The sequence below is a fragment of the Prionailurus viverrinus genome, chromosome C1 (genome assembly GCF_022837055.1).
Source record: "Prionailurus viverrinus isolate Anna chromosome C1, UM_Priviv_1.0, whole genome shotgun sequence".
In the NCBI taxonomy this organism is placed as follows: domain Eukaryota; kingdom Metazoa; phylum Chordata; class Mammalia; order Carnivora; family Felidae; genus Prionailurus; species Prionailurus viverrinus.
This window is the reverse complement of record NC_062568.1, coordinates 37,362,063-37,506,241: the sequence shown is the minus strand read 5'-3', so window position 1 is coordinate 37,506,241 and position 144,179 is coordinate 37,362,063.

Here is a 144,179-nt window from a genome sequence, read left to right as displayed (position 1 = left end):
TTAATATTATTTCCATTCCTAAGCTTTTCGGCGATGGATTGCCAATGGAACATAATGAAATTGAGTGATTGATAGTCGATTCAAATAATATAGTCTATGTTAAAAAGGACTTATCAAAATGAAATTGATCATTGCTGATCAACGCAGCTGAAGCAAAAGTAAAATATCAGCCCTACTGATTCCTTTTTTTGGGTTAGGATGAATAAAAACAAAAACACAAGTATGATTCTTATATAAACATACTTTCATATATGTACTTGAAAGTAATTTATTTGGTACTATAATATTTTTCATCCTTAGATATATTCCAAATACGATGACAAACAAGTGAACTGAAGTGTACTTTATTATTCATACAAAATAATGATTAAAAACACAAGATGATAAAAAGAGCCATATGGGGTTATACTTTTGCTCCAAAGCAATAGATTATTCTGACAGTAAAGTGCAGAAAAGTTATCTGGGGTGATAGAGGTGTTTTTTTTTACACATCTTTTTAAAAGTTTGACTCCAGTATAATTAACATATAGTGTTATATTAGTTTTAGGTGTACAATATAGTGATTCAACAATCTTATATATTACTCATATGACAAGTGTAGTCTTCCTACCCTTCTCCTGTTTCTCTTTTCCTCCTGCCCATCTACCCCCTAGCAATAATCTGTTTTTTCTCTATATTTAAAAGTCTCTTTTCTTGTTTGTCTCTCCTTTCTTTGTTTGTTTTAGTTTTGAAATTCCATGTATTCATGAAATTATATGGTATTTGTCTTTCTCTGACTGACTTATTTCATTTAGAGTGTGAACCTCTAGATCCTTCCTTGTTATGGCAAGATTTCATTCTTTTTTGTGGCTAAATAATATTCTTCTTTATCCACTCGTCTACTGATGGACACTTAGGTTGTTCCCACCATTTGACTGTTGAAAATAACGCTGCAATAAACATAGGGGTGCACGTACCTTTTGGAATTACTGTTTTAGCATTCTTTGGGTCAATACCCAGTAGTGCAATTACTGGACCATATGGTAATTCTATTCTTACATTTTTGAGGAAACTCCATGTTATTTTCCATACTGGCTGCACCAGTTTATATTCCCACCAACTATGCAGGAGTGTTCCTTTATTTTTCAAATCTTCGCCAACACTTGTCATTTCTTGTGTTTTTGATTTTAGCCATTCTCAGTGGTGTGAGGTGCTTTTGATTTTCATTTCCCTGATGATGAGTGAAGTTGAGCATCTTTTCATGTGTCTGTTGGCCATCCATATGTCGTTGAAAAAAAAAATATCTGTAAATGTCTTCTGTCCATTTTTTAATTGGATTATTTGTAAGGTCTTTTAGTGTTGACTCGTAGACGTTCTGTATATATTTAAAAAAATTTTTTTTAATGTTTATTTATTTTTGAGACAGAGAGAGACAGAGCATGAATGGGGGAGGGGCAGAGAGAGAGGGAGACACAGAATCGGAAGCAGGCTCCAGGCTCTGAGCTGTCAGCACAGAGCCCGACGCGGGGCTCAAACTCACGGACTGCGAGATCATGACCTGAGCTGAAGTCGGACACTTAGCCGACTGAGCCACCCAGGTGCCCCTGTATATATTTTTTATATTAATCCTTCATTGGATATGCCATTTGCAAATATCTTCTCCCATTCTGTAGGTCATCTTGTTGTTTTCTTGATGTTTTTCACTGCTGTGCAAAAGCTTTCAATTTTGATTCTGTCCCAATAATTTATTTTTTCTTTTGTTTCCCTTGCCGCAGAGACGTATCCAGAAAAACGTTGCTATGGCTAATGTCAGATAAATGACTGCCTGTGCTATCTTCTAGGATTTTTATGGTTTCAGGTCTCACATTTAGATCTTTTTTTTTACCATTTATTTTTTTATTAATATGAAATTTATTGTCAAATTGGTTTCCATACAACACCCAGTGCTCATCCCAAAAGGTGCCCTCCTCAATGCCCATCACCCATCCTCCCCTCCCTCCCCCCCCATCAACCCTCAGTTTATTCTTAGTTTTTAAGGGTCTCTTATGGTTTGCCTCCCTCCCTCTCCAACTTTTTTTTTCCTTCCCCTCCACCATGGTCTTCTGTTAAGTTTCTCAGGATCCACATAAAAGTGAAAACATATGGTATCTGTCTTTCTCTGTATGACTTATTTCACTTAGCATAACACTCTCCAGTTCCATCCATGTTGCTACAAAACGCCATATTTCATTCTTTCTCATTGCCAAGTAGTATTCCGTTGTGTATATAAACCACAATTTCTTTAGCCATTCATCAGTTGATGGACATTTAGGCTCTTTCCATAATTTGGCTATTGTTGAAAGTGCTGCTATAAACATTGGGGTACAAGTGCCCCTAGGCATCAGCACTCCTGTATCCTTTGGGTAAATTCTTAGCAGTGCTATTGCTGGGTCATAGGGTAGATCTATTTTTTAATTTTTTGAGGAACCTCCGCACTGTTTTCCAGAGTGGCCGCACCAGTTTGCATTCCCATCAACAGTGCAAGAGGATTCCTGTTTCTCCACATCCTCGCCAGCATCTATAGTCTCCTGATTTGTTCATTTTAGCCACTCTGGCGTGAGGTGATATCTCAGTGTGGTTTTGATTTGTATTTCCCTGATGAGGAGTGACGTTGAGCATCTTTTCATGTGGCTGTTGGCCATCTGGATGTCTTCTTTAGAGAAGTATCTATTCATGTTTACTGCCCATTTCTTCACTAGATTATTTGTTTTTCGGGTGTGGAGTTTGGTGAGTTCTTTATAGATTTTGGATACTAGCCCTTTGTATCATACTCTGGTTTCTCTTCAGATCATATAAATCTTTTGCTTTTCACATTTAGGTCTTTAATCCATTTTGAGTTCATTTTTGTATATAGTGTAAAAAAGTGGTCCAGTTTCATTCATTTGTATGTAGCTGTCCAGTTTTTTCCAATACCATATGTTGAAGAGATATCTATCATAACAATTTGAAGATTTAAGGTAGCTCTTAACTAAATATTTAAGTTCTCAGAAGAAAACAATGACTTTGTTATCTAGTATTGGTATATGTCAGGTAACTGAAAGCTGTAGTGAAATACTAGCAGCCAATGAATAGTCTAGTCTGGGAAGCAAAACCTATAAAATAAATATTTCAAAAGTTGTGCTTACACAATAAAAGTACCACATTCATGAAATCACAAAACTGTACATAATGCAAAATGAATATTATTATATTAAAAATAAAATTCATCAAATGTATGATAAACTATTTCATTTTGAGATTTAATCATTTAAGAAATAGTCTAAATAAGTTGGTTTCCTATTATCAGATTTTGTCAGTACTGTGCCAAGTTCTCAGTCAGTCCCCTCAAAATATTAATGCCCTTTTAATTGAAGTAGTTTAGATATATACAATTTCTAAATTAAATTCAGATTTGCTCTGCTTGGATTATTCTTTCATGTAGATACTATCATTTTGCTACCAAAATATAATAGAATACTTTTCATAAGTATGGAAGAACACTTTCCATAGTTTTGCTCAGATTATCTATTCAGGAATTACAACACTGAGTGAAATCTAATGTCAGCAAATGCCTGAAAGAAAACCAACATCAAATATATTATTCTATTCATAATTTTCTGGCAATATCCAATCACTCCTGTCTTCTCAATCCCTGATGCTCTAGCCCCAGAATTTTTTTTAAAAAAATTTAATGTTTATTTATTTTTGAGAGAGAGAGTGTGAGTGGGGGAGGAGCAGAGAGAGAGGGAGACACAGAATCCAAAGCAGGCTCTGAGCTGTCAGCACAGAGCCTGACGCGGGGCTCGAACTCACAGACTGTGAGATCATGACCTGAGCTGAAGTTGGATGCTCGACCGACTGAGCCACCCAGTTGTCCCTCACCCTTTTCTCTCTTATTTCATTCTTCCCCTCATTGGCCTTTTCCCCACATTTGCAAATCTCCATTCCAAACTCCTTCATGCTATTATAACTCACACTGAATTACAAAAATAATTCAAAAATTACAAAAATTACAAAAATTGAACGATTCCTTCACCTCCTTGTCTTCATTCCCAAAAACACGTCTAAAACAAGTAACACATTTTTCCTTAAAGCTCAAATACCCCTAGGTGATAATTCGCCAGAATTGGCTTCCACTTGGCTCTACTTTATTACTTATCTTTTTAGTTTCTTCTCTGTTGAAACTGTTAAATATAGTTGTGATATTCTATTTCCACTCTTGTTTTCTATTAACCCATATTTACTACTTGCTTTAGCACCTGCTTTCCACCTTCTGTAAATACTTTGAATAGCATGTCCTCTTTAACAATCATAGTGAGCACTATTTAGCCTTACATTAATTAGCTAAAAGATCTTTCAACCTTCTCTGCTCTAGAATAAGGGTATAAAAACTACAGTCCACGGGCCAAATATGGCATCCTTCTTGTTTTTGTAAATAAGGTTTTAATGGAATGTAACCATATCCACTTGGTCGCATGTTGTTCTATGGCTTTACCTGAAGGCAAAGTGAGAGGTTTGCAAGAGAGACCACAAAGTCAAACATACTTACTAGTCCCCTTTACAGAAGTTTGTAGATCCCTTTTCTAGAATTCCTCAGAATCCGATGAGCACATTGGCTTTACAGCCATCTTTTGGATGAAACCTACTGAGGCCCTAATCTAGCCATATCTTATCTGGGCGATTTCAATAGCCTCCTGGGTGGCATTCTTTTATCTCTCACTAAAATCCATTTTTCTATATAGTATCAGTGTGACCCTTATACATTTTTTCTAAGGTCAGTTGTGGTTAAAATTCCCCCTTTAAAAAGGACTTTTACATTTTTCCATTAAATACAAATTAAACCTTAACCGTGATGTACAACACCATTTTCAACATATATCACCCTATATTTCCAGACACAGGTTTCAATTAGTCTTTCCTCTATCAATTGTCTGCAATACTCTGGCCCTCCTGACTATTTACTATTCTCTCAATAAGCCATGGACCTCACACCCCTCTGCCTTTGTTAATGCCACTTTCTGTCTGAAATATACTTCCTATGATATCCACCTGTTCAGTTAAAATGTGACTTTTATTCTTTTTATAACTTTGTTGTGTTTGCTCTGGAATCTAGCGTGCCGAAAGTGATGGAAGGCTTCTGAGAGTAGCAGCAAAAAATTATTTTTTAACTTAAAATCCTCCAATCAGTGAGTGGAAGTTTATAATCCCTCAATTAATATCTAACAGACACATGAAAAGATGCTCAACATCACTCATCATCAGGGAAATACAGATGAAAACCACAATGAGATACCACCTCACACCTGTTGGAATGGCTAAAATCAATAACTCAGGCAACAACAGATGTTAGCAAGAATGTGGAGAAAGGGGAACTCTTTTTGCATTGTTGGTGGGAATACAAACTGGTGCAGCCACTCTGGAAAACAGTATGGAGGATCCTCAAAAAATCAAAAATAGAACTACCCTACGACCCAGCAATTGCACTACTAGGTTTTTATCCAAAGGGCACAAAAATGCTGATTCAAAGTGGCACATGCACCCTGATGTTTATAGCATCATTATCGACAGTAGCCAAAATATGGAAAGAGCCCAAATGTCCTTCGATCAATGAATGGTTAAATATGTGGAATTTATATACAATGGAATATTATTCAGCGATCCAAAAGAACAAAATCTTGCCATTAGCAACAACGTGGGGGAACTAGAGTATGTTATGTTAAGCGAAGTAAGTCAGAGAGAGACAAATATATGATTTCACTCATGCGGAATTTAAGAAACAAAACAGATGATCATAGGGGAAGGGAAGCAAAACCAAGATAAAAACAGAGAAGGAGGCAAACCATAAGAGACAAATACGAGAACAAACTGAGGGTTGCGGGTGAGGTGTTCGGTGGGGGGATGGGCTAAATGGGAGAAGGGCATGAAGGAGGACACTTGTTGGGATGAGCACTGGGTGTTACATGTAAGTGATGAATCACTAAATTCTAGTCCTGAAGTCATTATTGCCCTATATGTTAACTAACTCGGATTTAAGGAAAAAAAAAATCCCTCAGTTAATGTTCGCTGAAGTGAATATATTAGAAATAATTTGAATTAAATATATAAGGTAACATTATAAGTGCAAATTTTAAGGCTGTTATGTACCCATTTATAGAGCGTGTATAAAACTCACTGATAATAAAAGTTTTGATTGCATTTTTCCCTCAGTGGCTCCATGGCAGAATAGTAGGAACTGTGATTTCTGAACCCTTTTTCTCTTACCAACTGGCCATTGAAAAGACTAATTTTTTCTTGCTGTTTCTAAATCCATGCCCTCAATTGAATTGAATTACAAAAAATCCCAATTTTATTTCTGAGAATCTCAATTTTTTTGTATTTAGTAAAATGCTCCCATCAATCTTTGCCAGAGCGAGAATTTCACATGTAAAGAAAAAGGAGACAACTGTGTAACATTGGAAAGTGATAGCAGAAAACAGATGTGACATTCTAGTTGTCTCATGGAAAGGTTTTAGAAAAATTTTATGACTAAGAGATAATAATGCCCTTGGTAATATTGCCTTCAAATGTAGAGCTGTCATCAGATCAAAGTTGACTACAAATGCATTCAGAGAGCTAAGGGATTTAATTATATTCAAGAATGATGTACTTTCAGGATTTGTAATTGTAAATATATTATAAATTATGTACAGGCCAAAAGAAAAAACACAGTTATATAAATATGAAGTTATTAATACAAAATCCTTTTATATTTCTCCCTTTCTATTTGTCCTGTAACGTTGACAGATTTCCTTAAAGTCTATCATTTCTTGTCTTTTCTCTGTAATTGCCGAAGACATATATGAGGCAATTGACTAGACTTAAAAAGAGGACCTAAAATTATGAAAAAGGGGAAAACTAATCAGCAATAATGGGCACTGAGATGTTAACCTAATATCTTATTTTTGTCATACCTTGAGTGTTCATCATCTGTAATAGGTATTTTCCCATGTGATTCAGAACATTATTATGTGATAAGAATTTCTCTAAACTCCAAGCTAAAAGCACCTAGCCATTTGATGTCAGAGTTAGAACTAGTACTTTACTATTCTTCTATTATCTTTCCCTATTCAGTAGAATTGAATAACAACAACAAATGTCATAATAAATATTGTGCCAAGTAAAATACCATATATTTTGTCTGAAAAATTTTCAAGGATTTCTATAATAATTAAGACAACATATATAATGTAGCAAATATGCAAATTAACCCATGGAAACACATCTTTCTCAAATATCAGTAAATTATTTTTCTATTTTACACTTCTATTGTTTTATCTTAATTACATTTGATGTCTTTGACCTGCATCTAAAATAAGGAAAGAAAACTTCTTGTCTGTTTGCAAATGCCAGTTGACAAAACACTAAGTATCAATCTTCTAAATATGGTACTAAATGGATCACGATTACTCAAACTGAATTTTGCTTGTTATGTCTAAATGTCAGGGAAAAAGATTTTTGCCTTCTCATTGGTCCAATGTCCCTTGGCTGTGATTATTTAACCTCTGAATGCTCTAGATTGCAATACCAAGGAAAACTTAATAACACTTAGAATGAGAGATATATTTGCTATTGTAAGCCCCCAAATTAAAAACCCAGTTGTAGATTAAATGTTCAGCTGTAGATATCATGATTGAAAATGTGAATACATTAATCTTTTAGAAACAATGTTATAAATAATTGTTCACCAAGCTTTCCAAAAATTCATATTTAATCCCTATGCAAAATGGGGAAATATGCTATAATATTTGTATTCATTTAAGAGAAATTGAATTATAAATGTTAATTGGCTCTGATTCTCTTTCTGAGGGAGAGCAGACTTCAGGATAAGAGATTGGAGAGTTGGCTGGATACTTTCCGGAGCTTCTGAATATGTATATTTTTAAGATCTTGAGGAGTTTATATCACCCGTTTTTAGTGTGTGTAGTTTAATTTCCAAACATAACATTTTTCTACTCCCTACAGATATTTCACTTTTTATTTGTAAAACAATTAGACATGACTTGATAAAATGAATTAAGAAAAGGAAAATAAATCAACGGGATATAGGAAAGATAACATCAATTCAAAGAACAGAGCGATAGAAAAAGGAGTTACAGAGAAGCAAGTAGTTACATTGATTATAGCAAATAGGAGAATTAGAAGACAGGAAAAGGAGAAAGCCATTAACATAATATCTTAAGGCACATTTGTGAAAGTAATTGCCATTGGTGGAGCTAACCAAAGTGAATGAGTGAAACTCTGGACTCTTTGATGATACGCTACTACTGTATATCTTCCTCACGGATAATGTCTCTAACTCTATGCTGAGAAGTGGAAATTATGGGCTAGTTATATCTGTGATCATCGCTAGAGGATCCTATAAAGGGGATACGCAATACGTGCTTGTGGTTTGTATAATAGTCGAAACGGTTCCTACTCTTTCTTTCAAAAGGGAAATATGTTGACTGTTTATTGTATTGTACTTCTTAAAAAAGAGGCCTGCAACATGCAGGACATTAATCATGGTAATTGAATAAAATAAAAATCTTAAAAATGTTTATTGTCCCTAAGAATTAATAGGGATACTTAGATAAAATAGAAATATGATCCATTGCTCTTGCCAGATAGCAAAAATGCCACCCTACCTTAATATACATGGCAGTGTTACTTTGCAGCCCTTCCCATCAAGGGGTGGAGTCTCCTTTCCCATCTGGGGCAGTCAGGCTGGCCTTCTGAATGGCCTGTTGACTCTGCTCAATTGTCATGTGGACAATCCCAGATTAGCTTGCTATAGATTGAGAGATTGTGGACAATATAGGTCCCAGAGATGTGAGTGAACTCAGCCAAGATCAGCAAACCTCTTTCTTGATACAAATGACAGCGTATCGTTCATGAACAAGCAAAATTGAGACCGGCTATGCCTGGACCAGAAAAGAGCTGTCAGTTGACCAACTTGGCCTTTTAGGCCACCGCATTTTTGAAGTGATTTTTAAATGTTAATTGATAAAATGGTAGAGTGGGTGGTTAGGGTTTTCCGTCTTCCTTTCCTCTGAAAAGGTTTTGCTTAACTGGCCATACTACAAAACTAAGGCTTTTGCAGTCAGAAATTAGAGAGAGGGTTCTCTTTTCTTCACTTTCTCACCAACACTTGGCATTGGCCTTTTGGTAATAGCCATTCTAACAGGTGTGAGGTACTGATATCTTTGAGGTTTTGATTTGCATTTCCCTGCTCATTAGTGTGGTTAAGTATTTCTTCATGGCAATCTGTGCGTCTTCTTTGGAAAAGTGTCTATTGAGATTCTCTGTCCATTTTTCAAGTTGGATTGCTTGATGTTTTCCTGTTGAGCTATAGGAGTCCTTTATACATTTTGGCTATTAACCTATTATCAGATATATGATTTACAAATATTTTCTCCCATTCAGTAGGTTGCCTTTTTCTTTTGTGGATGATTTCTTTTGCTCTGCAGAAGCTTTCCATTTAAGATTTCTGTTTTATTGACTTATAATTTCTACCCTGGAAACTTCTGAGCCAATATTAGGAAAAGGACTTTGTATGCCCGTATCTTTTATTATTTAAAATTTTAAGAACTAAAATTTAACTATTACTTCACATAATAGTGGTTAGTATATATGTCCTGATTATCTTTATAACCTTACAAAAATATGCCTGAAAATCAATGATGAACTTTTTTTTAACTGAGAAGCAGTTTAGGGCCCAGCTTGGAACACCAATTAACTCAAGACTCAGAGAATTGTTTCTCCAAAGCCAAAAAGCTGGGGAGGTCAGAATAGAAACTACTTTTCCTGACTTCTGATTCTGGACTCTTTAACAGACGGTCCTACACGGGAATTTCCACACAATAAATTCAGGAAATGACTTTTAAATTTTGATTCACTCAAGACAATTCATAATTAGTTTTCATGAAATATTTTGGAATGCGGTTTTACCTTACGGTGACACACCCACGTCTAGTGCTCACATTTATCTTAAAACCATGTTCATTTGGGGACGCATTAGCCTCGTTTATTTGTTAGTTTTAACTTTTTTGCATTTAACAACTGAAAGTAGATGACCCCAAAAGCCACAGATGCATTATATACCATTAAAACAAGGAAGAAGAAGAACTAGGTATTAATCAGAAAATAAGCTGAGACTAACTACTGGTTTGAATATAAATCAAAGGTTTGCACCTCCTAGCTGCTGAGGCATATAAGGGAATACAATGTGCTCTGTCATCTCATTATTAATTTATGGAAGTGGATTAGGAAAATACAATGCGATGTTTTCTAATACAAACTGCATGCGGTTTTACTTGATGAATCCTTATATATGGGATATTAGACAGTTTATTGGAAAGAAACTTCAATACAAAATTTAGAAATGATAAGAACCATTTATATTGCTACTTAAATTACCCCATCAAAGGCCTCTTTTCCCCTTCCCCATCTTCTTAGGATAATTAGATCCCAATTTGAGTTAGAACAATATGCATTTATTGTACTGATGCTATCACAGTTGATCTGTGTGATATATTATAATTACTTTTTATTTCTTGCAATCTTTTTGTTTCATTTAAAATTAATAATCATGCTTTTTTGTTTCCTTAATTCTCCATGTATTTTTTTTAACAAACCAACCCCAAATACTCTGCCAATTACTTATATCTCCTCTTTAAATATTCAGATATATCATTATTCAATAATTTCATTATCTAAAATAAGTCCCCCTCCAAAGTATCGTCATAATAAAAGGCAAAGACATAACATTGTATATTTTGCTTTGTGAAAACAGTTCTAAGTGTAATAAATACATGTAATCCATGTAACTTTCAGATGACTTTTTTTTCTAGTTTTTAAAAAAAAAAATTTAACATTTATTCATTTTTGAGAGGCAGAGAGACAGAGCACAAGCAGGGGAAGGGCAGAGAGAGTGAGACACAGAATCTGAAGTAGGCACCAGGCTCTGAGCTGTCAGCACAGAGCCAGGTGTGGGGCTCGAACCTACAAACCATGAGATCATGACCTGAGCCAAAGTCAGATGCTTAACCGACTGAGCCACCCAGGTCTCCCCTGCTTTTTTTTCCAGTTTAACTTTAAGAGGTTCAGGGTTGGTGTTGGAAGCATAGGAAGCTAACCATTAGCATGTTTGTCTTCAATTTTCAATTGTGTCGTTATTTCTTTGGGTAGGAACAGGAAGACCAATAATTCCAAATGAAGCTATTATGGTTTGGTCCTGAAATACAAGTAGAATTCTGTATTATTTATGGAAATATCTAAATATTAAGAAGGTTGTTGGCAGCTTGACACTTTGTTTTAGAATTCAAAAAATCTAACATAAATATGTGGCCCATGTACTTCTCTACTGGGGTAAGCTAGAAGAATTTTTAGATGCAGGACCAACTCTTTCGCAAGTAACATCACTTAATCTGCTCAAATGCTTACACAGGCACTTTGTTCAGACTCTTCACCATCAAACTTAAAAAAATATAAGCTTTAGTTTGGGGAATTTTAAACATCAGAATAGTGTAATTATAGATCTTAAGGGAAAAATTCAATGTTCTCTAGATACCTATTCACTCGATAACCTGTTTTACTAGTGTTCATCCAGGGGTGAGGGTCAAAAGAATGTAGGACTTGCCTGTACCCTACACATCACAAATCCCCGTAGAGTTACTGATTTTTCAGTTAAAACCAAAACACTCTTATCCTACTTAAGGGCATATAAATGTTTTCTCTGTTGAGATTCCATCTGTAGCATCCAGCTATTATGTGATCTTGTGATAAGAATCTGTAGGTATCATCAGAAGCACTATTCTACATGTAGTTTTTGCCAATGGACTCAAAGGCTGATGACCGATCAATAAATACTATGAAATGTCAGAAGTTGTTCCTAGCTCCTCAATAAGTGGTAAAGTAGCGATTATTATTAGAAATTAACATAACAAACCTGCAGTCCTGCCAGGTTTTAGACAAGGAGGTCCAGAATGGCAGTTACAGAAAAGGGAAACTAATAAAAATAACAACCATAATACCCACTTGCGGGAAATCCTGTAAGAATAAAGCCCCAGGTAAAAGGAAAATATTTTAATAATTGGGTAAAAAAGTTCTTTACACCAGCCTTCCGACACCTTGAGTCATGAGTTAAATGCATGAAGCCAGTTGGATAGTGGCTTCCCAATGACAATCTTCTGGTTAATAAACCATAGGAGCAAAAATTGGAGTGAAATTGCTTAGCCAACCATTGATAGAGAATTGCACCTCTATAATTCTGCTTTTTAAATTTATGGCATAAACAGCTTTGCCTCCGAATATCATTTGTTTTTGTACTGAATGACAAATATAACTCCTCCCACTAAGACACTTTTGAAAATGACATGGTGTTTATAATTGACATATAATAATGTTCACTTTTCCAATAGCTTCTCAGGTGTCTTATTTATCTTTGCTGTTGTTCGTGTTATTTAATTCCATTTTCATTTTTGATTTTGTGTTTTCTCCCCCTCCCCAGCCACCCAAATACTCACGTCGTAATGGCCCAGTGATGTCAATTAGAGAAGAATTAGGAAATTTCAAGCTCTCTGATCTGTGAGAGGACACTCATTACTCATATAGCTTTGAGGCCCTCACTAACGATACCTCAATTTCCGAGCTTCCCTGGATGATGACAAACAAGAATAAAAATAAAAACAAACAAAAAGCAATAGACTCTTCAAGGGAAACGGGAACTGCCATGACAGACAAAACCTGGAACACATCCTGAACATTTTATGCTGCTTAACCGTCTTTTCCTGCAGAATCTCAAAGCAGCATCAGGCTATAACACCCTATAGCCTGCTAAAGGATAAGAGTGTCTGAAGTGAGTTGAAGATACCGAGCACCTGTATATCCTGTATTGTGCTGACTTATTCCTTCCCTCGCGTTCATTCCCTTGTTCCCTCTACTTGCATCTGAACACACACAACGTTGCAGCCACTGTGCTGGTAGATAATGCTAGAATAAACATGAATAAAACATATCCTGTTGGCAAGATTTTTGTGTCCTCTGGTAAGGGTAGCACAAACATTTACAACTATTTTTTAGCTCCTGTTAAATACAGTACTACAATTTCATTAGTTGGTGCCATTTAGGACCCACTATGAGTGTCAATTTTATTTCCATTAAGAAGCATAATTGAGGTGTCATTACGACACAACTGTAGGAGGATTCCGCATTTCTGTCAGGATGCGAGAGCGATGGCTGTGGCTCGATAGAGAAGATCTCTGTTCTGATGGAGCAGCAAATTTAGTGAATACCATCTAACACATATGCTTACCCTTGCACAAATGCGATTTGAATATTGACTTGGCCTAGGGCAAACCTCCAAGTAATAGTAATAAAAACCTTCCGGAGGGGGTCCAACCATGTTTGAGTCTTATGGATTATAAAGAACATGGTACATTTCCTTATAGGAAATTATATTTTCTTGTTTTTCAAACAGAATGAAGTTTTCTAGAATATTAATGCCAGGAAGCAAAAAGACAACATCATCACCTTGTCCTCAGTCACCCGCTTTAAGTACAATTTTCCCTGTTTTGTGACACTGGGTAATAAGTGTGTTGCTTATTAATATTTCCCAGAAATTGTGATGTTTTTGTCTATTGGTGACTGTCTTGCAGAAAAAAATTCAGAATCCTTCGTATATCAGCAGAAATTCACAAGATAAGCACTTACAAGAGAGATACATAACGTCTCAAAGCTATTTTTTGCTCTTTTCTACCTTTTCTACACACACACACACACACACACACACACACACACAGACTAATTAATTAAGTTTACTTTGTAACTCCCAAAGGACCTAACATTGCTACTTTAATTGAACAAAACCTTTTTCTTATAGCCAAGAGTTGGCTAGCTTTCAGACAGTATGCTATACAAAACTTGTCAGAATAAATTCTTGGCACACTCATAGTAAATGATACAATCATCCCCAGACCACTTTTAGTATGTACTTTAGAAGTCAAGACTGTGCACCATCAGGTTTGTTTTTTATTGATTGAGACAGTAATTTCTTACCAACATTTGAACACTTAGGAATTTAATGTAAACCTGTATTTTACATAAAAATCTAGATTTCAAAGTTTCCTTGGCAAATTGGAAGACATGCCTACAATGGGCACATATTTTTGTAATATAACAATTGCCTCTGTTTAGTTAGAAGGTTATTTTCCGGATTGTTTCCACATAACCCTGTTGTGTTGATTCCCAGTCTATTACCACGTGCATTATTTGAGATATGGTTGAATTCACTCTTAATTCCTTTTTTTTTTGATGTTTCAGGCATTTGGGGTACAGCTGTCACTTAGGAAAGTCATAGGATGTCACCAAGAATTTAGATAACGAATGTCTTCATATCTGAATGTTCACATTTTCCAGTGTTCTTTACTTTTCAGACAAAATGTTGATCCGCTGTTTTGAAGTTTGAGGTTTATTGACATACTTTCTCTTTTATACAGACAAGATTCAAACAGAATTTTATAGAACATTCTTCCCAATGTCCTGAGATTCACATGTAGCTTTTAACGATCTCCAAAACTTAATGTTACTAAGAATCTCCTTTCACTGCCAAGAGTTCCATATTTCAAATATATTATTCTGATTTCATTCTTATTTTCTTTACATATGATGACTAAAACCTTCTTTGGGAAGAACTCAGATTTAGTTACTGTCTTGCCAAAGGGTTTTGGTGATGAAAAAAATCATTTAGGTTGCCTATTCATGTAAAAGTCAGTGCAAGAACAACATCCCCTACATAAAGGTTTCGCTCTGTTTTGCCTAGAGGGTTTTGTTGCACAGCATATAAATATGTTGATACATCATCTGATAAAATCAGTTTGTAATCATACAAATTAATAGAATAGATTTATTATTTTTATCAAGTTGTAGAAGCAAGTACCCTCCTGGGAAATAGGACTTATCTCTGAATTAAAGCAATTAAAATTATTCCACTGAACCACACAACTTTAGCCTTGTGGGGTCATTTAGAATTGCTTCTGGTCATATGAAATACATTTTTAATGAGATGCATAGAGAGATGGGAGTACTTAAGGATATAAAGACTCCATGGTAAACATCATTTTGAATTCCTGTTAAAGCCTCTATCACATCAAAAGTAATCCTATTTTTTACTTCTGAGAGAGTTTTACTTCCACTATTGTCTGTCTAGGGCTTTCCAGAGTAGGAGTTTATGGTATTCCAAGAAAAGAAGTCATGTTTCCTGATTTACTGTTGATATGAATTTCCATTCTTATATAATTGTGTATGGATGGATTTTAATTATGAGTTATACATATAAGGTGCCTTGCATACTTAGAATTGTGTATTTATATACTTTTAGGAGTGTGACTATTGATAAACTTTGAGAAAAAAAATTTGTAACTTGTCCAGCAACTAAAGATGAGTGATATTCCAATTATCCTCTCAGTATTCTAGACTGTAAAAATATTTAGATTAAGAAATATATGTTGTTGAAAACATTCTGAAAATGGGTACACTGCGTTGTATTTTTCTTAAAGATACTAGAATTATATATGTACTTAATTCTAGAGATAAGAGTGGTACTTTATAGGGGGGGTTACACAAACATTTTATATCCATGCTAATGTAAAATATTTTTATATCATAGGGAAAAATGCCAAGTGTACCTTATATTTGTATTGTCATGATATTAATTAAATTGAAGAAATATATTGTATTACACAATATCAGAAACGGTTTTCTGGAAATTAGATCACAGAGATCTGAAAAACATGTTAACAAATGAATAATTGCATAGTACATCTATCTTACTTCTTGGTTTCTTGCCAAGATATCTTTGGGAAAATGAGTTGTGATGGTTAATTTTATGTGTCAGTTTTCTGGATCAAAGGGTGTCCAAGTGTTTGGCTAAATATTATTTCTGGATGAGCATGTGAGGGTGTTTTCAGATGAAATTAGCGTTTTAACTGGTAGATTCCATAGAGCCATTTGCCCTCCCCAATGTGTGTGGGCATGATCCAATCTGTAGAGCTCCCAAATAGAACAAAGAGGCTGAGAAAAAGAAAAATTGACCCTTCCTGCCAGATTGCCTGAACTGGGGCATGGATCTTTGCTTGCCCTCTTATGTTCCCGTTCTCGGGACATCAGATCCAGACTGAAATATACACCATCGTCTCCTCTGGTTTTCAGACTTTCAAATTTGAACTAAATTTTATCAGTTGGCTCTCCTGGGTCTCAGTTTGTGGATGGAGATGAGTGAGTCATCTCAGTTTCCATAATCGCAGGAGCCAAATCCCTAAAATAAGCCTCTTCTTCGATGTGTTGGCTCTGTTTATCTGGAGAACCTTGACTAATACATGAGGTAAATACTGTCAAGATGTAAACATATTCTTTCTCTGTTTCCTGAGTTGATAGTAAATGGTGAGAACAACAATATGAGAACAATTTTTCATAAAAGCATATGAAAAATATTTGAAATAATTATGCCTATAGTTATATGATTATCTATTGTATACTTTTTGTGTATATATTTACATACTTTAAGGAAAAACTACTGCATATTTATTATCACAAGTCAATGAAATGATTTTCACTAAATGGAAGTGTCACAGCCTAATCTAATAATTATTTTAATATTTATTTTACTTTAGAATTTTTCCCTTATGTGTTTATTTAAATAAGTTTTAAAATATATGATAAAGGCTGGGTGCCTGGGTTGCTCAGTCAGCTAAGCACCTGATTTCGGCTCAGGCCCTGCCTTCTCATTGTAAAGCCTGCTTAGGATTCTGTCTCTCTGCCCCTCCCTCTCCCCTTGTACGCTCCCTTGTGCACATGTGCTCTCTCTCTCTCTCTCTCTCTCTTTCAAAATAAATTAAACTCTAAAAAAATATGATAAAGGCATCCCATATAGTCACTTTTCTAAGAAGAATGACATTTCCTTTTATTTTAAAGCCATATGACTTTCTGGGGACTCCCTAATCTAGACGCCTGATTTCCTCCAGACTTTCTGCTCCTGTGCTATACCCCTTACTCCCACTCTCTCACATGTTGTGTCAGTTTATAATTTAAATATTTGGCAGGAACTTCCAAGGCGGACAGCCATTCTTTATTTCTTCTCTTTGGATTTTGATATAATTGTGATCAGTTCCAAATAACTAGACATATAAGAATAGTATAATAATTGTGAAAGTCAGAGTCACATTTAAATGATAAAGAGCATCACTGCATTTTAGTCTTTTTGTGATGAAAATAGAAAGCAGTGCTTCGAATTGGCAATCCTATTGGGATAGTACAAATTAAATATTTAAAACATTTTTGGGGCCTCAGTTTCAGATGATCTTTGCATGCAGAGCACTTTTGGTGTAAGCAAAGAATTCCTTAATTGGTAGCAATTGGAGTGTACCAATTAAGGAATTTCGTTAGCTTCGTGGAAATTTGGCAAATATTTTATGTTCAAAGAGAAGTCTCAGAAAGAATTCCACTGAAACATTAATGAAGAGTATCCCTTAAATGGAAAGGGATGAATAAAAGGAGGCAGAAAAGAGAAAGCTAGGAGCAAAGAGAGTTTAATAGATTATGGTTTCTTATGACGTAGCCCTTTGCGATATGACTTTGTCACTCTTCTACCAAGAAGTGGGGCCTAACTCTTCTCTGGAATCTGGGCTTGATCATGTGACTTACTTTGCCTAGTGAGACATTCGTGAATGTGACACATGAAGAAACTTGGGAAATGCTTGCTTATTGGCGCATGGCTTTTCTTGTTGCTTCTGGAACACAGCCATTGGCGCACACCATTTTTTTGTTGTTGTTGCTTTTGGAACACAACTGTGATGTGGACAAATCTACAGTAGGCAGTTAGATGCTGGATATATGTGGCCCAGTTGCCCCAATGCCCAAGTCAACTGCCAGCTTATCTACCAGCAGACAAGAGCAGCAAACAAATGCCCAGCTGAGCCCAGATCAAATTTCCCTCCCACAGGACCACGATCTAATAAATGTTTAATGTTTAGAACTACCATTTCTGGGGTTGTATGCTCTGCAGCAAAAACTAACTGATATTGATGGTAGCCTTTTTCCCCCTCTTTATTTTATCTGTATTGAAGTGAATTTAGTAAGAATTAGAGGACCAACGAACTTAGTGGAAAGTCACCCAGTATTTTTACTTTTCTTCAGGAATTCCTTCCCTCTTAACCATGCCTGAACAATTTGAATCCTATTTCTCAGCAATAGTACTTAAAAGAATCCTAGGAAAAAAATCACAATATATTTTGAGAAAAAATTTCCAATTGATTTAAAAAAGTAGTATGCATAGGATTTTAAAAATTGCGTTCCACTTTAAGAGCAGAGAAACTAGGAAGAACAATCAGAGCAAAAAATCTGTAATACTACTAAAGTAAAAAGTAAGCAGCAAGCCTATTCATCAGGAGAGAGAAATAAAATAATGGTGAAGTCAGAAAAGTCCAGAAAGAAAGTTCTTCATACGTCCTCTATCTATCTGCTTCTGATTTTATTGGAGTTTTATTCTAAGACCTAGGAAAACTACTTAACATTCTCAGCCTCATTTTCCTTGTCTGTACAATGACAGTTATTGGAGTTATTTTATCTCAGACAGATGTTTTTGGGTAGTTCTTTGATGCCGTAACTTGAACTCCAGTGAGAATTGTTCTAACCAAAGTTAATAAAATATCCTTATTTGCAATGTGTCCTGCAATATTTTTTTATTATTTATTTTCCACAATAACAGCAGAGGGAACTTTCAGGCTCAAATACCACTGTGATAAATATTAAACCGTATCGGTCTACTGGGGAAAATGTAAAAATAGCAAAACTTAGTGGGGGGAGGAGGAGAAATTCCACTATAATTTAAAGTAGAGATGATAAATTAGATTTCATCTGAAAAGTACAGGAATATAATTGACAATTACAATATTTTGAAAATGTGAATTGTGTACTTAAAGACCAAAAAGGATGGATTGAGAAAAAAATCTGGGAACAATAAGAACCTTACTCATATTTCTCAATTTGCCATTACTGGCCACTTGCTGTTACAATGATTTATGATTGGTTTATGTTGTGACTTGACATTGGGAAATGTCACTTATAGCAGTGACAAGTGCTTCCGCAGGGTCTATGCTGCCCAATCAAGGAGATGACATCATTCTTATACAATCAACTTGCTCACGGTTGCTTGCCAGTTTCCTTGCCATCTTTTCATTGCCATGATCATCATCATGAGTTATAAGCCTCTTACCAATAATTTGAATGACCTCAATTTCTCATCACATTCTTCTTTATTGCATGATATGTTCATTTTACTTTTTAACATCTTTCACATATTAGCAAAGTAGTCATTTAAAATGCATGCAGAGCTAGAAAGCAAATTACTAGGGTAAAGGGCATTTCAAGATGATTGAAAATATGCCTCACGAGCTGTTGCCTTTTCTGTTTCACAGAGTTACTGAAAAGGTGTTAGAAATGAGATTGCACAGGTGAATATATATATGTACCAAATATATATTTTTGTTTTAATATACCTCTCTTGAATCTTTTTACATCATTTTTATTATAGGATAGGCTAAAGTGAATACTACCATCTATGACCTAGCGTTGCAAGATTTAATGCCTTGACAAATTTAAAATACTAAACCGCTTAGTTGAAGTTTTATAGGTAAGATTCCACTGAAAATCTGAGATCTTTTTCATGGCTTGCTGATATTCTTTAATCTGTTATTTACAGATTGTATCTAATTTCACATGCATCTTTCCGTATGTTACCTGAACACACACACACACACACACACACACATATATATATATATATATATATATATATATATATACATATCTTCCAGAGTTACTTGGAACAACCAGTACATTTATTAGGATTATTTTAAAAAGTAGGAATTAGATTTTTGGAAAGCAAAGTTTACCCAGCCATGGCCAATGAGCACAATAGTTGTCCACTGTTACAATGGTGTGAAATTTATTAATGGCTATATATTTTTAATACATTCATATTAAATTACCTCTCTTTTACTTCTTTGAAACTCTGTTCTGTAAACTTAATGCAATATGTTAAATATGTTTCACTGTTTGTGCTTTTTGTAAGTTGAGATTTTTCTAAAATATGGTTTTCTCCTTTCCGCAAATGATGCAGTTTTAAGCATTGTCAATGGGTAGACCAAGAAGTATTTTGAACCTGAGAAAAAGTTCCTCAAATCAATATGTTTTATTAAGCTATTTTTATAAACACTTTATCCAGTATTTACTTAGACCCAACTTGAACCTGAGAAAAAGTTCCTCAAATTAATATGTTTTATTAAGATATTTTTATAAACACTTTATTCAGTATTTACTTAGACCCAACTCTGAAATAAGCCTTTGGAAAAGTGGTCCAAACAGGGGTAGAGTTTGAAAGACACAGAAGGGAGCTTATAGCAACACCTCAGTACTACAATGATTTCTTCCTGAAGCTTCATCCTTTTGGTCTTGGGCTTCTGTTCAAAAGTAAAGAATCCTGTAGGAGTTCTAGTCTTTATATTTTATTAACTGACAATTTCTTCCAACAAAAACATAATTCTAGCCATGGGTATACTGGAGTCACTCTTTCCCTTACATGGTCTCATCTTATCTTCATAATAACCAGGCATTACTTTACTCAGTTTGTAACAGAGCAGACTGATTCTCAAAGAGTTGATGTAACATTTACATGTTCATCCAGGTAGAAATTGATGGCATTGGTGTCCGAAGAAGGTTGAGAAACACAGAGTAAGAGGGTTTCGAAGACAAACTTTTAGCTCTGGTCCAATGTGATAGGTGTCACTGATGTAATCTCTGTGAATTTGCCAAGTTATATTTTTACCTAAGGGCATAGAACACAGGCTATTATACTGCTAGAATCCTGGGTTGAGAGGAAAAAATCAACATTGGACATTAAATATCTGATGGGGCTGCATTAAAAATTACCATAACTGATTTTAAAGCTACACTTTTTAGGGGCGTCTGGGTGGCTCATTCTGGTAAGCGTCCGACTTCGGCTCAGGTCATGATCTCACGGTCTGTGAGTTCAAGCCCCGCATGGGGCTCTGTGCTGACAGCTCAGAGCCTGAAGCTTGCTTAGGATTCTGTGTCTCACTCTCTCTCTGCCCCTCCCCTGCTCACACTCTGTCTGTCTGTCTCTCTCTCTCTCTCTCTGCCTCTCCTCCATTCGTGATCTGTCTCTGTCTCTCAAGAATGAATAAACGTTAAAAACATTTTTTTAAAGCTATACTTTTTATTATGATACACTTACTAAAATTTCTGATGACTATCGAAGACCAAGTAAATGTATTACTTTCTATTAGCACAACATTCTCAGATTGCCACACTATAATACAAAGAAAAAAGAAACTTATGGTTCTCTATAAAAATTTCTACATTTCTGGGCAGGAGGCCTTATATTAGCAATAGCATTACCCTCAAATGATATGCCAGATAATTTTATATAAGAGGATTAAAATAAAAAGAATGTATATATCCATCTGAAAGGAATCTGTTCATTAAAAATCTGTCATATGGCAGTTTTGTCCTGATTCCCACTAAATGAAGGCAAATTATAGCAAATGTTAGCAACCGCAGTTTTATGAGTCTAAATATTTTCTCTCTCACAAAAGGTCTTAGAAGTTTGATTTATTAATTGCTCTATTATATATCAACTGAAACGTTACAAAGTACAGACTACAATGAATTTAGCTTTATATACTCACAACATTTGGTCTTCAAAGAATTGGGCTCATTCATCTTCCCTAATGAAGTTACAAACACACCTTTCTTTACCTCATTTTAATAGAGCAAGTATTTTTATCCTACAGCCCATAGATGAACTGTGAGTGCCTTGAAATTTTATATAAATTTTAGATGCCTAAGCTGAGGTGAATTTCTCTGGAGAGAAAATCAAAAGTAGCCCATAATTTTTCAAAGAACTGGAACTAGTCTTTTTATGCAAACTGTGTGGAAATAAAAATATTATTTTATTTGGCTTCCCCATTGCTTTACGTAATCAGCACTTTTCCCTTCCATTGATTTTTCCTTTCTGTTGATACATATTAATTATTGTCACTTTATATAACAAAGAGTAGATAGGATCCCAGATTTTAAGAGCTGTTCACAAGCTGTTCTGAAAATACATTTAAAAATCTATATTTGTGATATCTCCTTTACAAATTAAATAAATGAATGGGATGAGGTTTTACTCACATGAAGTAGATATACTTCCAATAATGAAATAACCCTTTGCCAGTCTAAGATTCATTGTTGCTTCAGAAGATGGTTTTCAGTTTCTTAAAAATGTTCTGAAAGTCTTTGGAGTAGATTATCCTTTAACGCTAGGGCGAGGGATATCAAAGAGCCCAGTGAAATTTGACCAAGAATAATCTTTGATCTTTTTTTTTTTGCCTTTTTCTTGCATATACTGTCATTTTTAAAGGAATTTTTTAAACTACTAACACCACTGTCAGCCTTTTTATCTCTGATTTTTGTCCTGATTGGTGGCCGTTGGCCTTATATTTTAGAATAAATCTGAATTACAAATAGGAACAGAATTAATCTTCTTGTGGAGAAGTAATGTTTTACCTACACAATTACTTTGTGAGAAGTAATATTTAAGATGATTCTTCTAGGAATGCTCATCTTAGTTGTCATGTACCCCAAATGTAATTTTCTTAGTCTTTTTCTGTTCCTAACTTAGGTGACACTCTTACAAATCATTCCACTTCCCAAAGATTGACGAGTTGGGAATTCAAAGAGCGGATTAGAATAAAAAATATTTCCCTCTTTATATTTTAAGGAATATTCTAGTCTAAGACGTTATCAGTTGAGAGAGTGAGGATTATAATTAAAGTTAAATAACATGATTTGCTACAACTTCCGACTTTCTAATTGACATTTCACATAGCTAAATGAACATCAAAATGTCATATCCTAAAAGCTACCACATGCAGAATACTTAAAATGTCAACAACAGAGATAAGGAAATTTTCTCCTCACTCTCATCCATCTCTTCTCTTTGGTAGCCCAAGAAGGCTTTGAATATAGTTTTAAAGTTACAGCGCATGGGCTTTGAAATAAGACAAACCATCTCGTTAAATACAAACACCAGCTATGTTTTATTCTAGCACAGAAAGTAGCTGAACAAACTGTCCATAGAATTGACAATGTCTTTCTTTCCCAGAGCCAGAGTACAAACAAGATTTGACCAAATTATTTCTTTGAACTTTCAAGGACCTGTTAGAATCTTCTGTACTTGGTAGGGCAGACAAAACAGACTGTTCGTACAACATTTTCAATATTAATCTGAGAGGAAAGAATAAACAAGAGGAAAAGAGATATGTTTCTATATATCTATAATAATGACCCATGAATTGAGTGCTTTTAATAATTTTGATTTCAAAGAAAGAAAATTGATGCCTACCTATGTGGACCAAACAGCTAGTAAAACCCGGGAGGTGGGATTTTTTGAGTGCAGGAAATTTAGTGTTAGACACCAAGTTCTTAATCATTAGGCTGTACCACCTCTCAATATGTAATTGGTCAAATATGACAAGTATGAGCCGTGTAAGGTTTTTATTTATCATTATTTTTACTAGAAGTATATTTATGAATTCATATTTACAAATTATTTAGATTACTGCTGAGCTGTTTTGTAGCCATACACACACACAAATCTTTTTTATCTATTGTTAACACTCATTTTAGGTAGAAATTACTTTAGACATATTGTATCAATAAAATACATTGTTTAATTAAATTTAACTTATCATTTTTACCTTTTTGAATAAGGTCTTAACATTTTTTTTTTTTTTTCAACGTTAATTTATTTTTGGGACAGAGAGAGACAGAGCATGAACGGGGGAGGGGCAGAGAGAGAGGGAGACACAGAATCAGAAAGAGGCTCCAGGCTCTGAGCCATCAGCCCAGAGCCTGACGCGGGGCTCGAACTCACGGACCGCGAGATCATGACCTGGCTGAAGTCGGATGCTTAACCGACTGCGCCACCCAGGCGCCCCGGTCTTAACATTTTTTAATTATATTTCATTTGTGTGAAATTTGTACTGAAATGCTATTATAGGTAACTTTGCATCACATGATTTCTGCAGCTCTTTTAAATGTGATTATCACTTCCCATCATTTCTCAAATGAGTAATGCAAATAATAATAATGCCACAACTAATCATTTCAGTGTGTTTCATCTCCAGTGAGTTGAATTATGGAATATTAGACATTAATGTGTTAATGAAATGTAAGGGGCCATTTGTTCTGTTACAAGGATCAACCCAAAATTCATAAATCTTTTAGCCAGATTTCTCTGAAGGTAATTATTTGAATAAAGTTCTAAGAAAACTGATGGAGTAAGTAAGAGAGAAACGTCCACTATGTTAGGAAAATGGAAATTCAAGCAGAAATTTAAAAATTATAAATTTACAAACTGATGGTAACCAGAGGCGATAGGGGTTGGGGATTAAAGAGGGTGCTTGTTATGAGCACTGGGTGTTGTGTGCAGCATTGAATCACTCTATTGTACACCTAAAACTAATATTACACTGTATGTTGACCAACTGAATTTAAGTAAAAACTGAAAAAAAATATAAATTCAATTTGAGAGCGAGAGTGAGAGAGAGGAAGAAGAAGAAGAAGAAGAAGAAGAAGAAGAAGAAGGAGGAGAAGAAGGAGAAGGAGAAGAAGAAGAAGAAAGAAAAAGAGAAATAGGAGAAGAGGAAAATGATGGAGAGGGAGGAGGCAGTGGAGAAGAAAAATAGGAGAAGGAAGGAGGAAGAGGGAAAAGTGGAAGAAGAGGAAGAAGAAGGAATAAAAGACAACATAGATAGTGAGAAAAAGTGAGAAAAGAAGGAAAAATAATAATAATATAATTAGGCTAGTTACAGCAGAAATAGATATGAGATTGTATTCTTGAATCTCTCTAAAACACTCATGGCATAATATTTAAGATGTAACTTACATATCTAGTTTTGTCATTGAAAAAGAAATGCAAATTTATCATAAGTAATCTGCATAGCATGAAAGAAGAGGTTTCATTGAAAATTATTTTTACATGTAAGTTTTTGTGCCGTGTCATGTGATACATACACACACACACACACACACTTTAAAGGCTGTAGCTGAAGTGAGAAGGCATTTAAATACTAAAATTTAAATCACATTAGAATCCCATATGTGTAAATGCATTCTAGATACTTAGCATACAGTTACACTAATTTATTGCCCTTCTTGCTGTTTTCAATATATCAGTGTCCACTGTTATGGCTCTTATTAAGAACACTAAGTAAATCTATCCTATTCCACATTACTAATTAATCATTAAACTATGCGGACAAAGGCAATGATTTTAATGTTACACACTTCAAAAGAAATGGAAATACATTTCAAAGGTCATTTTTACATGTGGAAAAAAATAAGGTAGATATTATCTCACATTGTTAAAATATTTTACATCGTTGAACTGGTATCTCTATATTTACTCCATTCACAAGGCTGTTTTACATAGGAAAAAAAAAATTGTCTCCGTGTTTTACTTTACCAAGCATATTTGCCTGCCTTCGCTCCACCTACTCCCCCAAAAGGAGGCATCAGCAATCTAATTTTCTTTATACATGTATTAATCTTGAGTCACCTAGTTGCAAGCAACCGAAATCTGTCTTCCACTTGTTCGGGCAGGATTTATATTTTAATACAATTGTGGCCACCAACAACTATGGGCTTATATTACTTGCCGACTTCCCCGGCCCCTGATCTATGTTCCAATTTTGAAAAATCAGAAGGGGCAGCTATCTGGCCTGGCTTGTCTTGTATATGAGCCTTCAAACATGATAGAGTCAAGAAGGTGAGGAATTAAGATTGGCAAACGGGGATCACTTGCCCATACTTTGATTATCACTATAAAAGAATGTGATTGACTACAATTAGAATAAACACTTAAAAAGGCAAAAGAAAAGAAGGGGGGAGAGAGAGAGAGAATGTGGCTGGAGAAGTGGATCTCTAACTCAGAATTTGTCTAGGATTATGTTACCAGAAAAAGATGTAGCTGGAGAAGAAACAAAATAAAACAGGACAAAACAGATCTCCCAATATGTTTAACTGTTGCTTTACAAAACTTCCTCCATTTCTGTCCAGCTCTAGCCAGGTGAAAGAATACTAATTTTATAACTTGCCTAGCATATTTTTTTCCGAAATAAAATAAACACTCCAAATTCTGGGAGAGCAGAAAAAGTAGACTCTTTGGGTTCCTGGATCCAATTCCAACATGTGTATATTGTAGGGGGCTTCCCAAACAACACCAACTAATCTTTGAAAACAAGTAGGGTGTAATTGGGAATTAACTCCATTCTGACACTATTGACCCAGAGACAGTATCAGATTCCACAGGTTGAGGGCTCAGTCGTACAAGATGGCGGTCCCAGCAGTTCAGACACCAGCTTCTAGTCCTTCTGAGCAAGTAGCTGTAAAACAGAGATTTCCACAACCCTCTCCTTCCTTGGGAAGAAATTTCCTGGAGTGGCTCTTAGAACTGAGAAACAATTCACTTACTAGTGCACCTGTTTATTATAAAAGAGTATAACTCAGGAATAGCCGGATGGAACCGAGGCATAGAGAAAGATAGGAGGAAATGGCAGGGAGCTTCCATCGTGTCTCCCAGAGGGCCCGCTCTCCCAGTACCTCCACGTGTTCATGTCCGGGAAACTCCCCACACCCAGTCTTTTTCAGTGTTATAGAAGCTTCATTACAAAAGCACAACTGATTTAATCACTGGCCATTGGTGATGATTCTTAATCTCCAGACCATCTCCCTTCCCTGGAGGTGAGGGGGTGCGGAACTGGGAGTTCCAACTCTCTAAACACACGGGTAAGCTTGGCAATCAGCCAGACCCTTAGGTGTTTTCCTGAAAGTCACCTCAGTAAGATAACAAAAACATCTTTACTGCTTTTATCACTTAGGAAATACCACGTGTTTTAGAAGCTCTGTGCCAGAAAGGAGGATGAAGACAAAATATATATTTCGAATCACAAATGACAGAATCACACAGACCAAATGTATCAAAAAAGAAAATAGTGAAAAATGTTAAAGATAACACAACATATGAGGGTAAAAAAAATGATAAATCCGTGTGACTCTCACATTAAAGGAAAATGTCCCCTTGTTGGGCTCACGGTGGGGAGTTGTTACCTTTCCCTCTATCTTTAACCAAGGGCCTTGTTTCCGTTGTTCATAGCATCTCCAGCAAGAAAATATAGTTTACCTGTACTATTTTACCTTTAAAAGTCCTGTTTTCTAGGGAGAAAAGAGGTTTTGTTGATAAGAACATCTATCATCGTTTAAACAGAATTCCAGAAATGACAGGTACCTTATTTAGATAAGGTGACACATTACAGCTTCCTTACCCCCTCCTTTTTCTTATACAGTGAGATCTATATGGAGACAAAATTACTTTATCAGACCAAGTAAGTATCAAAGTCAGGCCTCATCTTCTGAGTTTTACATTTCATATCCCCTTGAATTCATCTTCTAGCTATTTGAAGGACATTTCAAGTGGATTTCTGGTTTCTGTTGGTTACATTGAGTGATAATGCTGACTGAAATTATTTTTTGGTGAAAGGTTATTGGCAGAAATTGTAGTGCTTCTGAAATGCTGCTACAGGCTGTTAAGAATCTGGATTAAAAAAGAATGAGGTAGCTCAGAATGTCAATGTTCACTATGTAAAATAATTTTAAATCTTTCTAAAGTTCTAATTCACAATGAATTTTTTATATGGCATAGGGATATCCCATTCCTGGTCTTGTGTTTCCTGCAGAGTTCCTTTATTCACAGAAATACAAACAAAACAAACCCCTCAGCATTTAATCAATTAATAAAATAGGATAGTAGAGAGTATTTCTTCTCTTACTCTGAATTACATTTTCCACCTTGATGTGTTCATAAAAATTGAAAGTAATTTTATTCAAATAAATATTTAAATATTCTGTGGTATAAAATTAAATCAAAACTGATTCCTGGGAATATCATACAAGGAGGAAATATATAAATATACATAACAAGAGATTACTTCCCTTCCTATTAAAAGGCAGTGTTGCAGAAAGCACATGAGAGATAAAACTCACCTTTATGTTTACATAGCGATCTATGAAGTCTCTTGTAAGACTTCAAAAGGACATGGCAGCTCCCAAATTACAGCCTCACTGGACTGTCTTATTTGCACTGAATGAAGTGATATTCTAATTCCTCTTAAAATGTATGGATTCTGCATGGGACACCAACAATGGATTTTAATATAATCACCTGAGATTTGCAAAACACAGAGGTTTTAAAAAAGGGAGAACATAGTATTGTTTAGTTTTTCCTTTTACATTTATTATTACTATTATTATTATTATTATTATTATTCATATAGATACATAAATTCAAGAAAAAAGGAAAATAACCATTTATTGCCACTAGATGGACTTAGCCATTATCAATATATTTTTACTAGCCTTTGCCTTTTGTCTTTATTTTTTAAACAATCTCTCTTTTTTTAAATATACATTCCAATAATGAAGTTTTCAAAAAAGTCAGCAGAGTATATTTAAAAACATAATACAAAGACTGCTTTTCACACATGAGCACCATTAATATTGAATAAGCATGTTTGCAGAAATCTTTGTCTATGTATGATGCATTCTTGTAGGATGCATGATGGAGAAGAAGAGGAAAATGTAAGTAGAAAATATAGAGATGACATTAAAATAGAGTAAATACTTTAAAGGAGAATTAAGTGACTCTATGCTATGAAATCTGAGGACTTTTAAAGTCATTTCCTTTTCTCCTGTAACATTAGCCTTAATTCTTTGCTTGTTGGTTCTGTAGGTTGTTATATATTGTCTGAGGTTCTTACATTTGTATTTTGTCTTCCATAATTCTCATAGATGTTTAACATCCATGCTGTTTTCAAAATGAATTAGTAATCACCATTGACCAGTTACCTGCTTTTCCATTTCTCATTTCTTTATTTTTCATCATCAGATAACACATACGTTTAAAGATATCACATCATTTTTTTTTTTTTTTTGCAAGATGGCGGCTTAGGAGGACGCTGGGCTCACCGCACGTCCTGCTGATCACTTAGATTCCATCTACACCTGCCTAAATAACCCAGAAAACCGCCAGAGGATTAGCAGAACAGAGTCGCCGGAGCCAAACGCAGACGAGAGGCCCACGGAAGAGGGTAGGAAGGGCGGCGAGGCGGTGCGCGCTCCACGGACTGGCGGGAGGGAGCCGGGCGGAGGGGCGGCGCGCCGGCCAAGCAGAGCCCCCGAGTCTGGCTTGCAAAAGCGGAGGGGCCTGACGGACTGTGTTCCCACAACAAGTGCGACTTAGCGTCTGGGAGGTCATAAGGTAACAGCTCTGCTCGGAAAGCGGGAAGGCTGGAGGACAAAGGGAGGGAGAGCTGCTGAGCCCCCAGATGACAGAGCTCAGTTTGGTGGGGAACAAAGGCGCTCGCCAGCGCCATCTCCCCCGCCCACCCCCCAGCCAGAATCCCAAGAGAACCAGTTCCTGCCAGGGAACTTGCTCGCTCCGCGTAAACACCCAACTCTGCGCTTCTGCGGAGCCAAACCTCAGGCAGCGGATCTGACTCCCTCCCGCTGCCACAGGGCCCCTCCTGAAGTGGATCACCTAAGGAGAAGCGAGCTAAGCCTGCCCCTCCTGCCCCCGTGCACCTTGCCTACCCACCCCAGCTAATACGCCAGATCCCCAGCATCACAAGCCTGGCAGGGTGCAAGTAGCCCAGACGAGCCACACCACCCCACAGTGAATCCCGCCCCTAGGAGAGGGGAAGAGAAGGCACACACCAGTCTGACTGTGGCCCCAGCGGTGGGCTGGGGGCAGACATCAGGTCTGACTGCGGCCCCGCCCACCAACTCCAGTTATACACCACAGCACAGGGGAAGCGCCCTGCAGGTCCTCACCACGCCAGGGACTATCCAAAATGACCAAACGGAAGAATTCCCCTCAGAAGAATCTCCAGGAAATAACAACAGCTAATGAGCTGATCAAAAAGGATTTAAATAATATAACAGAAAGTGAATTCAGAATAATAGTCATAAAATTAATTGCTGGGCTTGAAAACAGTATACAGGACAGCAGAGAATCTCTTGCTACAGAGATCAAGGGACTAAGGAACAGTCACGAGGAGCTGAAAAATGCTTTAAACGAAATGCATAACAAAACGGAAACCACCACAGCTCGGCTTGAAGAGGCAGAGGAGAGAATAGGTGAACTAGAAGATAAAGTTATGGAAAAAGAGGAAGCTGAGAAAAAGAGAGATAAAAAAATCCAGGAGTATGAGGGGAAAATTAGAGAATTAAGTGATACACTAAAAAGAAATAATATACACATAATTGGTATCCCAGAGGAGGAAGAGAGAGGGAAAGGTGCTGAAGGGGTACTTGAAGAAGTAATAGCTGAGAACTTCCCTGAACTGGGGAAGGAAAAAGGCATTGAAATCCAAGAGGCACAGAGAACTCCCTTCAGACGTAACTTGAATCGATCTTCTGCATGACATATCATAGTGAAACTGGCAAAATACAAGGATAAAGAGAAAATTCTGAAAGCAGCAAGGGGTAAACGTGCCCTCACATATAAAGGGAGACCTATAAGACTCGTGACTGATCTCTCTTTTGAAACTTGGCAGGCCAGAAAGAATTGGCACGAGATTTTCAGGGTGCTAGACAGAAAAAATATGCAGCCAAGAATCCTTTATCCAGCAAGTCTGTCATTTAGAATAGGAGAGATAAAGGTCTTCCCAAACAAACAAAAACTGAAGGAATTTGTCACCACTAAACCAGCCCTACAAGAGATCCTAAGGGGGACCCTGTGAGACAAAGTCCCAGAGATATCACTACAAGCATAAAACATACAGACATCACAATGACTCTAAACCCGTATCTTTCTATAATAACACTGAATGTAAATGGATTAAATGCGCCCACCAAAAGACATAGGGTATCAGAATGGATAAAAAAATAAGACCCATCTATTTGCTGTCTACAAGAGACTCATTTTAGACCTGAGGACACCTTTAGATTGAGAGTGAGGGGATGGAGAACTATTTATCATGCGACTGGAAGCCAAAAGAAAGCTGGAGTAGCCATACTTATATCAGACAAACTAGACTTTAAATTAAAGGCTGTAACAAGAGATGAAGAAGGACATTATATAATAGTTACAGGGTCTATCCATCAGGAAGAGCTAACAATTATAAATGTCTATGCGCCGAATACCGGAGCCCCCAAATATATAAAACAATTACTCATAAACATGAGCAACCTTATTGAGAAGAATGTGGTAATTGCAGGGGACTTTAACACCCCACTTACAGAAATGGATAGATCATCTAGACACACGGTCAATAAAGAAACAAGGGCCCTGAATGAGACATTGGATCAGATGGACTTGACAGATATATTTAGAACTCTGCATCCCAAAGCAACAGAATATACTTTCTTCTCGAGTGCACATGGAACATTCTCCAAGATAGATCATATACTGGGTCACAAAACAGCCCTTCATAAGTTTACAAGAATTGAAATTATACCATGCTAACTTTCAGACCACAATGCTATGAAGCTTGAAATCAACCACAGAAAAAAGTCTGGAAAACCTCCAAAAGCATGGAGGTTAAAGAACACCCTACTAACGAATGAATGGGTCAACCAGGCAATTAGAGAAGATTAAAAAATATATGGAAACAAACGAAAATGAAAATACAACAATCCAAACGCTTTGGGACGCAGCAAAGGCAGTCCTGAGAGGAAAATACATTGCAATCCAGGCCTATCTCAAGAAACAAGAAAAATCCCAAATACAAAATCTAACAGCACACCTAAAGGAAATAGAAGCAGAACAGCAAAGGCAGCCTAAACCCAGCAGAAGAAGAGAAATAATAAAGATCAGAGCAGAAATAAACAATATAGAATCTAAAAAAACTGTAGAGCAGATCAACGAAACCAAGAGTTGGTTTTTTGAAAAAATAAACAAAATTGACAAACCTCTAGCCAGGCTTCTCAAAAAGAAAAGGGAGATGACCCAAATAGATAAAATCATGAATGAAAATGGAATTATTACAACCAATCCCTCAGGGATACAAACAATTATCAGGGAATACTATGAAAAATTATATGCCAACAAATTGGACAACCTGGAAGAAATGGACAAATTCCTGAACACCCACACTCTTCCAAAACTCAATCAGGAGGAAATAGAAAGCTTGAACAGACCCATAACCAGCGAAGAAATTGAATCGGTTATCAAAAATCTCCCAACAAATAAGAGTCCAGGACCAGATGGCTTCCCAGGGGAGTTCTACCAGACGTTTAAAGCAGAGATAATACCTATCCTTCTCAAGCTATTCCAAGAAATAGAAAGGGAAGGAAAACTTCCAGACTCATTCTATGAAGCCAGTATTACTTTGATTCCTAAACCAGACAGAGACCCAGTAAAAAAAGAGAACTACAGGCCAATATCCCTGATGAATATGGATGCAAAAATTCTCAATAAGATACTAGCAAATCGAATTCAATGGCATATAAAAAGAATTATTCACCATGATCAAGTGGGATTCATTCCTGGGATGCAGGGCTGGTTCAACATTCGCAAATCAATCAACGTGATACATCACATTAACAAAAAAAAAGAGAAGAACCATATGATCCTGTCAATCGATGCAGAAAAGGCCTTCGACAAAATCCAGCACCCTTTCTTAATAAAAACCCTTGAGAAAGTCGGGATAGAAGGAACATACTTAAAGATCATAAAAGCCATTTATGAAAAGCCCACAGCTAACATCATCCTCAACGGGGAAAAACTGAGAGCTTTTTCCCTGAGATCAGGAACACGACAGGGATGCCCACTCTCACCGCTGTTGTTTAACATAGTGCTGGAAGTTCTAGCATCAGCAATCAGACGACAAAAGGAAATCAAAGGCATCAAAATTGGCAAAGATGAAGTCAAGCTTTCGCTTTTTGCAGATGACATGATATTATACATGGAAAATCCGATAGACTCCACCAAAAGTCTGCTAGAAGTGATACATGAATTCAGCAAAGTTGCAGGATACAAAATCAATGTACAGAAATCAGTTGCATTCTTATACACTAACAATGAAGCAACAGAAAGACAAATAAAGAAACTGATCCCATTCACAATTGCACCAAGAAGCATAAAATACCTAGGAATAAATCTAACCAAAGATGTAAAGGATCTGTATGCTGAAAACTATAGAAAGCTTATGAAGGAAATTGAAGAAGATTTAAAGAAATGGAAAGACATTCCCTGCTCATGGATTGGAAAAATAAATATTGTCAAAATGTCAATACTACCCAAAGCTATCTACACATTCAAAGCAATCCCAATCAAAATTGCACCAGCATTCTTCTCAAAACTAGAACAAGCAATCCTAAAATTCATATGGAACCACAAAAGGCCCCGAATAGCCAAAGGAATTTTGAAGAAGAAGACCAAAGCAGGAGGCATCACAATCCCAGACTTTAGCCTCTACTACAAAGCTGTCATCATCAAGACAGCATGGTATTGGCACAGAAACAGACACATAGACCAATGGAATAGAATAGAAACCCCAGAACTAGACCCACAAACGTATGGCCAACTCATCTTTGACAAAGCAGGAAAGAACATCCAATGGAAAAAAGACAGCCTCTTTAACAAATGGTGCTGGGAGAACTGGACAGCAACATGCAGAAGGTTGAAACTAGACCACTTTCTCACACCATTCACAAAAATAAACTCAAAATGGATAAAGGACCTAAATGTGAGACAGGAAACCATCAAAACCTTAGAGGAGAAAGCAGGAAAAGACCTCTCTGACCTCAGCCGTAGCAATCTCTTACTGGACACATCCCCAAAGGCAAGGGAATTAAAAGCAAAAGTGAATTACTGGGACCTTATGAAGATAAAAAGCTTCTGCACAGCAAAGGAAACAACCAACAAAACTAAAAGGCAACCAACGGAATGGGAAAAGATATTTGCAAATGACATATCGGACAAAGGGCTAGTATCCAAAATCTATAAAGAGCTCACCAAACTCCACACCCGAAAAACAAAAAATCCAGTGAAGAAATGGGCAGAAAACATGAATAGCACTTCTCTAAAGAAGACATCCGGATGGCCAACAGGCACATGAAAAGATGTTCAGCGTCGCTCCTTATCAGGGAAATACAAATCAAAACCACACTCAGATATCACCTCACGCCAGTCAGAGTGGCCAAAATGAACAAATCAGGAGACTATAGATGCTGGAGAGGATGTGGAGAAACGGGAACCCTCTTGCACTGTTGGTGGGAATGCAAACTGGTGCAGCCGCTCTGGAAAGCAGTGTGGAGGTTCCTCAGAAAATTAAAAATAGACCTACCCTATGACCCAGCAATAGCACTGCTAGGAATTTATCCAAGGGATATAGGAGTACTGATGCATAGTGGCACTTGTACCCCAATGTTTATAGCAGCACTCTCAACAATAGCCAAATTATGGAAAGAGCGTAAATGTCCATCAACTGATGAATGGATAAAGAAATTGTGGTTTATATATACAATGGAATACTACATGGCAATGAGAAAAAATGAAATATGGCCATTTGTAGCAACGTGGATGGAACTGGAGAGTGTGATGCTAAGTGAAATAAGCCATACAGAGAAAGACAGATACCATATGGTTTCACTCTTATGTGGATCCTGAGAAACTTAACAGGAACCCATGGGGGAGGGGAAGGAAAAAAAAAAAAAGAGGTTAGAATGGGAGAGAGCCAAAGCATAAGAGACTGTTAAAAACTGAGAACAAACTGAGGGTTGATGGGGGGTGGGAGGGAGGAGAGGGTGGGTGATGGGTATTGAGGAGGGCACCTTTTGGGATGAGCACTGGGTGTTGTATGGAAACCAATTTGTCAATAAATTTCATAAAAAAAAAATAAAGATATTCTAGACCTAAAAAAAAAAGATATCACATCATGTCGAGAGTTTTTATTATACTAATTCTTTCATGTTTGGAAATTTCTATTTTCTTGTTGCCTTTATATCTGCCAACAAATCTGGCTTGTTGTATTGTATTTGGGACAGGATTTTTCTCTGAACTTTGAAGATTCCTCCACTGTCTTCTGGCATGAATAATGCTGTTGGTCATTTTGAGGTCCTGTTTACTTTTTCCTTATTAAGTCACTGACTTTTTTGGTCATGATGATTGAAGAATTAATTTCTTTAATTTTAAAGCCCAATAGATGAATGAAATTATGTGACTCATTTAAGAATTTTCTAAATCAAAATTTTCTGAAATATTTTTTTCCAGCTAAAATCTTCTAGAGTTAGATTTACATATTCTCAATTTTCTGAGTTTTATTAACTTTTATTATTCTCAAGTTTAGAGCCATCAAACTTTCTATATGCTACATGGCTTTTTATCTCACATTTTAAGGACCCTTATAATTGCTCTAATCTTTATCTTTTTTTCCTTTAGTTTCAAGTTTTTATCTGAATTCCAGTTAGTTAACATACAGAGTAATATTGGTTTCAGGAGTAGTATTTAGTGATTCATCATGTACAAAGGACACCTGGTGCTTATCCCAACAAATGCCCTCCTTAATGACCTTCACCCATTTCACCCATCACACCCACCGCTATCTCTAGCCAGCATCTTAATTATGATTATCTAAGTTATTTTTCTTTAAAAATAGCTTGATTTTTGGTAGTGCCTACTCTATTCATTCCTGGTTTTAATTTATTTGTTGATGATACTTATCGGTCTATTCAATTGGATCTTCAAGCTCTCCTTTCATTTTTTATACCTCTTGTATATTGAACTTAATATGTATTAATTATTCTACATCAATAAATTATTAAAAACCTATTTCATAACATACTTTTTCTGGATTCTTAACTTTACCTTTTGCACATTGATTGCAAATATGTGTTTAGTACCTGTTCATAGTTATTTACTGGCTATTTTTATTTTGTTCATGCTCCAATGGCTTTGTTATTGACATTATATGTACTCTGATTTGATCCGGAGGATTTGATTTTGTTTTACTGAATATGAAGTTAGCTTTTCTCTTCTCTTCAACCCAGAGATTAAAAATTGAAAACCACACATTGTCTCAAATTTTTTTTTAATAATCTGAACTACTGGTAGATATGGAAGTAGAAGAACTTGGGGAAGAAACGGAATGGAATTTAGTGATAGATGTGCACAATCTTCGTTACAAAATTTAATGTATATGTTCTTAGGACATGCTGTATATGTCACACCTGGGCTGAGTTCACCTACAAACTAAATTTTGTGTATAAATATATGTATAAATACTATTCTCATAATGGGATGCCTTAGGTTTTGAAACATCTCTGCAGTTTAATATGCAGAAACAGAGCTGCCTTCTTCTTTTTTCCTATCAGGGTGCAACTATACTGTTGACAGTTGATTTCTTTTTAGGTATTTCTTTCCCATGGCAACTTTTACCACTACTGCATATGAAAAGGAAAATATAAATAAATATAAAGATACCTTACCTCATTTGTCGGTGATGCCAGAATTTTCTCCAAAGAGAGCGCATAAATTTCCACACCTACTAACAATACTTGCAAATTATTTACACTGTCCTGTAGTCTAACAATACTTGACATTTTCAGAATTTTTATTTTGCAAATATAATGAGCACACATGATACTGCATTGTGGCATTAATTTTTACCTTGCTGGTTACTAATAAATTTGAACATATTTAATATGTTTATGGTCCATTTGTGTATGTTTCTGTTTCAGAAATCCATTTTAAATTTTGTGTATTAATATTTTAGTGGCTTAACTTTTTCCTATTGATGTGTTGTATTTTTCAACATATTATGGGTAAAGAGGTTATTTTTTCACTTTTTTATGTTGTCCTTTAAGGCATGTGATTATTAATTTAAATAATTTTCAATGTTTTATTTATTATTTATTATTTTTGTACTTTTTTGAATATTATTTAAGAAATCATATCTGAAGTTTTAAAGTAATTTTCACCTAAGTAATTCATCTACCTGGAGCATAGTGCAAGATAAGCGATTATTTTCTTTTCTACACAGATAGTGTAGTGAGTTGAATTGTGTGCCTTCGCGCCTCCCCAATATAGATGCAAGCCCTAACCCCTAGAATCTATGAATGTTACCTTATTTAGAAAAAAGGGTCTGTGCACATGTAATTAAGTTAAGGATCTAGAGAGGAGATTATTCTGAATAAGTCTGATCCTTAAATTTAATGATGTGTCTTTATAGGAGAAGAGAAAAGAGAAGACACACAAAGGGGAAAACCATGTGAATACAAAGACAGAGACTGGAGTTGTGTTGCCATAACCAAAGAACACCTGGAACCAGCAGAAACTGGAGGAGAAAAGGATTGTCTCTTAGAGCCTTTAGAGTGAGTGTGGCCCTGCCAACCTCTTCCGTAAGAGAATACATTTCTTCTGTATTAAGCTATAAGTCTTTGGTCATTCATTATGGCAGCTGTAGAAAACTCATAGATACCTAATACTCCAGAACCGTTATCAAAAAGTCCACTTTTCCTTATGTTTATCTACATCTGTTGGATTATCAGATGTGCTTATATACATGCATCTGTACCTGTTCTGTCCAACACCCTCTAGTCTTCCTTTATCTATATAACATGATGTCTACGCACAAAATCACAAAGGATTGGCAAAAACCTCTAAGAACTAATAAAGAAATATAGCAAGGTCACAGGAAGCAAGATTTTATAGAATAATGGTTGTTTAGTGCTGTCAACATCCTAGTCCCTGCTACCAATTGCTTCACTTTGTTTGATAAAAAAATAAAAATAAATTCAAAAAATCATTGAAGATGTGGTTAAATTAAGGATTTTAAGATGAGAAAATGACCCTGGATTATCTGGCTGGGCCCAGTGCAATCACAAAGGATCATATAAGAAGGAGGCAGGAGGGTCAGTCTGAGCAATGAGGTATGATGAAATTTGAAAATGTGACACTTCTTGCATTATAGTGGAAGGGTCCCCAAACTAGCAATGAACAACTGGATTTTGAAATCTATCTATCTATCTATCTATCTATCTATCTATCTATCTATCTATCATCTATCTATCTATCTATCTATCTATCATCTATCTACAGACCACATATGGCAGCACTCACACAAAAACTGAAATCTAAAAAGTAAGTTGTGCATGTAGGAAACTTGAAAATTCTGCTGGAAGAAAACCAACAAACATTTGAATAAATGGAGAGAGGTTCCATATTCATGGAATAGAAGATTCAGTATTGTTAAAATACCATTTTTTTCAAATTTTATATATAGATGTTACACAGTTCCAACCAAAATCCTAGCAAGAAATTATGTAGATATCAATAAACTGTTTCTAAAGTTTATGGGTGAAAAAACCTAGAATAACCAATGCAATACTGAAGAAGGAGAATGAAGTTGGAGGACTCCGTTACACAATTAGGCAGCTGCCTAATGAAGAGAGTATGGTACTGGCAAAATTATAGACACGCAGATCAAAAGAACATACTAGAAAGCACAGAAACAGACCTACAAAAAGATAATCAATTAATTTTTGACAAATGAGCAAATGAAATGGTGGAAGTATAGCTTTTTCAATAAATAGCACTGAAACAATTAGATGTCCACATGAAAAAAAAAAAGCCTAGAAACAGATATTATATCTTTCGTCAATACTACCCCAAAATGGATGATAGACTTAAATGTAAAATGCAGGACTAAAAGCATGATTGATGAAAGAAATAGTTGATATGTTGGACTTTATTAAAATTAAATCTTCTATTCCTTGAAAGATTCTGATAAAAGAAGGAAGACAAGCCATAGACAAGTAGAAAATATTTCAGAACACATATCTGATAAAGGGCTTCTATCCAAAATATAAAAAGAACTCTTAAAACTCAAGAATAAAACACCAACGGCTCAAAATAAAAACTTGTGCAAAAGACCAGAAAAGGCACTTCAGCTAGGAATATATACAAATGGCAGATAAGCATATGAAAGCATGCTAAACACCATGCCTCATTAGGAAATACAAGTTAAGACGATGAGATACTACTACACAGCTAATACAATGGCTCTAATTCCAAATGTGATATTACAAAATGTTGGTAAGAATGTAGCACAAAAGGAACCTCCAACCATTGCTGGTGGCCATGCAAAATTGTAGTCATTTTGGAACATAGTTTGGCAGTTTCATGCAATGTTGAAGGTAATCTTACCATATGATCCAGCAATCCCACTTTTAGATGTTTATCCGATGTATTTGAAAGTTTATGCCTGGACAAATATCTGCACAGAAATATGTATAGCAGCTTTATTCATCATGACCCAAAACTTAAAGTAACCAAGATGTCTTTCAATAGGCAAATGGATAAACACATTGTGATTCATCCACACAATAGGGTATTATTCAGTGATAAAAAGAAATGCTTAAGCTGCAGAAAGACATGGATGAGCCTCAATGCATAGCGTTCAGTGAAATATTAGTCTGATAAATGATCAGTGATTCAATAATATGACATTCTTAAAAAGGCAAAACTAATACCAACTATAAAAATGTCAACCATTGTCAGATGATCAGTGGAATGGGAGGGAAGCTTGAGTAGGTGAAACACAGGGGATATTTAGAATGTGAAACAATCCTCTAATGTATGTGACATATTTGTCAGAAATCATTGAGCTTTATAGCACAAAGAGTAAACTTAAGTGATGCATACATTTAAAATGATCATTTAGGGGTTCCTGGGTGGCTCAATGGGTTAGCGTCCAACTTGGTTTTGGCCTAGGTCATGATCTCATGGTTTGTGGGTTCAAGCCCCACATCTGACTCTGCGCTGACAGTGTGGAGCCTGCTTGGGATTCTCTCTCCCTCTTTCTCTCTGTCTCTCTGCCTTCTTCCCCCACTGGTGCATTCTCTCTTTCAAAAATAAATAAACCTTAAAAATTTTTTAAAAAATACAATAATCATTTAGGGAGTTGGGGGAGTCCAAGAATGAAATGCAGAATATACCGCAAATACATGAAATAATCTCATTGAACAAGATGAGGGGGGAATTTGCTGATCAAAGTAACTTTGAAATTGACTGGAATTTGTAAAACTAAAGACCAAAGAAACTATACATAAGCACCATAAAAAATCTAATTGACAAAGTTGTACCTGACAGAGATGTAGGTGAAATATTCTGATACTCTTTTTTTTTTTTAATTTTTTTTCAACGTTTATTTATTTTTGGGACAGAGAGAGACAGAGCATGAACGGGGGAGGGGCAGAGAGAGAGGGAGACACAGAATCGGAAACAGGCTCCAGGCTCTGAGCCATCAGCCCAGAGCCTGACGCGGGGCTCGAACTCACGGACCGCGAGATCGTGACCTGGCTGAAGTCGGACGCTTAATCGACTGCGCCACCCAGGCGCCCCTCTGATACTCTTTTATGTGTATACTGAAAATGAACAATTAAGTAAATGGATGGAAGACTGTAGGAGTCGGGTTTCATCCTTTGAGTAGGAGTTTATAGACAATTAAATGAAGGCAGCTAGAACGATCCATATTTTATTTAAAAACAAAATGACATGTTTTTCCCCTGATTTTAATATTAATTACTATTGCAGAGTAATAATTACTTCTAAACTTAGTGCTTTAAAACAATAGTATCTATTATTCCACAGTTTTTGTGGGTCAGGAGTCTGAGTGCAGCATTGTTGAGATTTACAGCTCAGCGTCTCTCACAAGTTATTAGCCAGACTGAGGTGAACTCAAGGCTCACTGGGGGGAAAATCTGCTTCCAAGCTTGTGTGGGGCTCCTCGGAGGATTCAGATTCTTTAAGCCTTTGGACTGAGCGTCTCAGTTCCCTACTAACTTTTGGCTGGAGTCTACACTCCCTTACTTGCCACATCAATATCTCCATAGGTCATCTCACAACATGGCAGCTTAATTATATTAGATGTAACCCTGGACTGCTGCATCTATATGTACATGAGCAGCAATTCATCTGTGCTAAAAAACTAAAACAAGTTATTATATTTGTTGTTTTTAAACATGGAAAAGCTAATCCTATACACTGTCTATATAAATTTGCATATGATTAAATGAGCCTACGTAAAATTGTTGAAAGGTACACATCAAAAGTGTAAATATTGATGAGATTGGTCTAATTTTCAACATCTTCCTAGTTGAATGATGGATATTGCATATAGAAATTCTAGAGATTCTTATAATGTTATTTTCTTCCAGAAAGATTTAGTTTTCTTATTGTAGTCAGATAATTTATTCACTCATAATCCTGATCTAGTAAATGCTGGTCTACTTAGGGTTCACTCTTACTTCTAGGGGATAATTTTCTGGTGTCATCCTTGATTTGTTCCAAGGCTCACTCCATTCAAATCTATTTTTTTCTACAACACCCTGAGAGTGTTACACTCTGCTTATGTTTTTATATTAGTTTTCCATTGTTGCGTGAAAGTTACCACAGGCTTAGCAGTCTAAATAATACAAATGTATTCAACAGTAAGAAACCAAATTACCCAATTGAATTATAGGAAAACGATCTCCAGAGACACCACACCAAAGAAAATACACATTTGGCAAATAAAGATAATGGTTACCCAAAGATGTCCATTTCTTACTTCCTGACATCTGTGAATATGTTTCCTTATTTGGCAAAAAAGACTTGCAAATATGAACAAATTAGGGATCCTGAGATGGAAAGATGATTTTAGACTATCTGGTTGGGCTCAATGGAATCACACGTGTTCTCAAGAGAAGGAGGGCAGTGGTGTCAGTGAGAGAAAGGGATGTGAAGATAGAATCAGAGGTCAAGTGATGTGATTGCTGAAAGATATCACTACTCAAGGAATGTGAATGGCCTCTGAAAGCTGGAAAAGGCAAGGAAATTGATTTTCCCCCAGAGCTTCCAGAAGGAATGCAGCTTGGCCAACACCTTGATTTTAACTGCATGAGACCCATTTTAGACTTCTTGCCAGAACAGGAAGATAGCACATCTATGCTATTTTAAGTGACTAGATTTGTGCTAGTTTGTTACAACGGCAGTAGGAAACACATACGTACTGTCTCCAGGATCTTGGTGCCTCAAGTCCTGCTTTTCTTCCTGTCTCTCAATCTCATTCTCTTTCTCTCTCTCCCTCTCCCTGTACTTTATGTACCTCTTTACATGTTCTCATCAGAAGGTTTGTCAAATGCTAGCTACTTCTTCCTATTGGGAGGGGACGTCTCAAATAGACTGAAAATGCACAAATAATTCATCCCATAATCTTTGTAATATAAGTCTCCCCCTTCAGCTACCAAATCAAGATAAAAATAAATACTTTGCTAGGTGACACTGTGGATTATATGGATTCAGGTATTAAACTGTAACAACCATGCAGCACGGAGAGATACATGTTGAGAGGTCACTTTTGAAGTTAGGCTCTCTAGCGAAGTAACACACCTGTTTTGAAGTTTGGAAAAGTAAAATACACACCTCAGTAAGATTAAAAAAAAATATCTAGGGGCGCCTGGGTGGATCAGTTGGTGGAACTTGAGCTCCGGTCATGATATCATGATTCATGAGTTCGAACCCGGAATCAGGCTCTCTGCTGTCAGCATGGAGTGTGCTTCGGGTCCTCTGTCTCCCTCTCTCTCTGCCCCTCCTCTGCTCTCTCTTTTTCTCTCTCAAAAGAAAAAAAAATCTGGCTACTCATTGTCTTCAAAAGACGTTTGTGAATAGGTGGAAATAAAACTAAGAAACAACAAAACACAAAGAATACCATAAAATATTATGGAGTCTTCCACATGAAAGACTGATAACAGGATTTGATTTTGCAACCATGTAAAGGTCGCCATTGTGACAAATCTTTTCGGAAAATGGGTCTTTTTCTACACTGAGTGCATATACTTTTTGTATTTGTAATTCTTGCTCTATTTTGAATTTTACGAGATAAAATCAATGTACTATGGGCTTCCTGGGGAAAAAGGCAGGAACTCTAAACACGCTAAATTATTGCCATATACAACTGAGGTTTTTAACAAGTGATTATTCAATTAGGTAAACTGGAAAATTCTATACACTATAAAAAGTGTAATTTATCTTAGCACCATTTTAATAGTAATTTTTATAGTCCTGCACTTTGAAAATTAGTAATCCATGTATGATGTAGATTTAGAACCAGAAAATATAAATCATGAGAACATGACAGTTCCCTGCTAAGCCAGATAGCAGAGAATTGATTATAATTGAGAAAAATAAGTTTATAGCGGACATGGGGTGAAGATAGTTGCATTTGAAATTGCGTGCATAGGAAGAGATGAAAGGCAGGATATGAATGAACTGGCATCTGGATAATAAAATATTCGGAAAGTGCTTAAACATATCAAAAAATTAAAAAATGTAAATACACAGTAGTTATGATAAATATTTTATTTTATTTTTTTATTTAGAGTCCTATTCAACATGTTATATTTGTATTGGGCCCACACTCAAAACATCCCGATTTTCTCCTCCCAAATGACCTATTTCCTTCTGCGGTTCTTTATCTAACAAGGAGATGTTACATTTTCCTATAACTAGAAATATACAAAATAAAGTATTCCCAGTTTTCCTATGAACAAACGTCCATGTAAGCAAAACATGCACATACACCTACACAGAGAGACAGACAGACGGACAGAGACAAAGAATAGGAAAGGTTTATTATTTTAATTTTTGCTAGAGATCATTTAAGAAATGATTGTATTCACTGCTGCCATTGCCCCAACTATGAAGAAGTACAGATTGCTTTTTCTATATTTTATATTGTATTTCCTTTATCTGTACTCCAAATTTCACCTGTCTGTACTCCGCCCAAATGCAAAATACTGTCAGGCCATGCATCCTTTAGCATAGACTACTCTTATTAAATTGTAACTGTAAGTCTGATCATTCTTCGCTAGGGCCGCTACATCAATTTGTCTCCTATTAATTTCCTATTCATATGATGTATTATTTATATAATTTAAACAATTCTTCCGGAAGTCTCCCATTTTGTCCCCTGGTGCAGACGCATACATCTGATTAATACGATGGCTATCATTTTGATTACAGACCTCTCTAGTAGGGTAACTGTCTTTTTTTTTAATAAAAATCTATGCATTGATTCTTTCCTTTGAGATTATAAGTAAAGTTATTTTACTTGTAATTCCACCTGTACAAGTGGTAAAAATCTCGAGTCTCATTGTATTACCAACGAGGTTTAGTTTATGAACAAGAAATCTCTTTATATGAGCTGTTGTTGCCTGGCAACATCTGGAGAAAGCTATCTGTGGAGCTAGTAAAAACACCAAGTGCAGCATTGTCTGGTAAGGCCCATTATATCCTACATTTTCTGAATGAGTTTGTAATACAGATGGCTTTCATTGCATAATTTCAAAATCTGGGTAATAAGACTTTGATTATTAAATTGCAATAGAGTTTACTTCTCCATGAGAAGATACACAGAGAGTAAGCATGCTCTTCAATTTTATTTAATTCCTTTAAATTCAGTCAAACGGTGTGAACACTGGTTACAGACATCTAGTCTATGGAAATTCCATTTGCATTGACATTTGGAAGGCTTAAAAACCTGACACAAGTTGTGTACGTTGCCACAATAGAAAATAACTGACACTTGGAAATATCTTTTCAAAAGCATTTAAATCATTAGAATTAAAAGGTCATGAGGGACTTTAAGAGATTGATTAACTCATCCTTTTGCCATCTGGTGCATATTCTGTTCCATACAGGTGAATACATATTCTGTTCCATTAAAAAAAAAGAAACATAAGGAGCATGCATGGTCTTGTTTTACAATCTCCTTTAACAACAATTTAATGCAAAAATTTCACCAGTAACATCTTGTAATAACTAATTTCAAACTTAGAAATGTAAATTTATTGCTATGCTCCTACCTATATATTGTGTATCATACCTGCCATCTGCTTGGGAGGTGTAGGAAGAACTTCACAGAAGAGGGAATATTTGAAATGTACCCAGAATTTAGTGTGGCAAAGAGTATTTACTAAGACTTGTTGTTCCTCTTGGTAGGTACGTGGCCAGGTTATACTGTCAGTCTCCATTGAAACCAAGTGTAACCATGTAACTGAGTTGTTGACAATGAAATGAGAGGAAAAAAAAAATGATAAGGTACAACTCCAGGTCTGGTCCATAAAACCCTCACATTCCTTTCCTCTCCACTGACTTGATACAGATGAGGATGGTAACCTTGGAAGTCATGAGTTGAAAATGGCAGAACCATATGACTAAAAGAAGACTGGGTCCCTGAATTTCCTTGTATAGGAGAGCTGCCTTCCAACCTGGGGCACCTATTGGGAGGCTTACCATGAAGATGAATAAACTATTGTGTTAAACTACTGACATTTTGTGTCTTTTTTCTTGTACAGCAATTGCCTTAATGTGACCTTATTTAACATCTGTAAGAAAGATTTGGACAGAGGACACCTAAGTGGGGAGAGGAGTTAAGACAAAAGATGCGTCCAGCACAACATAACAATGGTGCAGAAGCAGGGGAGTGCAAGGCATATATGTAGAATCACACGTAGTCTGAATGTGCTCTTAGACAGTTGTAGGGAGTAATGGAAGATAATAATAGAGGAAAGTATGTATATTGGGGCCATATTTTGGAAGACTTCAGGTGTCAAGCCGAGGCCCTTGACATAATTTGGGAAGTAATGGGGCTTATAATAAAGGCTCAACAGCCAAAGAAAAAGCACAATTTGAATTGTAGCATATGCCTATTAATCTAGCAGCTATAAATAACCTGGTCCAGAAGTAGGGCATGATAAAAATCTGCAATAATAATCACAAAGTAAAACCGTGCAATGTGAATAGATCAAGGGAAGGAACATGGTGTTGCTGAGATTTCATAAGTGTGGCAATTGTTTCATTATGAAGGTACAAGGAGAAATAGCAATACTAATAACTGTATAAGCTGGTGCTTCTGTTCTTACTACTGGCCATTTTATATGGGTTGTTTTCCTTAATCATCACAATAATCCTACAAAATAAACATTGCTCCTATCTTGCAGAGAGAATACAATTTAAAGAGGTTTAACAGACAGTCAAAAATCACATTAGTTGTAAATGGAACAACCAGGATTTAAAAGAATATAATGTTAGACCCTTGGCTCTTAACAAATGTAACTTCAAACCCAGACTGTGAGAAGTATGGAAAATTACTAATATGTGAGAGATATTTGCTTGTTTTGGTAAATTTTTATATTGATATCATTTTGAATTCATAGACAAATTGCAAGAATAGTACAGGGCACTTCAATATAGCCATCATCCAAATTCATCAGCTATTTATACTACACACACTATATACAGAATGACTTTTGTCTCTCTTTCTCTCTCTCTTTTTTCATATGTTAAGAGTGAAATGACTAGGATATTTACATACTGACACCAGAAAAGAGTTGGAATTTCATTTGTGATTGACCTTTTCAAAAGAGTTCAGTCCTAGAGATAATGGTACGTAATAAATTAGTATAGATAGAGATTGGTAAAATTGGCAAAATAAATCAGATTCCTGAGTAAGAGGGTAGAGGATAAAAAGAGAGAGAGAGAGAGATAATTTACTAGCAATAGGATAATACTGTGTAACAAATGTCCAGAGAGGAAAAATTACAGAGGTATAACCATAACGTTAAATTTAGAGAAGATCAAGAGATCTAGGAAAAGTTAGAATTTAATGTTGAGAAGGTTTTTCAGTGACCTTCAATACAACATTTTGGGTAGCATACTGAAAAGAGAAACTAAATTACAAAGGTTAAGGGGAACAATCAGTGAGGAAAATGAAAATAAATATAAGAAAAATGCTGATTATGTGTCAATAGTCAAAACCTTTAATTTCATCTTCTGTGATTTGGCTATGAATATTCTTTTATTCATCTAGTAGGCTTCTGTGTCAAAAATTTGCAAAAACACTGTGGAGTGGCCAGGCAGGGGGTTTGGGGTGGGGTGTACACGGTGGTGGTCTTCCCAGGGATCATCTCTTCCATCTGTAAGGGACCGGGTTGAGGCAAAGGGAGAATTCATCTTTCTAGGAGCACACGCAAGTCTTTGGATGACCCATGAGCCCTGGTGAGAGTGGTGTGGGGGATGAAGTTGGACAATTTTTCAGGAGCAGATTCCCTCCTGTGTAAATGAGCAGGATGGGGTTTGGCCCACGTATTTTACTCCCTGGATACTAAATAAAGAACCTTGAATGTGGATTATGTTGGAAATATTTGTAACAGAAATGTAAGCATATGGATGGATATATTTTATGAATATATTTATGAATATGGCTATATTTTATGAATATGGCTATATTTTATGAATATATTTACGAATATATACCCATTATGGATATATGGGTAGGTGTATATTTGCATTGTGACTCGAGATAAAAGAACACTTTTATTTTCCATGTCTGAAGTGAGTGAATTCATTTTATGACTTAGATAAATAAGCTCAATTTCATTTAAGAACAATTTTATAATTTCAGTTAAATAAGTTCAAATTTCCTTGTAGGTACATTTTGCCTGAATTGCATTTATTACAGTATTATTTCTATTAACTGTAAAAAAAAAAACTTTGTAGATAAGAGTTGCAAAACTTGGAGAGTCCACTGCTCCTTATAAAAATTTCACGGAAAAAAGCTGTAAATAATAATAATAATAATAATAATAATAATAATGTTAATAATAATAAATATGATGAAACGAGATCTTTTCCTTCATCTGGTTGTTTTTCAAAGGTATGATACTTTATCCATGTTGCCTCCATAGTCATTAGAATAAGGATACTTTCTAATTTTTTTTTTTTTTTGCTTCCATTTCCTTATGTTGAAATGGAGACAATGCTTGTAACTAATTCCTAGGGTTACTGAAAGGTTAAACAACATCCCATTTTGGAACAGTGTCTTGTGCCATCTCCAATTTATGATAACCTTCTTCCTTGTTAAAGTACCTAATTTGAAAAAAATATTTTTTTTATTTCTTAATTAAAAAAACGTTCATTTATTTTGAGAGAGAGCGTGAGGAGGGGAGGGATAGAGAGAGAGGGAAAGAGAGAATCTCAAACAGGTTAGCACTGTCGATGCAGAACCCGACATGGGGCTCAATACCACAAACTGTGAGATCATGACCTGAACCAAAATCGAGTTAGACGCTTAACCCACTGGGCCACCCAGGTGCTCCTTGAAAGATATTTTAATTGTGCAGTAGCGAAAGCTCAAGAATAAGTTATCTACTACCCTTACTGGTAACCCCAGTAATGCCTGTCTTAAAATCACACCCCTGGAAGGCTAATCCACTTTGCAAAAAGCAACCAGTGAAAACTTTAACTAACATTTATTTATTTAAATTAGCATAAGTATCATTGCATCCTTTGCCGTGTATGTTAATTTCTACCCCCCCTCACCACCATAAAATGGAAACCACACAAGTTATACAAATTACTTCATAATGTTATTTTGTAATTTTGGACAAGTTATAATATCAAAGTGATATTTGGACAAGTGATATCAAAGGGATCTCATTTAAATTACCACCTAGTCTGGCTTAAAAAAGCTATGGCATCTGACTCATACTCCTGTGGACTCCGGGGAGGGAGGAAAGAGACACATGTCTAGTAACTGCTTCTCCTCCATGAAAGTTCCAATTAGGAGCTCTCCTATTGGAAAGAAAGAATAACAGTAACATCAAACACAGTGTCTTGATCATGGCAGATCATCATTAGTTTTAAGAGATCAGTGTTTGTGATTGTGTCTGTGTATTTATTTAAATCTGGGGCCAGGGAAAGGCAACACACCTCCCAAAATTGACCAGGTTTTCTCTCAGATTTTGTCTTTCTTCTCTCCCTTTATTTTCTCCCTTCCTCCTATTTCTCCCTACTTCCTCCCCTGCCCCTTTTGTTTGAGGGGAGAACCAGAGAGGACTAAAGCTTTGAACCTAAGCCACCCCTATCCTGTGCATTGAGACAGAGATAGATGTTTAGGCTTTCTTGTTAGTTCTCTGCACATTAAAGTATCGGTATGACTGTTAAATATTGAGACCCTAAAAGATGAAATTTCATTGAAATGGAAGCAATGCTACATATGTTAATTTAAATAGATAAATGTAAGTAAAAGTTTTCACTGGTTCCTTTTTGCAAAGTGGATTAGCCTTCCTGAGGTGTGATTTTAAGACAGGCTTTACTGAGGTTACCATTATGGATAGTTGCTAACTTATTCTTGAGCGTTCACTACTCAATTACAATATCTCTCAAGGAGCACTTGAGTGGTCCAACATAGCCTTCTATCACTCTCTATATTTAAAATGTATTTAACAAATATAAAAACTGATTGCCAACACTTGATAAGGATACAGGAAGCTTTACTGAACATTCATCAAAATTTTAATTTCAAATGCATTTTAAACTACAATAATTTGCAAATAAATTTTATTATTTGATACAACTTACAGATAAAGAGTACTGGTCAATGAAGATGTTTCAATATAAAAATTTTATTATGTAATCATAATATTATATATAATATCATATCTGAATGTGAATTATGAAAATATGTTTGGTGTTATTGACCCCTTAATGCATTACAGTTGCTCTCAGATCATTACACTATAGTTTGTTGAATGCTTTTCTATAGGTTTAAACTCCCAATGGTCAGAATGTTTATAGCAGATTTATTGCAAAGTGGCAAGTTACCTTGATAATACATGTTGAAATTCTGCTAACATTCCTTTCATGCAGAGACTCTCATTGGGACTAACATATGTCACAATTCAAAAACCTAAACCGAATTCTATTTAAACCTACTGGTTCTGAAGGAGAAAGTATTCAGGTGTTTATTTGCAGCACTTCTGGGAGAAGTGCCAAACCCCCAGAACATTAGTATTCCTGCAACTTTACATTTTCTTTCTAGAAATTGTCCTTGTGGAAAATGTACAATAGTGTTAAAATGTTAGGTAAGTAGACCACATACATGGTCACGTCTGTAATGATTTACTGAGAGATAAGAAAAAAGTAGATGAACAAGTGGACAATAAACATTTAATATAAAAGGAAAACATGATCTTATTGTGTTTTTATTAGCATATATATTTCAGAATGATTGTGCTGCCCCTATGATTGAAATACCTAGATAGTATTAATACTAGCATTAATAATAATAATACCAAAATCTGACTATATGCCACATGTTTTATATCCATTCCCTATTTTATGGTCATATAATACTTGGAAAGTAAATTACCCATCTACTGAATGGTATAAATATTATCATTTTAAACACCAAGTCTCATCCAGAAGGATGAAGGGATTGACGTTTGTAATCAAAGTATCATTAAAGTGAATGGTCATAGGGGCACCTAGGTGGCTCAGTTGGTTAAGCGTCTGACTTCAGCTCAGATCATGATCTCTCGGGTCCTGAGTTCAAGCCCCGTGTCAGGCTCTGTGCTGATGGCTCAGAGCCTGGAGCCTGTTTCAGATTCTGTGTCTTCCTCTCTCTCTGACCCTCCCCCATTCATGGTCTGTCTCTCTCTGTCTCAAAAATAAATAAACGTTAAAAAAAATTAAAAAAAAGTAAATGGTCATAAAGAATAAAATAATCTGGGGTAAACTACATGACTAGAAAGAAGTGAGGAAATGAGATGCTTCAAGGACACTGAAGGCTGCTTTGGAAGGCAAGACGGCAATAATTTGAGATACTAGGAAATCGATTGGCTTGTGTGTATATCACCAGGTGTTTCTGTGGGTATAAAAGTGGGGAGATAAAAAATATAATTGAACACATTTTTATATTATATTCTCCTTACAAGTTATTTAACTTGCTTATGATTATTACTTCTTATTCTAGTATAGCGGACACACAATAATTGCTTATATTTAAGGGAACTGTGAGCTCATCTAATTCTGGCACTGAGTTCTTTCACTTTTCTTTTATGTTTGATGTTTGTCAACGCCTGCCTGCCCAGTGACTGACGCTTACTAATTGATGTTTAACACTGTTTTGCGAACTGAGATCAAATAAAGCAAGCACCAAAGGACAACTACAATGGGAATAAAAGACACGGAGAGAAAGGACGGAATTTTGTGTTTGGAGAGAGAAATGATAGCCTTTGAGAATCATAGAGGTAGAGATTTTTTCTTTGAGAATGGGACATGGCCATACTGTTAAGTGACAGTACAAAAAAGGACAAAATCCTTTTTAGAAAGGTGCTAAGTCTCTACCAGCACTTCCATTACTAATCAGGTCAACTAAACCAGCTAAGCATTAACAATTCTACTTACATATATGCAGAAAAGGCTGGTAGAATTAAATCATTTTCTAAATACAATTTAGCTAGTTTTTGTTGAAAATAGTGAACTTGAAGCAATTTGCCTACCTACAGTGAAATGTAAATATGTTCTTTCTATCTGCTTCTCTCTCAGTATAAATCAGGTTTTGACTTTGAGCATGAATATCCTTAAGTTACTCATTCACAATCAGGTCTTCAAATATTGTACTCCTAAAAATATTTTCTTTAATTTTAACATGTAATCACAAGGTGTTCTAGGCCAAGAAATAGATTGGGCATTGGAAATTAGTCTCATAATTACTCAAGGTGAAAAAATCCTTTCAAACCTATATTATATTGAAATTGACTTGTCACTTCATCTTCTTTCCTTGCACTTGGGTAAAGCCCTCATGAATGCATTTTGGAAATGGATTTCCCACAAGAGCTGTTCTCTCATTTGTCACAGGAAAAAAAAAAAGCCAGACAATATCCAACTTAAACATCTGCTTCATGTTGAGGATAAAATTCAGTCAAGTAAATTTCACTCATTTTTCTTTTTGCACATTTGATCATATTTCTAAATGGAACCAGAGGAATTAAGGATAGTTTCTAGTCAGATCTAATATTTATAACATTTTTCTCTTTATACTCTGAACTGGTTATAGATTCCACTGTACATGTGTGCCTGTGTGTACATAAATCTTTCACTAATGGGTTATAGGAACTTTAAATATTGTGAGTGGATTGATTTGTTGATTGTTACATCTTTGATTCAAGTCATAATTATTAAAGAGCCCTTAAACCATTACAAGTATAGAATATTTATTTCCTGACCTGCAACTGTGCTTTTAATCCCTTAGGTCAATGGTGGCTCAGGTTTTGTTCTTATTACGCTCCTATGCCCTCAGAGCGGGTTACCCATTTTCATATTTTACTAGCTTGTTTTCTTCATTCTTCAAATACAGTTTTAAAATACAATCAAAGAATTTTTCAAGCATCTTATAAAAGCACTCTAGAGACAGGCAGGTTTACCAGGTTTAATAAACTTTATTCAATGAAGTTTCGAGAGAAATAAATCTTTGGGGGTTCCAGACGGTTGGTGAACCATTGTGAAATCATCAGCACCTGCTTTCACACTATATGTAGAGTGTCCCTGCATTTGTGCCCATTTGCCAAAGGCAAGAACAGTTTATATATATATATATATATATATATATATATATATATATATAAATGTCCTTAGGACTATTATTAAAAATGGTTTGGTACTCAGACATACTTTTGTTTTCCTTTCTGTGAAGAAAACAGCTCACAGTTATGTTATATAGAATGTCCTTTAAGCCAGTTTTTCTATTTTAACATGTAGAAAACATATTTTTAACAGATAGCTTGATTCCTCTGGGACAAAATATTTTCTCGGGCCTGTCAAGGTCGCAATAGTCAGACCCCTACTGTTGTAAGGATCTCAGGGGCCTCTCTGACTATCAGAGCTGTCTTTCGAAGGGGCCCTGCGGGTGGCAAGACCGCTGACATCACCCAAGAGCTGGCTTCACAGGAAGAGGAACAGGTGTCTTTGTGTTGGAGAGTACAGAGGCACTGTGGCCCCCAGGATCCCTGCTAGTGATCTGGTCTCTAACTAAACAGTCCAGCCCCAGGACGGGCCAATTGCACCCTGGCTGTTAGAATCACGCGGTGCGTGCCTGTAGTTTGCATCTGCCACACAGGCCTGTCCAAGTCCGTGCCCTTCAGGCCTGTGGAGCCTGGCCCCGGCTGCCCGTCTGGCCTTCCTCCATCCACCTGGCCTTCCTCCTGGGGCATAGTGGGATTCCACGCTGCACTCCCGATGAGATGCTGGTAAAGACATGAGAGCCAGATCCCATTTGTCCCCGCTGTGTGTATTGGTACCAGACTCGTCCTCTCTGGCAATAGGGCTCCCAGTTGCCTGTTTTCTTCTTCTTTTCTTAATGTTTATTTATTTATTTTTGAGAGAGAGAGAGAGAGAGACAGAGACAGAGCATGTGCACAAGCAGGGACGGGGCAGAGGGAGAAGGAGAAAGAGAATCCCAAGCAGGTTTGGTGCCGGCAGAGACGAGCCCTACATGGAACCCATGAGATCATGACCAGAGCCCAAACCAAGAGTCGGATGCTTAACCGATGGAGCCACCCAGGTGCCCCTACTTACCTCTCTTCTGAGGACCGCCCCAGCCAGCTCATTCCTGATCCCATGAGATGGGGCTTTGTTTTGAAAGTGTGGTGGGCTAAGACTCAGGCAATTTATGCCTCTGTCTGGGGCCCCTCTCGACTTGCTGCCCCTATAGCAGGTCCTCTGTTGACTCCCCACTACACACTTGAAGCAGCAGAGTGCATCTAGAAAGCTCCACTGGAGTCCTTCCTGCTTTCCTTGGCAAGTGCACCATCCACCCCCTCTGACCAGAACCCAGCCCAGAACCCAATACCTTCACTTTGTTCAAAAGTGAAGAGGAAACATGATGAATCTTAGCATCGACAAAGCAAACAAAACCCCAAACATAGAAATATCATATTCAAACTTCAAAACCAAAAAGAAAAAGAGGAACTCTTGAAAGAAACTGAAGAAAAAAATGAATCTATAAGGCATCATGAATAAGAATTACAGTGGTCTTATTCTAAATGATCTAAGCAAAAAAGAGAGTGGAGTGAAATATTTAAGCATCAAAAGAAAAAAAAAACATTAACGTAGAATTCTATATTCAGTGGAATTACACCTCAGAGAGGAAAGAGAATAGATACTGTCTGAGGCAAACAAAATCTAAGGGACTTCATTGCCCAAAGACATGTTCTCCAAGAAATCTTTTTTTTTAATTTAAATTTTATTTAAATTTCAGTCAGTTAACATACCCTGCAATATGGTTTTCAGGAGTAGAATTCAGTGATTCATCAACACCCAGTGCTCATCACAAGTGCTCTCCTTAGTACCCATCACTCATCTAGCCCATCTCCCACCCACCTCCCTCTGACAACCCACAGTTTGTTCTCTATCATTAAAAGTCTCTTGTGGTTTGTTTCCCTCTCTTCTCTCTCCACTTTTCCATATGTTCCTCTGTTTTGTTTCTTGATTCCATATATGAGTGAAATCATATGGCATTTGTCTTTCCCTGATTGACTTATTTCACTCTGCATAATACATTCTAGCTTGATCGTCATTGTCCTGCAAGAAATCTTAGAAGAAGTTTTTAGGCAGACGACACTGGAAGCTACATAAAAAGTAAAGCGTGTTAGAGAAGAAATAAATGAAGGTAAAATTACAATCTTTTATTTTTCAGTCTTAAATGGCATGACATATACAAAATTAAAATATATAAAACATTCTTTGCAGCAGTTAATAGTGCACCTAAACTCAATGAACAAGATATATTGGTTTAGGAATCTACTTGTTGGGATATGTGTGACTTAAATGCATTTTAAGTAAATTAATTATACCAATGACAACATAATAGCTGCTTCTGGAATATTTTTAAGGATATGTGCACACAACTTGAAAAACAGAATTACTGCTTCATATTGTCACATCCTACATTGGATGGAATTATGAAATACACTTATGCACATTCTTTTTTATAAGATGATACTTCAAATCTGATTTTAGAGAACTAAAATAAAAAGGTAAATGACCAACATAATATTGAACATTATTATAATCTGGAATTACAGTTTCATTTTTTTTCAACTTCAAAATTGTGCCGCAAACATTTGAATAATTTGAAAAGCTCTGTCATCCTTATATCTTCTTGGTCTAATTCATGTTAAAAAATACGTGTTAATGAATTCAGGACCAAGTGCATATAATCACAGAGTACTAATTAAGATTTCTATTATCATTAATAGGAGTAAACACACAAATCAGGAGAAAATGGATCCTTATATTCTAAACTTTGAAGTTTATATTAGAAATAAATTAACCATAAAATTAGAATCCAGGCAACCTTCTCAAGAAACAGTCTTAAAGGTATTATAAAGTAGTTAAAAGGCAGTATTTCCTTAGGAATTTAAGCAGAGACACATAAGTCGAACAAGGGAATTTTAAAAATTGGGCAAGATTTAGATTCCCATTAAAATTAACCTTTGCTTAAGTTTCCTGGAAAGTGAATTGGACTCACTGTAATTGTTACTATACTATAATTAAAAGAACAGACAAAATCCTTCATTTACTCCCTAGCCACCAAAAACCTAGATATTCATGGTACTCTTTCCAAAATGACTGTCATCACAATTACTTTCCTAAGGAAGGAAAAAAATAAATTCTTTGAAGAACATAGGGAGTAATATAAAAGAAAGTAGATTAAAAATGCAGACAAAAATGCATGTTTAAAATTTTTAAATTTTTAATCAGGAGGGATTTTTTTTTTATTATTCAGTCCTTTTAAAATTTTAATGTGGAGATAAATGTATATAGGCATGTGAAAAATTCAGACACTGCATTTCATAAAATAATTAGAAAAGAAGGATCATATAGAAAGATAAGATCCTAAGAATATGTGAACATTAACCTCGTTTGGAGTGAAAATGTGAAAATAAAAATCTTAACATGAGCCACAAAACATTCTCAAGAGTTGTTTGCAAAATTTAAGATCATGACCTAAAATGCTGACTATCATACGTATCCAGATATATGTTGTAAGTCATGGCTAACCTATATTCTTATCTCTAATAAAAGTCAGAAATATTTTAGGACCTTATACTTTAAATTTCTTCCATATATCATTTTAATTTGATCTAATAAAAACTAAGGCACACTTTAATTTCAAAACAGCTATTTTCAGACCTTGCGAGACCAAATTTGAACCGCTCAGTTCAGAAATGTACCTTTCTTTAAGTTTTTACTTTTATTACAGCAATTCAAAAAAACCTTAATTGTTAAAAGCATATTTAGGTCAATAGCAAAATTGAGAAGAAGGTACAGAGATTCATCATATATCCCCTGCCTCCACACATGCATAATGATTTTCATTATTAACATCCCAAACAGAGCATTACATTTGTTATAGGGGGTGAACCTGCATTGACATCCAAGCCTGTCTTATAATTATGGTTCACTCTTGGTGTTGTACGTTCTATGGGTTTCGACACATATATGATGACATGCATCCACCATTATGGTGTCCTGCAGAATATCTGCACTGCCTTAAAGATTCTCTATCCTCCACCTATTCATCCCTTCCTACACCCCCACCTTCTGTCAACTAACTTCTTTGCTGACTTCATGGTTTTGTTTTTTCTAGAATGTCATCTAGGTGGAATCTTACAGTATGTAGCCTTCTCAGATTGGCTTCTTTCTTTTAAAAATATGCCCAATTGCCCTTTTCACTTACTAATTGGAAACATTAAGTTTTCTTTATGTCTGATCATGGCTTGATAGCTTTCCCTCTCTGTCTCTGTCTCTCTCTCTTTGTGCTGAATAATATTCCATTGCCTGGATGTACCACAGTTTATTTATTCATCCACCTATTGAGGGACATCCTTATGGCTTCCCACTCTTTCCAATTGTAAATGAAGTTGCTATAAACAACTGTGCAGGTTTTAGGGTGGGCATAAGTTTCAAGCTCTTTGGATAAATACCAAGAAGCATAACTGCTGGATCATATGGTAAGAGTATGCTTAGTTTTATAGGAGATCATCAAGTGGTCTTTCAAAATGTGTTTATTATGTTGTGCTCTCAGCAGCAATGAGCGAGAGTCCCTGTCGCTCCGACTTCTCACTGGCATTTGTTGCTGCAACTGTTCTGAATTTAGACCCTTCTAATAGGCCTGCTGTGGAATCTCATCTTTGTTTTAATTTGACCTTTGAGGGAGCATATTTTCATGTTTGCCATCTGGATATCTGTCTGGTAAAGTGTTTGTTAAAGACTTTGACCCATTATTAATTGGGTTGTTTTCTTATTATTACATTTTAAGAGGTTTTTGTCTTTTGTTTGTGTTTTTTTGTTTTTTTGCTTTTTTTGTATATTTTGGGTAATGAACCTTCATCACATGTGTCTTTGCAAATATTTTCTTCCAGTCAGTGGCTTGTTTTCTCATTCTCTTGGCATTGTCTTTTGAAGAGCATTTGTTTTCAATTTTAATGAGGTCCAGCTTATCATTCTTTCTTACATGGGTTGCATCTTCGGTGCTGTGTTTAAAAAGACATTACAATACCCAAGACCATCTAGGTTTTCTCCTTTGTTATCTTCCAGAAGTTGTATAGCTTTCCATTTTACATTTAGGTCCATGATTAATTTGGAGTTATTTTTTTGTGAAGTGTGTAAGATCTGTGTCTAGATTTATTATTATTATTATTATTATTATTATTATTTGCATGTGGATATCCAGTTGTTCCAGCACCATTTATTGCCTTTGCTTTTTTGTAAGAGATTTGTTTACTAAATTTAAAAGGGTCTATTTTTGGTCTTTCTATTCCATTCCATTTATCTGTCTTTTTTTTTTTTTTTCCAATACCACAATGTCTTGATTATTGTAGCTTTTGTAGTAAGACATGAAGGCAGGTAGTGTCAGTCTCCCAACTTTGCTGCTCTCCTGCATTATTGTGTTGGTTATTCTGTCCTCTGCCTCTGTATATAAACTTCAGAATCTGTTTGTCAATGTCCAAATCAAAACCCTACTTGCTGGAATTTTAATTGGATTCCATTGAATCTACAGAACGAGTTGGGAAGAACTGATATCCTGACAATACGTTTTTCCTCCACGAATATTTTCATTTTAGTTTTTTTTTTATTTAATTCATCAGAGTTTTATAGTTTTCCACATATAAATCTTGCACATATTTTATTAGGCTTACACCTAAGTATTTTACTTTTTTGAGCGGTGATATACATGATATTGTGTTTTAAATTTTAAATTCTACTTGTTCGTTGTTGGTATATAGTAAAGCAATTGACTTCAATAGATTTAATTTCTTTAATAGATACACACCGACTCAGATGATCTATTTCTTCTTGTGTGAAATAGGGCACATTGTATCTTTCAAGGAATCGATCCATTTTATCAAGGTTACTAAGGCATAGAGTTGTTCATAGTATTCCTTTATTATCCTTTAAAGCCCATGGGATCTTTATTGGTATTCCTTTTTTTTGTTCATTTCTGGTATTAGTAATTTGTGTCCTTTCTCTTTTTTTTTTTAGTTACCTTGCCAGAACCTTATTGACTTTATTGATCTTTTCAAACAGTTTGTGGTTTTAACATTTTTTCTCTTGTGTTCTACTACTTTTTATTTCATTGATTTCTGCTCTAATTATTATTTCTTATTTTTCTGCTTACTCTGGATTTAATTAGCTCTTCTATTTCTAGTTTCCTGAAGTGGAAACTTAGATTATTCATTTTTGATCTTTATCCCTTTTTAATATATGCATTCAATGTTATAAGCTTCCCCTAGGCACTTTTTTTTTGCCACATCCCACACATTTTAATTATTTGTTTTTATTTTCACTTATTTCAAAGTATTTTAAAATTTCTCTTGAGATTTCGTCTTTCACCCATGTGCTATTTAACACTGTGTTTTTTAATATCCAGGTATTTTAGGATTTTCTATTGTTGATATTTCTTCAAATTCCATTGCTGTCTGAAAGCATATGTTGTATGATTTCTATTATTTTAAATTTGTGGAAGTGTTGGCCTATGGCCCCAAAGAGTCTATTTTGATGAGTGTCGCATGTGAACTTGAGAAGAAGGTATATTCTGCTGTTGTTGGATTAAGTAATGCATGGATGTCAATTTTATCCTGCTGATTGAGTTTAACTATGTCCTTACTGATTATCTGCCTGCTGGATCTGTCCACTTCTGGGGTGTTGATGTCTCCAACTATGCCAGCGCATTAATCTATTTTTCTTTGCAGTTCTACCAGGTTTTGTGTCACATAATTTGATGCTCTGTCACTAGGCATATGCATGTTAAGAATTGTTACTCCTTTTTTGGAAAACAGACCCCTTTATCATTATGTAGTGCTCTTGGTCATGCCTGATGTCTTTACTTGCTGTGAAGTCTACTACTCTGTTAGAAATTAATACAGCTACTCTTTTCATTTGATTAATGTTAGCATGGCATATTTTTCTCCATCCATTTCCTGTTGATCTATATGTTTCTTTATATTTAAAATGAGTTTCTTGCAGACAAACATAGTTCAGTTGTGTTTTTGATCCACCCTGACAATCTCTTTTAATTGGTGCATAAAAACCATTGACATTCAATGTGATTATTGATATAGTTGGGTTGATATATATTACTCTTTTCTATCTGTTCTACATTCCTATTTTTGTCTTCCAATATTTTCCCCGAATTTCTGGTTTTAATTGACACTATGATTCCATTTTCTCTCCTTTCCTAGCATCAGATATATAGGTTGCCTTAGAGTTTGCACTGTGCATTCATAACTAATCTAAGCACACTTTCAAATAACACTATACTGCTTATGGGTAGTATGGAAACATTGTAATAACAATATAATCCTAATTGTTCTCTCACGCCCTTTGTATCATTGCTGTCATTCATTTCATTATATAGAAGCATAAATATATATATATATATATATATATATACATGTATATATATATACATGTATATATATATATACACACATAAGATATGTACACAAGCATACATAATTGAATACAGTGTTGCTATTATTTTGAACAAACTGTTATCTGTAAGTTCAATTAAGAGTAAGAAAAATTAGTTATTTTACCTTCATTTATTCCTTTTCAATACTCTTTCCTTTGCTTATGTAAAAATGAGTTTCTAGCCTATTTTCCTTGTCTCTAAACATTTCTTGAGAGGTGGGTCTGCTGGCAATGAATTCTCTCACTTGTTGTTTGATAAAGTCTATCTCTTCTTCACTTTTGAAAAATAATTCCGTATACAAAAGTCTAGATTCTTTTGTTCTCCCAACATTTGAAAGATGTCTTTCCACTCCTTTCTTGCCTGTATGGTTTCTAAGGAGAGGTAAAATATAATTGTTATCTTTGTTCCTGTATATGTAAGGTATTTTTTTTCTTTCGGTTTCTTTCAGGAACTTTTCTTTACTTTTGATTTTCTGTAGTTTGAAAAGGTATCCCTAGGTGTAATTATTCGGGCATTTATGTTGCTTGGTGTTCTCTGAGGTATACAAGACTGCAGTTTGGTGCCTGACGTTAATTTGGAGAAATTCTCAGTCATTATTTTCAATATTTCTTCTCGTTTCTCTCTTTCTTTTACTTCTGGTGTTCCCATTACATGTGTGTTATACCTTTTGTAGTTGTCTCACCATCTTTGGATATTCTGTTCTCCACCCCCCCACACACCCCCTAGTCTTTGTTTTCTTTGTGTTTTTTGTCTTTTGATATACTTTGTACTTTTTTCTTGATAGTGAGATATGATGTACCAGGTTAAAGGATCTGCTATGAATAAGTCTTTAATAATTTGGTGGTAAGGTGTACGGAGATGGGAATCATTCTAAAGTCCCATGGTTAGATCTCAGTCTTTTATGGGAGCCTATCCCGTGGCTTGTGAACTTCATAGGTGTTTCTCATTCCCCTCGCACTTAGGAAGGACAGAATGGCTAGAGTGGGATGGACTTGAGAATTTCCCCACCCCCAGGTCAGTTAGCCTCTGATGATACCTCAGGAGGCTAGGTTACATTTAACTAGTTTCTCCTGAGGGCAGGCCTTGTTAAGAATGTTGCGTTTTGTATTCCAGATTGGTTTCCTTTCCCCTCCCACTGGGGGGGAAGTACTGGGGATTTGTCTCTGATGCTTACTGTGAGAGCCTTGTGGAACTCTAGAGGTAAATCTCACAAAACTGTAGGTTCCCCTTGGAGTTTTTAACTCTCAAGAGTTTTTCACACTGAGGCTCCAGCAAATTGTCAATTACAGTTCAGGTTTTCCTATCCTGGTACTGGTTTCCATGGAAGTTTCTGCTAGTGAGTCTCAGCTTTGGTAAGTATAGAATGTTTGTATGCTCCTGGACTCTCTAATCTTGGGGCCAGGGGTTTGTGTCCTCACTTTTCTTATTCATCCCAGAAAAGTTCTTAATTTCTTAGTCTATTCAGCTTTTTTCTTGTTGTTAGGATTTTCTTTTAAATTGCTTAAATATAGAACTGGAAATCAGAAACCTGTCATTGTAATTTCAAATTGAAAACCTCAGGCAATATTTTGAAGGACTCAAGATATATGTTATTTCATTTAGATAAAATGAATCATGGTGGCCAGAAGGAGTGGTGACCCCATTGCTTATGTGAAGTTAGTTAAAATCCCTAGCCCTTTACCCATACCTTGACATGCACCCCTGCAGGGATGTGATCAAGGGTTGGGTTTAATTAAAACTGAAAAAAATTCTAGGACCTTGTTACCGTGTAAATACTTATTTTTAAATTAAAATCATTAGGATTTAAATTAAATTTATAATGATTTTAAATAACCTTTGTTGATATCTAGCTTCTGTTTCCATATATATATATATATATATATATATATAGTAGAAATTGCTGATATATATTAACAATTGATTCATTTTCCACATTATTTCTTTAGTTTGAATGTTTTTACTTTTGAATAGAGTAGCAATCTGGCATAAAGTATATTTTTTATTGAATTCTATGTTGTTGTTTTTTTAAGGTTATTTATATTGAGAGAGTGAGCATGATCAGGGGAGGGGCAGAGAGAATCCCAAACTGACTCTGCATTATAGCATAGAGTCCAATTTGGGACTCAATCCCACGAATTGTGAGATCATGACTTAAGCTGATATTAAGAGTCTTAACCGACTGAGTCACCTAGGTGCCCCTTTTCTTAGTGAATTTTTAAAGGATGTTATATTTCAATAAAGAAGTATAACCAAAATCCTTTATCCAGCATTCATCTCTCCTTCTTTTGGTAAATTTTATGTCATGTGTTTTTTTTTTATATTCATGTATGGATTTCTCAACTATTTATAGTATTTGTTTCAAATTTTAAAATTTGAAAGAAGTACCTGTGTATTATTTCTGTTCTTCTACAAATATAATTTTGGCTTAAACTGATACTTGAGAATTTCCAAGTTTGTTTACACATCTGTGTATTTAGCTTCAGATGGTTCATTTTCATTTTTGTATAGTTTTTATTGTTTGAGTATACCCCTACGTGTATTTATCATTCCTCTCCAATGTAGAATATTTAAGTTGTTTCCATTTGGGGCCAATATAAAATATAATGTAAATATTGTACAACTCTATCTGCACATGTAGGAGATTTTTTTCTGAAAGGAATCGGTAGAAGTGTCTTAGTATCACTAAATGGCCCTTCCTGTAGACTAGGTAAAGAGGTCCTAAGATCTACATCTACAATAATGCTTTGTATTTTCAGGATGTTTACCTTTTGCCAGTCTGGGGGTATAAGATGGTGTTCTCTGGTTACTTTAATTTGTGTATCCATGAATAAACGTGAGGTTTAGTATCTTAGCTTCATATATATATATATATATATATATATGTCATTTAATATATTGGTCATTCATATGTGTAGGTATATATATATATATATATATATACACAAATTAAAGTGACCAATATATATATACAATATATATATATATATATATACATATATATATATAGTATATATATATTGGTCACTTTAATTTGTATATCCATGATTAAAAGTGAGGTTTAGTATCTTACCTTTATATATATATACATACATATATGTATGTGTGTGTATATATATATATATATATATATGTCATTTTGATTTCCTCATCTGTAAATTATTTAGTCACACTTTTGCCCAATTTTATTTTGGTTATTGTGCCAGATCACCTGTTTCTATATCTTACTATGTTCTCCATCTATAGGCATCATAATGATAATTCATTCTTGAAGACTTGTTCAATAGGTTTCTAGATTACATTTTGCCAGAAAGATGTAAGAGAAAAAAATGACCTAATTTCCCTTTTTAAATATGCTTGAAATACATAGATAGTGTCATTTTCCTGATTAAACTTTGATTGAGTTATTATCTCTTCTTACTGATTTATAGAGTTGTTAACATTCTGAGTACTTATCCTTTATTTGGTTTATGTGTCATAAGTATTTTTGTTGATAATGTTTTCAGTTAATCATGTGTTGGTGTTTTATTTTTTAATTTTAGGTTTATATAGCAAATTCTCTCTCCTTAAATTTGTAAGACTACTTCCTAAATTTTCTTTAAAGTATTATAAAGTCTTTGATGTCATAGTCAGGGTGGGTTTGCATATGTTTTTCTTTACAAATAACCCAAAGCCTTAGCTTTATTCCTTTCCCACTGCTTCTTAATCTCAAATTTATTTAATGAGTCTCCCTGTCCTTAAACCAGTATATCTATTTCTTAAATTATTATTTTCATCTATTAATACAATTTTATTTTTTATTTTTATTAATGCAATTTTTATTCCCAAAAAGTTGTTGCACATATTTATTAGCTATATTTTTAGTTATCTTTAGCTGTGTTATAATGTATGTTACATTCTGAATTAGAGGGTCTACTTACGTTACATAGAACATACTTGCATTATGTTTATGTTACATCCTGCAAACTTGTTTTATTTTCATGATTTGTCTGTAGAGTTTTTTTTTCTTTTTTTAAAAAGTTTTTTAATTTATTTTGAGAGAGAGACAAAAATCGTTAGTGGGGGCGGGGCAGAGAGAGAGGGAGAGAGAGAATGCCAAGCAGGCTCTGCACTGTCAGAGACTGAACTGCCCAGCCGCTCCCCTGTCTACAGATTTTAATGAATTCTTTATTATATGCTCTATGAATAATGACAATCTGTTTACTCCCAAACAATATATGTATATTTTTCCTTTTCTTACTCTTCTTACTTAGATCTTGAACAGATTGGTACACAGAAATAGTGACTAGTGCTAATCTTGTATTAGTGACTAATGAGAATCTGTATCCTTCTCAATTGAAGGGAAATACATCTTAAGTTTCAAAATGTAATATGATACTTTCTATGTATTTTTTTGGTAGATGTTTCATCAGGAAAGAATTTTCCCTCTGAACATAATTTTCTTTTAGAAAAAGAATATTCAATTAGACAAATCAAATACTACCCATAAGTACATTACAGTAAAATTTAAGTCTAATTCAAATCTCACAAATGAAAATAATACCCTCAAAGAATTCAAACACAAAACAAAAACAAAGTGAAGCAAATTATCAGTACATATCTCAATTGTAAGCATAGTTAACTCAAATGTAAATATACAACAGTAAATACATTCCAGAAATTTAGAAAGATGCTATCCAAAAATATTTATTCCAGAAATACTAGAATGATAAATTTCTTTTTTTTTTAACATTTATTTATTTTTGAGACAGAGAGAGAGCATGAACAGGGGAGGGTCAGAGAGAGAGGGAGACACAGAATCTGAAACAGGCTCCAACTCGGAGCTGTCAGCACAGAGCCCGACGCAGGGCTCGAACTCACGGACCAGGAGATCATGACCTGAGCTGAAGTCGGACGCTTAACGGACTGAGCCACCCAGGTGTCCCTAGAATGATAAATTTCTTAACACAGAATTGAGAATCCTATAAATGATTACTTATAGACATAAATACCTGTTCTTTCTCTTGATATTTCATGTCCTCTACCAAATTATTTAACCTTACTAACCCTTCTCTAGAGTCAATTTATGGTTTCAATAATTATGTAATAATAATAGTAAAATAAATAATAACTACCTCAGACTTTACATATCAATGATTTGTGAAGTGATGTACGTTTTTATAAAGTAGTTAGCATGTATTATATAAAGAAAACATTCCTTATTATTAACAATTTAAGCTGTTGGCTCAATAGCATTATTTTATGTTTTACCAACAAATTAGTAAATAAAGACAAGTAAAAGTTGACCCAAACAAAATACAGAACTATTATCATTTTCTCATTGTATGATTACTTTTAAGATGTTTATATGGCAGTATTAAGCAAGATTTTAAGCTACATTAAATAAGAATATGAAATCACGGCCTCCCCCAAAGCAGCTAAAATAAAATAAACATAATCTGAGTGTGGTCCCCAAATTTGTGAAATCTTATATAAATTTATTATCTTATATTTATTAATCTTATATAAATATATTAATAATGTTCATAAAGCTGACTGGCCACTAAGAGAGTTACATATTATGAATAATTTTCTCTAGTGGCAAGTCTTTAGTTGACCAGTTTTTCTTATCTAATTTCCTTTCTTTTGTATATATTACTCAAAGCATGTGGTACTTTTCTACAATAGAAAGAACATATTTTTATAACAAGTAGTAGAATTTAAGTTATCTGTCTTCAAAGTTTGAGTAGATTCTACAATTGGAAACAAGAAGTATTGAGTACCTCATTTCCCAAGGTGAGTCGTTAATGACTAGGACTATATACTTTTCCCTTAGTGTCGATTAAGGGCCACAATTAGGCTCACTCCTACGATACTCAATCTAATTTTCTGTCACACTGTAGATGAGGAGAGTTGAAGAAACTACTGGTAAAGAAAAACGAAGAGACATCCTTTGATTTCTTAGCTTTATGAGACTAGTATATCTAATTAGATGCTTTCCCACATTCCTGGTCAGAATGGGAGAATGGCAAGGGAGGGGTTGATTAGTGTTCCTTGTAAGCAAAAGGAAGCAGAATGCTAAGGAGAATCTATCACTCTGAGAAGTTGATTGTATCTTTCAAAAGAGAAACCTGACCTATGCTACCCTGCTAGTTGATTGCTGGTGTTGCCATGAAGGTAAATATGGAAAAACTTGTTAGATTAAATAGATATTTTCTGTCATGCCATTTTATTTCCCTTGCTTCTTTTACTATAATTTTTAAATTAATTTTATTAATGGTTGCCTTTGGGTTTCTTAAGTTAAAAGTTTTAGTTTTATATTAACACTAATTTAATTTCAATAGTTTATAAATGCTTTTTACCAATACACCTTCATTCTCTACACCTTTGTAGTATTATTTTAATACACTTCATATCTTTATATATTATAAGCCCATTAACATGTTTTTATAATTTTTGCTTATTAAAACTGTCTTTTAAGTCAGATAAGAGAACAAGAGTCAGAAAAAATACACAAAAAATATACTTACCTATGTAATTACCTTTACCAGTGTTGTTTTTTTTTTATTTCTTCAAAAATCTTGAGGTACTATCTACAGTCTTTTCATCTCTCAGGGATCCCTTATTGTTGGTTTTGGTTTTTGGTTTTTGGTTTTTTTTTTTTTTTTGGTATGGTTTCTCTGCTAGTGACAAATTATCTCCATTTTTGTTTATTTGGGAATGTCTTAATTTCTCTTTCATGTTTGAAGGATAGCTTTTCTGGACATAGAATTCTTAAGTAGTATTTTTCTTTCAGCACTTTGGATAAAGTGCTTTCTAGACTCATGATTTCTGACAAGAAGTCCGCTGTAAGTCTTATTGAAGGGTCCTGTGTACTATGATGATAGTTTTTCTGCTTTTGAAACTTTTTGTTGGTTTATGTCTTTCGGTGGTTTGATTATGAAGTTTCTGAACTTATTCTATGTGGAATTCATTGAACCTCTTAGATATATAGGTGAATTTTTAAAAATCAAATTTGGGAAGGGTTTAGTCTAATTTCTAAAAATATTTTTTCCGCTTCTTTTTTACTCTTCTCTCTTCTAGATCTTCTGTTATGCATATATTGATTAGTTTGATGATTTACCTCAGATCTCTGATGATCTATTTATTTTTCCCTATTTTTTTTTTATTCTTTTCCTCAGACTGGAAAAATCTCAACCTATCTTTGAATTTACTTGTTCATTGTTCTATCAAATCTGCTGTTGAGCCCATCTAATGATTTTTTTCTTTCAGCCATCTAATGAATTTTTTTTTCAGTTATTGTTCTTGCTGACTCCAGAATTCCTATTTCCGCAGTTTATTAATTTCTCTCTCCCTCATTTATTTATTTTTTTTGCATTGTATATTTGGTGCAATGTCATTTTCATACTTGCCTTCAGCTTATTAGACATAATAGCCTTTAGTTGTTTGAACATATTTAAACTGGCTGAGGGGTGCCTGGGTTGCTCACTCAGTCAAGTTTATGACTCTTGATTTCATCTCAGGTCATGATCTCATGGTTTGTGGGATTGAGTCTCACATTAGGCTCTGTGCTGAGAGTGTGGAGCCTACTTGGAATCCTCTCTCTCCATCTCTTCCTCTCTACCTCTCCCCTACTTTCTCTCTCTCTCAGAATAAATAGACATTTAAAAATTAATAAATAAACTACCTGATTTACGATCTTTGTCTAATAAGCAACATATTGACTTTATCATGGACAGCTTCTATTGACTGCTTTGTTTTTTTCTGTTGATGGGCCATTTATTACTGTTTCTTTGTCTTATAACTACTTTCCTTTTTTAAATTTTATGTATTTTGAAAGAAAAAGAGAGCACATGAGCAGGAGGAAGAGAGAAAGAAGGAGAGAATCCCAATCCCACCAAAGGATCGTGGGACTCGATCCCACAAACTGTGAGATCATGACCTCAGCTGAACCCAAGAGTTGGACACTTAACTGACTGAGCTACCCAGGCACCCCTCTTATAACTATTTTCATTGAAATCTAAACATTTAAAATAACACAGCACGGGGACTCTTAAAATCAGTCTATTCTTTGTTGTTGTTGGTTATTGTTATTATTGATGTTTGTTTAGTGACTTTCCTGGACTACTTCTATGAAGTCCCTATCTTACATGTGGCCACTGGAGTTTCTGCTCAGTTAGGTTAGTGGTAAGCTAAAGATTGTGGAGAGATTTCCTTTAATATATTGTGCCATTCTCTGTTGAAGAGTTTTGTTTGTATGTTGGGGCACACCTTCATTGTTCTGGCAGTTTACAGTTCTGTGTTAGCCTTTCCTTCCTACTTTCACAGGGTCTCAAAAAAAGAGGCAAAATATTAGACCCTTCTCATGATTATCCTGAGTATGCACCTCACCTGCACATGCATATGATGTTCTAGGTCGCCAGAAACATGTCAGAGGTTTCTAAAACCCTATATGGACATCTCATTTCCAATATTTCCTTAAGTTTTTTGGTGACCCTCTTGTTTCCTCAGCTGATGTTGCAGCCTTGAATAGCTGCAGTGTTAAATAACTACTGCTTTTTTTCATAAATGTACTGTGGGAAATGGTTGTTCTCACTAAGTGAGTTCTGAATTAGGTTGAGTAAAAAAAAAACATTGGGAAGGAGGCTTTGCCAGGAAGTTGCTAAACAGATCAAATAGTGATGATTCTCAGAGGATGGGGCCTTTAGGGGAGCTTCGAGCCAATTCTTCTGCCCTCCGGTGGCTCTTAGGTTGCTGTTTTTCACACCTACCATGGTTGTGAGGCTGCTCGTTTCAAGGCTGTTAGACAGCTAAGGAGAGGGCAGTGGGAATAGAGCAAGCAAAATATCACAAATCTCTTTTTTTTTAAAACCAAGATTCAGCCAATTTCTTACATAAGTCCTTCTTGGATTGTTGCAAGCCTTTGGGTAAAACTCAGAGTTGTATCAAAAGTTGATTTTTAGAATATTTGTCACTTTTCTCCATGCTTTTGGGGATGAATAATTTATTTAGGCTCTTATTCTGCCATTCTTACTAAGTGATTCTTCAGTGAGAGACACTGGAAGAACAAGGCTAATATCCTCTGTACTAAAGTGCCATTTAAAGCTTCATGAAAATAGCATGGTTTATGGAGTAATTGATAGCAACATGGCAAAAAGGGATTATAAATAGCATGTCTGGAATAAAGATAATGGAGGGCGACCACGTCCTAGTTCTCTGAAATTATTAGACGGTGCAAACTAGGTGATCATTGGCTCTTCTGGCTCTCACTGGAGAAGAATGAGATGGGAAAATGAGGTTAGAAGAAAAAGAAGGGACAGGAGCTGTGAGGACGGCTATCAAACAAAGAAACCTCCTACCTAGAATGGAAGAGTTGGCTGCTGCTGTGTCCTTTATAATAGAGGGGTAGAGGGTGATGCTGAGCAATACTTCACAGACCTGTTAAACCATCTTGAAGAGACCTCTGGATCTCAGAGCCACAGAAACTGTCACAGTGGATAGTAACTCCAGACCAAGTCAGATTGAGAAAAAATGAAGATCCTTATTTCTATTTCCTCTTCATGTTCCTGCCCCCTAATACTGAAAGGCACAATGTAAGCCTTGAAAATATCAGAAGGAGAGATATCCTAGTGCCAGACATATCCTTTTGCTTGTTTATACACCCCCCTGCCCCAACACGCACACACCCCAGTAAGGCACTGACATGGTTTTAGGCTTCTTTGGAAGAGGAAGTTTGAAGATCTTTCAGAAATAGGAGAACAGGATTTGAAAATAAAATGGTTTCTATATTAATAACTAAATGTAACAACAGATTTAGGAAACTGCCCAGCTATTGTTTAGAACAGAGAAGGATGAAAGGTAGTGGTTAGAAGAAATATTAAATCACTTCATGTATATGCTCTATAAAATTAAGAACTTTTATATAATACAGGTATACAAATAAAGCAGAAAAACATTTTAGGAGTAAATTTTCTACCACTAATATTCTATTTTAAGTGATATCTTCCAATTTGTGCACATGAAAATTATTTAAGTTCCATTCATATTGTGTGTTATTTGTGAATTCAGACATACTGCAGTGTTTCTAGAGTGCCACACTATAAAATGTATGACAATAATTACTTATTTCAGTTCGAAGATTGAGATGAAACGATGAATGATTTTACTTATTTATTTTCCTGTGAAATTGGTTTTATTTAAAAAAAAAAAAGGAAAAAGGGGCACCTGGATGGCTCAGTCTATTAAGTGTCTGACTTGATCTTGGCTCAGGTCATGATCTCCTGGTTTGTGGATTTGAGTCCCGTGTCAGGCTCTGTACTGACAGTGCTGAGTCTGCTTGGGATCCTTTCTCTACCCCTTTCTCACTCTCTCTCTCTTAAAATGAATAAATAAACTTAAAAAAAAACACTGAACCCTATTTTAAAAAAGTAAATCAGTGACTTCTATATACATAGTAATATTCTATTAACAATTCTAACTGAAATGGAATTCCATTCATAAAAGCAATAAAAACTATAAAATACTTTGAAATAAAAATAACATAAAGAAATATATGAAGATAAAGATTAAGAAAAAACAGAACACAAACACAAAACAGTATGTCTATATATGTATCCTATATGTTCTAATGAGGTAATTTATTGTGCTAAATATAAAATCTTTCTTTTTTTTCTTTAATTTTAGAGAAAGAGAGTGGGCATAGGGAGAAAGAGGAAGAATATTAAGCAGGCTCCATGCTCAGTGCAGAGCTCAACATGGGGCTCAGTCCCACGACCCTGAGATCATGACCTGAGCTGAAATCAAGAGTTGGATGCTTAACCGACTGAGCCACCCAGGTGCCTCTCAAAAATCTCTTAAGATGCATTTGTAGATTGAATGAAGTCAAAATCAAAACCCAACATGTGTTATTAGAGAATGTGACATAACAACTCCAATTTGCATAAGTAATGCATTGCTTCTTGTTATCATGTTTCTTTATCTCATTAATTGGAAACACTTACCTCAACATGAATGGTAGAAGCCAATTAATTTGTAGATTGGCCAACAATATGCGTTAGCCTGAAGTTTGCCCATAATTCTATTCAGATTGTGCATATTTGGCAGGATTGCCACAGAAGTGGTCCTCTGTCCTACTCTGTTTTGATGGAGGCACACCAAAAGATACAACCGAAGACAAAAAGGAAAATGTATACATAAACATGTACTATAGTCACAAACCAGTGTTATAACGGTATTGAAGTTACATGAAGACAACTGGAGATAATACGGATAAATATCTCCCAACTTAGAAAAAATAAGGACACAATTGAAGAGATGGAGAATTTCAGCAGATAATTACAGTTTTTTAAATTAAAGTTTTAAATGAAACATGAAATTAGGTGCATTTTTTTAACTAGGGAAATAATAACATTGGACATTATGAACTCAAAAGATTAAGTTAAGGAAATGCTCTGACCAATTGGATCACAAGATCATTCAATGGAAGACAGATCAATAGACAATGTGCCAACTTCGACATCTAAATAAGAATTGGAAAATAGAAACAAAGAGGTAGAAGAACAGAACATGGGAAGGTCTGTGCCACATATGTAATTGAAATCCCAAAGGAGAGGTAAGAGAATGGGGCAGAAGAAATATTTGACAATATAATTGCACAGACTTTGCCAAAACTCCTGAATGATATCAACTCAAAGAATTGAGAACAGCTGAGAACACCAAATAGATAAATAAAAAGTATACCGTCGTCCTATTCTACTCAATGTTGGTCCCGGGACTTTCAGCAACAGCATTATCAGTGAAACTGTTAAAAAGGCGAATACTGGGGCCCTGCTCCAGTCATACTGAATCAGAAACCCTGCGGGTGGAACCCCACACTCTATAAATAAACAGACCCTCCAAGTGAATGTTTCAGAGCTACTGTCATACGAAATCTGATGAAAATTGAAACAGAGAAAACAAACTTGAACAGCAGAAGCAGATAATATAAATATAATCATATAGTAGGTTAAAGTAGGCAAATGTTCCCACAAACAATAGCAATTTTCACGTGTATTATATTTTCTAATCGCTAAGTATGCAAATGATAGGACAGATGACTACATATCTAACAAATGCATCAATGTTGTAGAAAGAGTCCATGCAGATATATGATTACATATACAACTAATGTTAGCTCTAATTGCATAGGACTCATTTTTACTTTAAAGAATAATATTGTGACTTTCACGTGTAGCCCTTTTTAAAACAATCTGGTAAGACTTTTTTTAAAAACAATTTGTGAGGGGCGCCTGGGTGGCTCAGTCGGTTAAGCGTCAGAATTCGGCTCAGGTCATGATCTTGCGGTTCGTGAGTTCGAGCCCATGTCGGGCTCTGTGCTGACATTTCAGAGCCTGGAGTCTCTTTCAGATTCTGTGTCTCCCTCTCTCTCTCTGACCCTCCCCCGTTTCATGCTCTGTCTCTCAAAATAAATAAACATTAAAAAAAATAACTAAAACAATTTGTGAGTAGCTGTGAGCAGAAAATGCCATTTAAAATTTTGTTTAAATTTTTATTTTCATTTATTTTTAATTTTTTTAATGTTTATTTCTGAGGGACAGGAAGAGACGGAGACACAGAATCCAAAGTAGGCTGTAGGCTCTGAGCTGTCAGCACAGAGCCTAATGTGACAAATCAGAAATCAGTTGCATTTTTATACACCAATAATCAAGCAACAGAAAGACAAATAAAGAAACTGATCCCATTCACAGTTGCACCAGGAATCATAAAATACCTAGGAATAAACCTAACCAAACATGTAAAAGATATGTATGCTGAAAACTATAGAAACCTTATGAAGGAAATTGAAGAAGATACACAGACATGGAAAAACATTCCATGCTCATGGATTGGAAGAATAAATATTGTTAAAATGTCAATACTACCCAAAGCAATCTACACATTCAATGCAATCCTACTCAAAATTGCACCAGCATTCTTCTCGAAGCTAGAACGAGCAATCCTAAAATTTGTATGGAACCACAAAAGACCCCGAATAGCCTAAGTAATATTGAAGCTGAAAACCAAAGTGGGAGGCGTCACAATCCGAGACTTAAGCCTCTATTACAAAGCTGTAACCATCAAGACAGTACGGTATTGGCACAAAAACTAAAACAGAGACCAATGGAATAGAATAGAGACTCCAGAACTAGACCTACAAAGGTATGGCCAGCTAATCTTCTACAAAGCAGGAAAGAATATCCAATGGAAAAAAGATAGTCTCTAACAAATGGTGCTGGGAGAAATGGACAGCAACATGCAGAAGAATGAAACTAGACCACTTTCTTACACCATTTACAAAGATAGACTCAAAATGGATGAAGGACCTGAATGTGAGACAGGAAACCATGAAAACCCTAGAGGAGAAAGCAGGAAAAAACCTCTCTGACTTCAGTCACAGCTATTTCTTACTCAACATGTCTACAAAGGCAAGGGAATTAAAAGCAAAAATGAACTATTTGGACCTCTTCAAGATAAAAAGTTTCTGTGCTGCAAAGGAAACAATCAATAAAACTAAAAGGCAACTGATGGAATGGGGAAAGATATTTGCAAATGACATATCAGATAAAGGGCTAATATCCAAAATCTATAAAGAACTCCCCAAACTCCACACCCAAAAAACAAAAAATCCAGTGAAGAAATGGACAGAAGACATGGATAAACACTTTTCTAAAGAAGACATCCAGATGGCCAACAGGCACATGAAAAGATGCTCAACGTCACTCCTCATCAGGGAAATACAAATCAAAACCACACTAAGATATCACCTCATGCCAGTCAGAGTAGCTAAAATGAACAAATCAGGAGACTATAGATGCTGGCAAGGATGTGGAGAAACGGGAACCCTCTTGCACTGTTGGTGGGAATGCAAACTGGTGCAGCCGCTCTGGAAAATAGTGTGGAGGTTCCTCAAAAACTTAAAAATAGATCTACCCTATGACCCAGCAATAGTACTGCTAGGAATTTACCCAAGTGATACAGGAGTGCTGATTCATAGGGGCACTTGTACCCCAATGTTTATAGCAGCACTTTCAACAATAGCCAAATGATGGAAAGAGCCTAAATGTCCATCAACTGACAAATGGATAAAGAAGATGTGGTTTATATATGCAATGGAATACTACTTGGCAATGAGAAAGAATGAAATATGGCTTTTTGTAGCAACGTGGATGGAACTGGAGAGTATTATGCTAAGTGAAATAAGTCATGCAGAGAAAGACAGATACCATATGTTTTCACTCATATGTGGATCCTGAGAAACTTAACAGAAGACCAGAGGGAGGGGAAGGGGGAAAAAAGTTACAGAGAGGGAAGGAGGCAAAGCATAAGAGATGCTCTCTTAAATACTGAGAACAAACTGAGGGTTGATGGGGGTGGGGGAGAGGGGAAAGTGGGTGATGGGTATTGAGGAGCACTGTTGTATGAGCACTGTTGGGATGAGCACTGGGTGTTGTATGGAAACCAATTTGACAATAAATTATATATATAAAAATAAATAAATATACATTGCCAAAAAAGAAAAAAAGAAAAAAGAAATAAAAATTAAAAATAAATAAAAATAAAAGCTTATTTTTATTTTTTTAATATTTATTTCTGAGAGTGAGCGGGGTGTGGAGGGGGACAGAGAGAGAGACGGAGACACAGAATCCAAAGTAGGCTCTAGGTTCTGAGGTGTCAGCACAGAACCCAACGCAAGTCTCAAACCTACGAACCCTAAGATCATGACCTGAGTCAAAGTTGGACACTTAACCGACTGACCCACCCAGGCGCTATTTCTTTACATTTTTAAATGGGAAATTTATCTCTCTGAAAAAGTTTCTATGGTCATTGATCCTAATTTTCATAAAGTTTGTGATGTGGCACTTTTGAATTTTGGCTTTTATGTGCATGGAAAACTTAAGTGAGTTTGTACATAAAGTATGAGGGATTAACCTAAAACCTAAGCCAGTATTTTCATTATTTCATGATAACATGAATACGTATTATTAAGATTTCCATTTTATCCTTTATAAGTACCAAAAATATTGTGTAGGCTAAAACCTTTTTTTTTTTCAATATGATTTTAAGATAAAATTCCAAATGAGACCTTGAAACCTCACTTTTAGGGTAAATTTATTAGGCAAAATAAATCTCTTCTTTGACATACGTTATTTATTGTGTGTGGGAATTTTGAAGCATCTCAAGCAATATTTGTTGTCAACATTAATTGTGATTACCTACTGCCTTTGTTTTGAATGGGACGGAAAACTGGCTGTTTTGCTTTAATCTGACCTTCACATAAAGTAACAAGGGAAGTATACCTGACCTGTTAGTACTTTCAGGTATTTCAAGCTCTGGTTAGAAGCTGACCATAAGAAGAAAATTTATTTTGGTGACATTCTATTTACCTACATTCAATAAAGTTGTCCTTTAAAATTTTTTTTTTTTTTTTTTTTTCAACGTTTATTTATTTTTGGGACAGAGAGAGACAGAGCATGAACGGGGGAGGGGCAGAGAGAGAGGGAGTCACAGAATCGGAAACAGGCTCCAGGCTCTGAGCCATCAGCCCAGAGCCCGACGCGGGGCTCGAACTCACGGACCGCGAGATCGTGACCTGGCTGAAGCCGGACGCTTAACCGACTGCGCCACCCAGGCGCCCCATAAAGTTGTCCTTTAAAAAATACAATATTTTGTTCCAAGAAACATTTGAAACTTATTAAATCTTTAAAATTGTGTGTGTGTGTGTGTGTGTGTGTGTGTGTACCCATTTGATGGGGATGGGGGTAAAAGCTAAGGTAAAACAGAAAAAAAAGAAAGAATATTAAGATCAGATATTAAGCATATCTGATGATATGCTTAATAGTCCACTCTTTAGAAGAGGGTAGGGGGACTCATAGCTTCCCTAAATCTAGTAGAAAAAAGAACAAAAGTGTATGAATGTGGGTGTGTATATACACATTTGTTAGGCAAATTTTGAATCCAATCGTGACTTGCATTTTTAGAAACCATATTACATGTATAGCATTTGGAAGTTTTGGTAACTAGGTTTGAATACAATTTTCTCTTTAAATCATATTATAAAGTTATATTTTAAAGATTTGAGGGGTTTATTTCTACTTATTTCACTGCATAGAAAAATGGAAATTAAGTGACTCCAAATTTTTCACAGGAATCCAATGTGAAATGTTGGTGTTACTGTTAATATTTAATTATGATTATAATTATTAAGCAGTTATTTGGGGCAAATTTCAAACATGGTTTCAATTCTTTGACTCTCCTTCCATCAAGAGTTGGAGTCTATGTACCTTCCCCTTGATTTTGAGCAGGCTTGTGACAGTAGAGATGGGGTCCAGCAATCTGTGTATTAACAGACTTTCTAATTAGATGCTTGAGAAACACTGCCATAATGGCTTAGTGTTGATAGCGTGTGGTGAGGTGATATCACACGGCTTCTAAGTTCAGGTCATATAAAACCTTATATTTTCTGACTGATTGCCTTGGAATGTTTGCTCTTTGGACAATTCCTTGGGATTTCCCTCTTGCAACCCACCCACCCTTCCCTAAAGATGCCACAGATATACAGAGAGGTTACAGATCAGTGCTCAAGTGGATAGTCTTTGCTAAGTCTTGCTTTTTAGTCATCTTAGGTCATTTCCCAGACGTGAATGAAGAAGGCTGTAGATGATTCCATTCTCCAACTCTCTCAGTCATCATCAAGCTGTTGAAATCTTCTTAGTTGAGGCCCCAGACATTATGAAGCAGAAATCGGCCACCCATGTTATGTTCTGTTCAAATCCCTGACTCAGAATCAGCACAGAATAATAAAATAGTTTTCTTTTATACCACTCATTTTGAAGATGGTTTGCTGTACAGTGATAGATGGAATGTTAATCATAAAAGTCATCATATTAATGATCATAGTTTGCATTTCTTAAGCATTTATTATGTATCATGGTCTTGATAATTTTTTTAAATTATCACCAACAAGGGTAGCAAAAAGACGAAAGTAAAACATATGAGTCTCAGAGGACTCACTACACTTCTTTTTTCTTCTACATGTGTATAGCAATCAGTCATACTTGTAGTTCAATAAATAAGAGATGAATGAGAAAAAAATATGTATGTGGATGCTCCCAATTTGGGAAGAAAAACTGTTGGTGGCATTGAATTATAGAACTACTTAAGTAGAAATTTAGTTGATGACTTCAAAAGAGGTTATGCAGACAAGACTAGATCAGTTTTGGGGCGCCTGGGTGGCACAGTCGGTTAAGTGTCCGACTTCAGCCAGGTCACGATCTCGCGGTCCGTGAGTTCGAGTCCCGCGTCAGGCTCTGGGCTGATGGCTCAGAGCCTGGAGCCTGTTTCCGATTCTGTGTCTCCCTCTCTCTCTGCCCCTCCCCCGTTCATGGTCTGTCTCTCTCTGTCCCAAAAATAAATAAAAACGTTGAAAAAAAAAAGACTAGATCAGTTTTACATCTGTGGTAATGAGAAACAAAACTTTTAAAGCAACAATGTTTTCCTAAGAGGAATAGAAAAACAGAGGGGCTTCCAGACTTTCACATTTATAAAGAAAATAAGAAGCAATAGAAAAGAGAGAAGTGAAAATTGAAAAAAAATGTGTTCACTAAAGTCAAAATATCTTTCCCAATTATTAGATGCTTGTAAGTAAAAATATTAGAGTAATTTATATATCTTCTAGGTTAATTTGAATTTAGGGTAGGAATCATTGAGAAACTTTTTTTTCAACTTTCCTATTTAATAGGACACTGAACTGGTGACAGTTACAATATAGGATACTATATCATTAATTGAATCTGAATGTGAGTATTACTAACTTTGAGGCCAGTGCAGCTAAACTGAGAAAAATCTTGCTTCAGCAAAATCAAGCCACTTGACAAATTTGTAAAATAGTGAAAATGAGTCAACGACTCATAGATTTAACTGACAAAGTGCTGATGCTTTCTTCCTCTCCTACAATGGCACAGAATTGAAAAAAATAAATAAGAAAAAGGCTTTGAATATTAATGCTGGGAGATAGTATAACGTGGAGTTTCCGTGAGTGGGCTTGGGAACTAAGAATGCCTGGATCACAAGCTATTCTGGGTTCAGCATCATCTTCTTTAAAATAGGACTGGGCGCCTGGGTGACTCAGTCAGTTAAGCATCCGACTGGCTCAGGCCATGATCTCATGGCTCATGAGATCCAGCCCCGCGTCAGGCTCTGTGCTGACAGCTCAGGGCCTGGAACCTGCTTAGGATTCTGTGTCTCCCTCTCTGTCTGCCCCTGCCTCATTCACTCTCTTTCTCTTTCTCTATCTCAAAAATAAATAAACATGAAAACAGGACTGATGACAGAATCTATATTTGTAGGAATTTTTACAATTACAAAATGGGACAATAGGTGTAAAACATGTAGAATGCTATTAGGTATGTATTAACGCTCAACACAGATTAGCCATTATTGCTTTTTAACCTGGTTGAGCAGATATGTTCGGCCCCAAGGGCCTCTTTATATACAGTCCTTCATCCTAGTTATCATAACAATTTTATTTAAAAGATGTTAATTTTTCCCCATTTACTGACAAGGAAACAGGATAATAAGCTCAAATACATATTTCAAATTTAAAATGGTGATAGTTTTTTTAAAAACAGCAGAAATTTATTTCTCACAGTACTGGATGCTGGACGTGCAAGACGAGGGTGCCAGCATGGTGAGTTCTTGTGAGAGCCCTCTTTCATGCTGCAGACCATTGACTTGTATCCTCACATGGTGGAAAGAAAAGAGCTCTCTAGAGTGCCTTTTATAAGGGCATGAATCCCATTCCAGAAGGCTTCACTCTTAGGACCTATGCACCTCCCAAGGGCCCTCCCTCCTATTATTATCACACTGGAGTTTAGGCTCTTAACATATGAATTTTAAAGGGACACAACACTTAATACACACACTTATTATTACCTTTCACTCTCACTGCAAATGTCAACCTGGTGGAAATACTATCTTACTATTGTAAAAGTAGTTTAATATTATTGACCTAAGAGACCAAGGGACCTAATAGATCTCAGTGTCACACTTTGAGGACCGCTTTTAACACTGTCCAAAAGAAATTCAAATATCAGAATTCACGAAATGACCATCACTACCTAGTCCATGCTTCAGTCAATAAACCAAGCAAACAAATAGAGAAAACTTCAACTTTTTGGACTAATTTTTAAGTGAGAGCAATAGGTATTGTTATGAAAATAACGCACAGGGTCTCAGGAAGGCTGAGGGGGTCCTTGAACCGTACACCATTAATTTCAAAGATTTAAACTAATATCATTCACTTTAGTGACTGTTTGCTTCTCTGTTTGTGAAAAATGTATTTCATACTGCTTATCTGTTTATTTTTAGGCTTATTTTAGCCTATTTTACAGTTATACGTTGTGAATATAACCATTTCATTATTGACACTTTTATACATAATGGGGAAAATCCTCCCCTGCCCCCTCAACTAAGGCAACGTAACTCACGGACTAGTCTGAAAGGTCATAAAATTGTCTTTCCTTCCCTAGTTAGCTGAGAAAAATGTAAAAACAAATCTTTATCATATATTTGTGCTTTTAGAATATACGGATAAATATCAATACTATTACATGTATTAATTAACTGTAAGAAAATGCTAAATCATTACAATCAGTTAACAAATTTAAGATGTTTATTGATACGTGGATCAATAAAAATAACTGTTACTATTGATCAAAACCATTTAGGTTTTTCATATTGATAAGTCTCATTACTAACCAGTTTAGTATGTTGCAATGTAATGACATGTTGTTGGTTTTAAATATTAATAGAAAAAGCAGATTTTGTTAGCTTTGATTGGATTTTTGTATTTTTGGTATGCATAGTAAAGCTCTGTTTTACTTTGACATTTTTTTTCAGTTTATAAAGTCCTTTTACCATTTTGAAATGTTTCATTTTCTTATTATAGATAAGGCAAATTTGCCAGTAGACTCTTTAAATCAATTATATAATTTAAAATGTTTATTTTATGACAACTGTTTTCAAATTCAAGGCTTACTTTTAGTATTGTTTTTAGTATATTTGAAAAAGAAGAGGGGCGCCTGGGTGGCGCAGTCGGTTAAGCGTCCGACTTCAGCCAGGTCACGATCTCGCGGTCCGTGAGTTCGAGCCCCGCGTCAGGCTCTGGGCTGATGGTTCAGAGCCTGGAGCCTGTTTCTGATTCTGTGTCTCCCTCTCTCTCTGCCCCTCCCCAATTCGTGCTCTGTCTCTCTCTGTCCCCCCAAAAATAAATAAATAAACATTGAAAAAGAAGAAACAATGAATATCATATTTGAATACAGATGCAGTTTAAAATCAGAATTTTTATAGATTTCTTGTATGAAAAAAATTGAAATTATGATTTCTTAATGAATTTCCTAATGATAAGGCTTCATTTATGTTTTCTAACTCTATTGATGAACATCACATGTGTTTTCATTAAATTTACCATGAGTTGATAGTTCTTCCTGGAAGTGCTTGTCAATAGTGATCTCAGTATTAGAAACAAGAGAAAAATTGTCAGTATTTAACAAAATCCCAAAACACAGAATGCTCAAAATAATCAACAGAATTTTATTTGTAAATGTTACATTTGAAAATTACTTGTTTTTAATGTGGAAAAAATATACGTAACACAAAATGTACTATTTCAACCAATTTTAAGTGCATGACTTAGTGGCATGAAGGGCATTCACATATGTGCAACAATAACCATCATTCATCTCCAGAGTTCTCTTCATCTTGTAGCACTGAAATTTGAACCTATTAAGTAACATTCTGTTCACTGGCAACCATCATTTTTCTTTTTGTCTCTATGAACATGACTACTTTAAGTACCTAATATGAATGTAGCCATATGGTATTTGTCCCTTAAAGACTGGATTACTTCACTTAGCATAGGTTCTTCCATTTTATAGCATGTGTCAGAATTTCCTCCCTTTTAAAGGCTGAATAATATTTCCTTATATGTATATACCACATTTTGTTTTCCCGTTAGTTTGTCAATGGATGCTTGAGCAACTTGGCAATTATGAATAATGCTGCTATAAACTTGCTGGGAAATGCTGCTATAAATTTCCCTGCTTTGACTTCTTTTGGGTATATACTTGGAAGGGGAATTGCTGGGTAATACAGTAATTTTATATTCAATTTTTCAAGTGGCTATTTTTCACAGTGGCTATACCATTTGGATTCCAAGCAGTAGTACACAAGCATTCCAGTTTCTTTACAGCTATCCTGGAGAATGACCTATGTGCACTTGAGAAGATTGTGTATTCTTGGGCAACATTGTTGGGCAGACCCTTCTGTATATGTCTATCAGATATAGCTGGTTTACTGTGTTTTTTTAAGTCTTGTTTCTTTACTGTTTTCTGGTTATTCTATCCATTACTGAAAGTGGTATATTGGAGTCTGCAATTATTATGGTAGACTTATCTATTTCTCCATTCAATTTTATCCATTTTTGCTTCATATATTTTGATGCTCTGTTATGAGATACACAAGTGTTTATAATTATTATATCTTCTTGCTGTTTCAAACCTTCTACTAATATATGATCTCCTTCTTTGTCTCTTGTAATTGTTTTTTTAATTTAAAGTCTATTTTTTCTGATATTGGTATATATTTCCCTACTTTATTTTGGTTACTATTTGAACTGAATATCTTTTTCCTCCATTTTATCTTTAACTTATTTGTATCTTTGGATCTTAAGTGAATATCTTGTAGATGGCAGATAGTTGTTGGGTCACTTTTTAAAATCCTTTTTTTTCCAGTGGCACCAGGGTAACTCTGTAGATTAAGCTTCTGACTTTGGTTCAGATCATGATCTCACAGTTCATGGGTTTGAGCCCTGTGTCAGATTCTGTGCTGAGAGCTCAGAGCCTGGAGGCTTTGGATTGTGTCTCCCTCTCTCGCTGTTCCTCCCCCACTCATACTCTGTCTCTCAAAAATAAATAAAAATTTAAAATTTCTTTCTAAATAAATAAAAAAATCAATTTTTTCCAATCTCTCTGTCTTTTGATTGTAGAATTTAAACCATTTACATTTAAAGCAATTACTGATAAGGAGGGACTGTTTTCAATATGCTACATCTTTTCTGTATGCTTTATACATTTTTTGGCCCTTACTTCCTGTATTACTGTCCTTCTTTTGGTTAAGTTGAGTTTTTCTAGCAAAGTGTTTTCATTTTCTTCTCATTTTCTTTTGTGTAGATTCTATAGCTTTGTGATTACCATAGAGATTACATTTAATATCCTAAAGTTGTAACAAAGTAATTTGAATTTATACTAGCTTAACTTCCATAATATAGAAACATTCTGCTTCTACAGAACTCCACCCCCACCTCCTTTTACTTATCGATGTCACAAAATTTCATCTTTATATATTTTATGTCCAAAAAATATAATATTATTTGTTTTCATGCATTATTGTATGAAAGTTCAGAGGGAAAAAATGGAATTGCAAACCAAAATTAAAATAATATTACTTTTTTTATAATTGTTTATATACTTACTTTTATCACAGATCTTTATATCTTCTTACAGTTTTAAGTTACTCTTTAGTAGCATTCCATTTCAACCTGAAGGACTTCCATGAGCATTTCTTGTATGACAGATATAGTAGTAATAAACTACCTTAGTCCTTGTTTACCTGAGAATATAGTTTTCTCTAATTTTTGAAGGGAAGTTTGCCAGATAGAGGGTTTTGGGTTGATGGTTGTTTTTGTTCCCCTCCAGCAATTTGTATATATTGCCTTCTGACATTCAAGGTTTTTGATAAGAAATATGATGAGTGTCTTATAGGGGGGTCCCTTGTATGTGATGAGACTTCTTGCACTTTTAAAATTATCCTTTTGTTGGGGCGCCTGGGTGGCTCAGTCAGTTAAGCATCCGACTTCAGCTCAGGTCAGGATCTCGTGGTCCGTGAGTTCGAGCCCCGCGTCGGGCTCTGGGCTGATGGCTCAGAGCCTGGAGCCTGCTTCGGATTCTGTGTCTCCCTCTCTCTCTGCCCCTCCCCCATTCATGCTCTGTCTCTTTCTGTCCCAAAAATAAATAAATGTTAAAAAAAAATTTAAAATTATCCTTTTGTTCTTGGTTTTTCTCAGTGAGATTATAATGTGACTTGGTATGGGTTCCTTTCAGTTTATTCTTATTATGGTCTTTTGAGCTTTTTGGATGTTTATATTCATGTCTTTCCTCAAACTTGGGAAACTTGGGGCCATTCTTTCCTCAAATGGTCGTTCTGCCTCCTGTGGGACTCCCACGGCGCATGTATTGGTCCATTTGATTGTGTCCCAAAGGGCCCTTAGCCTCTGATTACTTTCCTTCAGTCTTTTTCCTTCTGTTTTTCAGACTTGAAAATTTTAATTGTCTTATCTTCAAGTTCACTGATTTGTTCCTCTGCTTGACCAAATCAAATTTTGAATCCCTCCAGTGAATTTTTAATTTCAGTGGTATAATCTTTCAGCTCCAGAGTATCTTTTTGGTTTCTTTTGTGTATTCTATCTCTCTATGGTATTTTAATTTTATTTTTACATTGATTTCCTGACTTAACATCCTCTTTTAGACCTTTGAGTATACACTGTATTAAATATTCATATAGAAATCCCATCATCAGGCATTTCTCAGGGATAGTTTCTCATGTTTTTTCCTCCTATGGGCAGTACTTTCCTATTTCTTTACATGCCTTGTGATTTTTTGTTGAAAGTGAACATTTGAATTTTATAATGTGATAACTCCAAAGCTCAGATTCTTCTTCTTCCCGAAGTTTGCTGTTCTGTTTTGTTTTGTTTTGTTTAATTGTAGATGGTTTGTATGTCAGGGATAAGCCTGAGGTATATACTTAAGGCCTTCTGGGGTCTTTTCTAAGCTTTCATGTTGATAGTGATTTAAATGATTTCCCCATATGTGTAGTTGCTTTTGGAAATCCTGGTCTTAAATGTCTGGCTCCCTTAGGATAGACAGAGAAAAATAAATGGAGAAAATAGGGGTTTGGCCCTTTAAATTCTCTGGAAGATGCTTGCAATAATGGCTTCCCACCTCTGTTCCTGCATCTCCATGATCAGAAGCAGCAATCAGTGATTAGAACAAAGACCCCCTGATGTTTGGAAAGCAAGATCCTTATTGGCCACCCTGACTCCTGCAAGTTGTGTACAACTATTCCAATAATTAAATAATTAGTAACATAAAATATTACAACAAAGAAAATCCAAGGACCAGATGGCTTCATGGGTGAAGTCTGTAAAAAATTCAAAGAAAAATTAACACCATCCTTTCATAAAATGGAAGAGGGAACATTCCCCAACTTATTTTATGATGCTAGCATCATCCTAATTCCAAAATCAGTTAATGATAACACTCGCAAAAAAGAAAATTAAGGGCCAATATTCCTGGTGAACATAGATGCAAACATCCTCAATAGAAATTCTAGAAAAACAAATTCAACAGCAGATCAAAAAGATCATACATCAAGAGCAAGCAGTAGCATCTCTATGATGTAGGAATGGTTTAACACATTAAAATTAACCAATGTGGTAAAGCACATTAACGTAATGAAAGAGAAAAACCGCGTGATCATCTCAATAAAGAACCAGCATTTGACCAAATTCAATTCCTTTCATTATGAAGAAAAGTTACAACAAAATAAGTATGGAAGGAAATTCTCAACACAATAAAGGCCATTTATGAAAAATACATAACTGGACTCATAATTACTGGGGAAAAGATTTTCCTTTAAGATATGGAGCAAGACAAGGATACCCACTTTTATCACTGTGATTCACCATAATATTGGAAGTCCTAGCCAGAGCAGTTAGGCAAGAAAAAGAAAATGTATCCAAATCTAAAGAGAAGAAATAAAATGATCTCTGATTACAGATGGCATGATTATATATGTAGGAAATTCTAAAGACTTCACAAAATAATGGGACTAATAAAGGAGTTTAGTGAAGTTGCAGGATATAAAATCATCATACAAAAAACCATAGCATTTCTATATTAAGGAGATATTGAAGATGGAAATTAAGAAAATAATCCTATGTGCATTAGCAACAAAAATGGATCAAATACTTAGAAATTAACTTAACCAAAGAGGTGAAAGGCTTGTTTGGTGAAAAACTATAAAACATTGGTGAAGAAAATTTAAAATGCACAAAAATATTTCAAGATATTCCATATTCTGAATTGCAAAAAGTAATATTGTTAAAATATTTACACTGCCCAAAGCAATCTACAGATTCAATGGAATCTCTATCAAAATCCCAATGACATTTTTTACTGAAAGAAAAAGAATCCTAAAATTTATATAAAATCACAAGACCACAGATAGCCTAAGAACTCTTAAGCAAGATGAGCAAAGCTTAAGGCATCACACTTCCTGATTTCAAATATTACAAAGCTATAGTAATGAAAGCAATATGGTACTGGCATAAAAACATATCTTTAGACTCATGGAGCAGAACAGAGAATCAGAAGTAAACCCACACATTTATGGTCAACTGATCTCCAACAGGAGTACCTAAAACATACAATGAAGGGAAAATAGTCTCTTGAATAAATGTGTTTGGACAACTATATATTCACATGCAAAAGAATGAAACTGGAATCCTGTCTCATTCTATACTCAAAAATCAACTCAAAATGAAGATTTCAACATAAGACCAGAAATTATAAAACTCATAGAAAAAAAACCCATTCAGACTGGGGCATCTGGGTAGCTCAGTCGGTTGAGCGTCCAACTTTGGCTCAGGTCATGATCTCACGGTTTGTGGGTTCTAGCCCCAGTCGGGCTCTGTGCTGACAGCTTGGAGCCTGGAGCCTCCTTCAGATCTGTGTCTCCCTCTCTCTCTGCCCCCTCCCCCACTCATGCTCCATCTCTCTCTCTCTGTCAAAAATAAATAAACATTAAAAAAATTTTTTAAAAATCAGACAAACCTTCATATTAGTATTGGCAATAATATTTTTAGGCATGACACCAAAGACACAGGAAACACATGCAAAAATAGACAAATGAGACTAAATCAAACTAAAAAAGTTCTACATAATGAAGGAGATAATCAACAAAATTGAAGGGCAACCTATGTAATGTGAAAAATTATTTTCAAATGATGTATCTGATAGAATAATCCAAAATATGTAACTCATACAACTCAATACAAAAAATACAAATGACTTGATTGAAAATAAACAAAATTCCTAAGTAGACATTTCTCAAATGAGGAAATTCAAATGGCTAATATATATATGAGAAAGGACTTAACATTCCTGATCATCAAGGAGGATACAAATCAAAACTACAATGAGATATCACCTCACATATGTTAGAATGGCTATTATCAAGAAAACAAAAGATAATGTTTGTAAAGATGTGGAGAAAAGAGAACTCTTGTACATTACTGATGGGAATGTAAACTAGTACATATGGAAATCAGAAAACATATGGAAACTCCTCAAAAAAATTAAAATATAATTATTATATGATCCATCAACCCTACTGCTGGGTATATATTAGAAAATGAAATCAGGATAGCAAAGAGATATCTGAATTTCTGTTGTATTGTTCATTATTCATTGTTGTATTGTTCCAATTAGCTAAGATATGGAAACAACCTACATGTCCTTCAGTGGATGAATGGATAAAGAAAATACGGTGTTTGTGTGTGTACATTAACAGAACGTTAGCAGAACACAATGAAATATTATTCTGCTTTTAAAAAGAAGGAATCATGTAATATGAAACAACATGAATGGAATTGGAGCTCATTTCGCTAAGAGAAAAAAGGCAGGCACAAAAAGAGAAATACTGCATGATCTTACTTATTTGTGGACTCTAAAAAAGGCAAACTCATAAAAGCATAGGGTAGAATGGTAATTGCCAGGGACTAGGGGAGGAGAAAATAGGATGCTATTAATTAATCAAAGGTACACGTTTTCAGTTATACAAATGAGTAATTTCTGGAGATCCGATATACAGCATGGTGAAGATAGTAAACACCACTATATTATATACTTATAATATGTTAAGAGGATGGATTTCACATTAAATCCTCTCACCATATACTCTCTCTCTCTCTCTCTCTCTTTCTCTCTCTCTGTCACACACACACACACACACACACACACACAAATTAATAACCATGTAGAAGTAATGGATATCTTAATTAGCTTGATGGTGGTGATCATTTGACAATGTATACCTGTATCAAAACATCAATTTCTACACCTTAAATATATATAATGTCTATCAATGTCATCTCCATAAAACTGCTAACAAAAAAGTAGTAAAGTATACGAAGCTTTTGAAGTATTATGAACATAATAGCAATGTTTTTTAATACATTAAGTAACATTATGTAGAGTTTTGTTTGTTTGTTTGTTTTTTAAATAGGAACCATGCCCAGCATGCCCAGTGCAGGGCTTGAACTCAAGACCCTGAGATCAAGACCTGAGCTGAGATCAAGAGCCAGATGCTTAAATGACTGAGCCAACCAAGGGCCCCTAGAGGTTTAGTTTTTAAGAGAAGAGGAAGGCAATGACCAATATGTAGAAAAGTGATTTTTAAAGAGACAGGAATTCTTGATGAGGGTTCAAAATAAATGAGGCTTAATTCATAGGTTTCTGACTTAGGCGAATGGATAAAGCTTGGAGAAATTACAGTGTTCTAAGGGAGTATTTTAGTTCAGTTTTGAACATGTTGAATATACAATTTCTTTAAACATCTAAGAGAAAAGGACAAGTAGGCAGTCAAATGTGGGGCCAGTATGGACACAAAGATGTGTGACTCCACAGCATATAGCTGATAATTAAAGCCATAAAACTCTGTTGGCTCACATGATTGCATTTATAATGTGAGAGAGAAGAGAGTCTAGCATAAATATAAGGTAACAACAGTTAACATAAGAAGAACACTTGAAGACAATTGAACACCAGACAGTGTTGCTAAGAAAACCAGAAAAGTGAGGAGACTTTGGAAGCCAGAAATGATGGACTCAATTAATGTTCAAAAGTTAAGCCAGATAAGGTCAGAATGGCAGAGGCTGTTAATGTTAGAGTCTAAGTCCAAGTAGGAGTGGATGAAAAAGTGTTGTGATCTCAGATGTGGGTGAGAACTCGCTAAAAAAGACAATTGAATGGGAAGAGGGAAATACCCCCATTAATTTGTTAATATAAAGTAGAAATTCATATTTCTGCTGAGGAGGGAAAGATTGAATGGTGGGGTTGGGGACTCAAGGTATGTAGCAATCAGATATGTAAAAAAACTATCATATTGGCAACTTCTGGCAGTATTTCCACATTCTTTTTGGCATGAGGAACAACGGAACTAGTGGAACAATTATTATTATTTTTGTTATTTGTAGGTTTATTTTTCAGAGGGCCTCTTGACCTACAAAAGTTTTGTAATACAGAATATATGGGAGAAAGGTAAATGTAGCGTAAAATATAATAGCCTCACAAATAGTAAAAAAACCCAAATTATTTGGTCTCATTAGTGTCATTCTTTAAAGGTCAAATTTACTTCCAGGAACTGCAGGAGACACTAGTTTGGGCTATTCTCACTCAACAGTTTGAGTAATGTTGGTTAACTGTTGATGTTACAAAAATTTTGTGAACAATGTTATTTTGGTGGGGAGAGGAGTTCGAAGAGAAGGGACATAAGGTTGGGATTTTCATTTGCACTGCAATTTTTTTTAATCTTTTTTTTTTAATTTTTATTTATTTTTGAGAGAGAGAGAGACAGAGCATGAACGGGGGAGGGGCAGAGAGAGAAGGAGGCACAGAATCGGAAGCAGGTTCCAGGCTCTGAGCCATCAGCCCAGAGCCGGTCGCGGGGCTGGAACTTGCAGACCGCGAGATCGTGACCTGAGGTGAAGTTGGACGCCTAACCGACTGAGCCACCCAGGGGCCCCATGCACTGCAATTTTTTAGTGGCTTATGAATCATCTGTTTTTAAGAATCTATAATACAGTGTCACAATGTACAATGTTCTGATGAAAATAAAATTAATGAAGAAAAGAGACTCAAAAGGATTTAAGTAATTTTTAAGTTATGAATGCCATAGATATCTGAGCAAGATGGAAAGCTACAAAAGCATAAATTTTAGTACCATTTCCAAAGGTACTTGGTTAACGTCCCTCTTTTTCACCTAAATAAAGATTTGTGCAATCTTTTAGGCAGTTACCTCAAAAACAAAGTGTATCCTTTCAATGATCAGGGTTGAATTCAATTAATACTGTATATTTTCTCAACAAAAGAAAGCCATGACTGAATCATTCCAACAATTTGTTAAAGGGTATTCCATGTGGTTAAATTTCAGGTACATGACTTTCTTGCAGAATATCAAATTATTCATTCCAAACCTATCTAAGGCTATTTTCATGAATGATAAACAGTGTCTTATCTTTGATACTGCACCATATTAATGTTGAAATAATGCTTTTGCTCAAAGAGCGGGAGGATAATGAGTACGTGCCATTCAAGAGCATCGCTAGAACTGAGCACGCATTTATAAAGATATTCTGATTATAATCATGAGTCAAGAAGTTAGAAAAATATCTCTATTCTGGTGCTTTTATACTCTATACAAGATGTTTTGAAAGCTTTATTTCTAAAAATCTACATCTCTGTTCTTAATTATGTCATCAGTATACAACTGGGCTGCCTTTGCTCAAAGCTTGGGAAAACATGCAAAAAGCTAAACCCACTGCTAGACGCGAATGCCTTTGTATCCAGTATCTCATCACTAATGCGTTATTGTCACTGACACTTTTCAATATAGAAGATTAACTCTTTAGCCAATCAAATTGCATTTTTAATCACATTAAGTTTCGGAATGATTCAGGCCTATTAATGGAGAAGGAAAAGATAAGAGTGGAAAAATCAACTCATGAATGAATCTAGAAGCAAAAAAAATGATTTTTTTTCAGGGGAATCTTTTAGATATTTCACAGAAGATATTTCACAAGATGGAACTAACCTCTCTGTATGAAAAATAGGAATTAGTCATTTATTTACTTATTTTTAAATGGTTAGTTATTTATGAGAGAGACATAGCGAGTGGGGAAGGGGCAGAGAGAGCGAGGGAGACAGAGAATCTCAAGGAGGCTCTGCAATGTCAGTGCAGAGCCCCAATGTGGGGCTAGAACTCATGAACCGTGAGATCATGACCTGAGCCAAAGTCAAGAGTTGGACGCTTAACTGACTGAGCCCCCAGGCACCCCAGGAATTACTCATTAAAAGTCTAAGCCCTGAGTTAAATCTGATAAACCGTATAATGATTACATTGAAAAATATGAGAAGTATTATAATATCTAACGAACTCCTCATCATATTCTTGCAGTAAAAATACTTTTCTGGGGAATGTTATGGAGATATATTTTGTTACGAATCAATCATAATTTTTTAGCAACAGTGAAACAATTTTTATTGTGGTATACACCATCCTAGGATGGCTCAATGTGTTTTAAATTTCAACTAAAATATCTGCTCCAAAGACATACTGTGAACTTGTTTGTGAAATAGATACAAGTATAATACAATATGTGTGTTCAAGATTGTTCATTACAACATTGTTCATAATAACAAATCAGTGGAAATAATCTAAGTATCCATCAAAAATTGAGGGCAAATATGCTATAATATATACTAACAGTGAAATATTCTGAATAAATAATTTGGAGGTCCTTAAATACCAAGATAAAAGAAATTCTGAATAATATATGGATATGAAAAGAAGCAAGATACAAAATAAGAAAGACGTGTAAAAAATAGGGAAAAGATTGTATGGGTATATACATGTGTTTCTGCATGTGTGTTCACTATGTGTAAGTATTTGTATATGATAGAGCTTCCTAAGAGAATCATTACTGGCTGGCTGAATACCAGGAATTGGAGGGAGATTATATCTCATCTTTTTTTTGAAACATTTGCATAATAAAAATAAATAAGAATATACAAAATACAAGTGACAGAATATTTTGGCTTATATGTATTTTGATTTCATATTATTCTTTACAAAGAGGCCTATACAGAGCTGCACAGGACTTTTCTATCCTGGCATTTTCTCCCACAACTGGCATACGCCCTGAACAAACTTCAGAGTGATATACATATAAAAAAGTTAGAAGTAATAGAAATATTTTACTTGAGGAAAGAAAAAGATAAAATATATCTGTGTTTCTTCATTAGCATATCTTTTTAAGTGTTAAAAATTAATAATCATGGAAAGTAATTAGGATGTCCCAAATATTGTGAATAATAACCAATTATAAAACATGTGCAAAGTGTTTAAACAAAATATATTTATAAATATAAGTGTACTAATAACATAGATAGTTATTAGGGGATTTTATGTCTACTGAAAACAACTTTGTGATTTATTTGATTTCATTAAACTAGTTTTATTGTTTTCTCTGATAATAAAATGATTTATATCTTGCATAAAGATTCAATATCCAAAAATACATGAGATAATATAAAAATACCATTATCTTTGTAAGCTATTAATGTGCTAATTAGTTAGCATTTTTCTCTGTATTTTTCTTTGCACACACATGTATAAACAAAAATACATATGTAAACCTCCATCCAATTTTGTTTACAATGGGATTGTAGTATGAATATTTGACATCTTTTTTACCTGCCTATTGATACAATGTGAAAATCATTTCATGTTAATAAATTTGGATAAAAAGCATTATTTTAATGATTGCCTTACTATTGATTTTTTAAATATTTATATACACAGTGATCCATTCAAGAAATCTCCAACTGATGGATTTCTAGATATTTTACATGTTTTGACCATTATAAACCACACATAGAAAACCATTCTGTAAATGTTGTCTTCTTTTCTAATATTGTGTTAGGACACAGTGATAAAGAAATATAAAACAAGGCATTATCTAATCATAGTTCCAATCCATTATCATTGCATAACTTTTTATATAAACCCTTATTCTTTTTGTTTGTTTTACTTTTTTTTTAACATTTCATTGTGTCTTTTTATCGAAGTATAATTAACATACAGTGTTCTATTAGCTTCAGGTCTACAACATAGTGATTCAACAATTCTGTACATTACTCAGTGCTCACGCTGGTAAGTGTAGTGATCATCTATTACCAAATAATGGTTTTACAGGCTTATTGACCACACTCTTTATGCCGTACTTTTCATTGCCAGGACTGATTTATTTTGTAACTGGAAGTTTGTCCCTCTTAATCCCCTTCATCTATTTCACTCATTCCCCACCCTCTTTCCTCTGGCAACCACTTGTTTGTTTTCTATATGTAAGAGTTTATTTGTTTGTCTTTGTTCCTTTGTTCATTCATTTTGTGTTTTAATTGCACATATGAGTGAAATCATATGGTATTTGTCTTTCTCTGATTTATCTCATGTAGCATTATTTCGTCTAGATCCATCATGTTGTTGCAAGTTACAAGATCTATTCTCTCTTTTTTTTTTTATGGCTGAGTAATCTTTCTCTCCCTCCCACTCTCTCTCTCTCTTTCTCTCTTGCCCACTCTGAATGTGTGTGTGTGTGTGTGTGTGTGTGTGTATCTCACATCTTCATTCATTTACTGATACACACATTTACTGATATACTACTTATTTCTTATGTTTTTTTTATTTTCACCATTCTCACAGGTGTAAGATGATATTTCACTGTGGTTTTGATTTGCATTGCCCTGATGATTAGTGAATTTGAACATCTTTACATGAGTCTGTTGGCCATTTGTATATCTTCTTTGGAAGTAAATGTCTATTTAAGTCTTCTGCTAGTTTTAAAAAATCAGACTAGTTCCTTTTTGGGTTTTGAGTTGTATAAGTTATTTATATATTTTGGATACTAACCCCTTATTGGATATGTTATTTGAAAATATCTTCTCCCATTCAGTAGGCTACCTTTTTGTGTTGTTGATGGTTTCCTTCACTGTGCTAAATGTTTTATTTTGATGCAGTCTCAATAATTTACTTTTTATTTTTATTTCCTTTATCTTGAGAGACGTATCTAGAAAAATGATTCTACAGCCTATGTCCAAGCAATTACTGTCTGTGTTTTCTTTTAGGTATTTTCTGGTGTCAGGTGTCACATTTAAGTCTTTAATCCATTTTGAGTGTATTTTTGTGTATGCTGTAAGAAAGTGATCCAGTTTCATTCATTGCCTGTAGTTATCTTGTTTACCCCACATCATTTGTTGAAAAGACCACCTTTTCCCCATTGCATATGCATCGCATTGCTTGTATTCTTTGTCCTAGATTAATTGGCCATGAAAGCATGGGTTTATTTCGGAGCTCTCTGTTCTGAGCTCTCTGTTGTATTTATCTATGTGTTTATTTTTGTACTGCTACCATGCACACTGTTTGAATTACTCCAAGGTTGTAATAAAACCTGAAGTCAAGAACTGGGATACCTCCTGCTTTGTTCTTTTTTAAGTTTGCTTTAACTATTGGGAATCTTAGGTGGTTCTATACACATTTTTATATTATTTGTTTTAGTTATGTGAAAAATGCTATTGATATTTTGATAGGGAATGCATTAAATATGTAGATTGGGTAGCATGGGCATTTTAACAATATTGTTTTTTTTAATTCATGAGTATGGATATCTTTCCATTTATTTGTGTCATTTTTAATTTCTTTCATCTATGTTTTATAGTTTTCAGAGTATACGTGTTTTACTACTTTGGTTAAGTTTATATCTGGGTATTTTATTCCTTTTGGCACAATTGTATATGGGATTGTCTTTTTCATTTCTCTTTTCTACTACTTTATTATTAGAGTATAGAAATGCAACCAATTTCTGTATATTAATTTTGTATCCTGTGGGTTCACTGAGTTAATTTATCAGTTCTAGTAGTTTTTTGGTGGAATCTTGAAGATTTTCTACATATAGCATCATGTCATTTGCAAATAGTGAAAGTTTTATTTTTTTCATTTCCAATGTGGATGCCCTTTTGTTTGCTGTTTTGTTGTTGCTGTTGTTGTTTTCTGATGGTTATAGTTAGAACTTCCAGTATTATTATTATTATTATTATTATTATTTTTTAAATCTTCACTGATGACATCTACACTCCAAGAATTAAAGCTTAGGCTCCAACCTGTCTCATCACATTCAGATTAAATTATACCTTCCCCTCTGTGGAAGGCACACACCTCATCTTCTCTGGTCTGGCCCACGTTTTTTATTTATTTTTTGGGACAGAGAGAGACAGAGCATGAACGGGGAAGGGGCAGAGAGAGAGGGAGACACAGAATCGGAAACAGGCTCCAGGCTCTGAGCCATCAGCCCAGAGCCCGACGCGGGGCTTGAACTCACGGACCGCGAGATCGTGACCTGGCTGAAGTTGGACGCTTAACCGACTGCGCCACCCAGGCACCCCATCCAGTATTATATTTATTAAAAGTGGTGAGAGTGGACATTTTTGTCTTGTTCCTGATCTTAGAGGAAATGCTGTTTTTCATCATTGAATGTAACATTAGCTCTGGGCTTTTCATATACGGCCTTTAATGAGGGTGAGGTACATTCCCTCTAAACCTACATGTTGAGAATTTTTATCATGGATGGATGTTGTAATTGGCCAAATGTTTTTTTCTGCATCTATTGAGATGATTGTATACTTTATCTTTTCTTTTGTTGATGTGATATATTGTGTTGATTGATTTGCAAATATTTTACCACCTTTGCATCCCTGGAATAAATTCCCTTGATCATGGTGAATGATTTTTTTTTAATGTATTGTTGATTTCAGTTTGCAAACGTTTTGTTGAGAATTTTTGCATCTGTGTTCTTCAGAAATATTTGCCTGTAGTTTTCTTTTTTTGTAGCCTCTGTCAGGTTTTGGTCAGAGTAACACTGGCTTCATAGAGTGAATTTGAAAGTCTTTCCTTCCTCTTCTACTTTTTGAAATAGTTTGAGAAGAATAGCTATTAACTGTGTTTTAAATGCATGGTAGAATTTACCTGTGAATCCATCTGATTCTGGATGTTTGTTTGTTGGGAGTTTTCTGATTCCTGATTCAATTTCATTGCTAGTAATCAATCTGTTCAAGTTTTCTATTTCTTCTTGATTCAGATTTAGTAGGTTATATGTTTCTAGGAATTTATCTGTTTCATCTAGGCTGTCCAATTTGTTGACATTTAATTTTTCATAATACTTTCTTATAATCCTTTATATTTCTGTGGTGTCCATTTTATTTCTCCTCCTTCATTACTGATTTTATTTATTTGAGTCCTCTCTCTTTTTCTCTTGATGTGTCTGACTAAAGTTTTATTGATTTTGTTGATTTTTTTCAACAAGCCGTCTCCTGGTTTAATTGATCTTTTCTTTTTTCTTTTCTTCTTTTTTATCTGTCTCTATTTTATTTATTTCTGCCCTAATCTTTATTATTTTCTTTCTTCTACTGGTGTTGGGCTTTGTTTGCTCTTTTTTTTTCTAGCTCCTTTAGGTGTAAGGTAGATTGTTTATTTGAGCTTTTTCTTATTTCTTGATGTAAGTCTATATTGCTATAATCTTCCCTCTTAGTACAGCTATTGCTGCCATCCAAAGATTTTGGACCATTATGTTTTCATTTTCATTTGTCTCCATGTATTTTTTAATTTCCTCTTTGATTTCTTAGTTGACCCCTTCATACCTTAGTAGCATATTATTTATTTTTTATTTTTTTAAAACGTTTATTTATTTAGGGTGCCTGAGTGGCTCAGTTGGTTCAGCGACCAATTCTTCATTTTGGCACAGGTCATGATCTGACAGTTCATGGGTTCGAGCCCTGTGTAGGGTTCTGCTCTGAGGGTGCAGAGTCTACTTGAGATTTTCCCTCTCTTCTCTCTTTGCCCCTGCCCTGCTCTCTTTCTCCCTCTCACTCTCAAAATAAATAAATTAAAAATATAAAAATAAAATGTTTATTTATTTTGAGATGGGAGAAGAGGAGGGGCGGAGGGAGAGAGAGAATCTCAAGCAGTCTCCACGCTGTCAGTGTAAAACTCAATGGAGGGCTATATACCACAAACCACAAAATCATGACCTGAGTCAAAAGCAAGAGTCAGAGCTAAACTGACTGAGCCACCCAGGTACCTCAGTAGCATGTTATTTAGCCTGCATGTATTTGTTTTTTTCCAGTTTTTTTCTTGGTGTTGACTTTTAGTTTTATACTACAGTGTTCAGTAAAGATTCACAATATGATTTTAATCTTCTTAAACTTATTGAGACTGATTTTATGATTTAGCATGTAATCTATCCTGGGGAATTGTTTCATGTGCACTTGGAAAGATTGTGAATTTTTCTATTTTGGGTTGAATGCTCTGCATATGTATGCTGGGTTCATCTGATCTAATGTGTCATTCAGAGTCATGGTTTCCTTGTTTATTTTCTGCTTTGATGATCTATCCATTGATAAAATTAGGTGTTAAAGTCCCCTACTACTATTGCATTATTGTCAATTTCTCCCTTTAAGTCTGCTAATAGTTATTTTACATATTAAGTGATTCCATGTTGGGTGCATTGATATTCACAATTGTTATATCCTCTCATTGGATTGTCCCCTTTATTGTTATGTAGGGTCCTTCTTTGTCTCCTGCTACAGTCTTTGTTTTGAAGTCTATTTTGTCTGGTATAAATATTGCTACCCCATCTTTTTTTTTTTTTTTTGCTTACATTTGTATGGTAAATGTTTCCTCATCCCTTTACTTTCAATCTGCATGTGTCTTTAGATCTGAAGTGAGTCTCTTGTAGGCAGTATACACATGAGTTTTGCTTTTTCAGCCATTCAGTCAATCTATATCTTTTGACTGAAGCATTTAAAATAATTATTGATTCTCTTACTTATTTTCTGATTGTTTTTGTAGTTCTTCTCTGTTCCTTTGATCTGCTCTTGCCTTCTTCCCTTGTGATTTGATGGCTTTCTTTATTGTTATGCCTGGATTTCTTTCTCTTGTGTGTGTGTGTGTGTGTGTGTGTGTGTGTGTGTGTGTATGTGTGTGAGTGTATGTTTATTATAGGTTTTTGAGTATTGTTCCCTACATTTATGTATAAAATCTTATGTACATAGCAGTCTATACTCAGTTGATGGTCACAAGTTTGAAACTATTCTATAAGCACTAAATGTTTGCTCCCCTCCATACTTTATGTAGATGACATTATATATTTCACACCCTTTTTTGTGTGTAAATAAATAACTGATTTTGTGTATATATATATATATATGTATGTATACATATATATATGTATACATATATATGTATACATATATATATGTATACATACATATATATATATAGTGATTTTACTGCTTTTGTGTTTTACTCGCCATACTGGTTTTATAAGTGATTAATCTACCATTATTTATTTTTGTTTAATTTTTTTTTCAACGTTTATTTATTTTTGGGACAGAGAGAGACAGAGCATGAACGGGGGAGAGAGAGAGGGAGACACAGAATCAGAAACAGGCTCCAGTCTCTGAGCCATCACCCCAGAGCCTGAAGCGGGGCTCGAACTCACGGACCGCGAGATCGTGACCTGGCTGAAGTCGGACGCTCAACCGACTGCGCCACCCAGGCGCACCTAATCTACCATTATTATATGTGTTCATTTACCCGTAAAATTTTGCCTTTAATAATTATCTTACTTCTAGTTATATCCTTTTTTTTTCCCCACTCCAATAATTCTTGTAACATTTCTTTAACATTTCTTGTAAGGGTAGCTTAGTGGTTATGAACTCCTGCAACTTTTGTTTGTCTGGATAACTCTTTATCTTTCCTTCAATTCTGAATAACCTTGTTAGGTAGAGTATTCTTGCTAGTGGATTTTAATCTTTCGGCACTTTGAATATATCATGCCATCCCCTTCTGACCTGGAGTTTCTTCTCCTTGGATTAATTTTTATTAGAGGGTCTCTGTGTGCTTCCTGGATCTGGAGGTCTGTTTCCTTTCCCAGATTAGGGAAGTTTTCAGCTATTATTTCTTCAAAAAAGTTTTCTGCCTCCCTTTTCTTTATTTCCTCCTTCTGGAATCACAATAACGCAAATGTTATTATGCTTGATGATGTCTCCCGGTTCCCTTAACTTAGTCTCATTTTTTATCATTCTGTTTTTTTTTCTTTTGGCTATTCAGCTTGATTGGTTTCCATTACCCTTCACCTGGATTTCTAATCTGCTCCTCTGAATTCTCTAATTTGCTATTGATTCCCTATAGTGTAGTTTTTATTCCAGCTTTTGAGTTCTTTATCTCTGATTGATTTTTATATGTTCTATCTCTTGTTGAATGTCTCTGCAAGATCTTCCACTTTTCTCAAATCCAGTGAGTATCTTTATCACCATTACTTTGATTTTTTTTTATCAGGCTTATTGGTTATCTCTTTCATTTAGTTCTTTTACTATGATGTTGTGTTATTCTTTCATTTGGGACATAGTCCTCTGTTTCATTTTGTCTAACTCTCTGTGTTTGTTTCTATGTATTAGGAAGGTCAGCTACATCTCCGGATCTTGAAAGTAGTGGTGTTATAAAGAAGTTCCCTGCTGCCCTGTAGCACTATCCCCCTTGCTCACCAGAACCAGGTGCTACAGGGGTGTATCTTATGTAGGCTGTGTGTGCCCTACTCTTGTGACTGATTCATGTCTGCCTTTTGTCCAATAAGCTGCAATGGTCCACTTTACCCCCTGGGGAGGATTTGGTCCCTGTACTGTTAAAGCGCCTGTTAAGGACTGTTGTGGGCTTACAGTTGGGCGGTGTCTGCAATCAGGCTAGCTGTCTGCACTCAGTCTTTCTGAAGCAGTTGTGTGCACAATGAACTGCAATGCATCCTCACTGTGCTGCCTCCTGAGAGGCTTTTTTTGGTGGGTGGGGACAGCAATCAGAGGAGGTGACTTCCTTGACTTACTGCTGTGGCTGCAGTTGCATTGACCTTCAGGGTGTTCTCCCTGTGCTGGTGTGTGTGATGATCCCCCTCTTTCCCCAGAGCAGGAGTCACTCTGTAGCAGGACTCACTGTGCCATGCTGGGCATGCTTACAGGGTGTGTCAGGGAAGGAACTGCTTTGGAGAGACACTGCCAAACAGGGTACACTGGACAAGTCAAGTCTACTGGGGAATGTGGGATGAGGCACGCAGTGCCAGCAGATAGGTGGAGAGTGTTAACAATGGTTCCTGAATGTGTCCAGACATCTAGGTTGAGAAAGGGGAAGAAATGACAACAACAAGCACCTTTGTTTGGAGAAGTCTCCTAAAGATCCTTGCACCTCCAGTGCACATTCTGAGACCAGTCAATAAATTTCCTTCATGTATACACCAGGTGCTTCTCAAATTGTTGCCTCTATGCTGTCTTTCAGCCAGATTATTTGCTACGCTGGCTCCTTAAGGGTGGGGACTCAGTTTCTTACTGCTCTTTAGCAATCCAGAAGATAAGCTTGCTTCCGTTTAAAGTACCCTGAATTAAACCCCACTGATCTTAAAAATCTCTCCAAGTTAAGCCCCAGTATCATGTAACATTTTCTATGTTAAATGTGTTGAAAACTCGTTTTCTTGGGGTGGGGCCGCTAGGCCTACGGTGCCTGGTGTGGGCTCTGATCCTCTTCCTTCTTCATCCTTGTGATTTCACTCCTATTTGCAGTTAGTATCCCTGATTGTTAGGTTTTCAATCATGTCTCTGTCCTTCCTACCCTTCTGATTGTGTCCTTCTTGGAAGGAACTGTAGAAGATCTGTTCTGCCAGGCTTCAGTTTGTTTTCAAAGTTAGTTGTATAAATGTAGCTGTTAATTCAGTATGTCTGAGAGAAAAGACATGCTCAGGACCCTTCTACCCTGCCATCTCTCTACCTCCTCCTAGTTCCTGAAGCCTTATCTTTTAATTTATAATGTTAGATTAGATGTACTCGTTGCAGGAGTAACTTGGGAGACAGCATTCTAATTTTGAAATTGTTTTCCTGCAGTTTTTTTGTTGTTATTTCTATTTTCATTATGAATTTATAAGAATTTTTACACCAAATAACCGACTGACTTTTACAAACATTTTTATGGATATAAGATGTATGCGTGCATTTTCATTGCCGCATACAAAATTCTATACAGTTCTCTTTAAATAAACTTGTTGATTATTCCAAGTCTGTATTTTCCTTGCTCAATTAGGACATTTGGCTTAATCCAAAGATGGACTAAAATAACAAATATATACACAATGAGATACTTGATATTGTTTTTATAGGAGGAAAAACTAAAAATGACTTATGGTATATACATACAATGCAAAGTTCTAAAGACATATTTCAAAAGTATTTATGTTGTATAACTTTATTTTTACCCAAATGTGAATGAATCAAATAGAGAGCTGCACAAAGAGACACCCAGGGATATATTCAGAATACCATTCCCTCCTTACTTCTGAGAATAGGACAGTTTAGCAGAGTACTGATAAATGCATGCGTGTAAGGAAACTTCCTGGGGCTAGGAAAAGAACCATCTGAAGGAATTAGAAGGAACAGTAATCATTGCCACACAAGGCTGGGAATAGTACCTGTTTCTACTAGACAGGCCAGAAAACCTAACAATGCAAGAAGATCCTGCATAGGTTACTCAGGTGAGTCTTTGTTTATTGTGTAGAATAACAAACCCTAGACTGAGAACTTCTCTGATTTTAACAACAAGGCCAAAGTTTAATCAAAATTTCCAAGTAACTTAATTATGTCCAGACTAAAACTCAAAAATAATAACTAAAACATCCATCAAAAAGGTGTAATTCACACTGTCTGAGATCCAAAGATTACCAGGCATGAAAAGAAGGAGAAAATATGACCTAAGAAAAATGAATCAATCCACAAAAGTCAAGAGCTTATACAGATGTTAGAATTAGACAAGGAAAATAAATACAATAGTGGTATGCCTTTTCAAAAAGATAAGGAGCCACACTGAAGACAATTTTTTTTTTAAGACCAAAATCAAACTAGTCAAGGTGAAAAACTACAATGACTAGATGTACTTAGTAGCAGGTTAGAGATAGCAGACAAAAAGATTAGTAAGTGAACCAATAATTTCACTTGTAGATTTAAACCTCCCCAAAAATGTATGTATGTTTGCCAAAAAGCATGTACAAATATGCTCATGGGAGCAGTCTCCTTAATAACCTCCATGCCCAAATGCCCATAAATATTAAAGTGGAGCATTAAATTATAATGTATATACACAATAGAATAATGGAGAAATGAAATCAGACAAAAACATTAGTCTCTACTAACACAAATTAATCGCACAATGTCATCAAAAGCATCCAGATACAAAACAATGCGTACGGTACGATGCTATTTATATGAAGTTGGAGATAAGCAAACCACTTTTTAGCAGGAAAAATCAGAACAGGGAACACGTTTGAGAGGGTATAAATGGGAGTCTAGCGTGTTGGAAAAATTCTATTTCTTGATATAATTGGTGGTTGCATGAGTGAGATTACTGTGATGTGTAGTTGGATTCCAGGGTATTTTTGCAGATGGGTGAGAGGCAGGAAAGCCCATATATAGCTAAAAATGAGAAGTGGAAAAATATGCTAGCACCAGGAATTGAAAAGCCTTTTTCATTTCTCACAGATCTTTTGTTTGGATAATGCAGAAGGCACTCAATAGCTATCTCTTGATTTTTTACCTGTCTTAAAAATTTTGTCAGCCTACAGAAACATAAAATTTACTCCTGGGCTAAGGATATTGGGAGAATCTATAAAAATAAAGTTAGTGACATTTCTCTAAAGTTTTTATTTCACCAATAATATTTGTATTTTTGTGTCATCTTTCGATATTATGCATCATTCATGTCTTTGGGTGCCTTCATATTTTACATAAAAAAATCAAATGCCATGCTTCATATCATTCCTACAGAAAAGTTAGTGTCATTCAAAATTGTTCAGTGTCATATTTAGTTTGCTAGATTAAGAAAGATGATTGTTAACTTTTGACAGGCCAGAATTTTGGGGTAGAAATTGTCAGATTTGAAACTGCTAATTAAATTAACATCTACATCACTCTACAAACCTTTTAGGAATGTGCTTATCAACAGTTCTATTTGCACCGCATTTGCCCAATTTATTATATTTTCCAATGTAATGTGAATTGCAGTTTTGGAATTGACTGACGTTTCTACCCTGTTTCTAAGCCTTTTGTGACACTGCTCACAATACTTGCCCTTAAAATTTCAACCCTGTGGTTTTTATCTGTACATGTACAGATTCTTCTGGCTGAGTCATTTACTAGCCTTTCCTCTCTGAAAAAAAATTTTTTTGTGTGTCATTTTCCTTACACAATTAGGAGAAAACATCCTTTTTTTCCCCAAATACAGCATATTATGAACCATATGGACTACATTGAATTGGTTAATCTAATTAATTTCTCCCAAAGTTGATTGCTATTATTTTTCAATGTACTGTTATTAATAAATTCAGACCACAAGTTGTTATTAATGAATTTACATACAACATACACATTTGCATTTATCCCTGACACCTCACTACATACAAATGCACATGTATACACACACACACACACACACACACACCCTTGTTATGATAGTACCAGTTTAAATCTGCATGAACACGTTTTGCGTTTCTCCATCAGAATAAAATACACCTTTCTATTTCTTTAATGGGATCGCTTTGAAGAATATAATTTGTGCTTTCTGATTCTATTTAAATAATTATGTAATTCTGAATACTCAAAGGAATATCTTACTATTTTGTATATATAATAAATAATTATAACACAAAAGAATAGGAATTGAATTTTAAGACATAAATGCATGATTTATAGCTGATCAACATTTATGCTATATATTGTTATTTAGGATAATGCTTCTAGAATTTGGATACCAGCAGCAGCCTGAGAGATGATAAAGTTGTTACTGGGGTGCTTCTGTATCCTGAGGAATTATTACTTATGTTGGTGTTGCTACCAAAGCTGCATTTTTTCTCTAGTGACATCTTTCTCCTAAAAACTGATATTTCCCAAGAAAATTTTTTCAGTGACAGACAAAACGTCCAGTTGACCTTAAAAGCGTGAGACCCATTACATTTTCCAACCCATTCAATGCTTGTTTTCTCATCAAATAGAGTGGATATTTGAGCTCACATCTCTGAGTACCTCATCTTCGGAACTTATCTCTAAGAAGGCGACAATGTTTTCTTTGCTGACTTTGTAAACTGTTTATGTTAAGGAAGATAATTACTATGAAAGGATCTAAACCTGATAAGTGTAATATATGAACAAATGTTAGTGAACTAACTGGTGTCTGCATTCCAAAATATCACATAATTGAGCTGTCTTTTAATATCCCTTCTAGGGATGCCTGAGTGGCTCAGTCAGTGAAGCAACCAACTTCAGCTCAGGTCATGATCTCATGGTTCATGGGTTCCAGACCCACATTGGGCTCTGCTGACAGCTCAGAGCCTGGAGCCTCCTTCAGATCCTGTGTCTCCCTCTCTCTGCTCCTTCTCTGCTCGTGCTCTGTCTCTCTCTCTCTCAAAAATAATAAATAAACATAAATAAATATCCCTTTGCTAACATATTATTTCTAGAAATGGAGCTAGAGCACTGTTAGGTGTAAGTTCTCTGTTTTATATGGCATATCTAGGGGGTTAGACAGGTACTGTACTTCAAAAGACCTTCAGAATCAGTCACAAAATCTGTAGGCTAGTGGTAATATTTCTGTACCCTTCCTATTGAGTATCTTTAGCACCAACAGGCTCAAATAGATATATGGAATTTCTTAAAATCCTTGACTTCTTGAATTTCTTGTAATCCTTGTTTTTTATCTCCTACAGTACCTCAGTCTCTCCTTCATCAGAATTTTCGTTTCATGGAGGCCAAGACCTCAAAGACCATCTTACCTGGTTATCTCTAAAATAGGTTAGTGACTTTGCCTTTCAATTCTTTAAAGACTAAGTTTGATACTACAATTCTTCAGAAGCAAGTATCTACATGAAAAACAAACCTTGCTTGTATTTATCTTATTATCTCCTCAGAATAAAGTCTATGCGTTATTAAACAGAGTCCCCTAAACAACGATAAACAAAGATAAAAAGGAACCAAAAGGGGAGTAAAGGAGAGGTGTGCTAGGCTTATTCATTAGTCAAATCTATTTATTTATTTAAAGTTGTTGGTAAACTCTAAATGTCAACCAGCATGCCCTAGGAGAGTTGCTCATCAGGAAACTTTCTGTGTCTATTTGTCAGATACTTATTAGCCAGTTTCTTTGAATTATCAGCTCAATACATCCAAAGCCAACATTCAAGACTGAGTCATTTGTCTTTATAGTACCATGATGAGCAAACAGTTAAATAACAAAATTATTTTGACACCCTTACATGGCAATACTTTTTGGGAGCTTATAGTTTTAGTCTCTGAAGCAGAAATTTATATGCATTCATATTTGTCCCCCTGAGTGTTCCATTTGTCCACTCAAACATAACATTCATTTATGAGTGCATGATACAAGGGAGGATTCTGAGGAAGATGAATCCCAAATAAATACTGTATCCTAGAGAGATCTAATTCTCATACAATGTCTTTAAACGCACATTGTATTTGCTATCATTTACCCCATAAAGAACCTCATGCACTATGTTACTATTTGCATATTAAAAAGTTCACTTTTAATGTATGTCAGCCAGCCAGTTTTTTTTTTTTAATATTCTTAACGTTCATTTGAGAGAGAGAGAGAGAGAGAGAGAGAGAGACTGGGGGAGGCGCAGAGAGTGGGGGAGACAAAGAATCCAAAGCAGGCTCCAGGCTCTGAGCTGTCAGCACAGAGCTTGATGTGGGGCTCAGACTCAGGAGCTGTGAGATCATGACCTGAGTAGAAGTCGGATGCTTAACTGACTGAGCTACCCAGGCGCGTTCTCCGCCAGCCAGTTTTTCATGACTGTTGGCAAACCATTGCTTTTGTCTTAGAAAACTGTATTTTCTGGAGAAGCTTCTTACTTGTGGCTTTTTTATGAAATCTTTGTAACAAAGAACAGGGTGAGATTGCAAAAGAAGGGTTAGAGAAGTTTAAATGTTAAGTTAAACACCCAGAAGCATAGCTTAAAGTGGTGATTTATTCACAGATCCTTGTTTGATTCCTTCAATTACTAGTTGTAACAACTTGGGCAAATTATTTATCTTCTCTGTCTCTTTGTCCTCATCTACAAAATGCTAATTCTACAAATACTCAGAGGATATTATGGAAATTACATGATTTATTATTTATAAGGTGCTTAGAAGAACATAGATAAAGGTTATATATAGTTTATTAAATATATCTGTTATTATGCAAGTCATTGCTATCCTAAATCAATTGGTTTAGGATGGCTATCTCAAAGGGGGGTATATGGTACTCAAAAATAATCATCTACTTCTGAGTTTATTAATTCATTTTTAAAATGTATTGTAACCTAGATTAATATTTTAATTTACTTAAAAATTGTTGCTGAAATGTAAATATAATTAAGGCATAGTTATTATTTCAACATGAAAATATTTTTCAAAGTAATAATACATAAAATGGCAGAGTCCTATTTTTTTTTGTTTGTTGGTTTTTTTATTTGTTTTTTTTGGGGGGGAGGGGTTTTCTGGAGGAAAGAATTTTGTATTAAAGTGAGATAATCCCTTTCTAAATGCTAAGTAGCTATGAGAAATTAGTAAATCATTTACTCTACCTGGATTTCCATTCCTTTTTAGATAAAATAAGCGTTTGATTAGATGATCTGTAAAGCTATCTTTCCTTTAGAGCTCCTTAGAGTCTCGAATAAAGGTGTATGCTGTTTAAAAACTAAAACATTATTATTTTTCTATAGATAATATTTTGGTAACTTAAAAATATATTTTAGTTGGAAAGTTTGTATCATAAAGTAAGTTTGATTTCATTGTCTATGGAACTCCTGAACGTTCTTTAATAAATTGAATAGAAATATATTTATAAAGCACATATCCATATCTTGATCAATTAACTTACTGTGTTAAAATTTATCTCTCTGATTAAAAAACGTAAAGAAAAATATGGTAGAAAAATTAGTAAGGCTGAGAAGAGAGAGAATTCTATATTTCTCTTCCTGAGTTAAAACTGTATATTAAATACATTTTGGTCAACTGCAATAGCAAATGAATAAAGTAAAAAGTACACATGAAGCCTAGTTGCCTGGGCCTGTTGGCACCTCATACATATTCATTGAATTGAGTGGAGAAAAGCAAAAATAATCCACCACTGTATACAACTTTAATAGATAAACAGTGTTCACAGACATCCAAATATTCTTTCCTCTTTCTTTTATATTTTCAGTCAGGCCCTTCCTTTAAGTTATTCAGTACAAGTTTATTGAAACTCTACTGTATACTAGACAATGTACTTCCCTGAATAAATTTTTCCACGAACTAACCCCCAAATACATAAACCTTCCTGCTTTTGAAAAATGCTCTGTAAATGATAAAAAGCACAAAGAATACACTGTTATTAGCGGTGTGAATATTTTTCCCATTATCATTCTTATTCCATTGCTATTACCTGTAGAGCCTCGTGAAGAACATACTAAATTGTGACACAGTGTATATTTTTCACATTTATTTAACATTTGATCTGCTTCTGCTGTGTTTTCTGAGCTGGAGTACAGATTGTCTCAGTGAAGAAAAGGGCCTGCTTATGACAACAGACACTCAAAAGTATTTAACATGTGCCTTGTATCTGTAATACAAACTTAGTGAATCTCTATTTTATTTGCAACATAGTTTCTGAGATTTATAACTTCACTTGAACTATGTTTTTGCTGCCTGACATGGACACATAGACACACACTACCACATACAGTTTTCCAAATAAGGAGAAGCTAGTAGTATAGTGTCATGAGTACAATAAAGTTTTAATGTATGCTTATTGAATTATTGTTGTATGAAAAGAGATCATAAAACTAAATTCGTGATGTTGTAGATTCTGACCCTCAAATTCTTATCTTCCAGTATACTTTAATGGAGATATATTATTTTATGTGAAAAAGTGATTAAAAGCATGGATTCTGAGCTAGTATCTCTGTATTAAAACCTAAGCTCTTCTACCTACTTGTCTATGATTTTCTTTCCTCTTCTGTAAGTGGAGATGTAGAAGATATTTTTACATTTATTTATTTTTGAGAGACAGAGTGAGACAAAGTGAGAGTGGAGGAGGGACAGAGGGAGAGGGAGACACAGAATCCGGAGCAGGCTCCAGGCTCTGAGCTGTCAGCACAGAGCCCGACGTGGGGCTCGAGCCCACAGACCGTGAGATCGTGACCTGAGCCAAAGTTGGACGCTCAACTGACTGAGACACCCAGGCTCCCTAGAAGATACTTTTATATCTTATTGTGTTGTTGGAGAGATTAAAAGAGCTAATATTTGCAAAGTATTTAGAACTGAGACTGCAACTTAGTAGGCATCTCCTAAGTGTGCTTTATATCAAAGCAAATAAAAAGAGTATAAATTTTAAATTCATATATAAACGTTTTTAAATCTACTTGTCTACTTAGCTCAATTGCCTATGAATGATCAGTTAATCTTTTTGATCTTTGCCCCTTATCTGTCAAAACTGAATCATATCTGCATGTCTCAATCTTTCCAAAAATATTAATTGAGGACTTGTTTATTGTATAACTTCAAACTAGATAGTTTGGGACTTACCTTGAATTGTGAGAACCGTATGAAAATATTTACTCTTGATAATGATCAAGAAAGTGAGTGGGGCACCTGGGTGGCGCAGTCGGTTAAGCGTCTGACTTTAGCCAGGTCACGATCTCGCGGTCCGGGAGTTCGAGCCCCGCGTCAGGCTCTGGGCTGATGGCTCAGAGCCTGGAGCCTGTTTCCAATTCTGTGTCTCCCTCTCTGCCCCTCCCCCGTTCATGCTCTGTCTCTCTCTGTCCCAAAAATAAATAAACGTTGAAAAAAAAAATTAAGAAAAAAAAAAGAAAGTGAGTAGACAGGCCATAAATTGGAGGAGAAAGTAGCTTCAGAAAAATGAGGTTAAATTTTACAGTCTTTTTTTTTTTTTTTTGCCTAGGGAATTTTGAGTATTTCAGAACAGATAGAGAGTGTGGGATAAAAATCATCACTTTTGGCTGCCTCACCAAGTAGAGCAACAATAATTGGATGTTCCTCCCCCTCAGACTATGAGTAAAATATCTCCTCCTCAGAGAGTGAGTATCCTGGAAGTAGAAAAGCATGGGGGGGGGTTGGTGAGGGGGAAGGAAAGGAAAGAAAAATAAGATAAAAGGAAAAAGAAAAAAAAAGGAAAGAACCTGCAGAAGTTGTAAGCCAGCTTCAAGTCTTTTGAGTCCCTGAAAGTATGTTTCTGCTTTGGAGGAAAATGACATAATTTTTGGCCTGAAATTATTTCTACACATATTAAAAATACAATGCCTGGCAAATAATAAATATATTAAGGCTCAGAAAAAAGTAAGAGGCATGGGATAAAACCAGGAAAAAACAAGGTATTGAAATAGGGCCTTTGAGGAGAAATATATTAAGATTAAGTAGAAGATTTAAAATATGCTTAAGATGTATAAGCTAGTGAAAACTTAAGCCGAAAATATAAACAGTGTATATAAAATGAACAGGTGACAAAATAAATGAAATGAACAAGTGAAAACTCTAGATGTGATTATGATAAAATTTTGAAATCAAGATCAATTTAGAATAAATTATATATAATTAAAAAAGATAGAGAAAAATAAGAAGTCAAAACTTATCTTGAATTAAACACTAGAAGACATAGAAATAAAAATGAAAGACCATATGAGCACAGAATATAATAACAGGGTTATGAGTGTGTAAAATGAATCCCAGAAGGAAAAATGTGAGAAAATGCATGAGAAAAAAATTTTTGAGCAAATAATACAGAGAACATTTCTAAACTAGTGGAGGAAGCATGAGTGCAGTTGTTGAGAGAAACAGAACTGAGAGAAAATATGTAGATAGAGATACAGATACAAGATACATAGATAAGGAATTGGCTCAAATGATTATGGAGACTGAGAAGTCAGTAAGCTAGAGACCCAGGAGAGCAGATGTATAGTTCCAGTCTGACTACCATTCTGAGAGGCAAATTTGCGTTCCATTCTGAAAACTTGTGGCTCAAAACCCAAGAAAAGCTGATGTTTCAGTTCAAATCCATGGGCTGGAAAAGACTGAAGTCCCATCTACTGTTATTCAGTCAGGAAGAGATGTTTCTTACTCTGGCCTTTAGTTCTATTTCAGTTGTTAACTAATTGGATGGGGCCCACAAACATTAGGAGGGCAATATGCTCACCTCAGTCTGTTGATTCCAATATTCATCTCAACTGGAAACACATTAACAGACACATCCGGAATATTGTTTGGCCAAAAGTTTGGGCACTTCATGACCCATTCAAATTGACACATAAAATTAACCATTATAGACTTCAAGTCACAGACTCAAGAAGCCTGACAAACTGAGGAAAGATGCATTAAAATATATTCAGAGCTAGATACAGTTTAGAAAAGCTGCTAAAAATCAGATAAATAGAACATCTTAAAAGCAGCTATGCAGAAAACAAAAACAAAAACAAAAAAACAAAACAAAAACAAACAGATTATATTCAAGCAGATAATTCATAGCTGTGTTTTAAACAGAAACTGTATAAGTTGGAAGACAGTGGAACCATGTCTTTGAAAGACTGCAAGGAAATAATTGCCAACTAAGAATTTTAATATTTGAAAAAATACTATTCAAGAATGACAGTGGGAACCCAGGGAAGATGGTGGAGGTGATATTACAATGTACCTAAATTTCCCTATAAAACAGGTGGGTCATCATGTTAAAAAAACAAAATTAACAAGGTCTTTCTATGAGTCTAAATTTATGAACCTTCTACAAATCCAAATTTATGACAAAACACCAACAGCCATGTTGTACATATGTTTTTTCTTGCTGTTGTTGTTGTTGTTGTTGACCTTAAAACCTGCTAATCCATACATTTCCAGCAGATATGTTTGGGAATCTCTGATAAGCCATTGAAACTATCAAAGGCTGGGAGGGAATTTGCCTCATTTAATTTGAGGATGGGTAGGGGGGTACCTGAGAAATTCTGAGTGAACCGGAGGAGTCTGGGTGTCTAGAACCTGACATTAAAAAAAAAAAAAGGCAGCGTTCAAATAGAACATAAAAAGAAAATAAGGACAAAAGAAAAGAAGATCTTGATAAAAGTAAAGCGTTGAAGGCAGAAAGAGTATAAATCAGAAGGAGACATACAAGAAATACTCAGATTTGTGGTAAATAGAGGGACTGAAGATTTGAAAAAAGATATAAAAGGACACAGGAGAAAAAGTGTGTGTGTGTGTGTGTGTGTGTGTGTGTGTGTGTGTGTTACTAACTCCCATATATAAACATGCTGAGTATATATAATTTCTGAAAACAGATATAATGCATTCAGAATTCTAAATAGATGACATCTCATCTTAATCCCTTCAGCATGTTTTCCTATATAGGTCTTATTGAAAGCACACACATATACGTACATGTACATATGTACACACATATTCAGTAAAAAGAGAAATAAACTGGTAGGAACACAGGAGCTTATCATATCCACTTGAAAATGTTTTTTTTAAAGAAAAGATATAAAATAAATTAAAAAAATCACAGTAGTAATTAAGAGATTAAAGCTTTAAGAGTTTCCTTCTGATTATAGATATACTTACATATAATAGAGGTCCATGATGAATAAAACTATAACAATAAAGTAAGATAAATGTCAAAAACTGTCATTCAAGGAAGTCTTATACCATTAAAATTCAGAAAATAAACAAGAAGGAAAGAAAAAGAGTCATAGAGAGACTTGGATCAAAACATTGAAAGGTAGTTCCAAAACCCTGAGAACACAAATCTGGAATGGATGACACTTTGGACTTTTAGGAAACATTAAAATCCTTTGAGTATCATGGAAGGAGGGAACAAATCAAATTATAAGTTTTTATTTATAATGGGAAGCTCAATGAAATTATCAGTATACTTTGTGACAGCAATGCTTTATACCAGAAGTCAAAGGAGCAATATAGTGAATGTATAAAAAGAGAGAAAATATGAACCAAGGGTTTTATATCCATTAAAGTGATCTTCAAGTGTAAATGTCTTAAACTCATGAACATGCAAGGCCTTTTGAAACTGATTCATTGTCCTTCTGAAGAAATCTAGTAAACATATTCCATACAATCAAAATGGCTAGAATGACAGCAATGTAAGGATTAATAGTGAACATTAAATATAGATGTATGTAGAGAACTAAGGCTAGATGATAGGTATCAGTGAGAAAACACAGTATATGAAGACTATATGTACCAATTTGGTGCATTTCACTCAAAAAATTTTTAAGTACACCTAAGTTTGATTTTGTTTCAAAATAAAGGTTTCAAAAATGAGAAAAGAATTTGGAGAATGCTCAGGAATACACTCAGCTTGCTCTTAACTATATATATATATATATATATATACACACACACACACACATATACATATATATGTATATATATTTTACAAGTAAACAAAATACTATTTCAAATTAGATACTAGCAAAGAGAAACAGGAGGAAAAGTAATATCTACCTAATCTTATATTGTTTGTAGAACAAAAACTGAAAACTATACTTAAACACCATAAAAGCCATTTATGAAAAGCCCACAGCTAATATCATCCTCAATGGGGAAAAACTGAGAGCTTTCCCCCTGAGACCAGGAACACAACAGTGATGTCCACTCTCCCGCTTTTGTTTAACATAGTGTTGGAAGTTCTAGCATCAGCAATCAGACAACAAAAGGAAATCAAAGGCATGAAAATTGGCAAAGATGAAGTCAAGCTTTCGCTTTTTGCAGATGACATGATATTATACATGGAAAATCCGATAGACTCCACCAAAAGTCTGCTAGCACTGACACATGAATTCAGCAAAGTCGCAGGATACAAAATCACTGTACAGAAATCAGTTGCATTCTTATACACTAATAATGAAGCAACAGAAAGACAAATAAAGAAACTGATCCCATTCACAATTGTACCAAGAATCATAAAATATCTAGGAATATACCTAACCAAACATGTAAAAGATATGTATGCTGAAAACTATAGAAAGCTTATGAAGGAAATTGAAGAAGATATAAAGAAATGGAAAAACATTCCGTGCTCATGGATTGGAAGAATAAATATTGTTAAAATGTCAATACTACCCAAAGCAATCTACACATTCAATGCAATCCCAATCAAAATTGAACCAGCATTCTTCTCGAAGCTAGAACAAGCAATCCTAAAATTTGTATGGAACCACAAAAGACCCCGAATAGCCAAAGTAATATTGAGGAAAAATACCAAAGCGGGAGGCATCACAATCCTAGACTCTAGCCTCTACTACAAAGCTGTCATCATCAAGACAGCATGGTATTGGTACAAAACAGACACATAGACCAATGGAATAGAATAGAAACCCCAGAACTAGACCCACAAACGTATGGCCAACTCATCTTTGACAAAGCAGGAAAGAATATCCAATGGTAAAAAGACAGTCTCTTTAAAAAATGGTGCTGGGAGAACTGGACAGCAACATGCAGAAGGATGAAACTAGACCACTTCCTCACACCATTAACAAAAATAAACTCAAAATGGATAAAAAGACCTCAAAAAAAAGAAAAACCCTAGAGGAGAAAGCAGGAAAAAACCTCTCTGACCTCAGCCGCAGCAATTTCTTACTTGACACATCTCCAAAGGCAAGGGAATTAAAAGCAAAAATGAACTATTGGGACCTCATGAAGATAAAAAGTGTCTACACAGAAAAGGAAACAATCAACAAAACTGAAAGGCAACCAACGGAATGGGAAAAGATATTTGCAAGCGACATATCGGACAAAGGGCTAGTATCCAAAATCTATAAAGAGCTCATCAAACTCCACACCTGAAAAACAAATAATTGAGTGAAGAAATGGACAGAAGACATAAATAGGCACTTCTCTAAAGAAGACATCCAGATGGCCAACAGGCACAGGAACAGATGCTCAACATCATTCCTCATCAGGGAAACACAAATCAAAACCACACTCAGATACCACCTCACTCTAGTCAGAGTGGCTAAAATGAACAAATCAGGAGACTATAGATCCTGATGAGTATGTGGAGAAACGGGAACCCTCTTGCACTATTGCTGGGAATGCAAATTGGTGCAGCCGCTCTGGAAAACAGTGTGGAGGTTCCTCAAAAAATTAAAAATAGATCTAGCGCATGACCCAGTAATAACACTGCTAGGAATTTACCAAGGGATACAGGAGTACTGAAGCATAGGGGCACTTGTACCCTAATGTTTATACATTGGCACTTGTAGGGGCACTTTCAACAATAGCCAAATTGTGGAAAGAGCCTAAATGTCGATCAATTGGTGGATAAAGAAGTTTTCCATCAAATGGATAAAGAAGTTGTGGTTTATGTATACAATGGAATACTATTTGGCAATGAGAAAGAATGAAATATGGCCTTTTGTAGCAATGTGGATGGAACTGGAGAGTGTTATGCTAAGTGAAATAAGTCATACAGAAAAAGACAGGTATCATATGTTTTCACTCATATGTGGATCCTGAGAAACTTAACAGAAGACCATGGGGGTGGGGAAGGAGAAAAAAAAGTTACAGAGAGGGAAGGAGGCAAAATATAAGAGACTCTTAAATACAGAGAACAAACTAAGGGTTACTGGAAGGGGGAGAGTGGAAAGTGGGTGATGGGAATTGAGGAGGGCACCTGTTGGGATGAGCACTGGGTGTTGTATGGAAACCAATTTGACAATAAATTTCATATTAAAAAACCCTGAAGATAACTTTTAAGTATAGAAGAAATAAGGATAATACATAGGTAATAGGATAAATCTCAGCATTAGCAGAGAAATATAAGCCCTCCAAAATATTAAAAAGTATACTACAAAGGTAATCAATATATTTTATTACAGAGTAGAATATTTATCTAGCTAGATATATCATATGTAACTGATATTTTAAAATAGGGACAAAAACAGATTAATAAAACAAATTGCTGCTAATGGAGAACAAAAGAAAATGATGGAGTTAGAAATAAAGGTTAGATTACTACGAATAGCTTGTGTTTGCTGGATTTGACTTTTAAACTGAAAAACAAAATTTAATTAAAAAACAATCTCTAAAACTCAGCAAAAGAAATAAGACCAATGGGCCTGTGTGTCCAGTTAGTGGCATTAACACAGTGCGGAGAACTCTTCAAGGTGGCTTTAAGACACAATAATTGTACTTCACATACCTGGTGAGAATATTAAGAATAGGAAGAATTATCAAAAAAAAAAAAAGAAACTATTTTACTAGTGATTATTTAGGATCCTGTGTGTTGTAATAGTAATTTGGAAGCATTCAATGAGTAATTATGCTGATATCATTGAAATAATGGAAAATTGGCATTTTATCAGGATAGAATTGTCATCTGTGTCTATCTATCTGTTTATGAAACCAAGCAGCCACATTAACAACTCTGTGGTTTCATACCATGTTTTCTATGTTTCCCATTAAAAGAGATGAGAATGATGACCAGTTCAGTAGCAACAAACATTAGTAACCTGATGTAGTCTCTCATACCATGCCGTTTCATCCTAAATGAATATAGAGTTTCTTAAAGAAATAGCTGATTCAAGGTAAGTGTCATGCTAGAAAGCAAAATATTGTCAATTATTACTAAAGTTGGTCCAGCAGAGGGAACTTTGTAACACCAAATGCTAATATTAAAAAAAAAGAAGAATCTGCTCAAATTGGTAATCTAAGTTTTCACTTTAAGCAAAAGAAAGGGGCGCCTCGGTGGCTCAGTCGGTTAAGCCTCCGACTTCAGCGCAGGTCATGATCTTCCCAGTTTGTGGGTTTGGGCCCCGCGTTGGGCTCTGTGCTGACAGCTCAGAGCCCAGAGCCTGCTTAGATTCTGTGTCTCCCTCTCTCTCTCTGCCCCTCTCCTCTTCACACTGTGTCTCTCTCAAAAATAAATAAGCATGAAACAACAAAAACAGAAAAGAAAGAAAAAGGAAAAGAAAGGAAAGAAAAGGAAAGGAAAGGAAAGGAAAGAAAAGAAAAGAAAAGAAAAGAAAAGGAAAACATGGGTCACCTCGGTGGCTCAGTTGGTTAAATGTTGGACTTACTTCTGGCTCAGGCCATGATCTCACGGTTCATGAGTTCCAGCCCCCCATTGGGCTCTGCATTGCCAGTGTGGAGCTGGCTTGGGATTCTGTCTCTTTCCCTCTCTCTTTCTGCTCTTCCTGTGCTTGCTCTGCTCTGTCTCTCTCTCCCTTTGTCTCTCTCTTTCTCAAAATAAATAAATAAACTTAAAAAAAATAAGAAACACAGAAAAATCAAATTATACTTAAGGCAAACAGAAGGTAGACAATATTAAAGATAAAAGCAGAAGTTGATAAAATTGATACCAAAAATAAAGAAAAAATAATAAAAAGAAAACCACATTCTTAGGAAATATCAATAAAAATGAAAAACTTCTAATACATCTGACTCAGAACAAAATAATTAGGAGATACAAATTACCAATATCGGAATTAAAAGAACATCACTGGATGGGATGATGAAATTATTCTATGTAGAACTGTGTTTGTGAATACATTTCTCAAAATCTGTGGCACTGAACACCTCAGAATGTCTGTGTGTACACTTTTAAAAAACAGCTAAGGTGTGGGGAAGGGGCGACGCCCAAATGAAAGGTGCATGTGAAAAAATGAATCAAATTGTATTATAAGTGAAATATATAACCACACTTAAGGTAAAGGGAAAACAAGAAGCTGATCCAAATTGTTTACAAAACAAGAGTTGATACAATAAAACTAAGGGACACAAATAACTGTTCACAGACAGTGTAGCCCCGCTGGTAAGTTTGTTTCACACTAACTACAGATAATATATTCCAGTGTGTATAGGGGTTAATATACACACATGTTTACCAGCTCTGTCCCCTAAAAAGGTATGGAGGTTGTGAGATCCCAATAGCACTTGGTTGTTATATGTTTACAAATGTACATTTACAAAGTTGAAGTGAATATTCAGACAAAAGTAAAAAAAAATTTCATAAAGAGTTTCTCAATAAAATGCATTGTAAAGATACATTTAAATGTCCCATTTCAGTATAGGGAAACATAATCCTAGATGGGAGGTCAGCGATGCAAGAAGTGACAAGCAGTAATGAAAATGGTAAACATATATATTAAATTCAAATGAGATTTGACTATATTGATCGGTTGATAAAATTAAGGGGAACTAAGGCCTTTACATCTTCTAGGCATGCAAGAGGAGATAAAATTACCAGCTAATATTGGAGTTTGATAAGTCAAGAATGCTTGTGTAATTTCTAGGGCAATCACTAAAATAATGTCAAAAATATGTAACAAACAAGCCAAAAATGAATGAAATTGAAAAGATCAAATTCAAACTCCAAATAAAGCAATCAAATAGAATTTAAAAATAACATAAGGGGTGCCCGGGTGGCTTAGTTGACTAAGTGTTTAACTCTTGATTTTGGCTCAGGTCATGATCTCACAGTTTGTGAGTTCAAGACCCACATCAGGCTCCGTGCTGAGAGCTTGGAGCCTGGAGCCTGCTTCAGATTCTGTCTCCCTCTCTCTCTGTTCCTTCCCTACTTGCACGCTGTCTCTCTCAAAAATAAATAAACATTAAAATATTTGTTAAAAAATAATTAAAATAAAAAAAAACAAAAACAAACCCTCTTTTTCTATACATACATTTATGTACACACACACATAAACACATTATATATCTATATCTATATATATATAGATATAGATATATATATATAAAGAGAGAGCAACTATATTCAATCTCTCCCTCTCTTTTTATATATGTTACATATATATATAATATATATATTGTATATATATTTTCTCTCTTTTTCTCCATAAACACACACACACACACACAAACACACACACATATACACATGGGAAATAAATAAAATAAGTATAAATATAAATATATATATGTTATATATGTATATTATATATATTTATATAAATAATGAAAAGAGATATGGAGTAATTATATTAGTATCAGACAAAATACATGTTAAGACAAAATATATTATTAGGGATAAGTGAGTAGAATTCTGAATGAGTAAATATTTGATTAATTAGGGATGTCAGATAAGTCTAAATTTGTATATATACTGAATAACAGTCTGAAATCCATAAAGCAAAAATTTCAAAAAAGCTAAATAATAACCACATAAATCCCTCAATGATTGGGAAAAAAATTTTTAAAAACATGTTAAGATTTTTTTTAACGTTCATTTATTTTTGAGAGAGACAGAGAGAGAGCAATCACGGGAGGGACAATGAGGGGAAACAGAGAATCCAAAGCAGGCTCTAGGCTCTTAACTGTCAGCCCAGAGCCCAAAGTGGGGCTCAAACCCATGAGCAGCGAGATCATGACCTGAACCAAAGTTGGTTGCTCAACCAACTGAGCCACCAAGGTGCCCCTTAAAAAACATTTTAAATAAATTAGTAAGTTAAAATATTAATAATATTCTTAAAAAACTAAGAATATTAATAATATTCTTAAAAACTAATACAAACTTCTGTATCCAAGTATGGAAGAATATATTTTTTCAAGTACACACAGGATTCACAAAAATTGACCATATGCTAGACATGAAGAAAATGTCAACAGAATGCAAGGCATTACTATCATAACTTCATATTAAGTTGATTTATTTTGAGAAAGAGAGAGAGCATAAGTGGAGGAGGGGCAGAGAGAGAGGAAGAAAATCCTAAGCAGGCTCCACACTGTCAGTGCAAAGCCTGATGTGAAGCTTGATTCCAGGAAATGTGTGATCATGAGTTGAACTGAAACCATGAGTCTGACGCTTGATCGACTGAGCCACCCAGATGCCCCAAGATCATAGCTTTTTTCACCATTTAATAGGCATATGGCCTACAAAATAAACAATTTTATATGATTTTAAATTGAGAAAATGTTTCTAAATAACCCATGGCTCAAATACTAACAGTGATTTAACCAAGAGAAATTACGGGGGGGGGGGGGGTTGGGGAGGGGGAGGGCCGGGGATGTCTTTCACAATAACAGCAAAAGCAAAACAAATAGGAACAAATTTAACAAAAATAACAATGATCTATTCATTGATAACTATAAGACCTTGTTGGGAATAATGGAAGGAGCTACAAATAAGTGGAAATATATCCCATATTCCTGAATTGGAAGACTTACTGTTGTGAAAATTTCTATACTACCCAAAGTGAACTACAGATTCAATACAATGCCTATCAAAATTCCAATGGCATTTTTTTCACAAACATAAAAAAAACTATACTAAAATGTGTATGCAATCACCAAAGACCCTGAATAGCCCAAGCAATCTTGAGAAAGAGAAACAAAGCTAAAGGCACTACAGTTCCTGATTTCAAGCTACATTACAAAACTGTATAATCAAAACAAAATGATCCTGGAGTAAAAATAAGCATAAATACCAGTGGATCAGTATAGACAGCCAGATATAAACTCATGAAAATAAATCAACTTACTTTTGAAAATGGCACCAAAAACACACACTGAGGAAAAGATAGTCTCTTCAATAGCTGGGAAAATGAGATATCCACATGCAAGAGAATGAAACTCAACACCTATTTATACCATACACAGAAAATATCTCAAAATGGATTAAAGACATATATGTAAGACCTGAAGCCATAAAATTCCTGGAAGACAACATAAGAAAATGATTCTTGATATTGGTCTTAGCAATGATTTCTTGACTTAGATACCAAAGGAACAGACAACAAAAGCTAAAAGAAACACTTTGGACTCCGTTAAACTGAAAAGAGACTACACAGCAACGGGCACCTTTAACAAATGAAATGGCAAGTTATGGGATGGAATAAAATATTTGCAAACCGTATATCTGATAAGGAGCTAATATCCAAAATATATAAAGAACTCATACAACTCTATAGCGAAGAAACAAAACAAAACAATGCAGTTTAAATATAAAGTAGGCAAGGGTGCCTGGGTGGCTCAGTCAGTTGAGAATCTGACTGACGCTCAGGTCATGATCTCATGGTTCATGGGTTCAAGCCCCACGTTGGACTCTGTGCTGACAGCTCAGAGCCTGGAACCTGCTTCGGATTCTGTGTCTCCCTCTCTCTTCTCTGCTCCTCCCCCACTCACGCTCTGTCTCTGTCTCTGTCTCTCTCTCATAAATAACTAAACATTTAAAAATTGAAAGAAAAAATAAAGTAGGCAAAGAAGGTGAATAGACATTTTTCCAAAAGCATATATAAAATAGGTACTCAACATCACTAATCATCAAAATAATGCCAATCAAAAACACAATGAGATATCACCTTGGAACTGTTAGGATGATTATTATCAAAAAAGCAGGAGATAACAAATGTTGGCAAGGATGTAGAAAATTGTGAACTGTTGTACATGGTTGGTGGGAATGTAAATTGATATAGCTTGCTTTCTATCTCTCAAAATTAAAAAAATAAACTTAAAAAAATAGAACTATCATATCAACTAGCAACTGCACTGCACTCCTGGGTATTTATCTGAAGGAAATAATATCAGAGACATCAAAGAGATATCTGCACCCTCATATTAATTATAGCATTATTCACAATAGCCAAAATATGGAAACAACCTAAATGTTTTTCAACAGGTAAATGGATAAAGAAAATGTGGCATATATATGCAATGAAAAACTATTCAACCCCCAAAATGGAAGGATATCCTGTCATTTGTAACGGAAAACATGGATGAATCTGGAGGGCATAATGCTAAGTGAAACAAGTCAGACAGAACAAGATATCCTGTATGGTATCACTTAAACATGAAATCTAAACGCATACTTTTTAAAAAGCTCATTTCATAGAAACAGAATAAAATGTTGGCTGTTAGGGACTAGGTGAGGAGAAATAGAGAGAAACAGGTCAAAGACATAGGTACAAATTTCCAGTTATAAGAAGACCAAGTTCTGAGCCTCTAATGTACAGGATGGTGACTATAGTTGATAATATGGTTAACTCATAGAGTTAACTAGATGAGTTGATAGGTATGTGAATTCTCTTGACCTTGGTGATCATCCCTCATTGTGTGTGAGTGTGTGTGTGTGTGTGTGTGTATCTCAAATCATCATACTGTACACTTTAAATATACACAATTATATTTGTCTATTAATCCTTATAAGGATGCTAAGGCATCCTTAGTGCTTAGGGCACTAAGATAAAAATGAATTAGAGATGTATCATAGATATAAATGAAGAAGCTAAAGGTATAAAACCTAAGAAAATATCTTTATAATTTAGGATTTATGAAATACATACAAACATAAAAGGAAATATGGATTATTTGGACTTCATCAATTGTTTTTTAAAAAACCTTCTCATTAGAAATATGCACCATTAACAGATGAGGGAACACATCCCAGGTTGAGAGAAAATTGTCACAATATATGTAATTATAAAACGTTTTGACTTTAGAATATATGAAGTACACCTACAAATGAGTCATAAAGAAAAACAATTCAATTTTTAAATGATGGAAAACTTGGACAGTTCACAAAAGAAAATCTATAAATGGCTACTAAGCACATAGAAGGTGTTCAGCATCATTCGTTGTCAGGGGAATACAAATTAAAATTGACAAAACCAGGACTTTATGCCCTGCAGAATATCTAAGATTAAAAGTGACAATACCAATTGTTGGAAAGAATGTAGAAAGACTGCAACTCTCATATATTATGAGAAGGACTATAAATGATACCGCCACTTAGAAAAGTTTTTAGTTTCTTTTAGTTGTTTAGTTATAGCATGCATGACCCAGCTTTTCTACTCATTAGGTACTTCTCAAAGTGAGGGAAATATCTGTCCATAGAAACACTTGCACCCGAATGTTCATAGCAAACTTAATTACAATCATCCCCAAATGAAACATGCCAGTATCCATTAACAGATGAAAAGTTAACAAATTGTGATGTATTTATAAAATAAAATACTACTGAGCAGTAAAAAAAAAAAAAAAAAAGCAAACTACTCACACACACAACATCATGATCTCAGAAACATTGTGTTTAGCGAAAGAAGCCAGACACAAAAGAGAATGTATTGTAAAATTCCATCTGGCATGAAGATATAGGCTAAACTAATCTCTGGTTGTATGGTTGTCTGAAGGAGAGAGGCTTGGTGGTTGATGACCAGAGGCAGGGAATTAAAAAACTTTCTTGGGGCGCCTGGATGTTTCAGTCGGTTAGGCGGCCAACTTCGGCTCAGGTCATGATCTCATGGTTTATGGGTTCGAGCCCTGCATTGGGCTCTGTGCTGACAGCTCGAAGCCTGGGGCCTGCTTTGGAATCTGTGACTCCCTGTCTCTCTCTCTGTCCCCTCCCCAGCTCATGCTCTGTCTCTGTCTCTCAAAAATTAAATAAACGTTAAAAAAATTTAAAAAAAAACCTTTCTTATGTAATACAAATGTGCTATCTGTTTATTAGGACCTTAATTTCAGTGGCATATACATGTATTAAAATTTATCAAATCATCCACTTAATAGCAATTGACTCAATGTAAATTGTTCTTTAACATTTTCTTAAATTTATTTTGAGAGAGAGAGTGTAAGCAAGGTAATGACCAAGAAAGAGAGAGAGAGAGAGAGAGAGAGTGAGAGAGAGAATCCCAAGCAGGCTCTGCATTATTAGTGCAGAGCCCAATGTGGGGCTCAAACCCACAAACTATGAAATCATGACCTGAGCCAAAATCAAGAATAAGACACTTAACTGACTGAGCCACCCAGGAGTTCCTGTTCTTCTTTAATTAAATAAATCATTGTACCTAACTAAATTAACAATCTGAAGAAGAAAATCATATGATGATCTTAATGCTTTAAGAAAAATAATCTTGGGGCGCCTGGGCAGCTCAGTCGGTTAAGCGGCAGACTTCAGCTCAGGTCAGGATCTCGTGGTCCGTGAGTTCAAGCCCCGCATCGGGCTCTGTGCTGACAGCTCAGAGCCTGGAACCTGTTTCAGATTCTGTGTCTCCCTCTCTCTGACCCTCCCCCATTCATGCTCTGTCTCTCTCTGTCTCAAAAATAAATAAACGTTAAAAAAAATAAAAAAGAAAAATAGTCTTAAATATATTAATTTATGATAAATAATTATTAATATGCTAGGACTAGAGTGACACTTCATTGATCTAATGAAGAAGTTGACAGCAAACATAATACTTAATGGTAAAGTTTGGAAGAATTTCCCACTGAATTCAAGAATGAGAAACTATCACCTTTGTATTTTATACTGCACTATAGTGTTCTAGCAAGTATAGTCTGGTAAAGAAAACAATGAAAAGTAAGGAATAAACTCAATTGTGGACAACATGATTATGTATATAGACGATAGAAAAAGCTATTCCCAGTGAATGTTTTTATCAATATGTCAGTTTAGGATGCTAAATGAAATTAGGGCACGGCTGTACCAATTAGTTTTATTTTTTATATTCCAGACACAAATATTTTGAAAATAAAATAAAATGCATGAAACACCATGTAAATAGCATCAAAATATAAAATGCTAGAAATAAATATAAAAATGTATAAGCCTTTATTCATAAACTACTGAATGAGTACTAAGGGGAACTGAATGAGAGCTAGATAAAAAAAGGAATACACAAAAGTCATGATTTGACACTTGATATTGTTTATAGATGCCTTTATCTCAAATTATGCTACATATTTAGTGTAATTCAAAATGTATATGTTGTATGATCTTTGATTCTAAAATGTATGTGAAATTCAACACAGCAAGAATGGCCAAGATCTTCTTGATGAAGTACGAGATGAGAGTCCTGGTTGTACTATATATCAAAAGTTATTATAAAGTGACAGTCGTTATGATATAATGGATTTGTCCAAAGTTAAAAAAAATAAAAGGAAGAGAGTCTCCATACTGGGGACAATTTTAATCCCCTAGGAGACATTTTGCAATATGTGGAAACACCTTGAATGTCCGGGAGAAAGGGAGAGTGAGTACTAAGGATATAGTAGGTAAAGGCCAGAGATGTTGCCAAACACCCTAAAATGTACACACAATTTCCCCTGCATACAAAGAATTGTCCAGTCTGAAATGGCAATACTCCCACTTTTGAGAAATGTGGAGTATTATTCAGAAGGAGAACCATGCATATTAGGATTATTAGCTAACAAAGATGGAAATGAAGAACACTTTTAAAAAAATCTTTCCAGTAAGTGATATTGGGACAATTGGAAATTCAAATCAGTGACTTGGCCCTGACTCAGACATTATGCCTAAATTAAATCATGGTGTCTTATAAAATTAAATATTAAATAACGATAGAGATTTTAGAAGGTGAATTATGAGGTAATCTGTATAAAGATTCATATACAGAATACAAATATCTTAATTGTAGATGAAGGGACTGTAAATGTGGCTACCTAAGAAATTGTTGTTCATTCAAATGACATTCAAATGGAACAGTATATTGATATAACCACTCTGGAGGGGGGTGGGGAGCAGAAAAGCTGGGGGCTGAGGGACATCAAGTGGAGATGTTCTGGTATGAGAGCATGGTCAATGGATGCAAATAACAATTTAAACAAATGCTTGATGAAGCGGATAGATGAAGAGAAGAAAAGGGAGAATAGGACATGAAATTAGAAAATTTACAATGAGCCAGGTCAAGAAAGCCAATTTTGGGTTATTTTGTAAGGATCTTCTTCTGAAAGAGGAGATCTAAGATTTTGCCATTGGATTTAACACCCTGAAGTCACTGAAACATTAGAGATGTTTTAGCACAGTGGTGGTGGGGGGGGGGATGTTTACTTGGGGAGGGTTGGGGAGGGTTGTTGCAAAAAGGAATACAAGAAATGAAGACAGTTAGTATTGATGACTCTTCTAAGAATGTTTCATATAAGAGAAGCAGATAAATAGGGCCCTAGTTTAATGTGGGAGGAGAAGGATTTTTTTTTTCATTTTTGATGGGAAAAATAGCAGTAAGTATGTCAGCATAGCTTTGGTCTGTCCACATTCAGCTGCAAGGGTAAATAAGCTGGGGAAGTAAAGTTAGAATTAATAACGATTTTCTTTTAGGCAGCTACTTAAAATAAACAAAGAAAGGTGTACGTATTTCAGGTTACATATAAAAGAAGTGTCTTTAAGAGACATTGAGGGGTGCCTGGGTGGCTCCGCCGGGTAAGCGTCTGACTTCTTGCTCAGGTCATGATCTCATGGTTTGTGAGTTCGAGCCCCACGTCAGGTTCTGTGCTGAAGCCTGACAGCTCAGAACCTGGAGCCTGCATCGGATTCTGTGTCTCCCCCTCTCTCTGCCCCTCCCATGCTCATGCTCTGTCTCTCTCTGTCTCTCAATAATAAATAAATGTTAAAAAAAATTAATAAAAAAAGAGACATTGAAAAAGTGGTTAATGGATTACGGGTTCTGGTGAGGCCGAGATATTCTTGACGTGGAGGAAGTGGATGGTACTGACTCAAATGATAAGAGTGGTGATTTGAGGTGCTTGAAATTGAGATGTCAATGGTGTCACAGTTATTAGTAACGCCAAATGTTTTGTGCTGCAACAGAGAATAGACATGAGAGACATAGAGAGTGGACATAAGAGACATGTGTGAAGAAAAGATCATTGCAAGAGGAGAACAATTCCCCTCTACCATTTCCTGTTAGTACCATTTATGTAAACACTGAAACGACTGAAATACTGATGACAAGAATAGAGTTGGTAACATTGAATCAGGAACTGAAATCTTCAAGTAACTCAAAATAGGTCACAGAGTAAAACTCAAAACTATAAAACTCCTAGAAGACAACAAGGGAGAAAACTAGATGACTTTGGTTGCAGTAATGACTTTTTAGATGCACTAAGGGCACGATCCATGAAAGAAGTAACGAATGAGCTGGACTTTGTAAAAATGAAAACTTCTCTGTAAAAAACAATGTAAAGAAAGTGAGAAGACAAGCACAGATTGCAAGAAAATATTTGCAAAAGACATCTGATAAAAGGCTGTATTTCAAGATATACAAAGAATATTTAAAATTCAGTAAACTAGGAATAGAAGAGAATCAACTTGAAAAAAAACTGCTTCATATATACTGTTGCTTTCACAATATTCAACACTCTCCAATTCTTTTTCAAAAACACAACTTCACTTGTAAAATGCTGAGATTGGCTATTATTTACTATCTCTATCTTCTGTGAATAAAACCATAAAGGAGTCATAACACAAATGGCAGTTTTACATAGAATAAATCTTGAAGCTAAAGAAAGCATGAATAAGAGATATGGAATTTACTTAGGTGGTTAATATGATTAAGGTTAACACCCTTTGTATGCATTACAGACTTTCTAGTGACCTGTGTTTGAGTACACAGTAATGTAATGAATCAATCAGATCTTACATTTCAGCTCAGCTGGTGGAGGGATAATAATAAAATTTGTGGAACAGAATAGTTCTATTGATCTCTCCTAAATCTAATCTCTCTTGTATCAACCAATCACTAGATTTCTACCCCTGCAGGACTCTGGCCCTGAAGCAATGACAGCTGGGGTTGCTATTATGTTGAGAAAGTTCTCATTAAGCCCTGCCATCCATTATCTGAATACAGTCATCAGGAACATGACAGCAAGCACTTCTGATGAGTTTGAACCATTCTGTAAGAATAACATTGTAGGGGCCAAGGGAAGGCTGACCCAAAATGTGCCACTTTAGTATATCGATTATTTAAAATAAAAGTTACTTAAGAGAGAGGCTAAGCAGGAAGGACACTCAGACCCTCCCCTATCCCCACGAAAGCAGGAAATAAATTTCCCATGTGAAATGTACCCTCCCTGTACCAGGAGATAGAGAGACATCCTTATCACTAGAGATAGGAAATGTAGAGCCCAGAAGTCTATACAAACAACCCTTGTGACTTTTTACTCATTTACCATCCTAGCTCAAATTCTGTTTAGAATTCCTTACTAATGGAAGCTCCCAAAGTTAGTTTTGTGGGTTTTTTTGTCCTCTAAATTCTCCCGCACATTTATTGTCTCTTTGTCTACAAAGTATAAAAACTGCCTGCCTTAATCATTTCTTTAGGTATCAATTTCATTATTGGGCCTCCGTGTACACAAAATAAAACTTTGTTGTTGTTTTTTTCCTCTTAATCTGTTTCATGTAAATTTAATTATTTGTCCATTGGGAAGATCTTGAGGGTAGAGAAGAACTTTTCCTTCTCTTCAGCATAAATAAATACACACACACACACACACACACACACACACACATACACACACACACATTTCCAAGTCTAGGTTTACTAAAAGGAAAAGAGATTGGAGGCTGAGTTGGATTAAAAAAAAAATCTTAATTCTCCCTCCCTCTGTCAATCAAATTAGAATAGCAGGAGTCAGAACTTTGAAATGCAAGTGCTTTCTTACTGTCTAGTAAAAAAAAAAAAAAAAAACAACAAATGCTGCATTCAAGTCATTGATTGTCATTTTTAAAAGGAAGTAGAAGCTCATTTCAGTGACAGTATGACCTTCAATAATGCCCAAACTCCTGCTGCCTCTAAAATGGCTCTCATGTTTCAAGGGGATTTTTTTTTCTTTCTTTAGCCAAGATTTAAAAATGCAGAGGTGAGGTCAGGTGTCTTGTAGAAAGATAGATTCAGGGAAGACAGATCCATGGAGAAATAGTAATTTCAGATAGTAATTCTGATGAATAAAACTAAGCAAATTATTTGCATGTTAAGTCAGTGTGGAAATACAATTTCTGCATTCTTTTTATTAAAAAGAGTAAGTAATCTGAACTAGCAAAAAGTAAAGCTGGTCACTTAATTATAAGTGTATATATCATTTATAATAAATATGGATAGTAAAGTTGATAATATGATACATTCCCTGTTGAAGATCACCTACCATTTTAAAGAGTCTTGGGAAAAAATTGAGTACATTGATGGGATGTGATATGAAGAATCTTAGGTAAAGATATCAGTATTCCTGAAATCTTCGAAAATTTAAAAACATTTAAAAACCTTTCTTTATCTCTGTTGCCTAGCTTTCAAATGTGCAATAAATATGTTTAAAGGGGCTAATGACATTCAGGCATTTAACATTATCATTTTCAAGACTTTTATGAACTACAGTCAGATAATTACTGCTAATTAGTCTGTTAGGATAGCAGAATTATTAGAGGATAAGAGAGTTAACAATATGTTGAATGTATAGCATTCATCCAGAGATCAGTGGGGCTGACATTTTCTTTGCGCTTTTTTGTTAACACTGAATAAAGAACTTTCATTGATCCTTATTGACTACAATTGTAATTTTGCTTACAATTTTCAATGTTCCTGTTTTTACTATTTATATTCGGATGTTTTACATATGGCTCTTTCCTACAGCTTCAGGGAGTTTAACATATTATTCATGGAAAACTGAAATCTAAAATCAAAATTGTAAACTGAACAGGGAGGAGCTTTTACATTTTGAAAGTTATTCTTTACTCTTAAATATTGAATTATTTTTTAATAACTCCTTATAATAATACTTACAGTCACAAAGACTTTCTAAGGATATGACTGTTACACCGATGCTGTGTATCAAATGTAAAGGCAGCCTGCTTTATTTGTGAAAGGTAGAATGAAGTAAATAGGTCTATCCAGATATAGCACTGGGAGATAAAGATGAGAAAAGATATATACCGATAATATTAAACTGTTACATAAGGAAGTTAAAATCTCAAGCAGCTTGTTATATAATCTTTTTAACATACAATGCCAGTTATATCATTTAAAAGAACTAGATTAATAATACAAATGAATAAATTCTTATGGGCCCTGACTTACACTCACATGGCTAGAATATTGCTTTAAGAACAGGAAAATAAATATGAACATGTCTATTATAAGATATTCAAAGGCATTCACTTTCTCCCAGATGGGCCATTTGAAGTTCCTAAAGGCAGTGTTAACAATTGGTAGATATTATCTGCCATCTCAGCTGTAATATTAAACATTAGAATTTCTTTGGAAAACTTCATTTAATACCAGTTCCCCCTATGCCATATTCCCTTCCCCCCCTCCCCCCCCCCCCCCCCACTCAAACACACTTTTCAGGACTAATAGACTAGGATTCTGGGATACAATTTTTTGCATGTCGCTCAATACCCAAGAGCAATTCTTTAATCCGATGTTAAAAGACTCATTTTAGGCCAACATTAGCATTACTATTGTATGCTCTAAAATGTCAGGCATGTTCTGCTTCAGAATTATTCTAATAGATATTCCCCAGTATTTATCCATAGTTACTAACACCAGTAGAAATGTGGTGCCTAAAAGCATGACATTAAACCTTAAGAAATTGTTGGGGCGTCTGGGTGGCTCAGGTCATGATTTCGCGGTCTGTGAGTTCGAGCCCCGCGTCGGGCTCTGTGCTGACAGCTCAGAGCCTGGAGCCTGTTTCAGATTCTGTGTTTCCCTCTCTCTGACCCTCCCCTGGTCATGCTCTGTCTCTCTCTGTCTCAAAAATAAATAAACGTTAAAAAAAAATTAAAAACAAAAAAACCTTAAGAAATTGTTAACTATACCATCTTTCATTCATTCATTCATTCATTCCAAAAGTGATGTATATCTTTATGATTCAGTTCACCATAGGTTATTAAGGCAACTATAATTTAAAAAATGAAAATGATTTTACTCTATGAATTCAAAACTAACCCAAATCTAATCCGACTAGATACACAGTTTTTGCAATCAAATTATTCTTTCTTTTGGGATCTTTGTCCATTTGTCTAAGTGAGCAGTGGTTCTCTCTGTCTTTCCTTGGCCTTACATCACCTGTGGATCCTTTTTTTACCCCTTAAGACATGTGTTAGGAACCCACTTCACTAAATGAAGAGCTCCCTAGACCGAGGCCTAGATTTCTGTATATTTTTAAAAATCCAAAAGTGTTTGTCTTCCCTTTTAATCCAAGAAGGCTTATTTTATTCTTGCCAAAATTTTAGTTTATTTTTACTACAACAGTAAGAAACAAGGAAAAGGGAGAATTTTTAAAGTAAGGATCCCACCAGAAAATCCTCCAGTCTCCAGCTCCATAGATTACTAATCTTAATAATTTGTAATGCATCTTTCCAGGCTGGTTCTATGCATTTACAGAGTAAAAGGTCTGTGGATCTTGATATACACACACACATATATAGGGGTAAACATAAAAATATGCATATATAATTGCATACATGTATATACATATGTTTATACACACAGACTTTTAAAAACAAATATTGGGGTCATATTAGTCATACATATTATTTTCCTCCCCAATGTCTGTACTTTCTTCATCTCTGTACTTTCACTAAGAGTATAAATATATTTAAACCCCCTGTATTGAAGTGAGTAAATTAATAAATAACAATATCCCCATGTCCTTTTAGATAATATTCTGTATCTCCTCCTTGTCCATTGAGTTCCTTGAAAGAGTAGTTCAAATCCCTCGTCTTCAACTCCCCCAGTACCAGTTACTTATTTCTCATTGCCAGAAGCCTTGATAACATTGCTTCACAGGAACTGCTCTAATAAAAAGACACTGACGGTCTCTTTATGGATAAAGCTAATAACCACTTTGTGCTTTTTTTTTTAATTTTTAAATATGTATTGATTTTTGAGAGAGAGAGAGAGAGAGAGACAGAGCATGAGTGGGGAGGGGCAGAGAGGAAGACACAGAATCTGAAACAGGATCCAGGCTCTAAGCTTTCAGCACAGACACGGTTTGTGGGGCTCAAACTCACAAACCGTGAGATCATGACCTAAGGCAAAGTTGGATGCTCAGCTGACTGAGCCACCCAGTTGCCCCCTTTGTGATTTTTAAAAAAATTTCTTAACGTTTATTTATTTTTTTGAGACAGAGAGAGACAGAGCATGAACAGGTGAGGAGCAGAGAGAGAGGGAGACACAGAATCCGAAACAGGCTCTAGGCTCTGAGCTGTCAGCACAGAGCCCGACGCGGGGCTCGAACTCACAGACCGTGAGATCATGACCTGAGCCGAAGTCGGACGCTTAACTGACCAAGCCACCCAGGCGCCCCGTGATTTTTTAAATCTGGGTATAAATATAAATTTAATTGCCTAAAGAATGGCTTATTGTGATTAACATTTTTGTTCTTTTGTTTTGCTTTGCTTTGCTTCCTTATCTTTTTTGACATTTTACCTTCACTAGTATTAATTCTCAGACTCTTGAGTTTCTTGTTTTGCTCCAATGACTTTTAGTGTCTTCCATAAATCTTAATGCTTTCCACATATATATACTCCTTTTGGCTAATCTTAGCCCTTCTTGGAGATTACACTATCATTTTGCTAGTTGACCCAAACCTAACTTTCTTAGCCTGGCTTATTCTGGAGTTAAAGATGATGCATCCAACTGTCCATTACTTATGTGTCCTAAGGATTCTTCAAATCCGCCAACCTGATGCTAAGCTCACCATCTCTCTCTGTGTTCCTACCCCACCCTCCTCAACCCTATTGTTTTCTTTGTATTTCATATCATTGTCAGTTAATAGCATTACTAAATCAAATAAGTTAGAAACCCAGAAGTTATCCCAAACTCTTACCTTTATTCAATAAAGTGCTAGTTTCTGACAATTTTACTTCCTAAATATTTTTTAACATATTTTACTTCTTTTTATTACTATCAAAACAACCTTTGAGTTTTCAGGAAAAAAAATGAGACTACTTCTAACTATATACAAAGTGTCTGCAATATTTTAATTTGATAATGAGTTAAGGCATTGTGGGATAAAAAATAAGAAGATAATCTTAAAAGGTTGAAAGATCCAATCTAACAAGGGAACAGGTGTAAGCAGGAGAGAAGCACCAGTCACCATTGATAAGGTGGTTTGAGACCATAAGAGGCTTGGGGTACCCCCCCCCCCCCCCCCGGGTGGCTCAGTCAAGCGTCTAACTGGATTTTGGCTCAGGTCATGATCTCACGGCTTGTGAGATTGAACTCCATGTCAGGTTCTGTGCTGACAGCATGGAACCAGCTTGAGATTCTCTCTGTCTCTCTCTCTGCCCCTCCGCAACTCTCTCTCTCTCTCTCTCTCTCTCTCTCAAAATAAATAAACATTAAAAACAAATCTTTAAAAAATCCAAAGGCTTTGCTTTGGATTCTGTTTCTCCCTCTCTCTCTGCCCCTTCCCCACTCCCACTCTCAAAAAAATAAATAAACCTTAGAAAAAAATTTTAAAAATCCAAAGGCTTATGAATATCAAGGTGTGGAATTTGAATTCCATAGTTATTGAGGGATTATTAATAGAAGTGTGACAGAATTAGAGCTATGTTTTAGGATTATTAATCTGACCATACGCATTGTTTGCATCGGAGGACAAGAGGGAAACATGGTAGGAGAGTTTTGAATAAAAGTATAAAGAATAAAGTCATGAATTTGATGTTAAAGGGAACCAAAAGAAAAGTAATATATTTAAGGATTTTGTTATGCTTCTAATTTAAAGTGAAGGAGACTTTACCAAGAACAAAGTCAATTCCTTTGATTAATTATGGAGACTTTTTTTTTCTCATTATGTAGGACTGTTTAAAATAAGGAGAGATTAAGTAAAGCAGTAAAATTTGTATCTTCTAAAATCACCCCTTTAGTCATTTCGCTTAATTCTTTATTTGACAAAGGTATGTGAAAGAAAGGATAGAAACTTCAGATGCATTAGGAAAACAAAAGGTGACATCAGTTAGCTGCAGGCACCATGACATCCTCACCTAGGGTGGACAGTGAACAAGATGACCTCAATCACCTTTTTTTTGTCTTGTAAGAAACACACCCAAAGTGTCCAAACATACTGGTTCCTTTGCCGTATGTGCTGTCTAATAAAATTGTTATTTCACTTCCCACACCTGCTACGTTCTGACAGTAAATAGCACTATCCACTTAGTAAAGTCAATGGCATTAAAGGCTTAGCAGACATTTTAGGCCATGGACACAAACCTTATCATGAGTGATTTCAGGAATGAATTTTAACACGAATTTGTCATTTTGCTCCTATAAGTTTTTCTTCTTGATCTTCTTGTAATTAAAGGGCCAGAGTGCAATAGCTTGAATATGGAGAGGCTTCCGAAATATGACACTTCGGTAAGGGCATTTTGTAGACTGTCTAACTCACGATCACCCTTTCGTGTACTTCAGCTTTAGAAAATTTGTAATTCAAAAAGCCTCAGGAAAGAGGTTGGGGGCTGATACATTTTGCAACAGATTATTTCCATAAAAATGTCTCCACATTAGATTTTGGAGTGTCCAGAGCAATAATTAAGCCTGGCATTCTGCACTTCTGTGACTGTTGATAGATCCTTTTATCATCCCTTACAGTGAAAAGGCTAGAATTTGTTGTTTCTCTGAGACAGAAAAAAGTCTGTAAAGTGTGATAGTTCCCTATTATATCCTTCATCATAATTCTATGACCACTATGGAGACCTAGAATTGATCATTTCACTTATGTACAGAAATGGAAAAAGAAAAACACACTGATGCTTTTAACTATTATATGAAATATATAGCAAGAAAAGCAATTGGATTCTAAGTTAGATCATCAGAATTCAATCCAGGTTCTGTCATTTACTGGTTATGTTATCTCAGCAGGTGACCTAATGTCTCTGAATCGTATTTTCCTCATGTGTACAAAATTAATAGAATGTTGTGGGAATTAAATAAATAGTGTGGAGCGCCTGGGTGGCTCAGTTGGTTAAGTGTCTGACTCTTGATTTTGTCTCAGGTCTTGATCTTAAGGTTATAAGACTGAGTCCCACGTTGGGCTCCGTGCTGAACGTGGAGCCTGCTTCAGGTTCTCTCTCCCTCTCTTTCCCTTCCTCTCTCTCTCTCTCTCTGAAAATAAATAAATACACATAAAAAATGGAAAAAATAATGCATAGCACATAGACTGGCTTACTTCAAACGTGATTCAAGAGTTTAGTGTTTAGCAAATATTGTTCATATTAACTTAATTTTATAGGTCATAAATAATTTTGTGGAATTTAGCAAAAAGTTTCTACTTTCTTTCATGCACTTTTCTAGGTACTAAGAATTAAACAGTGAATAAAGCAAAGTCCTAGCGCTTGTGGACCTTCTGTGTATAAGCCAACAGTAAGGTGATATCAGCCAAGAGTAAGGTGATAAATTAACAGACATATAATATTTCAGATGACGATTCACTTTATGAAGAAAGGCTAAGTAGATTCAGAAGATAGAAGGACACAAACTGGAGGCGGGTATTGTTTTACATAGAGTTCTAAGGAAAGAAACATAAATTAGGGACAATTAAAGCAAACTCCTGAGTGAAGCAAACATTGAGATTATTGGAATTCATTCCCCAACAAATAAAATAAGCATAAATATAGCCCTGAGGTGAGGAAAGCCTTAGCGGGATCATCCCCAACAGAATTCTATTAGGTACTACATTAAGGTGTTAATTAAAAAGCAAGTGTATATGAAATTGGGGTCAGAAAAACGTTAAGAATGTAATCATGTAGAAATTTTCTATATACGGGACTGAAACACAGGATGAAATGTCTATACGTGTCTCACAGTATATTTAAGTTTTGTGGTAAGTAAAGTGCATTAGAGTACACTTAAGGACTTAAATAATGAACCACTAAAGAATCTTAGATGTGATGTTGAAGGGATTATTAACCTTACAACTATAATTAATTCAATTATGGAATATGTATTTAAACACACATATTGAAGTTAAACTTTTCATCTGCTGTCTTCGTCACTGATATTTGAAATACACACATACCTCTTTTTACTGCACTTTTTTCTATTCTTTATCATAGATACTGAGTGTTTCACATACTGAAGATCTGTAGCAACCCAACATCAAACAAGTCTATCAGCGCCATTTTTCCAACAGTATTTGCTCACTTTGGGTCTCTGTTTCAGATTTTGGTAATTCTTGCAACGTTTTAAGCTTTATTATTATTATTGCTGTGGTGATCTGTTATGTATCATTGTGATTGTTTTGGGCACCATGAACTGTGCCCATATAAGAAGACAAACTTGAAAGATGCTATGTGTGTTGTGTTTGTTTCACCAAACAGTCCTTCTCCCATCTCTCTCCCCTCCTCAGGCTTACCAATTGTCTGAGACACAACAATATTGAAATTAGGCCAATAAATAACTCTACAATGGTCTCTAAGTAGTCAAGTGAAAGAAAGAGTTGTACATCTTTCACATAGCTGGAAATGATTAAACTTAGTGAGGAAGGCATGTTGAAAGCAGAGACAGGACGAAAGGAGGCCTCTTGTACCAGTTAGCCAACTTGTGAAGGCAAGGAGAAAAATTCTTTTTTTTTTAAATTTTTTTTAACGTTTATTCATTTTTTGAGAGACAGAGAGAGACAGAGCATGAGCACGGGAGGGGCAGAGAGAGGGAGACACAGAATCCCAAGCAGACTCCAGGCTCTGAGCTGTCAGCACAGAGCCCAACGCGGGCTTGAACTCACGAACTGAGAGATTATGACCTGAGCCGAAGTCCGACGCTCAACCGACTGAGCCACCCAGGTGCCCCAAGGAGAAAAATTCTTACAGAAAATAAAAGTGCTACTCCAGTGAATATGAGAATAAGAAAGTGAAACGGCCTCCTAGCTAATATGGAGAACATTTTAGTGGTATAAAGATCAAACCAGACATAAGGCTCCCTTAAGCCAAAGGCTAATTCAGAGCAGGGCCCTACCTCTCTTCAATTCTATGAAGGCTGAGAGAGGTGAGGAAACTGCAGAAGAAAGGTTTGAAGCTAGTGGAGTTTGGTACATGGGGTTTAAGGAAAGAGGCTCTCTCCATAGCATTGACTCAAAGGTGAAGCGGTAAGTGCTGATGTAGAAACTGCCCCAAGTTCTCGCTAAGGTAATTAATAAAGTTGGTTACATCAAACAACACATATTCAATGTAGATGAAACAGCTTATTTTGGAAGATGCCATCTGGGACTCTCATACCTAGAGAGGAGAAGTCAATGCCTGGCTTCAAAGCTTCAGAGGAGAGGCTCACTCTCTTATTATTTAAGAAATATATTTTGTGCGAGTCTGCTGCTATGGATACGATCTCCTCTGTTGGATCTGGGCAAGGTACATTAAAAACTTTCTGGAAAGGATTTTGCTATTCTAGATGCCATTGATTCATTTATGATTCATGGGAAGAAGTCAAAATAGTAACATTAACAAGAGTTCAGAATTTATGAATGAACTTGAGGTGTTCAAGAGTTCACTGGAGGAAGTAACTACAGCTGGAAATAGCAAAAGCACTAGCATTACAAGTGAGCCTGAGGATGTGATGTGACTGAATTTCTGGAATTTCACGATGATACTTGAATGGATGAGGAGTTGCTTCTTAGGGTTGCGCAGAGAAAGTGGTTTCTTGAGATGGAATCAACTGGTGGTGAAGACGCTGTGAAGATTGTTAAAATGACAACAAAGAATTTAGAATTTTACATACAACTAGTTGATAAAGTAACGGCAGGATTTGACAGGATTGACTGTAAATTTGAAAGATATTCAATTGTGAGTAAAATGCTATCAAACAATATCATAACATACAGAGAACTCTTTTGTGAAAGGAAGAGTCATCTGATGCAGCCAACTTCATTGTTGTCTTATTTTAAGAAATTGCCACGGACACCGTAAACTACAGCAACTACCATTTCAATTTGCCAATAACTATGAACACTGAGGCAAAACCCTCCACTAGCAAAAAGATTATAGCTGCAGAAAACTTACATAAAGGTTAACATTTTTTAGCCAAGAAAATTAATTAAGCTATATGCAATGGTATTTTTTGACATTATGCTATTGCACATTTGATAGATTATAGTATAGTATAGACATAACTTTCCCATGCACTGGGAAAACAAAAAGTCCATTTGACTTGCTATTTTGTGATATTGCAGTGGCCTGAAATGGAACCTACAATACTCTGACATATGCCTGTATTTATTTTGTTTGTTTATTTGTTTGTTTTCTTTCACTATTGTCAGATTTTTGTTTTGTTTTGTTTTTGTTTAAAGTAGTGAAGATGTAAAGACCTAGAATATGAAATTTGAAAAGAAACCATATGTACATATATAATTTCTTACGACTAAAGCCATATCTTCTTGGATTCCCAAATTTTTTATTTTTTATTTTTTTTTTAATTTTTTTTTCTTTCAACGTTTATTTAATTTTGGGACAGAGAGAGACAGAGCATGAACGGGGGAGGGGCAAATTTTTTATTTTTTATTTATTTTTTTTAATTTTTTTTTTTCTTTCAACGTTTATTTGTTTTTGGGACAGAGAGAGACAGAGCATGAACGGGGGAGGGGCAGAGAGAGAGGGAGACACAGAATCGGAAACAGGCTCCAGGCTCCGAGCCATCAGCCCAGAGCCTGACGCGGGGCCTGAACTCACGGACCACAAGATTGTGACCTCGCTGAAGTCGGACGCTTAACCGACTGCGCCACCCAGGCGCCCCGGATTCCCAATAAAAACTTCTATTTCAATCTCATTCTCTCTCAATTTCTCTCTCTGTATGTGTTTGTGTGTGTGTGTGTGTGAGAGAGAGAGAGAGAGAGAGAGAGAGAGAAACTTCTCTTTTAGAGAAGATATTACTTCTGATCACATTTTGCCCTAACATGTAGATTTTTGTGTGATGTGGACAAACACTTGCAATTAGGTCGAACTTGGTTAACACACAGCTGGGGTGCCTACCAGTTTTTTTCGCTCTTTCTCCTTTTTTTTTTTTAACATAGAATCTCTATCTAGTTTTGAAAACAAATTAATCACAATTTTTCACTCTGTAGGAAATAGTGCCTGCATTTTTGTAGTTCTCAAGTCTATATTGTATCCTATGCACCTTTCAAAATTTGATGTGTGATTGTAGACATTCATAATCTATTTTAGGGAGAGATAGTCAAGTTTTGTGGAAGGAGGGATGGTATTAAGATCAGGAATTGATTCATAATCTCATGCTTGGTGCTAACTAACTGGTCATCTTGGGCAAGTAATGACTTTCTGGGCTTCAGTTTTCTCACCTGGAATATGAAATTGATTGAGCTGGTTTCTAGAATGTTTAGGTATCCTAACCATATTGATTATATAATATTTAAAAATACTCATAGTTATTAAATGTTATATGGAATTCCCTTGTTTCAACCACTATTTATTTCAAATATTTTCAGGAACCCAAACATAATATTGAATATCATTTGCATCTTGACATTCTCAGTTTCATATCCATAGTATCGAAAAGTGTGAATATTTTAAACTTTTCCCATCGATCTACTCACAAATGGAGATTTCCTGCCCTCCCCCTATTTTATAATCTATTTTATTAGTTTGAACTCTTTTTACCTCTAGTTGTTATATTTTTTAAATACATTTGTGTTTTCCTTATTAGGTTGTAAACTTTATGAATATAAGGAATATGCTTTTTGTTATGTCCTGTGATTTTTAGCACAGTGTACAAAGTGGTCACATATGAATAAGTACATTGATATATGCTTCCTTAATCACGGGCAATGGATAGCAAGAATGATCCTTAAACTTAAACTAGTCTTATTAGGATGTTGATTTATTATTGTCATCAAGTAAAAAGGCTGTATATAAAAATCCACCACAAAAACTGGTGATACATTTCCTTGGGGCATCTTACATTCAAATTCAAATGTGTACTATTAAATTAAGGGGAAAAAAGTTATGCCATGTAAATGTCTGATCTCACCATTATTTCCATAACAACTTGATTTAATGTAAATATCATTGTGCAATACAACTGGATTTAATCAAATAAAAATAATATTGGAGAGAAAAAAACAGACTTTATTTAAAAGTGCTATTCTGTAAATCTGTTTCATGTTTCCTCCAGAGTAAAAGTATTATTTGAAAGAAGCTATAACATGAGAATACCTGTCCTTTGTTAGAGTAAGATTAAATTTACTTATTTGTTTGTTTTTCTATTATATACCATTTAAACTCTAGAGTAAAAGTAAACAAAATTCTTTGTTTTTCTAATACACATTTTTGTTTTAGAGATTCTGTACTAACAACAGAAGCTAAATTCATATTAATTTGACATGTTTGCATTTTTAAATCCTTAATGAGCAAATTTGCAAAAGTTATTAAAACTAAGAAAGAAGTAACTCTGTTCTTTTTTTTTTTAATACCCATAACAGTTTGGCACTTAGAACTCATTTTACTTATAATTGTGTTCTGAAAAAAATAATTGTGTTCTGCATTGCCATTGCAGTAAATGTTTAAGACATTTTAAGATACACTTTTGACCACTTTCCCTTTATGAAAACTGGAAACAATTGTTAGTATACATTCACACTACCAGAGATAGCATTAGCGTGAAAACAAAGGTTCAAATGTAATCATCCTTTTTATACAAATGGGATAGAAATTTCTTGCAGATTTTTGTTAGTTAGCCGGATGCCTTCATATGGTTTAAGCAGGTGCCAGAAATAAGGATTCAAATTCATTTCCTGGTACATATGATTGATCCATTCTGTGGCCTACGGTTTAAACATATGTGAATGAATTACTCATCCTTTGAGCTGGTTGAGTGTCTGTTAATAATATTTGTTGATCTTTTTAGTACATTATTTTATCGAAAGGTTATTCATAGTCAATAACAATTAATAATACTAATACACTGGCTTAAATTGGATGGATAATAAAAAATGTTAAATTAGCATACACTGATTATATTTTATATTTGGGGTGTTATGTTGTTTAATTATTAATTTAGTTGATCATTCTATAAGTTAAATGAATACACAAGTAAGTCATACATTATGTATGATTACAAATAAAATTAAGGCTAGAATAAAATGTACTGTTAGAAATAGTAATGTGACAGTCTATTTCATTGTTTAATAGACATTTTGCAAATCTTATTATCATACATAATTTGTAATCACCTTTCGGAAGTATTTTCTCTTTATCACGTTATTTGTACTATTATTATCATAATACAGAATAGTTTGAGAGTTAATTGAATTAGCATACCTGTCTAACTTGATAGACTATGATTTCCAATATGTTTGTCCCCTGTTCTTTTCCAGTTACTCCAACATCCCACTTTTCTCTACCATAGTTTATTAATGGCACAGTATAAAACAATAAACTTAGAGGAAATAATTGAGAGATATAGAATATGTGGTTCCCTGAAAAATAGTTGAATTGTTTTGGGGGTACAATAACTCATTCCATTAAGATTACATCTTCAGAGTATCCTCAAAATATAGCTTTTCTGTCTTACAACTTTCTTCATAAAAATGATTATATAAATGCTTTCTCACGGAGTAATTATAAGGATTTGATAATTCATGAGAATCTCTAAAAATGCTTTCTTCTATGAATTAGTCTTTTATTTATTAATAGTTCCTATTAAGTCTTTTGTAGTCTTCCTGCTCTCAACCTCCATATTTTTCCCGTTAATATTTTGACTTTCAGTGCATGTCTTAGTTTAGATAACAATGAGTGACAGCTATTTCCAAAGTAGCAACCATGTTGAATTCTTGTGACTTAGAGGAGTTTCCTATAGTTGCTGTCATTTGTTATAATACATAACTATGTAAAACTGTGAGAAGTAAACATGTCAAAGAACAGACATCTGATGGGGTGCCTGGGAGGTTCAGTCAGTTGAGCGGCTGACTCTTGATTTCGGTTCAGGTTATGATCTCACATTTAGTGGGATTGAGCCCTGTTAGTCTCTGTGCTGTGAGCACAGAACTCTCTTAGATTGGAATTGTCTCTTTCTCCCTCCAATCTCTGCCCCTCCCCTGCTTGTGCTTTCTCTTTCTCTTTGAAAATAATGGATGAGCTTTAAAAAAAAGTTCTTATATGAAATAAAACTGAAAACTCTAGTAAGATTTGTAAAAAAAAATACTGCATTAAAAATGTTATAGACAAGGTATAAAATCAATTTCTTTTAATAAACTAACAATGGGGGGCTAATGATTTTTATTTTGTATTTCAAAAATGTTGAGTTTAGGGGCGCCTGGGTGGCACAGTCGGTTAAGCGTCCGACTTCAGCCAGGTCACGATCTCGCGGTCCGTGAGTTCGAGCCCCGCGTCAGGCTCTGGGCTGATGGCTCAGAGCCTGGAGCCTGTTTCCGATTCTGTGTCTCCCTCTCTCTCTGCCCCTCCCCCGTTCATGCTCTGTCTCTCTCTGTCCCAAAAATAAATAAACGTTGAAAAAAAAATTAAAAAAAAAATGTTGAGTTTAGAAATCACTATGTGATAAACATTTTTATGTTTGTATTTCCCCATATATTTTCATTGATCCATTTATTTTTAATTTTAATTCCAGTATAATTAACATACAGTACTATATTAGTTTCAGGTGTACAACATAGTGATTCAACAATTTTATACATTACACCGTGCTCATCACAATGAGTGTACTCATAATTCCCTTCACATATTTCACTCATCCCCACACCCATCTCCCATCTGGTAGCCACAAGTTTGTTCCTTACGTGAGCAGTCTTTTTTTGTTTATCTCTTTTTCCTTTGCTTCTTTGTTTTGTTTCTTAAATTCCAGATATGAGTGCAATCATATTATATTTGTCTATATCTGACTGACTTATTTCACTTAGATCCCTTCGATCACTCTAGATCCATCCGTATTATTGCAAATGGCAAGATTTCATTCTTTTTTATAGCTGAGTAATATTCCAGTGTGTGTGTGTGTATGTGTGTGTGTGTGTGTACACACCACACCTTCTTCATACATTCATCTATAGATGAATACTTGGGTTGCCTCCATAATTTGACTATTGTAAATAACACTGCAATCCACATAGGGGTGTGCATATCTTTTAAAATCAGTGTTTTTGTATTCTTTTGGTAAATAACCCAGTAGTGGAATTACTGGATCATATGGAAATTCTGTTTTTAATTTTTTGAGGAAACTCCATAATGTTTTCCACAGTGGCTGCACTGGCTTGCATTTCCACTACAGGTGTATGAGAGTTCCTTTTGCTCCACATCTTTGTCAACACTTATTTTTTTCCTTTTCCTTTTTCTTTTCTTTCTTTTTTTTAAAGTTTATTTCAAAGAGAGAGGGAGTGAGAGCAGGGGAGGGGCAGAGAGAAGGAACTAAAAAGGCTCTGCAATCTCAGTGCATAGTCTGACGGGGCTCAAACTCAGGTACCGTGAGATCATGACCTGAGCCTGAAATCAAAAGCCAGGTGCTTAACCGACTGAATCATCCAAACACCCCTCTTGTATTTTTTATTTTAGCCATTCTTACAGGTGTGAGGTGATACTGTGGTTTTGATTTGCAATTTCCTGATGATGAATGATGTTGAGTATCTTTTCATGCATCTGTTGGGCATCTGTATATCTTCTTTGGAGAAATGTCCATTCATGTCTTTCACCCATTTTTAAATTGGATTTTTTTTTTGGTGTTGATCTGTATAATTTATTTATATATTTTGAATATTAACTCTTTAACAATTATATCATTTGCAAATGTCTTCTTTCATTACACAGGTTTCATTTTAAGTTGTGATTGTTTCCTTTATTGTGCAGAGTTTTTTGTTTGTTTGTTTGTTTCTTTTGATGTCATCCCAATAGTTTATTTTTGCTTTTGTTTCCTTTGCCTAAGGAGACATATATATATATATATATATATATATATATACATATATATATGTATATATATATATATATATGTTGCTAAAGCTCATGTCAGAGAAATTACTACATGTGCTCTTTTCTAGGATTGTTATGATTTCATGACTCACTTTTAGATCTTTAATCTGTTTTGAGTTTATTTTTGTGTATGGTGTAACAAAATAGTCCAGTTTCATTCTTTTATCTGTAGCTCTCCAGTTTTCCCAACACCATTTGTTAAGTGGCTGTTTTTTATTTTTTGCATATTTCCTCCTCTTTCAGATGTAAATTTTCTATATAATTGTGGGGTTATTTCTGGTGTTTCTATTGTGTTCCATTGGTCTTCCTGTCTGTTTTGGTGCTAGCACCATACTGTTCTGTTCCCTACAGCTTTGTAGTATATCTTCATATCTGGGATTGTGATACCTCCAGTTGTGTTCTTCTTTTTGAAGATTGTTTTGTCTATTTGGGGTCTCTTGTGGTTCCATACCAGGTATAGGATTGTTTTTTCTAGTTCTGTGAAAAATGCTGCTCATATTTTGATAAGGATTGCATTAAATCCGTGAATTGCTTTTGGTAGTATGGCTATTTTAAGTATATTTGTTCTCCCAATCCATGAGCATGGCATATTTTTCCATTTGATTGTGTTATCTTCCATTTCTTTTATCAGTGTTTTCTAGTTTTCATACTACAGGGCTTTCACTTCCTTGGTTAAGTTTATTCCTAGATTTTTTGTTTGTTTGTTAGTTTTGGTGCAATTGTAAATGGGATTGTTTTCTTAATTTCCTGCTACTTCATTGTTAGTGTGTAGAAATGTAATGGATTTCTGTGTACTTATTTTGTATCCAGCATGCCTACTGAATCATTTATCAGTTCTAGTAGTTTATAGTGGAGTTTTTAGGTTTTCTATATATAGTATCATGTCATCTGGAAATAGTGAAAATTTTCCTTCTTCCTTACTAATTTAGATGCTTTTTATTTCTTTTTCTTGTCTTATTGCTCTGGCTAGGACTTCCAGTACTATGCTAAATAAAAGTGGTGAGAATGGACATCCTTGCCTTGTTCTTGATCCTAAGGGAAAACCTCTCAGTTTTTCACCCTTAGGTATAAAGTTAGCTGTGGATATTTCACATAGGGTCTTCATTATGTTTAGGTATGTTCTAGTTAAACCTACTTTGTTGAGGATTTTTATGATGAATGGATGTTGTCCTTTGTCAAATGCTTTTAATTCATCTATTGAAATTATCATCTGGTTTTTACTTTTTTTCTTATTTATGTGAATAATCATGTTGATTTATTTGTGAATATTGAATCCCAGGATTAAATCCCACTTGATCATGATGAGTTTTTTTTATTGTATTGTTGGATTCAGTTTACTAATATATTTTTTAAGGATTTTTGTTTCTATGTTCTTCAGAGATATTGGCCTGGAGTTCTGGTTTTATTGTAGTGTCTGTATCTGGTTGGAATCAGAGTAATGCTGGCCTTTTAGAATGAATTTAGAAGCTTTCCTTCCTCTACTATTTTTTGGAACACTTTGAGAACAGGTATTAACTCTTTGTTATATGTTTGGTAGAATTCCCCTGTGAAGCATTCTGGTCCTGGGCTTTTTTCATTGGGAAGTTGTTTATTACTGAGTCAATATCATTGCTGGTAATTAGTCTGTTCAAATTTTTGCTTTCTTTGCAATTCAGGTTTGGGTGTTTATATGTTTCTAGCAGTTAATTCGTTTCTTCCAGGCTGTCCAATTTATTGGAATATAATTTTTCATAGTATTCTATTATTCTTTGTATTTATGATTTTATTTTAGTTCTCTCTCTAACTCTCTTTCTCTCTCTCCTTGTCACTTTATTTTTCTTTTTCCTTTTTTTATTTTTTTGATGAATCTGGCTAAATGTTTATTGATTTTGTTAATCTTTCAAGAATAGCTCCTGGTTTCATTTATCTATTCTATTGTTTTTCTATTTCTATTTTGCTTATTTCTCTCCATCCTTTATTATTTTCTTCCTTCTACTGGTTTAGGGTATTTTTTTTTATTTGTGTAGTTCCTTTAGGTGTAAGGTTAGGTTGTTAATTACAGATTTTTGTTGCTTCTTGAGGTAGATCTGTATTGCTATAAGCTTCCCTCTTAGAACTACTTTTACTTCCTCCCAAAGGTTTTGGATGGTTGTGTTTTCATTTTGATTTGTCTCCATGTATTTTTTTTAATTTCTTCTTTGAGTTCTTGGTTGACCCATTCAGTGTTTAGTAGCATGTTATTTAACCTCCATGCATTTGTGTTCTTTCCAGAGTTTTTCTTGTGGTTAATTTCTACTTTCATAGCCTTGTGGTTAGAAAAGCTATGTGATATGACTTCAATATTTTTTAGTTTGTTGAGATTGTTTTGTAGCCTAAAGTCATATATTCTGGTGAATGTTCCATGTGCACTAAACAAGTATATAATCTGAGGTATTAGGATGTAATGTTCTTGTT